This window comes from Orcinus orca, chromosome 17, assembly GCF_937001465.1.
Source record: "Orcinus orca chromosome 17, mOrcOrc1.1, whole genome shotgun sequence".
NCBI lineage: Eukaryota > Metazoa > Chordata > Mammalia > Artiodactyla > Delphinidae > Orcinus > Orcinus orca.
In genome coordinates this window covers 21839460-21983638 of record NC_064575.1, presented here as the reverse complement: position 1 = coordinate 21983638, position 144179 = coordinate 21839460, and the positions used below count along the sequence as shown (strand labels likewise).

The 144179-nt window shown below is 35.9% G+C and overlaps 1 protein-coding gene across 5 annotated transcripts; it reads right to left on the bottom strand.

Annotated features, from left to right (window-relative positions):
• Positions 1-33587: 33587 nt before the first annotated feature.
• PKIA (cAMP-dependent protein kinase inhibitor alpha) lies at positions 33588-129955 on the bottom strand. Of its 5 annotated transcripts, none has more exons than XM_049700203.1 (5): positions 129793-129953; positions 123275-123342; positions 68224-68349; positions 40645-40822; positions 33588-37437 (listed from the first exon to the last, which is right to left on the bottom strand). In XM_049700203.1, exons 4-5 carry the CDS (start codon positions 40793-40795, stop codon positions 37358-37360), a joined length of 231 nt encoding a protein of 76 aa, XP_049556160.1. In that variant the 5' UTR covers positions 40796-40822; positions 68224-68349; positions 123275-123342; positions 129793-129953; the 3' UTR covers positions 33588-37357. The 5 variants fall into 5 exon arrangements, with proteins under 5 accessions (XP_049556160.1, XP_033295751.1, XP_033295750.1 ...); XM_033439860.2 differs by lacking the exon at positions 123275-123342 and adding an exon at positions 115449-115528; XM_033439859.2 differs by lacking the exon at positions 123275-123342.
• Positions 129956-144179: the final 14224 nt, after the last annotated feature.

The window sequence follows — 144179 nt, the reverse complement described above, 5'->3', positions numbered from 1 at the left end:
GAAAATTACAAAAAATTGAGTGACATTACATAATTAATTAAAGGGTCAGTTCATCAAGAACACACAATAATTAGATTATGTCACTAACAGAAGACCTTCAAAATGCATGAAGCAAGTACTGATAAAACTGAAAGGAGAAATAGAGATATTCAAAATTAGATTTGGAGATTTCAGCTTTCTTCTCCTGTTAATTAATAAGACAGGTAGAATAAACAATCATCAAGAATGTTAAAAAGTTGAGCAATCAGTTGAGCCAATCAGCTGTAACTAATTGACATTTGTAGATACTCCGCTCAAGAACAGCAGAAATAAAAATTCTTTTCAAGGCAAATGGGGCATTTTCAATAAATGAAAACATTAAGAAACTTGAAAGAATTGAAATCATCGAAATATATCTCTGCCAGAATGAGATTAAATTAGAAATTATTTTTTTAAAAAAGATATATGGAAACACTTCCCCATAGTTGGAAATTAAACAATACATTTCTGAATACCCATGGGGCAAATGCAAAATCAAACCACCGTGAGATACCACTACACAATATTACACATTTCTTAGAATGGCTAAAACAATAACTAACCGACAGTACTAAGGACTGGAATGCAAAGAAAGTAACTGGAAAGTCTCCTATTTTGTTGATATGAATGCAAAGTGCTACAGCCACTCTGAAAAAGTTAGGCAGTTACTTATAATGTTAAATATAAATTTAACCATTTGATGCTAGCAATCCCACTCCAAAGTATTTATCCTAAATAAATGAAAAACTTTGTTCATACAAAATCCTGCACCTGAATTTTGTAGCAGTTTTATTCATAATTTCCAAAAATTGGAAACAACTCAAAAGTTTTGACAGTTAAAATAGATAAACAAACTGTTGGTATGCCAATAAAATGGAATACTACTCAGCAGTATAAAATAACAACTCTTGATACACTCGACAATGTGACTGTATCTCAAAGGCATTATGCTGAGTGAGAGAAGCCAGTCTTAAAATGTTGCATTCTATTTATTTCACTTTATATAGAAAAGTTAAGTCTACAGAAACAGAAAATGCACTAGTGGTTGCTCGCCAGTAACAGCTGGGGGGGAGAGGGTATAACTATAAAGGGGTGGCAAAAAGGAGTACTTTGTGGTGATGGAAATATTCTGCATCCTGATAGTTATGGTGATTACATGACTCTATACATGTGTTAAACCACATGAACTGTACACCAAACAAATAAAAGTTTGACTGCATGTAAATTTTAAAAAATTATGACAGCAAACCAAAGGGCCAGTTTGTAATTTCTTGGAATTGGAATAGGAAAAACTAGGAAGCAGGCAAACATTAGGTCAAAGATGAACTTGTGGCTTCTTCAAGCAGCATAACAGACCAAGTTAGTTGACCATTTGACAAAATGTTGGAATTAAGAATGCATTTTTATATAGATCAGTGGAACAGGATAGAAAGCCCAGAGATAAACCCACACACCTATGGTCACCGAATCTTTGACGAAGGAGGCAAGAATATACAATGGAAAAAAGACCAGTCTCTTCAATAAGTGGTGTTGGGAAAACTGGACAGCTACATGTAAAAGAATGAAATTAGAACACTCCCTAACACCCTACACAAAAATAAACTCAAAATTGATTAAAGACCTAAATGTAAGGCTGGACACTCTAAAGCTCTTAGAGGAAAACATAGGCAGAACACTCTTTGACATAAATTGCAGCAAGATCTTTTTTGACCCACCTCCTAGAGTAATACAAATAAAAACAAAAATAAACAAATGGGATGTAGTTAAACTTAAAAGCTTTTGTACAGCAAAGGAAACCATAAACAAGATGAAAAGGCAACCCTCAGAATGGGAGAAAATATTTGCCAATGAAGCAACTGAAAAGGGATTAATCTCCAAAATATACAAACAGCTCATGCAGCTCAAAAACAAAAAAAACAAACAACCCAATTAAAAAATGGGCAGAAGACCTAAATAGTCATTTCTCCAAAGAAGACATATAGATGGCCAACAAACACATGAAAAGATGCTCAACATCACTAATTATTAGAGAAATGCAAATCAAAGCTACACTGAGGTATCACCTCACACTGGTCAGAATGGCCATCATCAAAAAATCTACAAACAATAAATGTTGGAGAGGGTGTAGAGAAAAGGGAACCATCTTACACTGTTGGTGGGAATGTAAATTGATACCACCACTATGGAGGACAGTATGGAGATTCCTTAAAAACCTAAAAATAGAACTACCATATGACTCAACAATCTCACTCCTGGGCATATACCTGGACAAAACCATAATTCAAAAAGATGTATGTACCCCAATATTAATTGCAGCACTATTTACAATAGCTAGGACCTGGAAGCAACCTAAATGTCCATCAACAGAGAAATGGATAAAGAAGATGTGATACATATATACAATGGAATATTACTCGGCCATAAAAAGGAATGAAATAGTGCCATTTGCAGAGACATGGATGGACCTAGAGACTGTCATACAGAGTGAAGTAAGTCAGAAAAAGAAAAACAAACATCGTATATTAGCACATATATGTGTAATGTAGAAAAATGGTATAGATGAACTCACTTGCAAATCAGAAATATAGACACAGATGTAGAGGACAAATGTATGGATACCAAGGGGTAAGTGGGGGTGGGTGTAATAGATTGGGAGATTGGGATTGACATATATACGCTACTATGTATGAAATAGGTAACTAATGAGAACAGACTGTATAGCACAGGGAACTCTACTCATTGCTCTGTGGTGACCTAAATGGGAATGGAAATCCAAAGAAGACAGGATATATGTATACGTATGGCTGATTCATTTTGCTGGACAGCTGAAACTAACACAACATTGTAAAGCAACTATACTCCAATTTAAAAAAATGAATTTTTAAAATGGTTGAAGAAACAAACCATGTGAATAATTTCTACTTGATAAAATTTTTCTCTCTAGTGGTTACATTTAGGGGTATCTTGGTATATATTCTTTTCTACTACAACTCAAATATTTTATAAAAATTTTAGTAAAAATTTCTTATAAATGCAAGGTTCCTTCTGTAGTGGTTTGGACTTGACTTTTTAAAAATGTTTGCCAAGAGGTTCAACATTAATGATCTTGTTCCTTTTGAATTCCAGTAAGTCTAGTCCAAGTTTCATTACTAACTAGCCATGTAATCCTTGAACAATATCTGCCTTCAGTTTCTTCATTCATAAAATAAAAATGTTAACTATAGGATCCATGTCATCGGAAAACATCACATTTTGTGATTCTAGCAGTATTCTGTAGCCATTTATGGAAGGAATAGCTCTGGTAGGCTTTGGTCTAGCCAAAAACATCTTGTTGAAGACTTACCAAGATATTGCCTGATTTATTGCTACATTGGGCAGTATAAAGCCATTCTGAAGTATTATTAGTAACACCTTGACTCTGAGCCAAATTGTTAAGGTTGGGCATATTATCTATAAAAGGCTATTTTGATTAATTGCTAAGTCTCTGGAGAAGGACAGATCCATATTAGCATCATAATCTTATCCCCTATCATCAAATGACTTTTGACAACTTCATCTGTTTCTGTTTCTCCACCTGTAAGTAGAGGTGGTAATAGCACTTCAAAAGGTTGTGGTGAAGAGTAAATCAAGCAATACATGAACATACCTAACAGAATGGCTGTCACATAATAATTCATAATTACTACACTCATGTAAACTCCAATTTCTGTTTTTTTCCTGAAATTAAACAGTACTCTGTATTTCCAGGACACAGGACTGAAAAGCATAGCATCAAAGGCTCTTCAGGTAACATATGTACCACCACCTATACACTTGTGGGAGGAGGGGACCAGAACAAATATGTCTGTTAGAAATGTGATGGAATTGAGAGAAAAATCAGGTGAAGAAGTCAACACCTTAAATTGTGAGTTAAATCACAATTTTACCTGTTGTATGTCACCAACAGTGAACATAAAAATATAACCAAAGAAAATCTAGGAGCACTTTGGAAAACTCAACTGTCACTGACACTTCAATTAGGTTATCTCTATCCAACTGCAAAATTTTTCATTACTCATGTTACTGAGTCCAAGCTTATACTGCTCGCCACACAACAGGCCAATAAATCAAGAGACAAGGTGATGGAGCAAGGATTAGCGACTTTATTCCGAAATCCAACAGACAGAGAAGATGGTGGACTAGTGTCACAGAGAACCACCTTACTCGTGTTAGAATTCAGGCTTCTTTTATACTGGTTGGCTAGTTATTGCAAACATTTTTAGTGCCGGCCAGACCCTGGAGGGGATGTGCTAATACATTGTTCTTGCAGGTCTGATCATTATGATGTTCCTGTAAACCTCCAACAAGACAAATGTTATTCTCTGTTCTGCAGCTTTTTACCTCTATATGAATGAAAAGTGTTATACCTTTAAAGATCAAGCCTGAGACGCAGAGCCTTGAGATAGGGCTATATATTTCAGGCTATAGGCAACATTCTTTTACAACAGTGCAGAGCCAGCATGACTAAGCACAGGCAATAGAGCAAGCACAAAGGTTAGAGCTAAAGGATTAGATCCAATATGGAGTCAGGTTTGTTCTTCTCTGTGACACTCAGTACACACATTTCTTACCTAAATCTTTTAGTTTCCCAGCTGTAATCATTTATGTGTTCTTTCTTGGTTAACTGTGAAGATTTGAAAGGAAGTCCTTCTGTATCCATTTCCTAGGGCTGCTGTAAAAATATTATTACAAACTAGGTGACTTAAAACAACAGAAATTTAATTTCCTCCCCTCTCCTCTCTCCTCTTCTCCCATATCCTCCCATCAACTACTCTAGCTCATTTTCAAGGATAGAGACCATGTTTTTATATTCTACTTCAATCCCTCATTGAATCCAGCATTGTGCCAAGCCTTAAGTGTGGGTTTCTAACCATTACAATTCTATTCTATGATTTCAAAAAATTTTGTCACATTAAATTGTGTCCAAAGTCCTTGAAATGGTATATTTTGAGGAACCTGTGAGGGAAAATTTGAAAGCTAAGGGAGGAGGAAATGATATATATGATATATACGAGAGGAGGGATGGTATATAACAGTAACTAATCCCTTTGTGAGACAATGGTAGGAGTACTGTGAAGATGATGCATTTTGTCCAACCCACTCATCAAGATACAGAGTTTCTCATGTAATAGTAATTCTACATTTATTGAGCCAGAGCTTGGTGCCAGGCATACTGCTTAATGAATCATACACAGTATCTCAGCTAACCCACTGAGCAATCCCATGAGTGAGGAACACTTTATTCTCCCAACTGTGGCTTAGAGAGGTTAACTAGTTTTCTGAAGGTCACACAATTAGCAAATGACCAAGCTTGCTTTCAAAGCTCAGTAGTTTGACTCTAGAAGCACATTCTATCTGGAAAATAAGAGGATGGCGTTGGCTTGCTTATTTATAATAGCCTGTTTCATGGTTCAAAAACTGGGAGAATTGACAAGTATGTACTTTTTTTTAAGCACTCCTCTTTCTGTCATCACTGATTTAAATAATAAATATTCATTCCATTTTTGTAAATAAAAGATTTCTTTATTGTATAGTTTCTCATTGTTTCAGAAATGTCAATAGATAATTTAATTTATATTTTCCCAAATTTCTTATTAAGCTTCCGACTTTTGAGACTTGAAACTATTAACATTATTTCTTTTTAAAGACATAATTTTTCTACTTGTGATTATTAATTTACTTTTTATTAAAGTTTCTCATGATAAACTTCAGTCAAAATTAGAATAAAACAAAAATTCATCTGTATGCCAACCAATTGATTTTCTCAAAACAGATTGCTTGTTATCATTTATTATCTTTATGTTAGCACATAATTTTTCAAATGCTTGGAAATGAAAGCCTCATTTTTTTCATGTTAAGCCTCATTGTTTTCATGTTACATATTTTATTTTCAAACTTGTAGTTAATTTAAGTAATACATAAACCTAGAGGGAATAAAAAATCCACTTCTGGTGGAGTAAACAATTGGTAGTTCACATCTGACGTTTATTCAGATTTTAAGATGATTGCAAACGTTTAATCAAATGATTTAAGACTAAACAAAATGGGCGATTTGGAAGTACTTAAACCTCTTGTGACTAACTTGTATTGGATTCAATTTTGTTCAAACGTTTCTAGTAACTTGGAAAATCTTCAGAAATACCAATAAATTAATTTACAGTGAAACATTTATACAACGTTAATATTATGTAAATAATGTTATTAACCAGAGCAAGAGAAGAAAAGGAAACGATGCTTGGTCACCCCCTAGTGTTTTCTTTTTTTTTTTTTTTAATAAATTTATTTCTTTTTGGCTGCGTTGGGTCTTCATTGCTGCGCGCAAGCTTTCTTTAGCTGCAGTGAGTGGGGACTACTCTTTGTTGCGGTGCGCGGGCTTCTCATTGCGGTGGCTTCTCTCGCTGCGGAGCACGGGCTCTAGGCGCGTGGGATTCAGTAGTTGTGGCTCTCGGGCTCTAGAGCGCAGGCTCTGTGGTTGTGGTGCACGGGCTTAGTTGCTCTGCGGCATGTGGGATCTTCCCCGACCAGGGCTCGAACCTGTGTCCCCTGTTTTGGCAGGCAGATTCTTAACCACCGCGCCACCAGGGAAGCCCCTGCTAGTGGTTTTTCATTAGGGTTTAGCTAGGAGAAACTGCACTAGTATGGGAACTACACAAAAATAAATTATATGTGTATTCACATGTATATATAAATAAGTATGTAAATTAATATATATGTAAAATAGTTACAGCTGTTGGGGCCATTTTATTATATTGTCTGCATCATATTCTGAGATGTAAGTAAATGACTATAGAAATAGATAATTTAAACAGTTTCTCAAAAAATTATTATTATTTTTTTCTTTTGGAAAATAAAACGTATTTAAATAGCTATTCGTGGCAATGACATAATATTAGTCTAAAGTTACAGTTATTGGGCTTCCCTGGTGGCGCAGTGGTTGAGAGTCTGCCTGCCGATGCAGGGGACGCGGGTTCGTGCCCGGGTCCGGCAAGATCCCACATGCCACGGAGCAGCTAGGCCCGTGAGCCATGGCCGCTGAGCCTGCACGTCCGGAGCCTGTGCTCCACAACGGGAGAGGCCGCAACAGTGAGAGGCCCGCGTACTGCAAATAATAATAATAAAGTTACAATTATTAGAGGGTGTTTATTTTACTTTCTTTATTAACAAATTAATATATTCAGGAATTATCTGTTATATTTTAATAATGTAAGGAGTTGATAGCGCCATTATTTACTGGATCTGCTGATTTTTCATGCTTTTTTAAATGAATAAATAAATTTTCAGTATCATTTTATACATGTGTAAAATTTGAATTTCACATATATTATTTCTGATCAAGATATAAAACATGGCTAAAGTAAATTTTTAGGCTTTGAAAATGTAGTAAAAACTGTAGGTTGGACCATGTGTCTACTTATTTTAATTATTATTACTATTGTATCATCTAGGATGCAGTGCCTACATTTATCTGTCACTTTATAGTTTCTGGTAGGCATTTATGATTGGCAGTTAAGAGAAAGGTTTGATTTTTGAATCCTGTTTTTGCTACTTAGCAATATGATTTACACAAATAACAGTACTATAACTCTCTATGTCTGTGTTCACATTTGTGAAACAGAAATACATTTCTCTCTTGAGGAATAGGTATAGATGTCAGGGAAAAACCCAAATGAACCTTTTGGCCAACCCAATATAATAAAGATCAAGTATTTTGTAGTTACCAAGTGCTCAAAAGGTAATATTAAGATTTTTTTTCCTGAATGTATTTCTATCCATATTAGCATGGGCTTAGTTATTTTTTGTTGTTTTTTTTTTTTTAAGCAAAGAGTTTTGTTTCATTCCTTAGAATTCTTTAATTTTTTGATTTTCATTTTTAATTAGCATTATTTGACTGTGCCCAGAAAGAACAATGAAAGATACTTATAAAGTGAATAACTTGTGTTCTGCTCTGATTTAGAGTTTCTAAGGTCTGTAAAAGTACTCTGTTGTTTCAGAATCTGAGAACTTTCTGTGAAATGGAGATTTGATTAAAATAAAAAAAAGAGTACTTGAAGGAAGAGTGAAGGATTATAGATATTAGGAAAGTGTGGTAGAAATAGTATGCAACCTTTGGCAATATTTGTAATAAAAGAAGGAATGTGAGAAAGTTATTTAGATGCTATAGTTACAGCATTATTCTATTCATTATTTTTTACTTTAGAACAAAAATAATTGGAGCCTGGTATTAACAAGACTATAGATAGATCTTAGAAATATATTTCATACTTTACTTTTAGTATAGAAATCCAATGGTGGTACAGAGGGTATTTAAGAAGTGTTCTTTAAAACTTTACATATGCCTAGTTCTCAGGGTTATGTGAAGAGTAATCATAAGGTCAACATAGTTGTTGAGTTAACAGAGCTCTAGGCATTCCCATTTCTGATGGTCTGTAGGACGTTTACTCTGGAGTATCCTATCATGATCTTAAACAAAATATACTTAAAACTAAATGCATCAAAATCTCCCCAAAGTTTTCTCTTTTCAGAGCTTCCCCAATTTCTGTCAGATATTAGTACCATTCTTCAAGGCTAGAGGCCACAATCAACTTCAATCTGTTCTGTTATTCCTTGTGGTAAAACTATCTTGAAAATAAAATTTCAAATCTGTGAAAGGTTTTGATTATGTATTTTTAAAGTCACACTTGACATAAACTTGCATTTATAACAAGAAGACCATTTGATTCAGAAAATATGTGTAACTGATCCTATATGTGAGATGGTTATTAATGATAATTCAAATTTCTAAGTAAATCAATTTGAATTACTACTAGGAAACACAGTAACTAGCAGTAAAATTCATGCTGGGAAAGGAAAGTTGCTTTTTCTACCTGGAAAGTCAAAGTTACTGAGTTAAAATTTTAAAAGTAAAAATCCTAATTATGTTTCCACAATCCCTTTATCTCAACACGTGGAGGAAAACCAGGAGGCAGTATCTTTTAGAATAATATGACAAATTTAAAGATTTTCCTCCCTACTAAAGTTTTCTTCTCTCTCTCTTAATGATACATGCTATAAGTGTGGCTCTGAGGACAGTTTTAAAAACATACCAGAAAGATTGAGTGGTTCTGGGAGGGTTCAATACTGAAAAGCCTAAGCAAGAGAAAGAAACAAAATGCAATAGCTACGTTGCTAAAAGCTGACATAGGTAAAAGGACACACATTATACCTTATAGGAGACTATGATAAGAATAATAATGTCAAATTATATTTCATTGATTATTATTTAAATGTTTTGCTTTATCCATAATATATTTGGATAAAAATAGTTATAATATTTTTGTCATTATGTACAAGATGTGAAGGTAATCTGGTCCCTGTTTCTCCATCTTGGTCAAAAGTGAGGTCTGTACTAACAATTTGATTTAGAGAATATGTAATAAGATTTATGGACCAATGTGATAAATAGAGATTTATTGATCTAGATTTAAAATAATAGGTAGTGAAGAGGCCCTTTTTATTTGTTTAATGTATAGTCAATGCACATGAATATTCCTTGCAGTGTCCAGAACTCATCTATTCCCATTCATGTTACAGAACCGTCTCATCATGTATCTTATTATCAAGTGTGTCATTCTTGGTTCAAGTCGTAACCCCCATCACAGTAAAAAGGTAGTTTTAGAGTGCTATGGCTTTTGTAAGCTGTTTGTATTGGGAAAAATATCTTTTTGCCACTATGCTTTGAAATATGATTTTAAAAGTTTGTTGTATCATCACTTAATATTGCTGCACCATCCATCATGCTGCTTGTGATTGAATATTGACTTCCAGTATCTCTCCCAAAGGATGTTAATGTGCTTCATTTGATCATGCTACAATATAACTTACAAAATCGGAGTATACAGGAAAATATGAACCAATTCATTTTCTGTTCATGTTAAATTTACTGTTTTAAATTTCATAATATATACGAAGCACCATGTCTTCCAACCAGGTCTTCCCTTGAACTTTTTAGACCAAAATCATTGCATTTCTACAATACGATCTCTTTTAATATTGACCATACCACTGCCTTCTGCACACCACCACCAGTGGTGAATATGTTCAGATTGAGAAGAGCATTCTCATTGGCACACACACAAAATGTCCCATCCTTCCTCTGTCAGGATTTAAGAGCAAGCATGATGTCACACGTTGGTCAGAAACAAGAGAAGGAATCAAAATTAGTAGAAAGTTTTTTACTTCAGTCTATATGTTGTAGTCAAAAAAGTATGTATAGAGATGAGTGAAAATTTTTGAAGCAATAGAAATTGAAATAACTAAACTCTATTAGATCAGTAAATGTTAAAAATATCATATATGTGTGTGTGTGTATATATATATATATATATATATATATATATATACACACACACACCAAGCAGTATGCTAAGACATTTTTCTTTCCAGCAGAAAGAATACAAAATTAGATTTTACAGCTGCTGCCCTCAAAGCAACTTACAATTTGGAAGATGGATGTATACACAAATGCACAAAGTAATAAACAAACACATGCTAACAGTAGGAAGTTGAGGGAAGAGAGGAGGGGGTTTTGGTTGGGGTATTTTTTTCCTAATATGCTTTAGACCATCAAAGTGAGATATATCTACTACAAAAATATGAATTCTTCACAAATCAGGAATAGATCATCAACTGGATATCATGTTGGTTTCCAATTGCCAAAATTATTGCACTATTATGGTACATTTCAACGTCCTCCCTGGATTCCTTGTAATAGGGCCTGAGTTTGTTGTGGAGACACTGGGGACATTGAGTTGAAGAAATGATAGCAACAGATGCTGCTAAATATAAACCTGATGCTTATGCAACAATTATACCAAGGGTAGAAGTATCTGTTTAATTCCTTTCTGTGGCACATGTACAAGAATATTTCTAACAAAATGAACTGAATTTGAATGTGCAGTAGGCCATTTATAGTTGATAGCTTTGGAAGGAAGAACTAATCTCTATACATCTTAGTCTCCTCCTAGATTCAATACTCAAGGCTGCTATGAGGACCAGGTATAGAGACCTTTAGCATATACTGGCCTCTCCTGCTTCCTTACTTTTAAAATTATCCATTTGTAGCACACTTATTTTCTTAAAGTTGTCCTTGATATTTCATTTTAGCCTAATTTTTATCTGCATAATTTTAGGGGCTAAGAAGGAGAACATACCCCATAATTTGTCTAGCAATACTCACTGTATGGCTCTTTTTTTCCTTTTTCTTTTTTTTTTTTTTCTTGCAGTACGCAGGCCTCTCAGCGTTGTGGCCTCTCCCGTTGCGGAACACAGGCTCTGGACGCACAGGCTCAGCGGCCATGGCTCACGGGCTCAGCCACTCCGCGGCATGTGGGATCTTCCCGGACCGGGGCACGAACCCACGTCCCCTGCATCGGCAGGCGGACTCTCAACCACTGCGCCACCAGGGAAGCCCTGTATGGCTCTTTTTATAGTCTGCTAGTCTACCAAAATAATCTGTGACAATTTCAGAGTAATGTGACAGGGTACGTTCAACCACAGTTGAAATCAAAATAATTGCCTCAAGCCTGTAATATTATTTTATCCCGTATCATCAGGATAGTAAATCTTTGGAGACAACTGTAGATAAGAGTTTATTTCCAAGGGACATATTCTCCGTGGATTTGTAACTGAAACTTTATCACTAAACCCTATATTATTCTCAATCATATGCTTTTTTTGTTATTTTTTTATGAAATAAATGTGGTCATTCTCAACCAAAATTTGGAAAGAATAATAATGTTATTCTTTAAAGTAAGCAGTTTTCTATCCCTAAAGCAAATAGCCTATCCTAATAGGCAAACTGGGACTTAAGGGGCCATTTGGTATATTGCCTCACAGACAAAGATAACTGCAGGACAGCCAGGAGACAAATTTAAATTCTGTTAAGAATAGCAGGAAGTATTTTGGTTCTCAGCAGGATAGCACCACTTGTGGTTTTGTTAAGTACAAAAGACAAGTCAGCTCAACTCTGTGGATTTTGTGTGTGAATGGAAACAACTCCCTTCTGTCCTAGTTCTTCACTGGAGTGCTGACATGTGCAGTGCTTGAAAATTCAGATCATTTTATTGGAATCAGCCAGAGTTTACCCTGGCACTTGGAAAGAAGAAACTATTTCAATAGTACAGTAGCATCCATTTTCAGGTTAGCAGAAGGCATATAATAATATTCAGATGTGAGATTTGTTGGCTATGTTGCTTTTATGGTAACAGTGTAGAGTGTGGTAGGAGAAGAGAAAGAAAGCACGGTTAGCCGTTACATTTCTTAAACCTGTCAGAAGTGGTAGATAAGAACAATTAAGAGATATTATCCCTGTATTAAAATTCTAGAATGTAGAGAATTTATGAATCTCAGATTAAAATTCTTAATGCATTTCACTAGTACTCCATAAATTTGAACTTTTCAAAGTCCGTGACTGTGGATGTGTGTCTTTCAACTAGTTTTGGTTCTATTTATTTTGGCTGCCATGGGCACAAATGCTGTGCAGTGAAAAATCAAGTGGAAAATGGAGGTTTAATTGGCAGTTAAGACACGAATAAACCTTTATTGAGTGCTGCTGACTGACAAATGCACAACCTAAAAGATGAGAATAAATGTTTTATTCAGTGGACTCACTGAGGACTTAAGCCTGGGATACAGCCTCTCAGATAGCTCTGAGAGACTGTTCTGAAGACTTAAGGGAGGAGCCAGGATATACAGGAGTTTTTGCAAACAAACAAACAAACAAACAAAAAACCCAGGTAGTTGGAACATCAAAAGATTACTGCTAGCTAAAGAAAACTAGACATCTCAAGCTAATGAATTTAGTACTTCTCTATGTACGGGAAGATGCAAGGGTCTGAGCTTATTGAAATTAATCTTTTGATATGCACCTTAATTATCTAGAGCCAGTATCCTGTTTTACTCCATCCCGAATTCCCTCAGGGTGCACTTTTGTGGGTGACTGCAGAGGCTGATGTCTTGGTGGCACGAAACCTGTTTTTTCCCTCAGGGTGTACCACAAGGGGCAGCTGAAGTGGTTGATGCCTTGATGGCCTCAACATCCTTTGTTTACTGAAATGGCAGGTGACATTCTTTGTCCAAAGCACCCAAGAAGGGTCAAACAATTTATATTCAATCAGGTTAGGGTTAAGGTCAATGATACTAAGTAGAATTGTGTACTCTAGAATCCTATTAGGGAAAGAAGTTGTTTGAATGTTGGGGTCAGACGTGTTTGTGGTGAGAGTGGTCCCTTCAGTTTCACCATTTCTATTTGGTTTTACATGAATCGCTGGTTCGTTGTTGTTGCTCTTGTTTTGTTTTATTCAAATCTTATATGTTTCACTTATGTCTCAAGCTAGATTTCCCACAGACCAGATACTATATTTAATGTCTTGAGAAAATACACTTTCTGACCTCATATTAACTTAAGGAGGAATTTGTTCTGAGGGCCTATGTATAAGGAACATTGCTCAGTGTTTTCAACTGTGATTTTGGACAAAAATAGAGAAATATTTTTATTGTGGGTGATTTCTTATACTGTCCTCTCAGTGCTGAGAGTTTAAAGACAAATACTAACTCGGAGAGGGTATTGTTTGTTAAATGGGAAATTGAGTAATGTGGTTCAAGTGTATTGCATATTGAATATTTAATTTCACACACAGCCAAAGCCTTTAGGTCATAAGGAGTGACTATTTCAGTGAAGCTATGAAGCTGCCTCTCCTCTATGCCTTATTTTCAAGGAGGGTTTTATCAAACCTTACATCATAATTTCTTATTATTTATATCTTGTGAAATTGAAACGCCAGTATTTTGTAGAGTTTGAAATGGGATTTTTAGTTTTTCAAAACGAGGACCCCTAGAAGTGATGTCTGGACATTGGACTCTTCCTCAGAATTGAGGGTGGGTGGAGCTTCTTTACTTCATCGTGATATGCTTCAGGTCTGACTCAAGAAGGCCCAACATGTCTCTCAGATAATTGCTTAGGCTAACTCATGGATAACTGGATTTTCTAAAATTCAATAAAATCTTTGCCAGACTTAGCAGAAAATTAAGATTTCACGACAAACCATTCTCACTTAAAAACATTGACCCATGGCTTCCCTGGTGGCGCAGTGGTTGAGAGTCCGCCTGCCGATGCAGGGGACACGAGTTCGTGCCCCGGTCCGGGAAGATCCCACGTGCCGCAGAGCGGCTGGGCTCGTGAGCCATGGCCGCTGAGCCTGCGTGTCCGGAGCCTGTACTCCACAACGGGAGAGGCCACAACAGTGAGAGGCCCGTGTACCGCAAAAAAATAAATAAATAAATAGATCCAAAATTTCTTTTTAAAAGTATTAGCAAGGGCTTCACTGGTGGCACAGTGGTTGAGAGTCTGCCTGCCGATGCAGGGGACACGGGTTCGTGCCCTGGTCCGAGAGGATCCCACATGTTGCGGAGCGACTAGGCCCGTGAGCCACGGCCGCTGAGCCTGCGCGTCCGGAGCCTGTGCTCCGCAATGGGAGAGGCCAGAACAGTGAGAGGACCGCGTACCGCAAAAAAAAAAAAAAAAAAAAAAAAAAAAGTATTAGCAAACAGAATCTATTCACATTAAAAAATAATAAACCATGACCAAGTGGGATTTGTTACAGGGAAGTAAGGGGGAGGCAATATTAGAAAACCATAAATTGAAACCTATCAATTTAAAAGCCCAAAGGAGAAAAATAATATCAATACTATCATCTTCTTAGACTGAGAAAGACATGAAATGCCAATTTGTGTTAAAAAAAAAAAACTGAAATAAATAAGAATTGATGGCTACCTCCTTAACATGATAAGATAAAGGTGTGTGTATATATATATATTTATTTATTTATTTATATATATATACACACACACATATGTACATACATATATGTATATATTCCAAAAATATAAATATATACACATGTATATATTCAAAAACCTGTATCTTAATGGGAAAGTGACAGTGCAAGAAAGAAAAGAGTGGTATGAGATATTTAAAGTGTTGGAAGAACAAATACTAACCTAGAATTCTATATCAAGTGAAATTATCCTTCAAAAATCAATGACAAATAAAGACTTTCTCAGAAAAACAGTAGCTGAAGGAGTTCAGAGAAAAGGAAAATGATAAAAGTCAAAAACTTGGATCTACATAAAGAAAGGAAGAACATGAGGAAGAGAGGAATAAATGATGGTAAAAGAAAATCTTTTGCTTTTCTTATTCTCAATGAGTTATTTTCCTTTACTTATTTTTATTTATTGAATAAATACATGTATTTATATTATCTTTTACTTATATTCTTATTGTTAAGAATCATTTTACTTTTCTTATTTTTAATAGGTAACTGCTTCAAGTAATAGCAACAATTTTTGGGTGATTATAGAATATGGATAAATGAAATGAATGACAACAATGTTATAAGAGAGGGGAGAGAAGAATTATAAATACTCAATTATGCATAATTTGGACTTTACTAAAAATAAAGATTTCTGTTCTGTGAACGGCACAGTTAAGAGAAGGGAAAGAAGCCACATATTGGGGAAAATATTTGCAAAACACCTGTCTAATAAAGGACTTCTGTCCCAAATATAGAAAGAACTCTTAAAACAAAAATTAGAAAACAACAAATCCAACTGGAAAACGGGCAGTAAATCTGAATAGACACCTCACCAAGGAAGATATACAGATGGTAAATTAGCATATAAAAAGATGCTCAACATTATTTGTTATTAGGGAATTGCAACTTATGAGGAAGTTGAGATAGTACTACACACCTATTAGAATGACAACATTTCATAAAACTTATAATACCAAATGCTGATGAGGACACAGAACACCAGGAACTCTCATTCATTGCTGGTGGGAAGGCAAAATGTTACAAACACTTTGGAACAGTTTGGCAACTTCTTACAAACCTAAACATAGTCTTGTATGTTTACCCATATAATCTAGTGATTATGCTTTTAGGTGTCTACCAACTTGAGGTGAAAATTTTTGTCCACACAAAAACCTGCACAGAAATATTTACAAGAGTTTCATTCATGATTGCCTAAGCTGGAAGTCACCAAGATGACTTTCAATAAGTGAATGGATAAACAAACTCTAGATACAATGGCATATTACTCAGCTATAAAAAGAAATGAGCTATCAAGTCATGAAAAGACATGGATAACTGCATAGTGCTTAAATGCATATTGCTAAATGAAAGAAGACATTATGAAAATGCTATGTATCAATACCATGCTATACAAGTCCAGTTATGTGTCATTCTGGAAAAGGCAGAACTATAGATACAGTAAAAACTTCAGTGGTTGCTTGGGATTCAGGGCTGGGACTTGATGAATAGGTGAAGCACAGGCGATTTTTAGAGTGGCAAAACTATTTTATATGATATTGCAATAATGCGTATATAACACTATGCATTTGTAAAAACCCATAGAACTTTACAGCACAAAGTTTGAGCTTTAATGTATGCAAATTTAAAAAATATTATTGCAAATTTAGGATACTATAGTAGCAATGTGCACATTTAGCAACCAGATCTTAGTTTCTAATCCCCTTCTCCAAAAAAAGAGCCAGGGGTTGGAGAAATGGCCGATTCTGAGACTGGGCAGGGAATGTACAAAATATCCCAGGATCATCTTATAGTCCCAGAAAGTAAGTAAGCGCTCAGAAAAAAAATCCACATTGGTGGGAATAGGGCAAAGGGGCACAGGAGCCAACAGAGAGAATCCCTGGTGACCAAAGCTGGAACTATTTGAGTAATAACAAAATAGTATTGTTTTGCATTATGTATTATATATTGTATTATTTAGAATATAACCCAAAATATAAAATAAATATATATGGTCCATGAATGCTGAATAAATAAATAAATGGGGGAAAAGAGACAAAACTCCATGCAGAATTCCAAATAAATTATACAGACGCTCTAGCCCTAAAGGAGAGGATACATCACTCTCCACTCTTTAGCGTGGGCTGTGCATGATGATCACACATCTTCTTTCTAAAGATCATACATCTTCTTTCTAAAGGGTACAGTATGGAAAGGGAAAAGAATAAAAATAACTTTTCAAAGGAGAAACCTGCCAAAAAGAACTTCTGCCAGGAAATCAAAGTCAACATCAACATGACATCAAATATATAGCATGTTGCTAATATGTATCTTTGATATGATGTAATGAAAATGCCTCTTTACCTTTGTGATCTGCTTCCTCAAAACCCAGAACCTGAGTCTAATCCTGAGAAAAACGTCAGACAAATTTCAGTTGAGGGATATTTTACAAAATACCTGACCAGTAATCATCAAAATTAAGTCATTAAAAACAAGGATAAGTCTGAAAAACTGCCACAAGCTAGAAGAACCTAAGGAGACCTGACTATATATATATATATATATATAATATATATATAATATGGTATCCTGAATAAAATCCTGGAACAGAGAAAGGACTTTAGGTAAAATCTATGATATATGAATAATATATGGACTTTAGTTATTAATAATATATCAATATTTGTTTCTCAATTCTAACAAATGTACCATAATAGTGTAAGATGTTAATAATAAGGGAAACTGTTCCAGTTTTGTACAGGGACTCTGTACTATCTGCTCAATCTGCAAATTTAAAACTGTTCTAAATAATAAAGGCTATTAATTAAAAAAGGAACTTCAAGAGACTTCTCAATAATTACAATATATAGACCTATTATGAATTCAGATTCAAACTAACAATAGAGTCATTTTGTGAGATAATTGTAAACTGGAACAGTGACTAAATATTTGATAAGAAGACGTTATTCTTTTTCTTAGTTGTGATAATGCTACTGTAATAATATATAGGACAGTCTTTATTTTTTAGAAATGCAAACTGAAGTATTTAAAATTAAAACTATATGATGTCTGGACCTTCCTCAAAATAATCCAGTTGGGTTGTAGAGTGTGGGAGTGTAGATGAGACCAGATTCCCCAAGAATTGATAATGTTGAACCTGGGTAATGACTAGATAGTTCATCATACTACTTTTTACTTAATATATATTTAAATATTTCTATTAACATTTTTTAAAATTAATATTAAAGAGCTGTCATGAGTAAATGAATATTTGTCCTTATATGTCAAATATATTATTTCTTCTCATGAATTCATTGTTCTTCAATTGTATAAGAGGGCATTCTTCTATGATAATGCAATCCTTTTATATTTCAAAACAATAGCTAAAAAAAAGACAAAAAATTCCGATAGTGTTTAACAAAATATTTTACATACAATTCAGTTCAGTGACTTGGGTTCAGTTATTATGTTTATTACTTATGTTTAAATGATAGCCATTCTATTCTTTCCCTTTTGCAGACCAGCACTAATCAAAGGAACATTGTGAGATATGTAGAATAAATCATAAATATTTTCTTTCCCAACTAAACCCTCATATTGGAAAAAAAAAAGTGATTTAGGTGCTTAGTCTTGTGTTAATTTATCTAACAATTTCAGAATTACAGATATTTACAAATTAATCTTAGCAGCTAAGATTAGCCTTTTTTTTTTTTTTTTTTTGGGTACATGGGCCTCTCACTGTTGTGGCCTCTCCCGTTGCGGAGTCCAGGCTCTGGACGCGCAGGCTCAGTGGCCATGGCTCACGGGCCCAGCCTCTCCGCGACATGTGGGATCTTCCCGGACTGGGGCACGAACCTGTGTCCCCTGCATCGGCAGGCGGATTCTCAACCACTGCACCACCAGAGAAACCCTAAGATTGTCTTTTGAAACATGCTCCTTCTATTCAAAAATTATTCTGTATCATGAGCTTATAAGTATTTAAGTTAAATATTTATTAATGACATGACATACAACATATTTTACTATTATTTCTACTGAGGCAACATTTCAAAAATTGACTCAGATTTTGTTAAATCATAGTTTTAAAAATAACCTCAGTATATTTTTATTTTGACAAAATCTCCTGCATTTCTAACGTATAGTTTTAGTAAGCAATGCTATGTTCCTGTCGAGGCAGGTTTGATACTTCCCAAAGGGTTTTATTCTATTGCCAAGTAAAGGAACTTAACCAAACAAAGAAGCATATATGTCTCTGACCATCTCTGATTGACACAAGAGACCTTACCTCAGGAGAATGTATATAAAGAATATTCCACTTGGCTAAAGGTAATAAAGGCAAATCATACTGTAACCCTAGGACTGTGAGGCTTAGGGGAAGATACTTGTGACAAATGTATTAGAATTACCAGGCAAACATTTTAGTTTGATCAAAACTAGTTTCCTGAGGACTTAAATTTATGTGCATATATTTATGGCTTACAATCCAGTTGAGTGAAAAGGGGGAATTGTGCTCCACAATGTCCTTGAAAGGCACTGATGTCCTTGGCTACCACTGCTGACTTTTTCCCTTCTTGGTACCAAGCTGATCCACCATTGCTTTCCAGAGTGAGTAGCTTTTTAAGCAACATTCTAAAACAAAATCTCTTTGCTGTGTTTTAAGAGACACAGGCTATTTTTTCTTTTAGAACCGCATATGGCCACCAGGAGGCAGAAATCTATTGCTCATTATTTATCAATATTTACAGAAATATGATTAGAAAATAGAAATATAGAAAAATATAAAGATATATTTTTATTTTACCCTTGAGATAGATGAATGATGATTTAATTATCATTAAATAACTTGATTTTCCTATCTGTGAAACGTGTCTTATTTAACACAAATATTTATTCAAGGACAATTATAGAAAACATTTGATTAATCAGAATGTCTATCATATAGAACTTGCTTAGAATTAAGAGGAGAATTCTTTTTATTTAAAAATTATTTAGAACAATAAAAATTTAAAAGTCAACTCTGCTGGTTTAGTAAATAGCTTCATATCCCCTATATATGCTGGCTGAGATTTTGAGGGCTTCAGGTCTTTTATTTATTTATTTTTTTTGCGGGCCTCTCACTGTTGTGGCCTCTCCCGTTGCGGAGCACAGGCTCCGGACGCGCAGGCTCAGTGGCCATGGCTCACGGGCCCAGCCGCTCCGCGGCATGTGGGATCCTCCCGGACCAGGGCACGAACCTGTATCCCCTGCATCGGCAGGCGGACCCTCAACCACTGCGCCACCAGGGAAGCCCCCATTTTGTTTTTAAATCAACAAAAAATACTTCTTTAGTATGTATGAATAATGTGTGAGTGTTATATCAATCACACAATTAATACTGTATGCTGGAAATTGGTATTTATTAAAGAGAGCTTTCATGATATAACTAACTAGAGGAAGAGGAGTCTCTTAGTCTAGAAACTGGGATAGGAGGAAAAGTCTGTAGATGAAAAGGGAGAATTTTGGGGGTAGTGTCTCATCTCTCTTTAGAGGACCTCATGAGTAATGGGAGGGCCTGGAGATCTTGGACTGAAGTTGACTACACTGAAAATAAGAAACCTTCCTTTAATAAGCCAATTAATTTATACTCTCTCTGTTTTTCCTCTTTTTGATTTCCTTGTTATTTATCAGACTCTTTGCCTGGTCTCAGTTTTACCAAGGGGAACCAAGAGAAAGGAATTTTGTTTGCACTTAAATCAGAAGGCTAAAAAGAAAACAGCTCTCAGAGGTGCCAGTAAGAAATCAACGTCATCAAATGATTGATCCTGTCAAATGATTCCCCCTGTCCTCCTAGTGTCAATCCCTGATGGCTTCGTGTTTTATTTCATTATGAGTACTTATGTTCCCTTCTACTAGCTATTGACATTGTGAAACTGCAAAGGTAACAGTTGTAAGAAAAAGGTAGAGCTGAACTTGAACTGACCCTAAGACAGTCCTGAAGTAGTTTTCCTCTCTCTTTCTCTTTCCTCCCCATTCAAATTTTGCCCCTCAAAGTTTGACTTTCCTATAGTAGACTAGGGTAAATGTTCTAAGTATTTCAGTTGCCAGCATCCAACTGAACTGGGTTTTATTAGTCTGTAAGCTTCACATGGTTGGAGATCATCCCTATGGTTAAACCATTGTATAGAAAACACCCTGAAATTACCTCTCATGTAGAAGGGACTTATTCATCTTTGTTCAATAAGTGAATAAGCAAAACCTCTGTGCTATTGGATAGCACTACCCATAAAGAAGCAAAAGCCATTTAACTATTCTCTCTGAGTTATCTAAGACTATAAATACGTATTTCATAAAACAACACAACAACAATATTAGTAACTAATATTTATACTGAATTCCAGGCAGTTTTATAAGGTGCCTTATAAGTATTAACTAATTTCAACCTTTTAACATTCTTCTTGTCTACTATTATTCAACATCCCTAAGAGATGCTATTATCAATTCCTTTTGCAGACAAGAAACTGATACCCAGAGTGGTTAAGGAAATTGGGCAAAATCATACATTTACTTAGTAAGAAGTCTAGGTTCTGGGTCCATGCTATTAAAATCAGTCTCTCCTTCGTATATTTGCCAAGTGTTTCCTAAAATTGTCAGTCACTGGGAGTTCCACTGAATGGACAAATGAAAACTCAAGGTGTCTCTCTGATAGTTGGGGAACTGGTGAAATTTCTGACTTCTGGTGGTGGTGGCAGTTGGTATCCTCTACCACCTCTCCCATAGTTGGTAAATGACTCATTGGAAATTTGTAGAGATAGAGGTGAAAATTACACTTGCCACCAGTGTCAGTTATGCATTCCTCCCCATCACTTTTCCTTATGCCCCTCTCCCTCCCCAGGACCTAGGGCTTATCTCCATACTTCCAGCTAACTTTACATTGATCCTAGAAGCTTAGGTATGGAGCTCCTTTCCTGTTTTCTTTCTCCCACATGAAGTTAGGTAGTGGCTGAGGAGTGCAGAAAGGGCTAGGCAGAGGGATTGAGGGAAAAAGCTAGGGTTGGGAGGATGGAAAATGGCAAGCAATTCATTAGGTACTCCTGAGGATTATAAGAATGGTGAAGCAATAAAACAGAGGAAAGTAGTGATAAATGAGTAGGAGGAGAGGAATGTGGAGAGACATAATGTAAGTGAAGAAGCTTAAGTGAGAAACTGGTGGAATGAGGCAGGTGGGCCGAGTAGGATGGAGTCAAAGAGGAAGACAGCTGTGTCAGGATATTGTCAGATTGAACCATGAAGGGAGGAACAGATGGTCATGTTTTCCTATTTTCAGCTGCAAATGCTGTCTTTGCAAAGTCAGACTCATTCAAAATATTCTTGTATGGGCTGGAAGCACAACAAGGCACTGTTCTGAGAGCAGGGAAAAAAACCAACACTGTGAAGCAATTGTGATTCCAACAAGTGGCAGGCTGAATACTGCTGGGTGTTGAACACATCAAGATGTTGTTTACTCAGGATTCACTGTAGCATGGGACTCAAGAATGCAGTCCATTTTCATGTTTGCTCAAGTTGGCTGGAGTTAGGAAATGTGTTCACTGAGTTTTTTTTTTTTTTTTTCTTGATTAAACCAATGAGGGAACACCTGTGGAACACACAAAATTTGAATTTTCTTAGAAATGTATTTTAAATCTCTTGAATCTGCAGAAGATAAATGACTAGGAAAACAAATGCTGTTTCCAAAGAACTGAATTTATAGGACCAGAGGGTGTGTGTAGTAATGAGAAGGGCTGGAGCAAAAGTTTGGGGAATTAAGTACCAAGGAAAAGGTTGTAAGCCTGCTGGGACTTAAACCTGTTCAGTAGGAAATTGAAATCACTGTTACAGGCTTCACAAAGTTGCTGTCCATTTGATCTGTTGATGATCAGGGAGGTGAAACTCAGGTGAGAAAATAGGTGGATAATCCAGGAAAGGAGGGGAGAAGAGCAAATACCCAGTATCATGCAACTTAGAAGGGCTGAGCAGACACGGAGCCAGTGGTTCAGGACTGAATGGAAACTGGACCTGCATGGACCAGGAGATACAGTGGTTTGAAGGACCTGTGTTTTCTCAGGTAGAGATCCTCTAGAACAGGGGTCCCCAACCACCGGGCCGAGGACCGGTACTGGTCTGTGGCCAGGGCCGCACAGCAGGAGGTGAGCAGTGGGCAAGAAAGCGAAGCTTCATTTGCCACTCCCCATAGCTCCCCATTGCTCGCATTACCACCTGAACTATCCCCTCCCCTTATCCCCACCCACCACCCCTCATCGCCGCTCTCCATGGAAAAATTGTCTTCCACCAAAATGGTCCCTGGTGCCAGAAGTGTTGGGGACTGCTGCTCTAGAAGACAGATGGGTTAGCACGTGGTTTACTATTTCTGGGCTACAAGTTGACCTGACAAACCCTAGGCTAGAACCCTGCAGAAGAGCAAGCTGTATTAGGTGACGGTTCTATAAAAGCAGATGTGGATTCACCATTTTATCAGTCTCATGAGATGTAGCACTTTGCAGGGCAAGGTGACTAGAAGGGAACCTGACTGGGGTTTCTCAGGTGTTGGAATGTTCTGATCCTTGATCTGGATGCTGGTTACCTGATCATTTAATAAAAATCCATAAAACTGCACACTTATGTGCACTTTTATTTTTACTACTTAATTTTACTTCAACAAAGTTAAAAGAATATTGATGCCTGGGCATTACCTTGCAATAAAATCAAAATCGAAGGAGATAGGGCCACATTCTTAATATGTTTTAAAAGTTTTCCAGGTGATTCTGACAAGAAGCCAGATTTGAGAATCACTGAGAAGGAACTATACACGTATAGGCACACCCTATATCCCTATATCCCCAAAGTGAATCCTTTCTCTGCTTAATCCTTGGAAAGCAGAATAGGGTATATAATTTGTGATGTGTAATATGGTAGTCAGACCACTTGAAATGTACTAGACTGACTTGAGATACGTGTATAAAACAGACACTGGATTTTGAAGAATTGGCACCAAAACAAAATGAAAAAAGAATGTATCATTGATTTTTATATTGATTACATATTAATGGACATATTTTTAGATATACTGGGTTATTTTACTGCTTTCTTTTTATTTTAATGTGGCTACTAGAAAATGTTAAATTGCATGTCTGGCTTGTATTATTGTTCTATTAGACAGCTCTGGTATAGTTTGAAAAACATGGGAAATGTCAGAGAAGATAGACATAGGTTTCAGTCTTGGCTTTACAACACAAAAGCTGCATGGGCTTGGACAAGACACTTGACCTCTCTGAGCCTTATGTTGCTCATTTATAAGGAGATAGTATACTCATATTTCAGCGTAATTGTGAGAAATGGGGTTAATATAATCAAGCATCCAATACATGTTTGGAACATGATAGCTATTACTACCCTGAGAGAAGATTGAGTCTTCTCCCCCCTTCCTATGGTACTAAAAGACATTTTTTCCCCACACTTGCACCATGTGTTGTCAGCTGAGAGATATAGTGTCTATAGAAACTGAGGGGTGCATCAGGGCATGAGTAGAAATCATGGATAAAGGACAGCAGCAACTGCTTTGCCAGGCAGGATTCTGTCTGTACCGGGATGCACGCATCTTTCCTGCTTCCCACTTTTCCTCTGACGTCTGTTTTTTTCAGCTGCTGGATTCTTAACCTTGGTATAAGTCCTTGTGTCTGCTTTCATCTTGAAGGCCTTAGCTCGCCTTTAAAAACTTAACTCTCACTTTCAAAATTCTTCTGTTTCTATGTTAGGCCCTTTGGCATGGACCCCAACTGTGTCTCAGGGTCTTTGTGCCTGAGACATACCCCAATGCCCACACTCTTCCCTATGAGTGATCCGTTGGAGCTTGGTCTGCCAGCTGCTGAGGAGCTGTCAGACACACTCATGAGTTCTCACTGACTTTCATAATCTTCTGGGTCTTCCAGGTTCCCTTCCTTAGGGTCTCAGATTTCTACTCCTCCACCTGGCTTGGTGTCTCTCCTCAGAATGTGCTCTAGCTAATTTGGATAATTTTTAAAATATATGACCCCGTGTTTTCCTACCTCTGTACGTCAGTTTATGTCATTTTGTTTTCTATGTAGAATGTCTAATATCTCTTTCTTCAAAGAATAAATATATCAATAGGTGGATTCTAGAAAACATTTAGAGAGGAGCTAACACCGATCCTTCTCAAACTCTTCCAAAAAATTGCAGAGGGAGAAACACTCCCAAATTCATTCTATGAAGCCAGCATCACCCTGATACCAAAACCAGAAAAAGATATCACAAAAAAAGAAAATTATAGACCAATATCACTGATGAACATAGATGCAAAAGTCCTGAACAAAATAATAGCAAACAGAATCCAATAACACAGTAAAAGAATCATACACCATGATCAAGTGGGATTTATCCCAGGGATGTAAGGATTCTTCAATACAAGCAAATCAATCAATGTGATACAACACATTAACAAATTAAGGAATAAACACCATATGACCATCTCAATAGATGCAAAAAAAGGTTTTGACAAAATTTAATACCCATTTATGATAAAAACTCCAGAAAATAGGCATAGAAGGAACCAACCTCAACAAAATAAAGGCCATATATGACAAACCCACAGCAAGCATCATGCTCAATGGTGAAAAACTGAAAGCATTTCCACTAAGACCAGGAATAAGACAAGGATGTCCACTCTTGTCACTCTTGTTCAACATAGTTTTGGAAGTCCTAGCCATGGCAGTCAGAGAAAAAAAGGAAATTAAATGAATCCAAATTGGAAAAGAAGAAGTAAAATTGTCACTGTTTGCAGATTACATGATAATATACATAGAAAATCCTGAAGATGCCACCAGAAAACTACTAAACTAAACAATGAATTTGGTAAGGTGGCAGGATACAAAATTAATGCACAGAAATCTCTGGCATTCCTATACACCAACAATGAAAAATCAGAAAGAGAAATTAAGGAAACAATCCAATTTACCATCTCAACAAAAAGAATAAAATACCTAGGAATAAACCCACCTAAGGAGTTGAAAGACTTGTACTCAGAAACTTACAAAACACTGATGAAAGAAATAAAAGATGACATAAACAGATGGAGAGATATACCATGTCCTTGGATTGGAAGAATTAATATTGTGAAAATGACTATACTACCCAAAGCAATCGACAGATTCAATGCAACACCTATCAAACTGCCAATGGCATTCTTCACAGAATTAAAACAAAAAATTTTACACTTTGTATGGAAACACAAAAGACCCCAAATAGCCAAAGCAATCTTGAGAACGAAAAATGGAGCTGGAGGAATCAGGCTCCCTGACTTCAGACTATACTACAAAGGTACAGTAATCAAGACAGTATGGTACTGGCACAAAAACAGAAATATAGATCAATGGAACAGGATAGAAAGCCCAGAGATAAACCCACGCACATATGGTCACCTAATCTTTGACAAAGGAGGCAAGGACATACAATGGAGAAAAGACAGCCTCTTCAATTAGTGGTGCTGGGAAAACTGGACAGCTACATGTAAAAGAATGAAATTAGAACACTACCTAACATCATACACAAAAATAAACTCAAAATGGATTAAAGACCTAAATGTAAGACCATACACTAAAACTCTTAGAGGAAAACATGGAAAAAACTCTCTTTGACATAAACCACAGCAAGATCTTTTTTGACCCACCTCCTAGAGTAATGGAAATGAAAACAAAAATAAACAAATGGGACTTAATTAAACCTAAAAGCTTTTGCACAGCAGAGGAAACCATGAACAAGACAAAAAGACAACCCTCAGAATGGGAGAAAATATTTGCAAATGAAACAACAGACAAAGGGTTAATCTCCAAAATATATAAACAGCTAATGGAGCTCAGTATCAAAAAAACAAACATTCCAATTAAAAAATGGGCAGAAGACCTAAATAGACATTTCACCAAGGAAGACATACAGATGGCCAAGAGGCACATGAAAAGATGCTCAACATCACTAATTATTAGAGAAATGCTAATCAAAACTACAATGAGGTATCACCTCACGCTGGTCAGAATGGCCATTATCAAAAAATCTACAAACAATAAATGCTGGAAAGGGTGTGGTGAAAATGGAGACCGCCTGCACTGTTGGTGGGAATTTAAATTGATACAACCACTATGGAGAACAGTATGGAGGTTCCTTATAAAACTAAAAATAGAACTACCATATGACCCAGCAATCCCACTACGGGGCACATCCCTTGAGAAAACCGTAATTCTAAAAGAGACATGTACCACAATGTTCATTGCAGCACTATTTACAATAGCCGGGACATGGAACCAACCTAAAAGTCCAACGAGAGATGAATGGATGAAGAAGATATGGCACATATATACAATGGAATATTGCTCAACCATAAAAAGAAACAAAAATGAGTTTTTTCTAGTGAGGTGGGTGGACCTAGAGTCTGTCATACAGAGTGAAGTAAGTCAGAAAGAGAAAAACAAATACTGTATGCTAACACATATACGGAATCTAAAAAAAAAAAAAAAAAAAAAAAAAAGGTACTGATGAACCTAGTTGCAGGGCAGGAATAAAGATGTAGACATAGAGAATGGACTTGAGGACATGGGGTTGGAGGGAGAAGTTGGAGCGAAGTGAGAGTATCATCGACATTATATACACTACTGAATGTAAGATAGTTAGCTAGTAAGAAGCAGCAGCATAGCACAGGGAAATCAACTCGGTGCTTTGTGATGACCTAGAGGGGTGGGATAGGGAGGGTGGGAGGGAGACGCAAGAGGGAGGGGATATGGGGATATATGTATATGTATAGCTGATTCACTTTGGTGTACAACAGAAACTAACACAGCATTGTGAAGCAATTATACTCCAATAAAGATCTATTAAAAAAAAAATCATTCCAGCGTTCACCATGATCTTTCCTACTGAGTGACATTTCTCCCCAAGAGTCTATAATGGGATATTCCATGTTCATCCATTATTGCTCATTAAACTTAGATATTTATTATAGATATGTATGTACTTGTCTTACCATTACTATTATAAATGAGTACACTTTAATAAACCTTAGGGTCCCACGTGGCCCTGTCTTTGTATGGAGCCACATTCAAAAGAAGTCTCATCCAAAATCCAGAAATAATTGGAAAGTATTCCCAATATTTACATGTATCTCTTTGAGAATATTAAAGAATATCTAATTAACAACCTATAAAAATGCTCTTTTCTGTCCTTCTGTCCACACTACATTGATACAGTTCTCTGTTTCTTCACTGAAGCCTCTTACTTGTCAAACCCCAAAAACTTGCTTTTGGAAACTCAGTTTCATAGCTTTTTCTAATCCTCTTTCTAATTCTTAGCTCTTTATTATACAAACTGACTTAAAAATGCTAGCTTGATAATTTTTTTGTCTGCTTCAATCGTTAACTGTTTTACCCCTCAACAAAGAACAATTGTGGTCCTGTTTCTTCATGAAAAAATTCTCCTTTTTCCTCTTATCACTCTAACCTGTATCTAGATCTATTCTCCCACTTTTGTGTTACAAAGGCCTGGGAGTCAGCTGAGCAAAAAATAAATTCTCATTACATAGTGGAATAGAAGAAAAGTTCCTTATAACAAGGAATGGAGTGGTGATGAGGAAGGCTGGGAATACTGATAGAAAAACTATGGGCACCATCATATATTTCAGTTTCTATTGGTCAAAGATTTTGTGGTCTTTTTAAAAAATTTTACTCCTTACTGCACCTAACACAGAGACTTAAACTTACTAAAAGCTCATTAAATATTTCCTAAATAAATGTGATGACTTACCGAATTTTATTTAAGACCATCTGGGAAAGCAGGTTCTGTTTAAGTTGTCACTCCCTAGCTATAGCTATTTTTACATAACTTTTTGCTCTTAAAATTCACAGTTATGTATTGTTTTATGGATTTAAAAAAGCATGTGGGGTAAAAGAAAACTTAGAAATTTAACGGGACAGTCATAATAGTCACACCATCCTACTCAAGTGAAATGTGTAAAATGAATCATGGCAGCCAAAGTGCAAACATGTGTTCTGTTAAAAATTACCTACACCATTACCTTGGCCATTCTTATTTCTTGGTTTCAGAGTCAAAAAAGTACATAATACTTCTTTAGTCCTGTTAGGTTTCCAGTGTTAATTTGATTACTACTATTTTTCTGTTTTTTTCAATTGATACAATATTCAGGAAAAAGAATTTAAGGTCATATATATATATATATATATATATATGTGTATATATATGTATATATATGTATATATATGTATATATATATGTATATATATGTATATATATGTATATATGTATATGTATATATATATATATCAGCAAGAAACATGTTTTTATATACTCAAAGAAAGCATATATCAATGTGCTTTCTTTGAGTATATAAAAGCATGTTTCTTTTATCATTTCCCCATTTTTTTCTATGAAGTCCTTCTGTTGAAGTTCATCATATTCTTATCAGAACTCCCATTTCTTTAGGCTATTACTGTATATTAGAGTTCATTTCTGTAAAGCATATTCTTAGAAACTCCAGTGTACCCTTGTTCAAGGCCCACAAACATCTCCCCAGAGATCTTCCTCTCTGGCTAATGTGTTGCTTAGGCCAGGAGATTAGGATACAACCTCCTTTTCTGGCTAATAAAAATTCCAGCAAACTGAAGGGAATTCATACTACAGAATGCCAACAAATACCTTTACCAAGGTCACTTCTTAACTAAATGACATACTCTGACTTGCTCATTTATTTGTATATTGTACTATTAAACAGCTCATCTCCGTTAAGTCGTATCAAATCTTCGTGTGTATGTGTGTAAATGTGCAGCGTACAGTTTGAGAATCAAATTTAAAAATAGTTTATTGCACACACTAGGAAAAAAAGTGTTTATAGATAGAAATCAAGTGTTTATCTTCTGTAATGCAATATTATGTAGGTTTTACTATTTTCAAACATTAACTTTATCTTTGAATTGCATTTTCCCCTAATAGATCTGTGTGTAAACCTCTCAACTATATTGTGAGCTTCGGGGGGCAGACATTTATTTATTAATATTTGTTGAGTATCTAATAGACAACAAAGTTACAAAGATAAATAAAGGAGGGCTGCTGCCCTCAAGGAACTCATATTCTAGTTGGAGAAATACACATGAAAACAAATTGCTATGGTCTAGTGAGATATGTTTGCAGACCAAGTGTTAGGGGAGCAAAGTACATAGAACAGTTAATTTCCTAGGATGGGGTTTGGGAATAGGGATGCAAGTCCAAAAGGCTCTATAAAAAAGGGTGAAGTGAGGCATAGTCTGAAAGGATCAATGAGAATTTTCCAACAAGCATGAAGAAGGACATCTTAGGAACAGGAAAACAGCTACACAGAGCAAGGAGTTATATAAAAATAAAATATGGCACTTATACCAAGAAGTGTTGTCTGGCTAAATTTAAGGATTTTTTAAATTAGAGGAGTGAAGCCATCAGACTTATGTGTTAGAAAGATACTTCTGATTGCAAGATGGATAGAAAGGGTGTCAGACAAGGTAGGCCATTGCTCAGACATTATATTAGAGATAATTTTTTTTTTTTTTTTTTTTTTTTTTTGCGGTACGCGGGCCTCTCACTGCTGTGGCCTCTCCCGTTACGGAGCACAGGCTCCGGACGCGCAAGCTCAGCGGCCATGGCTCACGGGCCCAGCCACTCGGCGGCATGTGGGATCCTCCCGGACCGGGGCACGAACCCGTGTCCCCTGCATCGTCAGGCGGACTCTCAACCAGTGTGCCACCAGGGAAGCCCCTATAAGAGATGATTTAAAGGGCTGAGTGTAGACAAAAAGAAGTGGGAAGTTTCAAGAAGTAGTTAAAATTAGAATTGATGGACTGAAAAAATTGGAGGAAGAAGAGTTAAGAGAAATCTGAGAATTTTGATTTAAGGTTGCTGAGGAACCAGTACTACCATTATATGAGATCTGTAGCATATGAAGGAAAGCAGGTGTGGGAATGGTCTCATATACTGGATTTAGCATCTGAATGTTGAATTTTAAGATGCTTTTGGGAAATCCATGTTGAGCTATCCAATAGGTCAGGTGATTAGGAAAACCCCGGGCCTACCCAGGCCCAGGATATGGGATTCATCATGGTAAATATGGTGATTGATGGTGTTGGAGTGGAAGATTAGTGAAGAGTGGGATTGGAGAAGAGGAAAAAGGATGGAATTCCAGGGAAGTAGTAGGGACGTAGAGAAGGAAGAACTAGTCAAGCAGAGTGAGGCGTTGCCAGAGAGAAAAGGACAAAAGATAACTAACTAAATTTAAAACACCTGGGAAAAAACATGAAGGCAAACGAAACATCTCAAAAAAAAAAAAATCCACGGTAAGATTAAATGCCATACATAGGGTAGGCTAATAAAAGATATATAAACTATCCATTATATTTCATCACTTGGATCGATATATTTATCTAGGTCTAATTCAGAGAATTAGAGTGGGACTGGGTACAAAGGCGTTAAGTATTTTTGCTTGTATGTGGCTGCTGTTTCGAGGAACTGGTAATATCACTGACAGTCATCCCAGGGTATAATGAAACAGAGAACTCTAAAACATCACAAGATAATCTTGCCCATCTCTGGATGTATGGGCCCTAGGTTAGTGCCTATACATGTAACCACCACTCCTATGAAGAAGCGAGCACTGTAGGATCTGGGAATGTAGCAAAGGAACATTATGGGGAGAATGTGGTCAGAGAGAAAGGACACATACATACGTAATGGAAGATTTGAACCTGGAGGAGAAAACAGTCTTTTTCTTGGGATATGTAGATTCCATCTTTACGAAGGCTTTTATTATGCAACTATACTGTGCCACACTAATATCAATCAAAATTATAAAATCATTAACTTTGATTTTAGGTGAAGCTTGAGATCTCTGTAACATCATCACTTTTTAATTTCCACATTGGCCAGGGCTTCAGTGACAATTACTGAGAACCCAGGAGCTACTAAAGATGTCATTGGTAATGAAAAAAATTTAGCTGGAAGTCAGATTGCAAAAAGACAAGAAATAAGGAGAAGCAGGGCTTCCCTGGTGGTGCAGTGGTGGAGAGTCCGCCTGCCAATGCAGGGGACACGGGTTCGTGCCCCGGTCCGGGAAGATGCCACATGCCGCGGAGCGGCTAGGCTCGTGAGCCATGGCCGCTGAGCCTGCGCTCCGCAACAGGAGAGGCAACAACAGTGAGAGGCCCGCGTACCGCAAAAAAAAAAAAAAAAAGAAAAGAAAAGAAAAAAGAAAGAAGGAGAAGCATGAAAACAGGGAGCATAGATTGTTACCTTGGGAAACAAGTAGTGAAGGAAAGAGGGGAACTTGAGAACTTGAACACATTTGTGGAAAAGGGTAAAGTCAGTGAAAAGGAAAGGATAATTAACAGACCTCCTGTTAAGGTCAGAAAGAAAATGGGTTAAAAACCTCAGATGAAGGAATAATCTTAGACAGGAAGAGGAAAACTTCCTCTGTCCCCAGGGACATGAAAAAAAGTAACTGTGCAGCACTTATGTCTAAACTGAGGTTGTAAACAATGAATAAACATTGTTATACACTTTTTACAGTCATCCAGAGGACAAGCAAAGAGAGATGGTTTGGTTGATTTTGATCGGACAGGAGTGTGAGAAAGACAAGAAAGCAAGGAAATTGAAAGCACTGAAGAGAAGGATTAACAGGGATTCCAGACTGAGAAGAGAGCTGCTGAGAAAATAGCCATCTTGATATGGTCAGAAAGTAAATGTGGTGCAAATTAGAAAGATAATGGGTGATAGTCAGGTGGGTTTTTACTTTTGACTTTACAATGAGAGATGGCCAGGACCCCAAATCCCTATATCCTGGACTAGACACATGCAAAACATTTACAAGAGACACGAGAGGCTAATGCAAACTGGTCGCACTGTTTCTAGTATTTTGTCCCAAATCCCTATGTAGTGTTTTATCCTCATGGCCTGAGTAAGAAGAACTTAAAGATCTACATCCTTTTTTGCCTCTTTGGCTTAAGTCCTTCCCTGGATCCAGGCTGAGTGCTATTTGATGCTTGTTTTCTCCTGAGCCCTGCCTTGGTCTCTGCTTGGTCTTTACTGCCTGTATGTGGTAACAGTAACATTTTGAAAAGAGAGCAACACACTAAGATAAAAAAAAGTTAAACTGTTTGCTCCTCTATTCTAAGATGTTATCCTTAATATAGTAAAACCCTGTGTGTCTGTGAGCACTCCTTTTTGTTGATTCATTTTAGTTTTTCAGTGAACAGGTTGGGTGCATCAGGAAGCCTTGTACTTCTTCTAGATAAGTGGTTCTCAAGTTGTGGAGGTGAGGGTAGGAGAAAAAAAAAAAAGATATGAAAATATCCCAGGGAATGTTTCCAAGGGGAAGAGAGTGCTCATATCTGTGTGTGCAGGGGGAGGGGGGAGCATTGTAAAAACTTTCAGGGGGTACTGATAAACACCTATCTTTCTTCTGACTGAAAATCACTGTCCTACAGGTGAGCAGGTAAGAAGACAGGAGTGATATTGGAGTTTAATATTTGAGAGGTGGGATGGCTCTAGTAGGTGATAAAGTCCAGGAAGTGGGCTACCAGGGTGGAACGGAGGTGAAAAGTTTTGGAGTAGAGGCCAGGAAAAATGAGGCTGGAATGCTGGGTATGTCCACCACAGGGTGGCTGAGCTTTGGCTTTCTCCTTTATTACCTGCAACACTTTCCCAAGCATCAAGTACATAGTGTATGTTCAATAAATACTCTTAATAGACTGTGTACATTTCAGAAAAATGTATTACTTTTAATATCAATTATGTGAGCATGCAACATTGCTAAATACAAAAGTCATACAAGCTCACAAATGACTTCAGAGACTGCCACTTGCAATTAAAGAACAATTTAGGCCCTATAAAGACATCATAAACATAGATCCGTTCCTGTTTTCACTTGATGACTATACATTTTCACCCTATTACTACTGGTTTCACTCAGAAACTCTATTGCCCACAGTTACATTTCTTTACCCCTTAATGCTTCTCTGAAGAGAAACAGACATTATCAGTCATCTTCTAAAATGGTGTATTTCCACTGTGCCTGAGTAAGACTCAAGTGTTGGGCATTTACAGTACACAGCTCTGGGGATATTTCCTAAAAATTGGAGGCTGCCTGTCTATTATCTGTTGGAAAAACATTTCTATGAATTTATGATATCAATATGTCAGCATAGGACACTTACAATTGATAAAAGGTAAATTTGAAAAGTTTACACTTGTTGCAAATAAGTTGAAAAACGGAAAATTTCAATTTCTAGTTAATTAAACAAAATGAGTAGCATGGAACATAAAAAGTCTGAACCATGCTAAGTTTACAGACTCCATGTCAGAAAAAAATGTCTTCTGGGAAGTATAACACGAAAAAATAAGTTGACATTAAATTTATTACTATTATTTTTTAGATAAAAGTGCTACTCACATATGTGTCATTGCTCATCTAGGTAACCTTGAGAAAAACAATTGCCCTTTCTGGGACTCAGTTTCCTCCTCTAAAATATGGAGGCTGATTCAGTCCATCTCTAAAAGTTCCCTTCCAGATAAACATGCTCTGTAACTGGCTTCAACTTTAGGGCGCGTGCCGTAGAAAGCTCCCTGGAGACAGATAAACAGTTTCAAATTTTATTCATCATTTATTAGCTTTTCAAGCTTGTAAAAGTTATACTTTATTGAGCCTTAATTGCCTTATTTATGAAATGGAATAACGCTACCTCTTTAATTGAATTGTTTGAGGATTAAATGGGATAATATGTGCTGTGAAGTGAATAGCATAAAGTCAGTTGGCTAACAGGAATTCAATGTGTATTATCAAATCAGTGTCTTAGTTTTCTACTCTTTCCTTCTCTCCTTAAAAATTCAATTCCTTGTATGTTACTGACTTGCAAGTAAAAGATATTATGATAAAATTTGGAAGATACTATGAACTTTTGCTGAGCAACATTTGTAGGATGTGAATGTTTTGGAAAGCTAATTTTTATTTTCTGGCTTGGGAAAACCTCTGGATTTGAATATAGCAGACAAAGTAGCAGTAAGAGGTCAAAAATAATTCAAAAGCTCCATATGACTTCACAATTTAGCAACTATTATATATTCAAAGACAGGCATGATACCACATGCATTAATAATAGTATATCACACAGGAATATAAATACTCCACATATACTCAGCACTAGTCCTAAACTTTACAAAATCACATGAAATCAGTTTGGAATTCCACAATTTTAAGGATGAAGAGAACTTTACCTAGAATCACAAGAAAGCTATGAGGATAATAAATAAGGATATTAAAAAGTGATTGTATGGGTTGGATGTGCTAAATAGACTAGCAGAAATTGTCTAAAATAGCCCCAGGAACCTCTTTTCCCACTTGTGAGTCTATTAATAGGTGGATTTGTTTGAACGTTAACTGGACATTTTGGATCCTACTGGGTTAAGCAGAAGGAAGTACTCTAAAATTTAATCTTTCCTATTGTCTCAATGACTCACACTGTTAACATTTTTTCTAGTAATATGTGATTGAGGACCATGTGATACCCATGCCCTTATTCCACTCATTCAAAAAGTACTGTAAAGGGAGATGAGGGCAGACTTACCTTTCATCCTTTATGTAACTACAAAGGAGGGCTGAGTTCCTGGTATGTCCATATAGATTATCTGTTGAAATGCTGCTTAACCTACTTCACATGGGATTGTATCTAAGACCTCAAGGACCGTTAAGTGGGGTCTTTATTGCAAAGGGTCTTCCTGTTGCCTGCCATTTGTCCAGTAATTCATGAGCCATTGGCATATTACTGGTGCCTTATATATTACCACTGAGAAATGATTTCATAATACTGACCAGTGAGATTACACAGCTCATAGAAACTTTCCATATAAGAACCACGATGTCAAAACACAGCAGAGGTCACTAACAGTATTAATGAGGATTTTGTCAGCTTCTAATGATGATTATTATTGTATCAGAATGGAATTCACACTAATTATTAGTAAAAGTTTACAAACATTAGAAAGTGCATAATAACATTTGGATCTGATAGGGCTGAAAAAAGACATGAAAAACACAACACAAGGGCTTTACTTTTGTGTTTGGTGTCCACATGATTGCAAGATCATTTTCTACATCTTTTGCTGCTCCGTGGAGATAAGCTGTTCTCCAAATTTTAATAGTATCATACAGCACTGTGATAAATTTGATTCCATAGAAGAAAATATTTCCCATGCTTAGTATTATCTTGTATTCTCTTTCCCACCTCCCCAATTCTCAGAAATCCTCATAATTGGAAATAAAAATATTCGTTGGAAAAAGTTCTCCACTTGGGAATAAGACAAAATTTGCAGTTTGAATTCTGGTCTGTGTAGACACCAAACAGACTGAATTCAGGTAATATTCACATTAATGGATATTTTCAAATGCCTGTATAATAAGCAAAGGAGTCTTGATGAATCTGTTAGACTTAATTCATCAGCTGTGCATTAAAGGGATAGATTAAGTTTTAAAAAACGTGTGCTCTCAGGGCTTCCCTGGTGGCGCAGTGGTTGGGAGTCGGCCTGCGGGTGCAGGGAACACGGGTTCGTGTCCCGGTCCTCCGCGAAGATCCCACATGACGCGGAGCGGCTGGGCCCGTGAGCCATGGCCGCTGGGCATGCGCGTCCAGAGCCCGTGCTGCGCAACGGGAGAGGCCGCAGCGGTGGGAGGCCCGCGTACCGCAAAAGAAAAAAAAAAAAAATGTGGGTTCTATCCTGTGCACACCACCACACGATGGAGCAGAATTTTTAGGCAGCCCTTTTAAAAATGAGTAGTATAAAAATTCACAGTAACGTACATCATTTTTGTTTTTCATAAGCAATCAAAGAAGGGGGCAGTGCTGAGCATCTATATTGTATAATACAAAACTGTAAATAACACAGCAGGAACACACAGATACATAATGCTAAAAACAGTGCTTTCTGGATGGTTCTTTTACTGGGTGAATACTTGGGCCAGAGATATTTAAACTCTGGGGTTCAACCAACCCTTTGCGATTAGACACAATTAAATCCTCTGACATTGTGAGGGGCCAGATGCTACAGGAAGAATCATCACCTAGGTCGGTGCTACTCTCTACAAGCATTTAATCATATGGTCAAGTGAAAGGATCCGTACAAAAATGACATCCAAACACAAGCCACATGATTTCAACCATTGCTGATGCCAGAGGTAGAGAAAAGTCTGTCTGCAGCCACAGCCTCTGCCCCCATTTTTAACATAACAAGCAGGTTCCTGCAATGCAGCACAGCCATTTTCTTTTTCCCCTTTTCACTCTTGGAAATAAATGCATTCCAGCCAGGCCTGGAGATTTGAGACATTGTCAGGTGTTGATGAAGATCAAAGTGGGGTGTTAACTTTCAGATTTTGCTGCTTCTCCCTGGGCTTCCCCACTTTGTTCTGTTGAATTTCGCTGTGCATCTTCTTCACCTTCTGTTAGAGACATAAAAAAGGATAAAGGCAAAATAAAAATGATTGCTTATATTTACTGACTCTCAGTATATCAAATTGGAAATTTCAGACTCAAGTCTGAAATTCTCATAGAGACAAGTATATTTTCTTGGTAATCAATTCCCCATCAAGAAAACAGCTTAAGTGTTTCAAGGGCTAATTCTGGTTCTGGAAGAGCATGGCTCAAAAACAAAAACAAAATAATAACTGTATTTTTAGAATGGTTAGTGATGCTCTATGCTTCTGATAAATAGCTGGGAAATCTCATGGCCAGGTCATGGCATGGCACTTGTACTTTCATAGGTTGCAGAAATCAGAAGTAGGGAACAAGTTTACCTTTTGATGCCTGACTATCTTATATTAAGAAATATTTTAAAATTACATTTTACATTATTCTGAACACTTGATGATAACCTAGCTGACTTCTCATAGGTTTAATTAATTTAAATTAAAAGCAACAGTGGAAGGACATTATGTCAGCTGGTTAGTCCCTTGTCAAATAGTTATGATGGCCTCTGGCCTGCCCTTACAGAACATATGTACAAATCCAATAAAACCACTTTCATAACTGTACCCTTAGCAACAATCTCAGCCATAGCAACACTAAAATTAAACAATGCTTTCTCTCCATATTAGGTCACTTTACCTGGGTGCAAGCTGCAGGCAATTCTTAATTCAAAGATTCAAATATTTGCATGTGTTAGCTTGTTACTAAGCGACCAATATGGCTTAGTGGACAAAATATTTGGGTGTGTTTCAATAATGTGTGTTATATTAATTTTTGCTAAGAGTTTATTACCATAATTCAAATTAATTGAGGTAAGTAGGCTGTCCATTATTTAGATGGAAATATTGAAGGTAATTTCTCCTTTACGCTTAACAAGTAGACACAAGACACCTCACCATGCACCATACTTTAGGGAAATTAAAAGCAGTTTTTCCACATAAAAATCATATTCTGTTCTAAAGGTGTTCCAAGAATATCATGATGCATTATATAGAATTTTCATGTACTATCTTCACTATTAGAGAAATGAACAAGCCCCCAAGTTATGCAGATGGCCTGAATCTGAGATGTGTAGATTAGCATGAGATGAGAACTCGATAAATAGGAGAAGCTCTGTCAACCAAAGGAATGAAGTCATATTAGGGCAGATGCAAGACAGTAGAATATTAAGGATGAAAGTGACTGCATAAATACAAGATGAGGATCTTGACTCCCATGGGGCTTGGGACTTTCTAGGTATCCAGGGATACTCCTCAGGGCTCAGAATAATGCTGCAAACACAGAGCTGTGGCTAAATAGATGCTTGTTAACAAGTCAAGATAAACATGGGACAACAATATTGTTGAGCATAAACTTAAATAGAAGCTGAAATACTCAGGAATTACAAAGGAAGTCCCGTGCTATTCTCAGCTAGTGATATTTAATTTGCCATTGTACAGTTGTCTTTATTTTTTATGTTTTAGACTTTTGATTGTACAGTTATTACTTTTAGTTCTTGGTACTTAGAATAATAAATAAAGTCAGTGCTGTTTATACTTTGCCTTATTCTGGATTTTGTGATTTGAAGAGAAACAGAAAATTCTTTCAGGGTCTACAGAATTGCAATTAACATGTAGAAATATTTGAAAAAGAATATATCTGGAAGCATAAAGATATTTGAATTATTTTAAATTATTTAATTATAACATATTAATATCAAATATAAAATTATTAATATAAAATGTCAACCTATTTAAATTTTAACATAGTCTAATAGACTATGTTAAGAGACTATAGTCTCTTGTATAAGAAAGGTCTTGAGGTTAATGGGTCTTAATTTCAGTGAAAACAAAAAAAGAAGAAATTAAACTACACTATGAATAAAAATGTCCTCATGGTAAGAGTGGCTAAAATTAATGCAGATTATTTAAAATAGAGTATTCATATAAAACACAAATTTTATGAAAAAGATTAGTAAATTCTCAAATATTGCAGAAAAATTATATTTACTTACTTCATGCCACCAAATTGGAATAATTCCCTATAGCCTTTCTCAGAGCTATTTTGAAAATTAACTTCTGGTAGTAACAGAGAAACAACAAAATCTAAAATATACATCAGTCTATATACTCCATGGAAGTGATTATTAAAGTTTTATTTTCAACCTGAGTTTTAAAAGACCAATCTATGACCTGCTGACCTGTAGTCATTGAATAAAGTTCTGTCAGTAGGTATTTTAAGGTAATGTTGCTGAGCTATTTCATTAACATATATATATATATATATATATATATATATATATATACTCTGACTCAGTTTTCCAATAACTGGAAGGCTTTGCCATGAAAATTCTAATAGCAAAGAATTATCAAGCTGTTACCAAGAGTCAGAAACTGACCAGTGTTTTTCACATATATAACACTGTGGTTCCTTAATTGTGAACTCCTTTTTACTTTTAAAGATTATTTTTTGCACAAGTGTTTTTCAGGGAAATACATTCAGCTTTGATATTTGCAAAAGCTATGGATGGAAGAGCCATCAGGGGTTTCAGCACTTTGTACTTTGACATGTCAAACTTATTTTACTTTTTCATTGTTAAAGATAGATTTGGTGGGTAGGAGTTCGAGGCCCAATAGTAAGACAAATTTTTCAAACTCAGTCTATCATGAAAGGAAAACTGAAAGAACTTCTTACCTAAGACTTATTTATGTAATAGACTATTTTACTTCCATTCTCAAGAAAAATGGTCCTGGAGACCCTTTTATTTTGAAATGGCTCTTGGAATCGAGATCTGTCAGACTCATCTGTGAATCTTGTTAAATATCTAATGCTATTAAGTGTTACAGGTGGCCAAACTGTCAAAGGTAGGAGCTCCAACTTTGTTAAATGTTCTACATAAGATATTTCAGAGCTTTTATAGAGATTAGGATTAAATAAAAAAAAAAAAACTCATGTGTTTTATTGATTGCATTAGTAAAATCAGATTAAGGATTCTGCTTTTGAGTGGGAAACCCTGTAAGGTGCAGTCATTGAAAACAGAGTGGGAGTGATTAAGAGATTAGTACCTGCCTTTTATCTTGCCTTAGACTGTTTATAACTTTCTATTACGTTACTTTCAAAGGTGTTTTTTCATGACTTAATCCTACTTAGCGAAGTGCTGCAAATCATTCCATGTTCATAGAGATGGATGTCAAACGACTCACCTGTCTTGTTGATATCAAGACCTGCTAATTTCAAGGCTAATTCATTGCTGTTACCACTTGCAGAGGAAACCAGGATATCATGTATTGCATTTCTTCTACCCGTTCTTCCTGAAGCAATAAAATCTGCATATGTAGTTTCCACATCAGTCATTGCTAACAAATATCCACATAGCAGGAGCTACAAAACAGAGAAAAATTAAAAGGTAAATATAATGTTGCTCAATTGTAAACATTTAACAAAGATACTTGTTAAATTACTGACCTATAATATGGATGTGAAATAAGTGTCTTGCTTACATATCCACAAAGCAAGTAATGCTTTGATTCTTGATCAAGGGTCAGGGAACATTTTTTTGTAAAGGGCCTGATAGTAAATATTTTAGGCTTTGAGGGTATATAGTCTTTATCCAACTACTCAACTCTATGGTTGTAGGACAAAAGTACTCAAAGAGAATACATTAAATAAAAGTAATAAACTAAACTTATAAAAATAGGCATAAAAGTACTCAAAGAGAATACATTAAATAAAAGTAATAAACTAAACTTATAAAAATAGGCATAAGGACAGATTTGGCCTGCATCTAAACTGTGGACACCCAGTTTAGATCATAAAATTCTCCTTCTCTAATACCATTTTAGTCAGTCTTCAACTCCAGAAAGAAGAACTTGAGCTCAGTAGCATACCAAAGTGGTGGGAGGTGGAGTGGAAGTTTTCCACCCTAGACATGAGCAATAAGCAAGGGCATTGTTTGCAGAGAACCTAAGAACAATAATGAAATTGACCAAAATCCAGTTTGCTTTTTATTATCATCATGCACCAGCAATTCTAAACAATGCCAGTGACCAAATACCGCTCCCAGTCCAGGAGCACAGCTCCCTTGTTGCTTACTTGGTAAGTCATTCCTTGGGAGGAATAATAATCTTTCTTGACTGAAACTTTGAAATAAAATCTTCAAAATTACAAAGGACTCAATGAAAGTGAGTTTCCCCAAACAGACCTGGTAACACACATACTTAATTAAAGACTTAATGAAGAAAATATTTTCAAGGTAGAATATGAGATACATGTAATAACAAAAGATCATCAAATGTAAATCTTTCATTTTTTCTTACATCTTTATTGGAATATAATTGCTTTACAATGATGCGTTAGTTTCTGCTTTATAACAAAGTGAATCAGTTATACATATACATATGTTCCCATATCTCTTCCCTCTTGCGACTCCCTCCCTCCCACCCTCCCTATCCCACCCCTCTAGGTGGTCACAAAGCACTGAGTTGATCTCCCTGTGCTATGCGGCTGCTTCCCACTAGCTATCTATTTTATGTTTTGTAGTGTATATATGTCCATGCCTCTCTCTCGCTTTGTCACAGCTTACCCTTCCCCTTCCCCATATCCTCAAGTCCATTCTCTAGTAGGTCTGTGTCTTTATTCCTATCTTACCCCTAGGTTCTTCATGACATTTTTTTTTCTTTGATTCCATATATATGTGTTAGCATACAGTATTTGTCTTTCTCTTTCTGACTTACTTCACTCTGTATGACAGACTCTAGGTCCATCCACGTCACTACAAATAACTCAATTTAGTTTCTTTTTATGGCTGAGTAATATTCCATTGTATATATGTGCCACATCTTCTTTATCCATTCATCCGATGATGGACACTTAGGTTGTTTCCATCTCCGGGCTATTGTAAATAGAGCTGCAATGAACATTTTGGTACATGACTCTTTCTGAATTATGGTTTCCTCAGGGTATATGCCCAGGAGTGGGTTTGCTGGGTCATATGGTAGTTCTATTTGTAGTTTTTTAAGGAACCTCCATACTGTTCTCCATAGTGGCTGTACCAATTCACATTCCCACCAGCAGTGCAAGAGGGCTCCCTTTTCTCCACACCCTCTCCAGCATTTATTGTTTCTAGATTTTTTGATGATGGCCATTCTGACCAGTGTGAGATGATATCTCATTGTAGTTTTGATTTGCTTTTCTCTAATGATTAATGATGTTGAGCATTCTTTCATGTGTTTGTCGGCAGTCTGTATATCTTCTTTGGAGAAATGTCTATTTAGGTCTTCTGCCCATTTTTGGATTGGGTTGTTTGATTTTTTTTATTGGGCTGCATGAGCTGCTTATAAATTTTGGAGATTAATCCTTTGTCAGTTGCTTCATTTGTAAATATTTTCTCCCATTCTATGGGAGAAAAATGTAAATATTTCATTTCTTTTTCTATGTTAAAAACTCATATTCTTTCCTGAAGGTCAAAAGAGGGATGAATACTAAGATATGAATAATGAATTTCTGTTGGATTAATTTTGTTTAAACCGGACTTTAAAGTAGCACAATTTCCCTCCTATTCCTAAACATTCCAATTACATTTTTTTTTTTAACATCTTTATTGGGGTATACTTGCTTTACAATGGTGTGTTAGTTTCTGCTTTATAACAAAGTGAATCAGTTATACATATACATATGTTCCCATATCACTTCCCTCTTGCGTCTCCCTCCCTCCCACCCTCCCTATCCCACCCCTCCAGGCGGTCACAAAGCACCGAGCTGATCTCCCTGTGCTATGCGTCTGCTTCCCACTAGCTATCTACCTTACGTTTGTTAGTGTATATATGTCCATGCCTCTCTCTCGCTTTGTCACAGCTCACCCTTCCCCCTCCCCATATCCTCAAGTCCATTCTCCAGTAGGTCTGTGTCTTTATTCCTGTCTTACCCATTCCAATTACGTTTTACTATAGTTTAAGATTAAAAACTCATGCCAATAATCAACAGAAAGGAGTCTTTTCAAAATATACAAAATGTGGAAGAAGCAAAAATGGTAGAACCCATACACTATCATGGACATGCACACTGTCACTCTGAAATAAATTGATGCCATTTACAGTGAAATCCAGGATGGCAGTCAGTAGCACTTTCCTTAAAGCTTAGTTCTTCTCCCAGTGCATAATGAGGGAGCTATTAATTTAATCTGGGGAAAACTTTTATACTCTCTCTTCTGTAAGAGGAAGCTAAAAGAGGAAACAGGGAGGAATAGCATAATACAAGTTTTGAAATAGGAAATATATGAATACTGCATGCTTTACTGTGGCTATATTATGGTTCCAATCACTTGACTATATGCATCATTCTTTTTCATGGGAATATGATTTAATGGTTGTTACCATGTTACTTAAAATTTCCAAATGCTCCTCAGAAGATCCTGGATTTAGTCCTGCCCCTGACATTGGGTCATGGAGTGACAGAAAATCACTTGACCTCCTGGCCTTCCATTTTCTAATAAGTAAAGCAGGACAGCTGGATGACATAATCATTAATGGCACTTTAAGTGAAAGTGTAAAAACAATGATCACTCAAAACTATATCATTTCTAGAATCTTGAATTTGGAAATTCCCTTCTGTGACCATAACCACCAATTTTTTTCTTTTCCTCTTACTCATAATGAATCTGTTCTTCACACTGGTCATATCTTTATTTCCTTTAACCCTTTTTGTTTTAGTTTCCTCTAGGCCCAGTCTGGATCAATTGCCCACTGTTTCGTGTAGCTTCTCATTAGCATCAAGAAGTCCCTTTGGTCTACCGTCACCTTGGCTTTCCTAAGCCTCACCTGGAAAACAGCACAGTACACTTTCTCTGATCTCATTACTGGGTGGATAAGTGTTACCAAAAAAGTCATAAAATTGTGCCAATTGGCTCAACTAAACATTTTTACTCTATTATTAGTATACACTCTGAGTTGAACGGAAATTCTTTTGTTCACCTCTATTTGACTCTTCTGTATGGCTTCTCTCTGTGGGAAGGATTCCAAACCCTTTGTAGTCCACACAACCAGACACTACCTGCCATAAGAGGTGACTTTGCATCTTCCTTCTTGGGGAAGATATAGGACATCTGCTGCAAGTTCTCTTACATTTCTTCCTTTCTCAAATACATTTCTCTGTAAATCACTATTGTTTCTTTTCTAGATAAACTAGCTGCTTTTTTTTTTAAGGCATGCTATTGATTCTATTTCCTATTACCTCCTGTAGGACCTTTCTCCATCCATTTTTTTCTCAATAATTTGAGTCTTCTTTCTCCTCTGGGTTTCTCTGTCAAGTTTATAAGCATGTTCAAGTCTTTCCTTACTAAAAAAAAAAATGAACCAACCATTCAACCAAATACCCATTCCTCGACCTTCATAAATCTTTGCGCTACCTTCTCTTTCCTTCATTAAACTTCTCAGTAGGGTTCAACTACTTTTATTTTCTCACGTTCCTTGAACCAACCTTTAGAATTTTTCTATTCCATTGGCCTTTATATAGTATGTTTTACAGAGACTACTTTCATATAGATCACCGAAATGATCTGTATTAACATTAAGTAACCGCTTAGTGTTAAATGTTCATGTGAGTGTCTATCCTGTTTGAGCTCACATGACACTGCCAGTTACTTTCTCCTTGAAACTCTCCCCTAGCATATATTAAAAGTTATAGAGGCAAAATAATTATAAGAATCAGACTTATCTGTATTTGAATCTAGACTTTCCATTTACTTGTTATGCTATGTCTAATCCCTCTGTACTCAGTTCTTTATCTATAAATTGTGATAAATATACTTAGTTCTCAAGATTATGAGAATTTACTTGGATTATGTATCTCAAGAGATTAACACAGTGTTTGGCACATGGTGGGTAAGTACTGATTTAAAAAAAAAACAACTGTCACTTCCTTAGCTTTCATGATCCCTTACTATCCTGGTTCCATCCCATTTGACCTTTGTATTTTTTACAGACTTCCCTTTCTAGGGTCACCTTTAGAAATCAGAGCACATTTTGTAGGAATTTAGAATCAGTCATTGACCTTCTTTACTTTCTTACTTGAATAACTCATCTAACCCCAATGCTTCTAATTCCTCACTATGGATAATACAAACGTCTGCACCTGCTATTTAGAATGTTCTCCCAAGGTCCTCACACACAAGAGCAACTGCCTGCTGAATAGGGACTTCCACTTGGTTTTGCACAAACATTTCAAATTCAATAAAACAAAGTAAGACAACAACAAAACACATAAATAGAGAAAACTGGCTTCATTAATACGCCGTGTTGGGGCATATTTTGACTTATTTCTCTCACTTGATATCCATATCTAATCATCTGCCAGGTCATGTTGGTTTCTATTTGATGTCACTCATATTTATTCTCTGTAAAACACAGAAAAAGCTCTTACCAGGATTATTGCTGAGTTTTCCCACAATCTGAAAAGAACCCACTTTTGCTGCTTTAACTTTAACCACTCACTCTCATACTTGGTATGCTACAGAAAAATGCACAGTGTTTTCCCAGAGCTTCTCTGATGGTGCATTTGCTCAAGTCTGTTATTCAACCTGGAATGCCTTCTCCTGACAAACTTGCTTGTTGAAATGGATTTAGCCCTCAAAATTCAGCCAATGCCATCTTCTCTTTGTCTTCTTTCCCCATCTCTTCACCTAGCACCCCCACAGGCCTTGATTTGTGCCCGTACAGGGCGTTAAAATTCTAACTGGCATCATGGTTGCCTCTCCTTCTAGACAGATCACAAGTTCTGACAAGACAGGAAATGCATTTTGTTAATATTTTAACTACATAGAATTCCTAGTAGAGCCTTTTGCACATAATCAGTGCTGAATAGAAGTATGTTGAATAGAACTGAACAATGAGGAAGAAATACATTAATCACCTTTCATCAGTAGCCACAGAGAATTTCCCTATCCGTGGGTTATACTAAATCACCAAATCCTAAAACTCTGGAAGGTTTTATAGTTGAAAAATCTGAGGACCAGATAGTTCAAGTGATCTGCCCATCTTCACATAGTTAATTAATTAAGTGGTTGGAATGAAGGTCTTCAAATCCCAGTCCACTCTTTCTGTTTTACCAGGTTGCCTGTCTGTGAGTAAGCTACACATCTGCATAAAGTTTTTGACCTTGAGTAATTCGGTGCTATTATAATGATATTTTCATTACCTACTCCACTATCATTAACCAATGCAGTACTTAGTTTCTATGTTACTTTAAAGATTTAGAATTGGATATCTTTACCGATTTCTTTCTATGGTCACATTTTGAAATAAGGGCACATTTTGTGGAAATTTAGAATCAGTCATTGACCTTCTTATATCTATCAAATATATCTGATAAAAAGGCAAAGTAGGTTACAGGAATAAGCTCATCTCAAAGTCATTGTTATTGTCTCTCATTCTTAGTCTCTTTATGGCTTTTTAAAACATAGGCTTTAAAAATAGCACAACTTCTATTATTTCTTATCTGATAACAATGTTATGAAGTAGGCAAAAATATCCTCATTTTCATTTGAAGAAAATAAGTCAGAGAGTTAAGGGACTGCTAAATAACACACGGAACTATGACTTGAACCCAAGTCTGTGGGCTTTGCATAAAGAACACTGTATTTTGCAATAAAGTTCCTTGTTTTTTGCCATTATCATTTTTTAAAATGTAGACTGTCATAATAATACTCGTGTATGTGGGAGTTTACATCTAATTCACTTTGCTGATAATAGTTTTAAGAAGATTTGAAAAATCAGAGTGAGACAGAAAAAAGTGGTGACATTTTCCATGAGAAGATATGAATTAAAAGGAGCACTGCATTATGATTTGTATATCTGCAAATGTTAATTTCTGTGACGGTGCTAATTCTATTTATAAGAGGGGAGCCAAAAACTTAATTTGAATTTTCATTTAGGGTACTCCTAAGTAATGAGCACATGGAAGAAGAAACAGGGTTATGAGAGATGTATGTGTATACTGTGTTCATCTTTGAAATGTGTGTATCTAGATTTCAATTGGATTTAGTGAAAGACAATAATGAGAATTGTGAGAATAGATTATTCTGTAAACTCCTTTTCTTCTTAAGCATTTATGAAATATACTTGCTAGATTGATGTGCATCTTATTGTAAACCTCTAAAGTAACATAGAAAGTACTGGGCATTCAATTATGGTAGCCATTATAATTATTATTATAATAGTTATTATTATAAAGTAGTATTTCACTTTTATTAGATTTGTTTTCTCCAGACAATAAACTTACTTTTCAGTAAAAAGAATGATAGCTGACAAATAGCACATATTTAAATACATAATTACATTTTGAAACAAAACATATACATGTTATAAACTCTGTATCTTTTTCTCTCTCTCCATGATTATACTTCCTTAATGAATTCCCATTAGGTGCTCAAAAACAGTAATTTTTACATGCATGGCAGCTATGTTTTTTTCCTTTCAGCTAAACATCTTGACACAACTTTTCAATTTATTGATATGACTACCAGAGATTGGAAATAACTTTTACACCAATATAATCACTGCATAATGACTTGTAGTTAGCTTAGAAATTCTGGGGAAACTGTTGCCAAATGACTATGGCTGACAGATGTTCACCCAAAAATGACAAAAGTCAAAAAAAAAGTCTAATAATTGTTAGCAGCTGGTAGAGATTTAATAGAGTAGCACTTAGCACACATTCTGGCCTTATGCAAAATAAACTAATCAGAATAAAACTTGGAAAAATTTACCAAAAGTGGGCTTTGACTCTTCACTAAAGCTTCCTATTTATGTTGCTATAATTAGAATTTTCTAGACATGACAAAATGGTAGTATTGGATATAACCAAGATAATATGGTGCTATTTTTTGTATCTAGTTATATACAAGAGCTAATTATACTAATATTCAAAGTCGGATTAGAGGGAGGAAAAGACATTTTATTATTTAAGTACGGTACTATTTAAAATTAGATTAAATTTTAAAGCATAAATTTCTAAATATTGATATCTAAAAATCCAATCAAAATTCATGACTAAGAAATAACCTTGCTTTCTTTTCCCCCTTCTTAAAAAAGTCTCACTTTCTCCCTCTTTAACAAAGGAAACAGTATATTGGTATTCTAAAATTGTTTTGTTTGTATAATGGATTTCTAAACTGAGATTCATAATTTGTGTTGGTCTTTCCCTTATTTATGCCCTTTATCTTTTTAAATATCATTTACACAAATTGAGAGGATAAACCAGATTTCACCCTAGCATAATTTATAGATTTAGATAGACTGCAAGAGGCTAGAAAAAGTATGTACTTACATCTCCTGTATTAAACAAATTGAAGTGTCCGCATAGATGTATTCTAAAAGAAGTTGCGTCTATGAAGCTGCTTAAATGATTTTTATAGTGACATTGAGTCATGAGCCAAATGGTGACTGGATAACATGCTAATTTTACTCCTGTAAATGGGGACACATGAAAATGAGACTCACAGACTTGGAAGAAAGAATGGAGAGAATGTCATCAGCAGGCACTGAAGTCTTCTCTCTAATATAAATGGTATGATTTTTTTTAAAAGAGAAGGAAAATTCTTCCTCTACCATTATTACAAATGCAGTTACATGACTTCTCCATTGTTACTTTATGAAATCATGTGAAGTTTGATAGAAGTCATTAAGTAGTTTCCTATGTGCTTAAGACTTGGTCTACATTAGTGTTTCTGAAACGTTTTGGCCTCAGATATCCATTACATTATCAAAAATTACTGAGAACCCGAATGAGATTTTGTTTATATAGTTATATCTGCCAATATTTACCATATGTGAAATTAAGACTGTAAATTTTAAATATTTATTAATTCACTTAAAATATAAATAAAAAGCCCATTACGTTTCAGTAAATAGTATATTTTTAGTGAAATGAAATATATATTCCAAAGCCAAAATAAAATAGTGACAAGAATGGCATTGTTTTACATTTTGAAATTTTCTGGCTTAGTTTTACAAATGTCTGGCTTAATAAAAGATACCTGGTTTCTCATATCTGCTTCTGCATTCAATGTCTCAATATGTTGTTTCAGTTGAAGTATAGGAAGAAAATCTGGCCTCACACAGATTTCTTTGTTGGGAAAGTGAGGAGAATTTTAATAGCTTTTTCAGATAATTATGGATTTTTAAATTTTGCAATGTGGAATCTAAAACCATATCAATATGCTTCCCTTACTGTTTTATTAAAATCTATTGTCTACTTTGCAACTTAAATGGATCTTTTGCCCATGTGTATTTTTAAAATATCAGGTATTGGTCATTTGGAAAAATATTGGTTCACTAGGTTATGTAAAATTTCCAAATAGTAGCTTATTTCATTATATAATATCACATTTGTTAGTAATGCCACCTATCTCAGCAGAAAATTCTTTAAGAATTGAGAAACTGACAAGTTCACAGGGGCCGATAATAAGTTTTCCAAAATTGTAATTTTTATTTGAAAGCTCAGATTTTATCATTGGCAACAGATACAGTTGGATTTTGCTTCTCTTGAAGTGACAAGCTCACTTTGTTCATTTTCAAGAAAATCTCTGCCAAATATCCAAGTTTGAAAAAACCACAGTTTGCTTGTCAGTTGTTCTTTCAAGTAAAAATGGTGATTCATGAGAAAAGTGGCTAATTTAGCTCTCAACCCAAGCAGTCACACAAGTACTTACTTGAGACAACCATGCAGTTTGGTACATCTTCACTGACTTACCATTTCATCACACAGAATATTAAAAAGACCTCTACTCAAGGGCCAAGATTTGACAAAATTAGTATATTTTTACTCCTTAATCAAGTACATTCTTAGGTACATCTTGCATTTTAAAAATATTAACTCTGAGTGTGTGACAGTGAAGAATACCAGGCTTACTAGTAGTTTGCTGCTACTGACTTGATTCATGCTAAGGTGTCAGCAGTTTTCCCCACCATGCTTTTGCACCATTAGTGCAAATGGCAGCCAAGTGAAAAAGGTAAATAGCATCAGTATTATTATGAAAATTATTTTAAACTTGTGAATCCACTGAAAGTATCTCAGGGAATGATTGAAAGGGTCATTGGGGACATGCAGGAGTTGGGGGACCAAATTTTGAGAACTGTTGATCTACACAGTAACAGGAAGCTATCCGACAAACACTACGGATTAGAGAAGGGAACCCTTTTGTAAAGAACTTAACTAAGCAAGTTTTTGATTCCTAAAATATTCTGGAAATAATCAGCTATTTCCATGCTAAGTACAATACTATCTATCTTTTTCTCTTTTCTTTTCCTGCATAAGAATATTACTTATTTATCTAATTCAGGCTTACAAACAATCTAATAGCTTATTTCTAAGAACAACCCACCGATCTCACAAATCAGAGGGCTTCAAATTAAGTCTTATGAGCTCAGGACAGGGAGCCAGAACTTGATGCTACCTTAGTTCCCCTTTTCCTTGAATTGGGCTATATTCTAGTCACATTTTGGAGTAAGTGACAACAAAGAAGAAATCAAGAACCATACCCTGTTAATAGTAACAATTTGAAAATTTCCACAGAAGTCTCCTCTGTTAAGGCATAATTATAAATCCTGTGCCAGATCATGACATTGCATGCTCTAGAATACCATTTGGTATAATGGGACACGTATTGTCCTTTAGAAGAGTTTGGATAGTGTTCTATCAAAAGCACACTTAAAAAAAAGTAATCTCATATACTGAGTTGTATCACAGAATGATGCCAACACATATTAACTCTGCAAAGTCAAACCCTCTTTTGTTCTAAATCCAAGGTATTGACTTTTTAAATCACAAAATACTGCTAGAATAAATTTTGCCTAATATGAGAAAAAATAGGCTGTCTTTGATGGTTTTCACAGTAAGTTTTTGACTAATACTACTAGAAATAATAACCCACCTACATTTGTTGGGGGGAGTTCGTCACTTCTTCCCTGATTTTCAGTGTATAATAAAAATTCTCAAGTTCAAAAATGTCCAACATTTGATACTAATGGTTATTCTTCTCAATCTTCTCTCTATTCATCAATTCATCTCTGATCCCCAGTAATGTGATAATTGTGATCCTTATGCCTTCATTCAAGATTATATATATTTTTTTCCTTGTTTTGACATGGGCACATTTTCATATTGTTTTTGTAAATTCATGACCTAGTCAATTGTATTATTACTTAACTTCTTCTCTGAAACTTCCTTTAGCCCAGATTCAAATCCTTTTTTTTTTTTCCACAGTGCTTAACAAATCAAAACTTTTTGATTTGTTAAGCCTAAAATGTTATAAAGCCTAAAAATGTTATAAAGCCAGAAGCACAGGCTATCTTAAGAAAATATTTTCACTGTCTAATTAGGCAACAAGTAACCTCAAAACTATTCATAAATTCCTTTGCTGATCTCTGGCTGACCCATTCACCATCCTTAAAAACAGCAATTTCTTCATTTTTTTGTGTTTCTTAAGTCTCACTTGTATTTCATCTTCTTTCACTCCATAGAAAATCTTGCCTAATGAATTTATGGAGAATGTCAAGGTCATCCTACATAAATTCCTTCAATTGCTGTTTCTTTATCATCACATCAAAATTGCCATCTTTTTATTTGAGTCCTTTTGCCACATTAATACCTGACTGGTGCTCTTGATTCTGTCTTCTCTCCTATTATTTTTCCTTCAATCCTGCCTTGTGCTTCTGGAGTCTTTCTTTTCCCTGCTTTCTCCAATGCCTATAAAATTATTTACATATTACCTGTTATAAAATATATTTCATCTTTTAGCTCTGTTCTTTTTTTCACTCACTTTTACTTTCATTTACTCTCAAACTTACAGAAAAAGAGGCAGATACTAATTTTCCTGCATCCTTTACAATGCTTTATTTTTAATTCCTTTGCAATTTAACTTACATATCTATCAATTTACCAGAATTGTTTTCTCAGAGAAAAACCATTACACATTAATCACAAAATTCAATAGGCTTTTCACAGTAATCATCTATATCAAATTGGTACAACATTTTACATTGCTATTCCTCTCTTCTTGAAACATCTTTCTCCCTTGGCTCTGATAGTTACTGTACTCTTGATTCCCTCATAATCTTCTTATATTTCTTCTTGCCCTTTCCCTCACTTAACTATTAAATAATATATTTTCTCTCTTTTGTTCTTTATGTTCTGTTTGGTAATCCCATTTACCCCAATTGTCTTAATTTCCAACGGTTTATAGACGGCTATGAAATCTATAATTTGGGGGCCTGATATTTCTCTGAAGCGTAGCTTGGGAATTTTTACTGCCTATTGGATATTCCCCCATGTTTGTCCTTAAAAACTCAAATTCAGTAAGTTCAAATGGAATCTCTTTGCTGCATCTCTACCTCCACCCCCCAAACTATTTATTATCCTTATTATTTTAGTGTATAATACTACTATTTTCTTAGGTATCCATGATATTAATAGAAATCTTAGAATTGTGTTCAATTACTTCCATCTCACTAAATCTTCCCATCTAATCAATTCTCAAACCTCATTGTTTTAATTCTATCCATTCAATGCTTCTTCAGTATTCTTCATTTCCGTTCTTTGTCTGGTCACTCCCTTCATCATTTTTTTCTTGACTATTGCAATTATAGGCTAACTACTTACTTATCTAAACTTATTCTTTTCCAAGTTACCCTTTACACTTTCACCAGAATTAACTTTATTAAACATAAAATACTCAAAAATATTCAGTGGCTCCTGGGAACCCTCAAAACATAGTTGTAACTTTATTTGCATGGCCCTCAAGAATGTGAACCCAACCTAATTTACTAGCTTTTTTCCCTATACTATCTCTCCCATGTATACTAAGTTAGATCATAGCAAACACTTGCTATATCTCTCGTGTTCTCTTATTGGTCTTCTCATGCTGCTTTTCTTAACCCGGAGTGAACTTCTCTCCCAAGAACAACAAAATTCTCATCTTTCAAACCCAGTTTATAAGCTACAGCACCTCCCCATCTCCAGGTAAAATAAATAACTTTATTATAATATTTAATTTGGTACTATGCAAGAATTAATTATTTTCATGTTGCTCTTCTTCCTATATTATATGTTCCTTGAGATCTGGGTCTTTGATTTTTGAGTCCCCTCAGAATGCTTGGCACAGGATTTTGTATGTTGTCCTTACATCTGAAAAAATGTATATTGTAGATTTATTTTTAATCATCATACTCAAGATCCTTATTGGTAAAGTAAATCTGTCAATGTTATTCCATTGTCAATAGTAAAAGTATTGATAGCTCAGAAAGCATGTTTCTTTATTCTTATTAATTTCATTTTCCTGTCTCATAATACTATCATCAATATAAAGAGGTGAACTGTAATTATTTCCTCTAATACACTTTTTCTTCTGTGTATTCTTAATTATGACAGAAGATTTTAAAAAAATAACAGCAACGAAAAGCACTCTAGAATTCCAAGTAATCTATCCTATTTTCAGTTTATGGAAGGTTACCTCTTCTTAAGTTTTTTATAAAATATATATGACTAAAGTAGCGAATTAATGCGTGGAATGATTTGTTCTGTCCTTCTTTTGTTAAGGCTTTTTACATCATTTATTTAATATTTCAAAAGGTTTATAAATCATTTATTAGCTAATCTTTGCAGCATCCCTGCTGACACAGTCAATTAGCTGAAGAAGTACTGCTGGTTGGCAACTGACAAGTAATATTACTTGCACATTACAGATGAAGAAACGAAAGCAGAGAGAGGTTAATCGACTTGACCATGTCTTACACAGTGAGTGGTAGTACTGATGTCAGAATGGGGACCTGGGGTTATTCACATCAAAACCACAAAATCATTAAGAGTCCAGAGCTGGTGCTGTTCTTTATTATATTATACTTTCTAAATCCTTTGTTTAATCTCCTTTTCTGGCTCTCTATGAGTCCAAGGAGGAAAGATACTTTTAAAATCTATACCTTCTCATTAAACTAAGACTATTTTTTCTACATCCAATAGATATTTAGTTTTTGCAAGGACGTTAGAACATCAACACATTTCTTCTCAAAATAACTCATTATTAACTTTTCCATCTTTAAAAGCACGATGAAAGAGCAAACCAATCTCAGTAATATTTTCTGGTCTGTTCTGGTCTGGTCTAAGTTGTAATAATGACCATAATAACATAACAGTTATTGTTTACTAATTATTTATCAATAATAACAAAAATATCAAGTATTTGCCAGATACAACACTAAGAAGTTTATGTGAATTGTATAGTTTAAATTCATCAACAAATTTATCAAAGAGGAATGTTCATTATCTCCATTTTAAAGATGGAATATTAAAGATTTAGAAATATTGTCATGAAACTGATAGGTGACTTAACCACTTACAAAACCAGTTGCCATTTTCCAACATTCATTTTGGAACATACTATACTTAATTTTTTGTTGATGGTTTGCCATCCCTATTTTTTTTTTTAATATGTAAGCAGTTCACATACTGTGGTGTTGAGACATTACTGTGTAGGGTGATATTTTATTGACATCCCTACAGAAGCTGGCTTTTTAATACTATCATCTGATATACATCATATTAATTGACACTGCAATTTCTTCCTTGATTTGTATATTTTTTTCTACAAACACTTTGCATTCCAACTTCCACGTATCTGATCTACTCAACCATGTGATGGTCTTCATCTTCAGACATCTTGCTGTCTGGGCTGTTCAACCCTGTGACAGTAACAACACACTCACTAGGGACTAGGAGTTTGAGAAGGACTTAGAAAATTGTTTGACACCTGAAAAACATGGCTCCAGAATATGAAAAAAGATCTGCAAAATTGAGATAAAAACTTGTGTAATTAATATTTTCAACTAATATTACTACAACAGCAATGTTACTCAGCTTTCACATAGTTATCTATAAATTATATTGGATATGTGACTTGGGCACATTTTAATGCATTTGATAACATTTAGGGTAAAGCTTCTAAAAGGGCAATTGCCTAGGACTAAGGAAGGTTTAAAAATGGCCTTGCACAGAATGAACTAGAAGTGACTTCAATGGGAGGCTGAGGCAGAGATGCTGGACCCGGAGAGTGACAGAGCAGGCGTACATTGGAGAGAGCTTTCCTATATAGGAGAGCCAAGAATCTGTTACTTATTGAGTGGGGAGCATGAAGGTAGGGGACCCTATAATGAGAATCCTAGGATTGCTTCTAGATTTCTAACTTGGATAAACGACAGGACGGTACTCTTTGGTGAATACTAAAGGAACAGCAACAGCAGCAAAAGTCTAAGAGTGGAATTGTAACATATCACAATGCCACCTTTAAAGTAAATTTGGCAGTCTTCTCCATTTTGAATGAATGAAAATGCATTAATTAAAGACATACACATTCACACACCTGCTAATATCTGCTCTTCTGCAATCATGTGTTTTCTATATAGTGTCTAAATATCTATTCCAGTTGAAGTAGTGCTTAAACACTTCAATATGCCTCTTTTCAGCCAAAAAGAAAAACTGTCTATGACTGTTTCAACATATTTTAAATATATGTATAATCGTTGCCAACTTATCTGCTTTGCAGATACTAGTTTCCTATACAATATTTAATATCTCCCTTTATTGAAAATGTCATTGCTCAGTATTATGATTAATGTTTTTCATTGTTATTATATGTCTGAATGTTAGAATTATTGATTGATCTCTTTATTAATGGAATGATCTTCAGCACAATGTTAAATACTCTTCTTCTCTACCATTATTATATGTTATTTTAAAGATTTTCCATACAGTTACTTTAAATGGGATTTTCAGATTTTTCAGGCTTTTTGAAGTCAGTAGGATAGGCTCCAGTGAGTAGAAGAAATGCTGAAGAACAATATGAATTAAACAAATTTAAGTAGTTCAGAAAGCACTGATCTAGCCATTGAGAAATATATACTAATATTTACATAGTATGTATATATAAATCAATAGTTTCCAAATGAGATAATCTACTGAACAAAATATCTTAAAACGTGATTTAGAAGATGTTGTAAAATCTCTATATGATTAAAGTACAAAAACATTTATAAGCTTGGAATATAAATAATAAGTGCATTTTTGTCTGGGAGACAAGTTGTTATCTGAGAAACCTCAAGACATTTTGTAGGTTATCGAAATCACTTTACTATCAATCTTGAGCATTTCTCCTATCAACTCTACAATTAGTATTGGAAATTAGCATTATGACTATTTCACTATCAGGAACATTGAAGAAACTATTTAAAGTGCTAAACGTTCATTTTAACAAATAAAAAACAATTCATCTGAAGAAGATGTTACAATGAACTGAGGAATTAAAAGATCTCCAAGTAGAGAAATTTCACTGACTGCAGTATAAACAACTTGAGGGTAGAGAGTTTCTGTTTTTCCTGTTTGCCCTCCAAGTTTGGAACAGTGTTATATGCACGGTGCGGGGTAATAAGCAAATATTTAACAAATGAAAAGTACTGAATTCATTACCTTGTGGTACAAATTAAGATTTCTTTTGTACTGTAACTAGAAGATTTTAATTTCAGCATTATGAATTATTAATGTCTTTATCTAATTCCCAGTTCTGTGTCAACCAAACTTATTTGAGTGATAATTAGAGGACTTCATGTTTATCCTATCTTCTAGGATTTCACTTTTGCATATCTGTTAATTCATAATTTTGATATTTGTATAGCACAACCAAAGACTATAAAAACACATAGAGCAAGCACTTGCCAAAGAACTCTAAATAAAACAGGTCTCAGATATGAAATTAGAGCCATGCTTGGTTATACTTCTAAGTGCTTCATCTAAAGAGAGACCTGCAACACTGCTGCATGAATTAATCACCTAGGGTGACTTTTAAACCTACCAACAGCTGGCCCCTCTATCATATCTGATTTTATTCAATAGTCTAAATGATAATAACTAATAACTGTCCAGATTTCTTGGAGTTATAGATACGTTTTTTATTATTCTAAGTATTGACCTGAAAAATTATTGAAAACAATAATTGTTCTAATTTACTTATTGAATTGCCCAGTTCTTACATGGCCTGACATGAAAGGTGATTTAAAAGATTGCATTTAAGTTTGGACATATAGCCTTCATCCTGCGGTTTCATCACAGACCTCTTACAGGATAAACACGTGCAACCATTTTGAGTTTCTGAAAGGGAGTGCTCCTTAGAGTATTTTCCCCTTATAGATTTCTTGCCAACTTACTCCAATTTGAATGCAGGTAGAAATTTATAAATTTCTCCAAGAACTTATTTTTATTTTTATGAATCTTACTGATTTTGTTTTAATACCGAGGACTTTATCAAATTCATAGACATTTGATAGAATAAAAAGCAAAAGCATAATTAGGAAAAATCCAAAAACCTCAAATAGAAAATAAGATGCTATGTTGTTAGTTACAGAAATTAGCACAAATAGACTGAAAAACTGACCACCATTGTAAACTGAGCTTTTAACTATGGGAGTCGCCAGGAAAAGGAGGATTACCTGACTCAGGGGTCTTCTCCTCTTTCTTTGCCTTCTTTTAACAATCTTGAAAATTAAAGAAAGGTTGAAATGACAATAAAAATAATTTATTTCCCAAACCATTTGAGAGTAGTTGCCAACACAATGCAATGTCTCCCCCAAATCCTCTAGTATTTCCTACAAACATATATCCAAATACAATCATGAAAATCAGGAAATTAACACTGACACATTACTACAGTGCTACTAAGCCTCAGACCCCTTTCAAGTTTTGTCAATTACCCCAATCATGTCCTTCATAATAAAAGGATCAGCCCAGCATCACATGTTGCATTTAGTTGTCCTGTCTCTTTAATTTTTTTTTTTTTTTTTCCTGCTGTACGCGGGCCTCTCACTGTTGTGGCCTCTCCCGTTGCGGAGCACAGGCCCCGGACGCACAGGTTCAGCGGCCATGGCTCACGGGCCCAGCCGCTCCGCGGCATGTGGGATCTTCCCGGACCGGGGCACGAACCCGCTTCCGCCTGCATCGGCAGGCGGACTCTCAACCACTGCGCCACCAGGGAAGCCCTCTTTAGTTTTTTAATCCGTTAAATTTTCTCAGGCTTCCCTTGAATTTCATGAACTAGAAAATTTTAAAGAATATGGATCAGTTATTTTGTAGGATTTAGCTGTTTGTATTTGTCTCATGATTATTCAGGATATGTGTAGTTGGCAGGAATAACACAGTGGTGAAGCTCTGTTCTTCTTACTGCTTCCTATCAAACAATTTTGGCAAACTTTTAACTTGTAACCTTACTGGAATATTATTTTACTCATTTGATTAAGGTGTATCGCCCAGTCTTCTCCATTGTAAAGTTATTTTTTTCTCCTACATTATTAGTAATTTCTGTGGTAAGTCACTTTGTAATTATGTAAATATCCTGTTCCTCATCAAACATAATTTATTCAATTTAATTATTTAAATCAGTATGAACTCATAGACTCCTATTTTACTCAATTGACTATAATATGTTTCTACCATTATTTATTTTGAGGCTTAGATTGTTCAAGATTTGTCCAGTGGAAACCCCTTCAGTTTGGCTTCTATATCCTTTGATGTTTCCCAATTATTCTTTGATATCTCCCTTCTTCTTTTTTTTGTTTTAACATCATTATTGGAGTATAATTGCTTTACAATGCTGTGTTAGTTTCTGCTTTATAACAAAGTGAATCAGCTATACATATACATACATTCCCATATCTCCTCCCTCTTGCGTCTCCCTCCCTCCCACCCTCCTTACACCACCCCTCTAGGTGGTCACAGAGCACCAAGCTGATCTCCCTGTGCTATGTGGCTGCTTCCCACTAGCTATCAGTTTTATATTTGGTAGTGTATATATGTCCATGCCACTCTCTCACACCATCCCAGCTTACCCTTCCCCCTCCCCGTGTCCTCAAGTCCATTCTCTACATCTGCGTCTTTATTCCTGTCTTGCCCCTAGGTTCTTCAGAACCATTTTTTTTTCTTTAGGTTCCATATATATGTGTTAGCATATGGTATTTGTTTTTCTCTTTCTGACTTACTTCACTCTGTATGACAGACTCTAGGTCCATCCACCTCACTACAAACAACTCAATTTCATTTCTTTTTATGGCTGATCCCTTACTTCTTGAAACAATAATATGTTCTAGGGTCATCTTATATTTTCCCTGTAGTAGCTCTAGAATCAGTCATTTCTCCAAAGAGCTTTAGTTCCTTCAGTTGGAGAGCTGTATTTAGAAACCAAGATCCGGACACTAGGTGTATTCATTGCTCTTGGGAAGTAGTGGTCCCAGGTACTCTCAATAGGCAGAGCTAGGGGATTTATGTACATATATACATACACACATATGAAAACACATATTCATAACCATTTACACATATTCATAAACATATATTCATAAACATATGCATACATATTGTCTATGTTTATTTCTATAATGTCTCTATATTGAAAATCATGTGTTCACATTAACATCCTCCATTCCCTTTCAACACCCTTTCATTCTAGTTTTTGCCCTTTTCATATTTTAACTCCCTCCACAGATATTAAAATAACACTGATTACCATATCCTTAATAGCCTTACTTATTTGATCAATCTTCCTGTATTCAAGTAAATTCTTGTAGCTGCCACTTTCCCATCCCACACATTTTCTCCACCTGGCACGGGTTATGACTATCTGTACAGAGTGGTTGCCAAGGCCACTTCCTCATGTGGATGCCCTTTCACACGAATCAGACTTCAGCAGTCAACTCCAGGCTCCCTTATGCAGACATCCTCTCCCCTGTCTCAGACTCTGAGACCCAATGCCAAGTCATGTGGTTCCTTGAATGCCCACCTCCCCCATGCTGACAAAGGGTTATTTTACCTCACTTAATGGACCAATTTGTTCAAGAAGGGAAGGGATCACAACACTGTAAAGCAATTATACTCCAATAAAGATATTAAAAAAAAAAAAAAGAAGGGAAGGGACAAGGAAGGGGATGAAGAAAGGGAGGTGGACAGGGATGAACAGGTATCTTTTTTTTCTAAACAATAGTTGAAGAGGTCCTTCATTTAGAAGTTACCAAGACATTATGAAGTATCAGCTGAAGAACTGAAACAACGACATATATTTACACATCTATATCCCTACATCTATGACACACAATGTACACCTAATTTTACAGCAACCAAAATATAATTTAACAAAACTTTTGATGCTTAGCCATACACTTTAATACTTAGCAACTTAAAAAAATATGCAGTGCCATTTGGCTGTTAGCTATCAGTCCATTTATATGAATGGATTTGTAAAACTCCTAGCCAAGAGTGCTTGGGATAGCATCTCTACTGGTCCTTACTGGATCCTCTTCTTCTTTTGTCACTCTTTTCAGTCGTTTGTCGATTCTCGATTGTATCTCATTGGTGACTTGCATGACCATTGGTAATCATATCTGGGCAAATACCCCAGCTTGGTGTCTCTCAAAGGGCTGACTGAAAACCATTTGCAACAGAATCAACTGAGGTACTTGATAAAATTCAGGTCCACAGGTCCTGTTCTGATTTCCTGCTCAGAAGCTCTTTAGAGAGTAATAAGTATTTGGAAAATACCTTAGCTAATTCTCACACATTAACACTGAAACCATGGTGTAGTTTGCATGTCTACAATTCCTCAAAGTTCACGGTTTAAAACACATAGGTCTCACCAACTGCAGTTCTTTCATTTTAGCTTCATCAATTCACATTTGTTATTTAACCAACTTGGAAATTGCTAGATGTGTGAATAGCCGCCAAAGTCAAATGTATCTATCTTTTGCAGAAATGTCTTCTACCAAATGTCTCTACAAAATGAAATGTAAATACCTTCTAAGATCTTGCTTGGAGGAATCTTGCAGATTTTTAAAATCTTCCAGGTTTCAGGGAATAGCAAGTGCAAAAGCCCTGATGTTGGGAAAGCCACTGCAGAAAGAAAATCTGGATGTGTGTGTGAGAGAATAGTAGTAGTAAATGAGTTTGGAGAGTAGGGCAGAAGAAATATTGAATAAAGCATGTAGGACAGGTAAAAAGTTTAATTTTTATTCTAAAGTGATGGGAACGGGTTTTGCGAAATAATGTGATATGATTTATGGTTTTTTTTTTAGATTATTCTGGCTATTGTACTGTTTATAGACTATAAGGATTGGGGCAAGAGGGGAAGAAGCAAGGAGGTTGTGGAAGAGGCTGCCTATTGCATTAGATGAGGCAAGCAATGATGGCTTGGAGTAAGTAAAGATGGCAAGAGTAAGGTGAGAGGTAGGTGGATTCAGAATGTATTTTCAAGTTAGAGCTGGCAAGAGTTTCTGATGGACTGGACATAGGAATTGTGGGAAAGAGAGAGTTTAAGGATGAATCTAACATTTTTGGCCTGAGCAACTGGATGAGTTATGGAGCCAGGAAAAACTGGAGTGCAATGGATGGATCAAAGCAAAATATTTAGTTTTATTTGCTAAGTTTGAAATGTCTATTATGCATAGATTGGAGATATTTAGTGGGAAATTAGAATTAGGAGTCTGGAGGTTAGGTGAGTGGTTAGGGCTAGAAGTATGAATTGGGAAGTCATAAGTCATCTTCCCATTAAAGTAACGGGACTAGATTAAAACTCATGAGTAGTTAAGGTAGATGGAGAGTGAAGGGGGCCAGGAATGAGCCTTAGGGCATTCTAACAGACGTTGAGGGATGGGAGGCATCACCAAGGGAGACTGCCAAGGAATGGTGAGTGAGGAGGGGAGAAATCTAGGAGAGGATGGTGTCCTGGTAGCCAGTGAAACAAAATATTCATTCTGGAAATTATGAAGTTCATTTTCCAAAGTTTCTTGAATTGATGAGAATTTGAAACTTGGTATTTTAAAAAGAGCTTTAGCAAACAGAAAAGAGAATAATTTTCTATCATGAGTGATTGATTGCAGTAGCATGGGGAATGGAAAAGTTGTGAAAAGGGAATCAAGAATTTATGTAAAAGACAATTTTAAACAAAAGTATTCATTTAAAAAACAAGTACAAAATATTTAGACATTATATTTTGCCTTTGTGTCAACAGCAGTACAGCATGCTGTAAGTGAGAGATGAAGGATTACAGTTTAATATCAAATCAGGGAAAAAGGTGAAATACTTGAATTGTTTGTAGATTTTTAATAGATTTCAAACCTTTATTGGTTTTGAATAATGTCATATTTCAAACATAATTTTCTAAATAATCATAACAATTTTAGTATCAGAATAAACCTTACATAACCTTATATAAACCTTATTTAAATGCACATATACTTCATTTTTATGGGTAAAATTAGGACTCTGGTCTTCTCATTACCAGTACTATTTCTTATTGCAACACACTGTTTAAATGTATAGATGATTGAAAAAAAGAGCATACCAGTGATCTCTTAAATGTTTTACAAAATATTAAGTAATTAAAATTAGGGGAAATAAAGCTCATGAGGATTAAATTACAGGAAGAGTTTATAAGAGGGCAAAGAAGTAGGAGATGTATTTTCACACAGATAAATATGAGATTTTAGGAGAAAATGACCAAAATTGCATTTATAAGGTCATGATACTAGCTAAATGAAATAAAGACAACCATCATGTGAATAACATATAATTTTGAAGGTGAATTTTGAATATGGAGACTGATACAGATTAACATCTGATTATAATAAAAATCAGATAGGCAGGGTAACAAGGTCTTCTTCATCAAATCACAGCTTATCAGGAATAAGGGAACCTCTTGATACTTTGGTATGTGCCATTTTAGAACAATGAACTTGCTACAAAGTGAACACTTGACGCAAGAAATAGTTTAGAAACATAAATGTGATTCCAGAAATTCATGGATGGTGAAAGCTATGTTGGATTATTTCAAAAAGTTAGGGATGACTAGGTTAAGTAACTTCTCTTTTTAATAACAGAATAACTGTCACATGAAAGATCTCACTATGCCATTGATAAAGATAAAATCCCGGGATGCCATGGCTTCACAGTCTAATAGTCTAGAGCTACAATGTCCAGTATACTGTCCATTAGTCACAAGTGGCTATTAAATACTTGAAACGTGGGCAAGTTTGACTTAGGAACTGAAATTTTAATTTTATTGAATTTTATTGAATTTATATTTAAAAATTTAAAAACACATGTGACTAATGGCTATAGTTTTTGAGAGCACTAAGAACATTTCCATTATCATGGAAAGTTCTATTGACCAGAGATGACCCATAACATTTTTATTTAATTTTACATTTATTCCTCTTTGCTAAGAAAATCCTCTCTCTTGCTAAAAAATAATATCAGCAAGATGGCTAGATATAAGCTCAAGATGCAAAAATCTATTGGATTTCTATAATCCAGGAACAAAGAGAGAGCTTAAAAATTATTTAAAATGGAAAAAAAAACTACCTAGGAATAAATCTAAATAAAAATGTGCAAGATATTTATGGAGAAAATAAAACCTTATTGAAAGATATTAAAGAAGTCTTAAATAAATGGAGAGATACATCTTGTTTATGGATAGAAAAGACTCATCATAATGATGTAAATTTTCCCCAACTTAATTTATATAGTCAATACAATTACAATAAAAATACTTAATAGAGGTTTTACAGGATTGCCAATTCTGAAATTTATGTGAATGGTCAAGAACAGCTCAGACACACCTAAAAAATCCATTCATTCCAAAATGGTCCTGGAAAACTTAACTATTCATAAGAAAACAAAGAAATTGGATAATACAGACAAGTCGATTGTAAGTGCATTAATGGCTTGAAAATAAAACAAAGATACACTAGAACTTTCAGAAGAAAATATACTATATCTGGGTAGCATTAAACTAGGGAAGGACATTTTAAGTAGAACAAAAAGACACTAAGCGAAAAGGTAAATTTGATTTCATTAAAATTGAGAGCTGCTATTTATCACAAGACAACATTAAAAAAGTGAGAAGGCATGAAATAACTTATTTGTGTCATATATAGCTGACCAAGGATTATTTGCTTGTATTTAAAGAACAATAGAAATAAGTAAGAAAAAGATAAACAGTAGAAAAATGGACAAAAGATATTCTCTGGACTTTCACAGAATAGGAAACATAGGCAACTATTAAACAAATAAATGAAAGGATTCTCAACCTATCGGTAATTAGGGAAATACAAATTAAAATTGTTATGGACTGAATTGTGTTCCCTAAAATTCGTAGGTTGATGCCCCATCTCCCAATGTGGCTGTTTGGAGACAGGGACTTTGAAAACATAATTATGGTTAAATGAGGTCATAATGGTGGGGCCCTAACTGATATGACTGGTGTCCTTGTAAGAAGAGGAAGAGATACGAGGGATGTATACACACAGAGAAAAGGTCATGTGAGGACATAGCAAGAAAGCAGTGGTCATCTGCAAGTCAAGGAAAGAGGCCTCAGGAGGACCCCAAACTGCCAACATCTTGATCCTGGACTTCCAGCCTCCAGAACTGTGAGAAGATAAATCTCTTGTTTTTTAAGCTACTGAATCTGACGTATTTTGCTAGGACAACCTGAGCAGACTAATAACAAGGAACAAAAGACTAGACTGGCCATTCTAACTGGTGAAGCTATAGAGCAAAAGGACTGAAAATTGATTCCATAACTTTGGAAAACATTTTGACATTAATTTTTAAAGTTGACTATTTGAATTCCCTACAACTCAGCAATTCTACTCTCAGTATGTCTACTCTTTTACTTATGTTAAATCTTGCACATGTGTACCAGGAAACATTAAAATAAATGTTCATGAAAGTACTGTCCATAATAGGCCCAAAACAACCCAAATATCATTAATAGAATAATAAACACATTTTCTTGTATTTATACAATAAAATATTGTACAGTAGTACAAATGAATGAACACTAGTTAAAGCAGAGTGGATGAACCTTAGAAACATAATGTTGAGTAAAAAAAACAAGAACAGAAGACTAAAGTATGATATCAATTTTATAAATCTCAATAATAAGCAAAATCAGATAAAAATTATGTGGATGTTGAACATAAAGCCAAGATCAGAGTGATTTCTTTGGTGAAAGCAAGAAGGTGGGAACAGGGTAGAGAACAGAGAGAAGACTCAGCAGTTTTGATTCTAGTTCTTAGTTTTGGTGGTGTGTTTGCAGTTTTTATTATTTCTCATAACTTACATACAATTAAATATATTCTTTTGTATATTATCTAATAATATTTAAAAAATCCATTATATACCAAAGATAACCCCTAGACATTAATTATAGAGAGTCCACTTTGAAACAACACACATAGTTACTCATAAATCTTCTGTAGTTGAAAGCTTTTAGCTATGAAATTCTTCCCCTTTCATATGAGGACTTTATGTTCCATAATGAAGGAAAATCGTTCCTACTTTGGGACAATTTGCCTTCTTTATTTAAGTGATACTAGTCCTTTGGTTGCCTAGAAATTTTAAAAACAACTGATAACTACGATCTACTGCCTGCAAGAGAATAAAGGAAAAGGAGCATAGGAGGCAATCTCATACATTATTGATAAACACATACAAAGACAATATTGGTACAAAGCTATTTCTCCATATAGCAACTCTGAATTTTAATAATAAATACATATATATATATCAAACATTAATAAAAGAATAAAATTATCCAATATGAGTACATTTGCTCCTGTTTTGCAATTAGTTCCAGGATTCTATTTTAGATTATTACTTCATATCTGCGAGAGTTGGGTGTGTGTTTGTGTGTTTGGTTTTGTGGAAGCTGCATTGTGCTAAATTTTACATTTCTTTCTTGAATTAAATGGCTTTTGTTATCCCTTGGGAATACTGAAGACAGCAACAGCAGATTACTACCTACCAGTGGAAAAATATAAATAGCAATTTTAGCTGCTAGTGATTCTGAAATTGCCCTTAACTTTGTCCTTATAAAAATGCTCCAAGAATTACATTTTGCAAATCCACAGATTTACTATTCATATTCAAGTCATTTACATGGACAAATAATGTAGCCTGCCTTTTCAGTAACACAGGATGTTATAGCCATCAAGCCATCAGCCACTGAAGCCACCCCCAAAGCTGCACCCTGAGGGGATTCAGGATGGAGAAAACAGGATACTGGCCCTAGATAATTAAAGTGCATATCAAGGGAATGATTTCCATGAGACCAGACTCTTGCATCTCACCATATATAGAAAAGTGCTAAATTTATTAACTTAAGATGTCTAGTTTCTTTAATTAACAGTAATCTTTTGATGTTCCAACTACCTGTTTTTTTTTTTTTTTTGCAAGAACCCCTAAATACCCTGTGCCCTCCCTTACCTCTTCAGAACAGTCCCTCAGAGCTATCTGAGAGGCTGTCTCCTGACTTAAGTCCTCTGTATGTCCTCCAAATAAAACATAATTCTCAACTTTTAGGTTTTGCATTTTTTTTCAGTCAACATTTGATTGTATGGCTCATGTAGGTACTATGCCTAAATGTAATGGGATGAGCTGTAAATTATTAAAACTAGATAAATTCTGTCAGCTCTACCACTAGCTGAGATCCAGGCTTTCACCTCTGGATACTTCTGTCATAGACCTTGGCAGATATGCGGGCTGTGTTGGTCTTAAAATTATTTTAGAATTCTGGGGACTCATTCATTCTTTCAACAAATTTTATTGCTTATACTCTATGTGTCAGTTACAGTGCTGGGTCTTGAAATACAGAAGTCAACACACGAAAATACAAGGATAAAACACATTTTCTACCATATTAATTTTTTTCATTCATTAATTCATCCCTAAGTCATTCAACATGCATCTTCTTATTGAATACTGATGAGGGGTCAAATGCTATGATAAACACTGAGTATATAACTGCAAATGAGATGGATAGGCCCTGATTTTGATGTCACTACTATCTTTTGTCCTGCCATATAATGGGACAGCTTCATTATTCCCTTTACCCTAAGTTTTTTTTTTTTTTTTTGGTATGCGGGCCTCTCACTGTTGTGGCCTCTCCCATTGCTGAACACAGGCTCCGGACGCGCAGGCTCAGCGGCCATGGCTCACCGGCCCAGCTGCTCCGCGGCAGGTGGGATCTTCCTGGACCGGGGCATGAACACGTTTCCCCTGCATCGGCAAGCGGACTCTCAACCACTGCGCCACCAGGGAAGCCCTACCCTAAGTTTTTATCACAAATTACTAAAGAAAATAAAACTGTTAGTGGAGTTTCAACGTGCATAGGTAAATGAGAACACAGAACTCCCCTTTCGCATGCCCCATTCTCCTCCTTCTAACTCCCTATGTGAACTCACTTTGTGCCAAGACCAAGATGTGCCCCAATAAGAACCAAGCTGATTTCCTCACACTGACTGAGGCTATTGCTCACTTAGAAGACTTGATGCTTAATTTTGATGAGCAACTAGAAGACCATGGAGACAACCTATAAAAATGATTTGTCTTGGGAGAAAATACTAAAAACGGTTAATGTGCTGTTCACATGTCTAACCTCCTGGGATTAAACCACAGGCACCAAGATCACCAAGTGTACTTGGCAACAATGAGCTAAAAATGAAAAAAAAAAAAAGCATTATACTGTTATTGTAATCATTTTCCCCCAAGGCACTCTCTGATAAACACCACAACCTCTAAGGGAATTGAGAACAGCTTCCTTGTGCAGTAGGTTATATATGCATCTTTTTCCAAGCAGTTTAATCATATCCAGCTATCGGCACACCTTACTTAAGGTGACTGTAATGTATGAGATTAAATGTTCCTACCTGATTGGAAACCTTCTTGTCCTCAATTCATTGGCTATACTGGATTTTTTTCTTGGGTCAGACCTTCAGACTTCTACCAGAAATTGTTCCTTTGGGGAAACCAGGCCTTCCCAGAAACTCAGGAAACTGAAATGGAGACAGCAAGAGAGAAGGAAATTATTTGGACATATAGACCTCAATTGTTTGGTTTTAAGTAAACGTCCAAGCAAACATCTTCTAAATGGTATAATAACTTTAGGGAAGTTCACGGTTTATAAGTTTGTGTACTCATAAACTGAACATATTATGATAAGAGTACACGTTGCATTTTGTGTCTTCAACTCAAGCAAAGACTTCAAAAAAGGCCCAGTAATCCTTTGTTCATTAAGACACAAAGAGAGGGCAACAAGGGCAAGTTTCTAAGTCTTTTTCTTTAAAATTTACTTCCTTTCTTCAGTCTTCATCAAGATCTTCAGGAAATTAACTTTACTAAAGTTAATCATTCATAAAATAAACATAGGAACCTGTAGAAGACTATTTCACAGAGACCTGTAATGTACAATATCCATTGCATACATGCACCATGAGCTTGTCTTTTCTAGCACTGGCATACACAAAACTCTGTGTGTGTGTGTGCACATGTGTGTCTTTTTTTGTGATGAGCCATAGGGAGAAAATAAACCTATTGGCTGCAATTCAGTGATGTAGAAAGATTTAAGGGTACAAGAAAAGGCTACATCAAGTGAAGCAATAAAGTCATGAGGTGGTGGTTCCATAATAATAACAATAGCAGTCTTCTGTAACCAAGGGAGCAGGCTCCTCAAATTATAGTCACACCTGTTAGACCATCTGCCCATACATTTCACACTATCATGAATGGAAAACAAATGGCACTGTCTCTCCTTCCCTTTATCCATTGGCCATTCTCACATAAACTCTTTTTCTCTTCAAGGTCATGCTCTTTCCTATCTGTTTAAAAATATTAGGATTTAGGAGGAGTGATATGTAATGTGCCGTGCCTTGGTACTTGTACCAGTGACGGCTCTGTAAGGAGCACTGGATTGTTAGGAGGCTATCAATTGAATTCCCCTAGAAGCAGAACCTGAGGCAATAATTTGAATGCAAACTGTTCATCTGGGAGGTGCTTCCAGAAAACTCAGAAGTGGAGTAGGAATTGAGAATGGAGGCATGGAAGGAAGCCAACAGAGGTGCATTACTAAATAAATTACTCCTGCAGGGAACAGCTGCCAGTACTTCAGGGGAGTTCTGTGAAACTCTATAGAACATGTCTCAGACTTATCCCAAGAATCGGTGAGAAACTTGAAGTACTTATCTTCCAGTCCCCTCCATCCTTGGTTGAAAGCTACACCCAGATACATTAACTCCTGTACACTTCTGGCCTGCCCTAAGGTGGATAATTGCAGGTGGTAGCATGATTCTATCAGCATATACTGGAATGATGAGTGCTGGGGAGATATGAGTGGAGCATTGAAACCATCTAATACAGTCGGGGCAGGAGATATTAATTATTGGCTTGCAAGTCCAAATGGATAACCTTAAATTCCTGGGTTAATGGTTTTACTTTGAGGTATTTAAGTATGATGTATGAGTAAAAATTTCCTCTATTAAATCAAGTTTAAGATCCTAAGTCCCTAATCTTCTGGAAAACTGTGGGTATCTTTTAACAGATTTTTGAAAAGTAACATGATTAAGATTTCAAATTAACCATTCATTCATTCACTCATTCAACAAACATTTATTGAACACCTAAAGTATGCCATGGGTTAAACTAGGCACCAGTGTTACTGTTACTAAAATCATTATCGTGCCACCTAGAATTCAATGTATTGTGACAATCAAATAAGAAAATCCATAGTTACCGTAAAAATTATTACAGAGTGCTATAGGAAGACACGGTAAGACCTTAATTCATGCTGTGGACAGCAGTATATGGGGGATATCAGTAGGGTTTCCTGTAGAAGGCAATTGAAATGGATATGTAACATGATGGAGGGGTGAATTTTTGAGGAAAAGAGAAGATACATTCATGGTTGCCGGAAAATGAATGGTTAAGAATCAGTCCAGAAAGGAGTTCCATTCATAATCAGTATAAGAAATGCTCACTGAGGCTTCCCTGGTGGCGCAGTGGTTGAGAGTCCACCTGCCGATGCAGGGGACACGGGTTCCTGCCCCGGTCCGGGAAGATCCCACATGCCGCGGAGCGGCTGGGCCCGTGAGCCATGTCCGCTGAGCCTGCGCGTCCGGAGCCCGTGCTCCGCAACGGGAGAGGACACAACAGTGAGAGGCTCGCGTACCGCAAAAAAAAAAAAAAAAAAAAAATGCTCACTGGAGTGTAAGAAAAGAAGACAATGGAGAGGGTGGTAGAAGCCATATCATGAATGGTCCATGTATGTATAGTAAGTGCTATGGTCTAGTCTTTGTGTTCCCCTCCAAATTCATACGTTGAAATCTTAATTTCCGTAGCTGATAGTATTAGTAGGTGGGGTCTTTGGGAAGTGATTATGGTATTAGTGCTCTTATAAAAGAGACCCCACAGAGCTCCCTAACCTCTTCTGCCATGTGAGGATACAATGAGAAGTCTGTGACTCAGAAGAGGGCCCTCATCTGACCATACTGGCACCCTATTCTTGAACTTGCAGCCTCTGGAACCGTGAGAAAAAAAAAAAAAATTCCTGTTGTTTATGAGCCACCCAACATGCAGTATAATCTTACAGCAGCCCAAAAGGACAAAGAGAGTTTGGATGTGAGATTTTACTCCAAGAAAGATGGGAATCCATTGAAGGATTTTAACTGGTAACTTAGGAGAGAGAAAAGTTTCATAACACATCAGGTATTTTTATAAGAAAGAATTGTTTCATCTTCAGAAAGATCACTCTGGAAATACTGTGACTAGATTTCTGGAGAAGCGTGATGGCAGGCCTGGATATAGAAAGATGAGTTAGTAGTCCATTAATATAAGTCAAACAAGAAAGTGGATATAAAAAGTGTGAATTTATGGCTGAGAGTTCTTTTCTTTAAGTACTTGAAAAATGTTATGTCAATGCTTCTGACTCCATAGTTTTAGACAAGAAATATGCTGTCATTGGAATTGGTGTTTCTCAATAAGTGATGCATTGTTTCTGCCTGTCCACTTTCGAGATTTTTTTTTTGTCTCTACTTTTCAGAAGTTTAATTATGACATGTCTTGGCAAGGATTATCTTTCTGTTTTTCCTCTTTGGGTTTGTTCAGAATCCTGAATTTGTGTTTATGTCTTCTAAAAAATTGGGAACTTTTTAGTCATTATTTCTTTGAATACTTTGTCAGTCCTACGTGCTCTCTTTTTTCATTCTGGAACTTTGATGATATGAATGTTAGTGCTTTTGCTACTGTTTACAGGTTCTTGAGATCCTGTTCTTTCTCCCATCTCTACCCCTCAGCCTATTTTTCTCTGTACATTTGGTACACTGTAGTGATCTCTTCTAAGTTCATGATTCTATGCTTTGTAATCTCCACTCTACTCTTGAGCAAAGTTTTTTGATTGTTGTATTTTTCAGTTCTACTGTTCTCATTTGTTTTTATTCTTATAACTTCTAGTTCTTTGTTTACATTTTCTATTTTTTCCCATTTCTGTCAAGGAACACATAATTGCTAATTGAAGCATTTATGTGACAGCTTATTTAAAATCCTTGTCTGATAATTTCAATAGATGTTTTATCTCAGTGTTGGTGTATGTTTATTGTCTTTTCTCATTTATTTTGTGATTTCCTGGTTCTTTGTGTCATGAGTATTTTTCAATTGTATTCTAAACATTGTGAGTTATTATATGACTCTGTATCCCATTTAATTGTATTATTACTTTTTAGAAGGAAGTCATCCTATTTGAGGTGTAGTATGAGGACTGGGGGGTTACATACAGATTTCCATTGGGCCCTACTGACAATACCCCAGCAAAAGTGGGCACTTACATTGTCTCACTGCAGACAGATCAAGTAGAAGTTCAGCTATCCTATTGGCCCTTCTGACACCTTCCCCCCAAAAGTGGGAACATTAATATCATTGTGTTGCCTTTTAGTAGGAGTGGAAGTTCATCTCCCCAGTAGATTTCTTGACACCAGGGGAGGGGAGAAGTGAAGTGTTTGCTGTCCTTCCTCCCACTTCATTCCTTCTTGTTGATGCCGGGTGTGGGTAGAGGGTCAGCTACCTGCTGGCCCCACTGACACCAGGGTAAGAGGAAGAGAACTGCCAACTAGCCCTGCTTGTGCCATCTCATTCTGTCTTACTGCCTCAGGATGGTTATGGGGATTCAGCATCCCATTGGGTCTCACTGACACCATGTGTTGGGGGTTAATGGGGTGCCTACTCCCTCCAACCTGTAACATCCTATTCTTATCGATGTCGGGGAGAGACGGAGGCTAAGTCCCACCATTGGACCCCACGACTGTGTGAGGGCAGCCCAGTGTTAACTAGCCTGTCAGGCACCACCTTTGAAAGTCTCTTTGCTAATGCAAAGGGGTGGAGGCTCAGCTCACCACTGGACCACACTGAAACAGCCCTGGTGGGGAATCAGAGTGCTGCCTCTTCTGGAGGGCAGGAGTGGGGTAGTGTGGAAGATCAAATCCTAGCTTGGCCCAACTGAAACCACAGGACATAGGGGATGGGTGCAATATTCCACTGGCACTTGGCTCGAGTAGAGTGTATATTATTGCCCAAATGGTTTTCTGTCTTTAGCATCCCCTTTCCTCATACTTTGGCTAGGGGGAACGGGGGTTTTTTTGAAGCTTTTTTGTCTGTTGTTCTGTTGGTGGTTATTGATTGGGGGTTCCTGTAATACCCTCTCCAGGATGTATGGGAAGCAACAGGAAACACAGGGGACTCATCACCATGTTATTCCTCAAGTCCCAAAGTCCCTAGTTAAGTCTGCCTTCTCATTTCCACCTTTCAGTGTCTTCCTATGTTTGTTTGTTGTTATGTTCAGGGTTTTAGTTTTAAGTGGAAGAACCTGGGAGAAATGGGCTACTTCATCTTCTTGGAAGCAGAGGTCTGGAGGCCTATTGATGTTACAAAGTACTGCTGACTGTAAATTAAAATTTGATGATATACACCTTGCCCTTTAAGAATTATTCTGCTAGATGATGTGGCTTCCCAAAGTTGCTACAATTTGATTTTCACACTTCTAAAAGCCAAGTGTTTTGCTGGAGTTGAAATTTAAAGATAAGCAAGAGATGAGGCTAAGATGCTCTATGTGGTAACAGATTAAAGTTGGAAACATCAACATACATTCATGTTTAGCTTAATATTGCTTCATATTACCTTAATACACATGTTATGTAGAGAGATACTTATAGATATGTGCATATACATGGGTAATGTACACACATATTATCTCTTTGCTCTGTCAGCTGAGAAGATCTAGAAGCAATGACATCCGGGCAGCAATTAGCACACCCCACACCCAGATCCTGCTGTCGAATACTGTTCTCCACTGAAAAGACCTAGTTATCCTTGAAGAAATAGCTGATTCTAGGACTGGGGCAGTAAATATACAAGATTTATATACAAGACCATCTTATAGTGTCAGAAAGTTAGGAAGTTCCAAAAAAATATATAGGATGGGGATACCTCAGAGTGGCACACGAGCCACTGAACTGAAAAGAGTTCACAAGGGTCAGGACTAGAGCAATTTGAGGAACAAAGTAACTAACGTAGAATTAGATTATAACCCAAAGTATAAAATAAAAATCCATGAGTTCTTCTGATATAAATAAATAATTGGATACATAAATAACAGATAAATCTCCAGTGCAAAAGAATTCCAAATAGTTTATGTAGTATTCCATCTTAAGCATAACTCCCTATTCCTTAGCTGTGGGCTGAGCATATTGACTTCCTTCCAAAAAGTACAATATGGAAAAGGGAAAACAGTAATTTTACAATGGAGAAACCTGAAAAACACTACCTCAGCCTGGTGATCAAGGTCAACCTCAGCATTCATAATGCATATTGATACTTTGTACACTTGATGTGATCTGACAAAATAACCCTTCTACTCTGTGGTCTTCCTCCCCAAAACACATAATCCCAATATTATCATGAAAAATGCATCAAACAAATTCTAGTAGTGGGCATCCTACAAAAACCTAACTACTCAAAATTGTCAAGGTCATCCAAGGAAAATCTGAGGAGCTATCAAACCCAAGAGGAGCCTAAGGAAACATGGCAACTAAATGTAATGTGATGTTTTGGATGAAATCCTGGAATAGAAAAAGGACATTAGGTAAAACTAAGGAACTGGACTAAGGTATGGACTATAGTAAATGATAATGTATCAATATTTGTTAATTGAATGTAACAACATATCATACTAATATAAGTTGATCATCATAGAGGGAGATGGGTATAGTGTATATGGAAACACTTTATACTATCTTCTCAATTTTTCTGTAAAATTAAAACAGTTCTAAAAAATAAAGTCTATAAAAACATTGTGTTTTCTTGTTTTATGATCATGTGCCTGTATTTCCTAATAAATATGTAAATTTGCTTTACCTTCCTTGATACTGACATTAAAGAAAATACTAAGTTACTCTGAAAGAATTTGTAACTCCAATTCAACAAGCAATAATTATTGGTATTAACTTTTTGGAAGAACCCACGGAATAAATCAAAGCAAATCATCTTTAAAGGCTGAATTTCTTTTCAGTGTTTAATCTTTTATATGATTAATGCATACCACAAGCATGGTTCTGTTTCAAAGGGCAGAAAACATTGATTGTAGGCCATGTCTAAAATACAGTGAAAGATTAACGCATGATGCTATAACAACTTTAATGTATTTTATGTTTTCAAAATGATGAATTGTTATTTCAGTCAATAAAGTATTCACTTTTATACATTTCCTACCCAGCTTTTCCCAAAACAACCCACAAGGAAATGATACTATCATCTGATATTAGGTTCATCAATTTAAATTGGAGTTTTTGGTAGCTGTGGTTGCCAATGGTACTGGAATGTGTGATACTTTTACAAATCCTCTCCATGGCAAAATCTGATCTTCACAAGGTAAATCACAGTAGGTGCCTAAAGCCAAATGACATATAGCTTTGTAGCTAGATTACCAAGCATTTTACTTAGAGGCACAATAGAATGTAGAAAAGGCCACTTCTCTTTCTGTCTTTTTCTGCTCAAAGGTCACTCACCACCTTACTTTTTATCAGCCATCTCAGAAGTTTTCCATAAATTTAGACTATATAATGTCACTTAATGTGAATGTAACTCAACATTCTGTTTTAGTACAGCTAATCTCACATTATTTTATTGGTGCTAAATATGTAAATCATCAGCAAATTTTTGTACTTAACTTTTTTTTTTTTGATGTGGACCACTTTTTAAAGTCTTTATTGAATTTGTTACAATACTGCTTCTGTTTTATGTTTTGATTTTTTTGGCTGCGAGGCATGTGGGACCATAGCTTCCCGACTAGGGATTGAACTCACACCCCCTGCATTGGAAGCCGAAGTCTTAACCACTGGACCGCCAGGGAAGTCCCTGTACTTAATTTTTTTTTTTTTTTTCGGTACGCGGGCCTCTCACTGTTGTGACCTCTCCCGTTGCGGAGCACAGGTTCTGGACGCGCAGGCTCAGCGGCCATGGCTCACGGGCCCAGCCGCTCCGCGGCATGTGGGATCTTCCCGGACTGGGGCACGAACCCGTGGCCCCTGCATCGGCAGGTGGACTCTCAACCACTGCGCCACCAGGGAAGCCCATTCTGTACTTAACTTTTAAAAATAATTAAAATAAGCTATTCAACACATTTTTCCTTAAAAATAAAAAAGCAATTCTTCTTAGGCTGGCCCTGGGCACATATGTGACTTTGCCATTTTTTCCATGGACTATTTTCTTATCTGTTCTACTGTGTCACATTTGTTCTACCTTCTCAAAAAGAAGCATTTAAAACTTCATCTACGCATTCATGCATTCATACATTTATTAAATAAATCTATTGAACACCTACATACGGCACAGAGAAAAAGGTAGAAAACTAATCTGGGTTGCACAGAAAGTAATGAACTCAGTTAAAATTTTTGGTGAAAACAGGTGTTACTCAATCTACTGGAAATTACATTTCATTATGGAGACTCACAGACTCAAGGAAAACCAAGACCTAAATAATAATAAAGTAATAAAAGCACTAGCCATTTACTGAGTGCCTGCTTGTACCTGACTCTGAAACTCTAAAATCATTACGGATGTTTCGAGGATTGTCTGATATAATTGTAATCTCCATTTTACAGATGAAAATAACAAGGTTCAGAGACATTAGATTACTTGCCGTGAAGTGGCCCAGAAACTACAGAACTGGAAATTGAACCTTAGACTTCATAATGCCAAAGTCTGTGCTTTCAATCACAATGTGTGTGTGTGTGTGTGTGTGTGTGTGTGAGAGAGAGAGAAAGAGAGAGAGAGAGAGAGAGAGAGAGAGAGAGAGAGAGAATGTGTTTAATAGAGAACTTCTGAGAAATGGCAAGAAAACTGCCAGGTATCCATAAAACAATAATTTAGGAGCTTTTTACTATACAAGTAATTGTTAATCATATGGCTGAACTAAGGATCTCTCACTTTTGAACTAAGAAATCAAAAGCTTCCAGAAGTTGAGTCTAAATTTTACACTTACATAAGATACTTCATACAGAATGCTAAAGTATAATAACTAAAGAGCTCTGAAAATACTGGAAGCATTCATATTAGTATGATTTCATAATGTGGAAAATAGAGGATTTAAGAAATTGGAAGATGCAGCTGCAGACTCATTTGTTATCATTTCTGTGAAGGGCAAGATAAATGAATAAAATGAGAAAAATGAAAAAAGAATGGCTAGCAATTTTAGGTAGTTTGCTTAATCTCCATACTAGGAAAGACTAAGCAAAAAAATAAAATTCTCGAAATTTTATTTTGAAAGCACCTACAAGTGTATATGGTCTTTTTATACCAAATAACTTGGAATTATGAATTGTCAAATAAGTCTAATCTTCTCTGATGATAAAATTGCTGACTTTATTTGAAACTATGAAATGAAAAATGAGGTAATAATAAGAAATTCTTAAGAAAAGGAGTAGAAAAAACAAAATTTAAGAGTTATGTTAAAAAATATTTTGAAACAAACGTAAAATCCCCATTACTGGTACAGAGCTTTTAAAACTTTATTTTGGTTTTAAGTTTTAATAAATATTTATATGTTTACATAATTACTGTCATAAGGAAGACACAGTTTTAGGTCAGCTTTCTTCATTCTTTCTTTATTAAGCATTATTCTATTTTGCTCCATCATCTTGTAATTATAATATAGTAACTGTGTAATTTTCTACTAAGTGGATATAATTTCCTAAACTGTTTTCCTATTGTTAACAATTAAAGGTGTTTCCAAATTTTTGTTATTACAAATGACATGACAATGAGCATCTTTATATAATAATTTTCTGGATTATAAATTATTTATTGGCATAAGCTTCCAGAATTAGAATTAATGTGTAAAAAGATATTAACATTTTTATCTTGCTAGACATTGCCGAATTACTTGTCAAAAGATGGAACCAAATTATATTGCAAAAATCTTTGCCAACAGAAGACATTATATATAATTTTTGATTTTGCTAAATTAATAAGTTGGAAACCTATATTCCATTTCTTTGAATTCTTTGATGACAGAGTGCTGCTGGAGGCTGGGAGGGCAGCCATGTCCGTGAAGGCTCCCCAGAGTTGGAGCGGGGAAGTGGAAAAAGGTAAAAAAAATACTAATTGTATTTTCCCTCGATTGTTATCTCTCACTCTTTTCTGCCTCTGTGTAACTTATACCCAGGTAGCTGGAGAAAAATCATGTGGCAGGGCAAATTGGTATTCCAATAAATTAATAATCACCAACTTCAAATGGATTTTCAAGACTGGAAATATTGCTCTGACTTACAGTAAGTTCTTTCTAATTCTCCTTAAGGACTATTTTCTTAGAAGCTTTACCTACCCTCCTCAAATTTTCCTCCATCCTCTCTACTTCCTTCACTCTGAGCTGGTGAGGTGCTTCATAACTCATTAAGAACATAGAAGTCAGTAAACAGTCCACTGCCAAATCCATTAATTCATTAGCATTCGCATTGATCTTTGTATTCCCTGTTACTACAGGAGTTCAAGTTAAAAGGCCATGTGCACTACAGATAGCATTTCATTTTCTCTCATCTTCTCAAGTACTTCACAGCACTGCATTTTCTACAACCCATCTACTCCTTATGAATGATTCTTGCCAAAATTCAACCTCATTCTAGACTAGTAACTCCAACTTAAAGTGTTAAAAACTATACATGTAACATGAAAGCCTCCCTCCTCCCCTAATCCCTGCATATATTCTTTAGCCAATTCATGTCTAAACTTTTCAAAATTGTTATCTTCATATATTTCTATTTCCTCACGTCCCACTTACTCTATAATTTACATCCACCTGACTTCTCTCACCGTAATCTCTCTGCCCACTGTCCTGAAATTTTACTTATGAAGGTCACCAGTGATCTCCATGTCAGTATAGCCAATGAATAGTTTTTGCCCTATTTCTAGGCTCTTTCCTTCATTAAGAAAGAAAAACAAAAACAAAAACAAAAACCGTTTTTTTTTCCTTTATGCTTTCACACTCTCATCATCTTCTGTCCTGGTATATTTTACTGGCTTTCTGTGTTTAATCTGATTTCTAATATTCTATTAGTTTCCTTTATCTTCAGTGGAATATACCACTATATGAAGGATTATTCTCAACAGTTAGTTCTCATAATAACAGTACTAGTAGCAGCAGTCAATACTTCTATAATGCTTATCATGTGCCAGACACTATTCTAAGACACTGTTTAAATACATATATATAGACACACACACACACACACACATACACACACACACACATATATATATATATATATATATATATATATATAAGGTTTTCCTCCTCATAGGCCTATGAAATAAGCCTATTATTATACCCATGTTACAAATGAGAAAACTGAGGCAATGAGAGGCCAAGGTCACATGATCAGTACTTGGTGAAGCCCCGCCTGAGTTAATGTTGGAACTTTAGAGTAGACAAGTTAAATAATGTCTCACAGATTGGCCTTAAAAGTGAGCAACATTTAATTAATGACTTGTGAAGTATCAGAAAAAAATGGAACATTTTAAACTGAATGGGATCTACTAAGTCATGTATCAGTAACTAAGAATGACTTTTATTGAATGAAATTATTTTTCATTATTCTTTTGAAAGAAAAATATTCTAGTGTTACTGTTTCAGTTTTTTTTCATTCACATATTTATTCATTTATTAGACACACATTTCCTACACACCTTCTATGTACCAGTGTCTCCTGCAAGCCTTGGAAGATTCAGTGGTGAGCAAAAAATTACAAAGTCCTTGCTCTTAAGCAAATGTCCAGTGGTGAAGGAAGACAGAGTAAACATGTAAATAAATTTTGTAGTGACAGAAATACGACTGGACAATGGGATGGAGAGGCACTGAGGAGGCAGATCTCTTTGGTCAAGATAGTAGTGGTGGCGTTTGAACCGAGACCTTAACGATCAGAGGGAAATTGGTCTGGTAGAAGGATTAGCCAATCTAAAGCTGGGAGAGCAAGAAGTAGAGCTTGTTGCATCTGAAGGACTGAAAAAGACAACTGTGCCTCGAACCCCATGAAGATCAGGGAAAGATGCAGTAAGTGACCAGCGCACATGGTCCCTGTGAGCCTGGCTAAGTAGTTGAAAATTTAATCTCTTTACAACAGATAGCCTTTAGAGGTTAGACGCAGTGCAATAATAGCATCTGATTTGTGCTTTTTAAAAGACTACTTTGACTGTTGAGTGTCCTACAAAAGCAAAATACTTGTGTCTCTATGAAGTGCAGATAGTAAATTTTAAAAAGCCCAATGAGCTCATAAGCAGTTGGTTTACTAACTGTAATCATTTATCTTAACTAAACTTCATTAATATAAGCTTGGTGACCTTGGGGTCCTGGGACATATTAGATTAGGGAAACCCAACTATTTTCAAATAGTGTGATTTGAAAAATTCTCAAAATTGTTGGGGTTCAGGAAGATTTTTTTATTGCTGGGGCTGGATGGGAAGTTTAGAATAAGAAAAGAAAGTATGATGGCTGGCTTCCATCTATTCTCCCTTTCTGTGGGAGAAATGATGGTGGGGTGACTGCTGTTGACCCAATGCTTAAATTTCAGAGCTGGTTCAATCCAGTAAATATTTGCTGAACAACTATTATATGTTAGGCGCTTAGCTGGAACTGGGAATATAAAGAGAATAATTAATAATAAAAGCAGGTATTACTAATAAGAGACAGGCACTGTGCTAATGCTTAACATGCACCATCTCAAGTTACATTAATTTACACAGTAACCATATGGGGTAGATGCATTTATTATACCATTTTCCGGGTGAGAAATCTGATCCCTTTAAGGGGCTTAAGTTACTTCTCCAAGGTTACACAGCTAGTTAAGGGCATAGGCAGTATTTGGACTCAGGTCTGGTATCAGCACCAATTCTCTTAGCCATTATGCTCTATAAGGACCTTACTTGAGAAGTTCAGGATTATACATATATGGGTACAACCAACCCTAAGACCATCTGGCAAAACCAGCTGCTTGAGAAGTCCTGGATTTATGTAAGATGCTCTTGGAATGGAGAAGATCGTGAAGGAGGGTCCCCAAAACATACTCTCTATACTAAGGGGCAACAGAAGAGAGAAAGAATTAGCCTACAGCAGTATGATATTGAGGACCAAGAAACAGTGTTTCTCTCTTTTGTGAATAGTTATTAAATTATTTCTACTTCAAAATATCAGAAAGAAATCACAGAACTATGGACAGTTTGTGGAGCCACCCTATCTTAGCGTGAATCCTGGCAGGTGTAGAGTTCATAGTATGACCCTGGCACCTAAGTGTAGTTAAGTAAGCTTTCATTTTTCTTTAGCCTTAAAGCAAAGCAGCTTTCTGATAGGTATAATTTAGGAAAGTCTTCAAAGGAAATAGTTAAAGTCCACTATCTCAGAAAAAAGCAATTTTGCAAAAGATCTATCAGCAAAAGCAAGGCCAAACACACCAATTATTTAGTGAGACTTGTATTGTTATGTCATTGCTCATGTTGTTTCTTTATGCATTTACCTGGAAGAAGGCTTTTAATGTTCAACAATTCTCAAAGAGATAAAGACCCACACTGATGTGTCAGAAAGAGCTTTGCCCTGGAATTAGATCAGTTTAGGTTTGGCTACTTACTAGAATTAGGTAACATTCTTAATCTTTCTGAGCCTGTTTCCTATCTGCAAATAGGGATAACACTATCTATTACAGAGGGATGTGGTTAAATTAAATGACACATGTAAGTGAAATATATCCTTCCGGACTGAGAACATACCTAGTAAATGTTAAGTGATCTGCAAATATTCTGCTTTCTTGAAATGGATGAAACCTGTTATCATGTTCTTAACCAATGGTCTAAATATCAAGACAATATTTAGTTAAAAGTTACATTTGTTCTTTCACTGACCATCTGCATTTTAACATATTCTAACATATTCTCCTTGATAAATTGTGTCAATATTAGTAACATTTGTCATTTAAGCTATTACTGTTCATATGTTTAAAATATTTCAATGTGATATAAGTCATTACTCAAAGGGATGCCTAGCTGGCTTTGTCAAAGATTTATTTTAAGTAAAAATAAAAGACACATTTTTCATTTTCACCAAGTTTTATTGAACAGTGTATTCATTAACTGTATGAACTTTCTAGCCAACCCAATACAGTAGCCAAGACATGGAAACAACCTCAGTGTTTTTTTGTGGATGAATGGATGAAGAAAATGGGGTGCATACAACCTACTATTATTCAGCCATGATAAAGAAGGAAATCTGGCTATTTGTGACCACATGGGTGGATTTGGGGGGCATTATGCTAAATGAAATGTCAGACAGAGAAAGAGAAATACTTTATGATCTCATATGTGAAATCTAAAATACTGAACTCATGATAGAAAGAATGGAATGATGGTTGCCAGAGCTGGGGGTTGGAGATGAGGAAAATGAGTGAAGATGATCAAAAGATAAAAACTTCTAGTTAAGTGAGTAATGGTGATGTAATGTACAGCTTGGTCACTACAGTTAACAATACTGTACTTTATGTTTGAAAGTTGCTAAGAGAGTAGATCTTGAAAGTTCTCATCACAAAAATAAAATTTGTAATTATATGAATTAAGGTTAACTAAACTTATTGTGGTAATCATTTCACACTATATATATGTATCAATCATCACATTGTACACCTTGGACAGATACAATATTATATATCAATTAAACCTCAATAAAACTGGAAAAATTTCATTTATATTTTAGCATAAATATATCACATTGGGTTTCTTGACAAGATGAATAATAACTATAGATAAAAGGAAATAAGATATTGTTGCTGTTGTTTGCTTTTCCAGAGTGCAAAACACTAAAAAGGGGGGAGGTGAGCATGGGCTTGCAAATGCTGCTCCATGGGCCCTAATGCTGTGATACAGACATTTAGTCCAGATCTGAAAGAGAACTTGAGTCATTTCAAAAAATCTGCAAAACAGTCATGTTCAAACATGAAGAGATGAATAGATATCAGTAAATTCTTTTCCATACTGCAAGCAATCTGCCTTCAGCTTTCAGCAAAACCTCAGTTTTCGGGTTATGAGGGTAACAGTTCTGAAGCAACCAGTACGATGCTTACACCAGTGCTTTCTCCCCACGATGAATAAGTTTTCAGTCTCCCCACCAGTGCCCATCCCTTCTCCCCTTAATGTCTTGGCCAACATTCAACAATCAGCCCAGAAAACTCTTTTCCAGTTTCATTGCCTGTACATGACCACGTTATTTCAGTCACCTTGAAGTCACTAAGAAGTGATTCAGGTAAACTGCCATTATTACATCATTCTGGTAACCTGATTTGTCCAGAAATGTAACTATGTGATTCTCCTTTACTTCTAGTTGCTCACCATTCATGGGCACAAATTGAGTGTATATCAGATATATTAAATTCCTGGAAAATTATCTGTGGTGTGATTTGGGGTTCTATTTGTGTACTACAGCTTTCCTAAAACTAAACTATTATCATTTCTACCTCTCTTCTGTCTGAAAATCCTCAAAACATAATTTCTAATTAATAGTTATACTAATTGGCATTATAGTCATTCTTTTTTGCTTTTTCTCTGATTATATCTTCTGACTTTTAAGTCAATCAAATGGGTTCTCTACATATGAGGAAGTTCAAAGAGGAAAATAGGATGAGTAGGGTAAGAAGACATTCACACAGAATTAGTGGAAGCCTTAGCAGTAACAAAACTAGTGAAATTAGAGCTAATTAATTAGCAGTCAGGAAAATTTTGTCATGTGCTGTCATTAATTGGTCAACTAGGGTAATTAGGCTTACAAACAATAGAAAGCAAAGAGTGGAAAATCTATTGTTTCTGCCAGCTTCTCCTGCTTGTTATCAGTGCAATTTTCTCCTAGTTTATGAAACAATAACAGTTCGGTATTAGAATTTAAATGCCATCAATATAAGATATGGAGATATGTGAAGCCTACTACACTTTCTTCGTAAACTAGTACTATAGCATCATAAATTTCACAGTAGAATGATTTAGTTGAAAGATAAAATTCATGCAGAGTACACTATTTGTTTAAACTTCAAAAAAAATCAAAAAGGATTGCTATATCTTGGCACACTCTTCTTTGTAGAATACGTTAGAGCCGGCCTTTTTTTGATTAAGAGCTACTGTTCTGTAGAGAACACTTTTTTCATATTCATAATCATCAGGCAAATCAAGGATCTGACTTCCTTAGAATCAGTGTTTTTTCCCTCACTTCTTAACAAAGAACAGAGCAGCTGATAAGAAAACTAAAATACCTCTTTTTTATTGATGTATAGATGATTTACGATATTATATTAGTTTCAGGTGTACAATATAGTGATTCAATATTTTTATAAATTATACTACATTTAATTATTATAAAATGATGGCTATATTTCTCTGTGCTGAACAATAAAATCCCTCTTTTGTTAAAAAAATAGCAAATGATGGAATGTTAGAAAATTAATTTATTTCCCATGAATAATGATCAATAACTATGGGACACTGGCCCATGGAAGTTAAGAGGCTTCTTTTTCCATGTGATTCTGAATACAAAATGTATCCATATTCAGGAATCGTTTTCAAAGTGAATTTTTTTTGGTACCTTAATAATCATAATGGGTACTAAGATCAATTTGTTTTAACACTTATGTAGATAAGTGTTAAATATAAAATGGTAAAACGTAGGGTCTTTTCACTTTTTAATTTTAACTCTGTATATGAGACAAAGAAAACTAACCGCTTTCTATCATACTGTAGTTTTTGCTCAACTACTACTACCAAAATTCTTGAAAGATAGTATTACCTGTTTGTGTCTTTTCAGAACAACCCCCTTGCATACCAGTGCCATAAAAAAATCAATAGCCTTGAGAGACCTTTCAAGGAAATCATTGTTATTGATTCATCCCTCAAATATGACCTAATTTAGCAACAAAATGATGCTGAAGTTTATTGTTCTCAGTGAATTAATAACTCTGGAAGATTTAAATGTCTTTTCCTACATGACAGAGGTGGCTTCTATACACATACACAATGGACACATACACACAAATAACATCCTGATATCCATTTTACATCTGTAATTCCACTCTGAATTCTCCCTGCCATTAACCAACTCAAATCCACATTATTCAACTCCTTTCCCTTGCTGGATGGATTGGGTTCAGGAAACAGGGAGCAATTTTAATGTCCTCTTTAGTAAACCTACACCCTATTTATGAACTAAGAAGAAATAGCTTTGGTTTCTATTTTCTGGTATCTTGAGCCTTTCATATGATTGCATGTCTCCAACTATATAGCTTGCAGAATTAGTATTATGATTAGAGATGCAGAAAAGTTTTGATGCCTAAAAATGTCTTCTCACCTACTAACTCATGGTTGGCACTCAACTCTCATCCCTTTATCTCTGAATCTCATCCCTTTATCTTAAATCTTTTTTTCCCATTAAAATTCAAATACTGGTTGTGCTTTAAGATTGTAGTCATTTTTACCTCAGCCTGAATGATCCAAAAGCAAGTTTTGATGATGTGAAAGAGGGAAGAGAACTTGAGGGCATAAGTGTTCTGCAGAGGGTATTAGGGAATAGAGAAGACAGAGCAATAAATAGACTCACAGGGGAAACTCAGAAAGTGGAGCTTGATGAAACAAGCAAACATCACGGTTTTGCTAAGGTCTATTATAATTAGTTGTTATTCGTGTGTAAAAGTTTGCCTAAAAAGCATAACCTATGAGTGATTTGTGCCCCTGCAGATTACGGATGTATAATATAATTCAAACAGTGCAAGGAACACACAGATTACCGCATGGCCTCAGCCATGCTCCATTTTGTAGTCTGCCCACTTTGAGCATCAGAAAATGGATTGTAGAAATCTGGTTCATCTTATTTTAAACTTCTCATTCCCCAAATTTGAAATAGTATTTATTTAAAAACTAGGCTCTTTAAAAAGATCGCAAAAACCCTATAAAGTATTCATTGAAAAGAACATAACATTTACTACTGTAGTACATTATGTACAATTTATTGACTATTTCTCCTGAATATACATTTATGTATTTCATAATCTACCATTTATATTAAGTATAACTATAATATGATTGTGGTGCCAACCTTGACAAAGCTGGGGAAATCCTTTGCTACAAAAATATGTCTCTGCCTTATATGTTTGTTTCAGTATTAATTTCCACATTTGCCAGCAAGATACTTTTCATCCTACTAAACTAATAGGCCACTTAGTTGAATACTGGATAAAATACAAATTGCAGAGAATTCTCCATTTCTGTTTATAATTTTAAAAATTTCAACTAAAAGTGCAAAGCTTTTATCAATTTCTGTAACTTGCTCTCTTCCTAAACCTACTTGCTTCTTACATCAATATTTAAGTTTCTGGTTTTAAATAACTGTGACTCTCCTTTAATGTGTCCTCTGTTAAAGGCTTTCTCTCCCTTTAGAATTGATAGTAGGAGAAGTGGTATTTTTGTGGGAAGAAAACAGCATCTTCTCTGCTACTCAGCCTTAGGACTATAGAACTACATCCTCAGATGTATAATCAAAAACCTGGCCTGGCATCAACTAGTGGGATTAAAAACCACTTTTTCAATTCCTTGCAATTAAAATATTTACATCAACTTCTCTTTGTTTTAACGATAGCATATAGAACCCAGTGTGGGTGTAGCTCATGATTCTGCTTCTCTGACTCATGATCTTAGACTTCTTGCTTCCAACTTCCTCATGAATGTGCCCTTTAGCAATTGCTGGGGGCCAGGTTTGTTTACTGCTACTGGTTTCCAACAGTTCAATGCCCTGAGGCATCTCTTGAAAGTATTTGTTTGCTACAAAGTATTTCTCTCCCCTGCCCTCACCCCACTCTCGGGTTCTGTTGCTTATTTAAGGTTTGCATCTGTAAATAGTCCTTTGGGTTTGTTTCCTTGGTGGACTGGCTGTCTTCCAAGATTTTGTTGTTAATCTTGTCAGACATTTTAAAGATGACCTTTTGGTGTTGTTATAAAACTTCTCAAGAAAAGGAAAACAGAAGTGCTCATCTAACCCTCTTCTAAAGACTATGCAAAAATGCCAGTTGTTTTAAAACATTATGGCTGGTGATATAAATGGCTACAGCATATTATATCTGCACCTGCATGTTTTTAACTTCCAGAAACTAAAAATCAGCTCTGCAACATGCAATCAGACATGAAGAAACAAACAAACAAACAAAAAGCCAGTATTGAAAATTTTCTGCATGATATGTGAATGTATTGGCCAACAAGCCTGCTAATTCTAATATTTACATAAAGACAGTAGTCAAATAACCAATGCAGTAAAACAAACAATTCTTCTATGAGAAAAAAGAGTGATGCTACTTAGAGTTGATGGACATGAACTTTAGGAATTTTAGAGCTGAAAATAATCTTGGAGGCCTCCTTTTATAGATGAGGAATATGAGGTCTATGGTGGTTAAGTGAATTGTCCAAGCCAGAGATGGGACTAGGGTCAAAGTTGAGGTCTTCTGCCAGGGTGTTGAGCTTACTCTTTGAACTTGCTGGGTGTTTACATATTGCATCAAGAGAGCCCATGTGTACTGGATTTTCTTCCATTTACTAATAGAAGTAAGTTAGTGCCTTTACAGGTATTGTAGTATAAAATCAGCCCATTCAGTCAAACTAGTCAAAAATTAGTCAATCTAGGAGTCCCAAAGCAACAATGCTTTGTAGGCTTTTTCTTTTCTTCTTTTATTTCCACTGGAAATGGGAATTAGATAGATAATGCATGTTTGTGTGTGTGTATATATCTATATCTATATCTATATATATATTTATATCTTGTTCAAATTTAAAAGAATACAATTTTTTATAGTCTAATTATGTATGACATAAAAATAGAACATGTTGTTAATCAAATATATTTGTAGTATTTATTTTTGTAAGTAACTTCCTTTCTTTATCTATCTATACAGTTTTAAAGATAATGGGACGACACAGAAATATTATTCATTTTCAAGCTAACACTGATAAACAATGTTTTGTAAGTGCCCTAAATTATGTAAAGACTAAAAGTTCCATTGTTCTATCTATCTATGGAAAGTGGTTGATGTTTAGCTATGAAATAATGTATCAATCTCAGGAAACAATTCTTAGGTTAAAAAACTCATTTTCCCCATGATGTCTTTTCACAAAGATTTAATTCAAAGAATTTGCCTTTGTAAGATCTCGATCACTTTTCACCATTGTTCCCATGCATGTTCCTGTTAAGGGTGCCTGATTCTGTTGCTAAGCAACCTTGCAGTCTTGTTGGGTCATGATGATGAACTAATAATTATTTTAAATATGTCTGTTTGGATAGGGTCTTTTTAAGAATATTGTGATACTTTTGTCTAAGAGGCTGTGTAAGAGGTTCTTCATTTCAACTTACAGTTCTACAGGAATATAAGTGATAGAATGATGTTTTCCAGAAGAGTTGGAAGAATGCCAAGAGTACACTAGAAAAGCACTAGGTCTTATTTCCTCCCGGTATGCTTTTTTTCTAGAAAAGGGTAAAAATCAGTCAGCTGACAAGCCAAGAAATTTACCAAAGGATTTCAAAGAAATATGAGGCACATCAATATTCCTTTTATTGATTAGATTAAATTATTATTTTTTTTCCTTCTCATCCCAAATTCTTAAGAAAAATTGTCAAGCCGTATTATGTTGAAAAATAAGTCCCATGTAAGCGAGACATGGGTATTTGAATTTTATCAGGCTTCCAGATAAAACTAAATTGTTGATTAAATCCTCACCATCCTGCTTGCTCTTGTCCCAGACATCCCTCTCCAGTTCAGGAATATCCTCCTTTAAATAGCTTATTTAACCATATGGGACTGATGCCAGTGGTCTTAATATTTTCTGTACGGTATACTGGGATATATATAAGGGGACTACCATCATATCTCTAGCATGTAGTGAGATTTAGTAAATAGCATTCCCAGTGTGTATCTGGAAAAACAAAAAGGTTGTTCCTTTAAACAATCTTCTTTGGTGATAAAGCAAAGAATCAAAGGTATTTCATTACTAAAGAATCAGAGAATGTCCTAACTCTAAGACAAGAGCACTTCTAATGTCATCTCAATATCCATCCAATCCAGAAGCAGAGCTGATGGTGCTACCAAGAGACAGAGTCTCCTTGTGGTGACACCACCTTCAAAAGTTTTGGAAGGTACCCCCAAACATCAGCAGTTTTCTTTACAACCTTGCTTGTCTCTAGTATTTAAAGATACATCTGATACTTATTGATTCTATTTATATTTTGAGGGTGATCCCTTCTTAGGGATATCATCTCATATGCAAAGTTAAAAGTATTGATCATTTTTCTCTCCTAAACTTAAACTATTATAATTTATGTTTAAGGCAGCCAAGTTTAATAGCTTTATGACTTGGGGCCATAAAGGTGAGTGTTTAAATCTTGGTTCACTGTTTTGTAGGTGGTATATGGCCACTCCAGGTATCAGTTTTCTTACTTATAAAATAGGGTTTGCAGTGCTTTCTTCACAGATAAAGGATTAAATTTGATATGCTAACATAGTGTCTACCATATGGTGTACATTAAATGTGAGCCCTCTTTCCTATCTCCACTGGGTGTGGCCAACTTCTAGTTTTCTAGGATTTACTAGAAAATTTCATACCTTCTAGGAATATATGGCTTCTGATCATATTCCCTTACCATCTTCATTTTACTAAACTAAAAGCTCTTAATTTTTTTGTAATTCCCACATTCTTATTTCCTATCTCAGCTACTTTTCTGTTAATTTTTTAGAATTCAGTTTATTTTAGCAGGCATTAATTGAGGTAAGGAATTACGGTAGGTCCTGTGGTTACAAATGTAAACAGGATCTCTGTTCTCAGGTACCTTATAGTCTAGTGTCAAGAGTAGTAAATAGACAAAAAAATTGCAATTTGACCTGATAAATTCTGTGATATTGGTAAGCCTGTGACAACACAAGTGAAATATCTAAATCAGATTAGGGAGGATGGGAGATTAAAGGTAAAGGAGCTTGCTGTCCTTGTAGGCTTTTCTCTAGAGTTGGCAAACATCTGTACCTGTGTTCAAGGTTTAGATTGACCAAGACAGCCTTAACATTCCTTTCAGCTTAATAAAACTTTAGACAGGTTTCTTCCTGACTTATAGGCCCTTGACCTCCCCTTATTTAGAACATTTACTCTAAAAAACATGCAAATTCTTTTTTCACCCCTTTGACACGTAAATCTTCTTCTAGTAATCTTGCCAGATTTACAACCCAGGAATGTCTTTCTCAAGGACATGGGAGCCATTTTTCGAAATGCAATCATCAAGAAAGATAGCATCACATTCTCTGTGGGAGGGCAAGAGTCTAACTTCAATAAGTGCTGATTAGCAAACACAGATGGCCTAATCACATTAACCAGTCTCCTAATGTCCTCCAGTACCAGTCCACTAGCTCACTCCAGAATTGATAAACTCTCCCACCTTTTGTTTCAGCAGAGTTTAGTCCAATCTCTTTACAATTGCAATAGTTTTGAATAAACTTTCCCTTGCCTGTTTAAGTCTGTCCTTGGACAGGATGCATCCAGGTGTTGTACAGGGAAAAAAACTGATTTTTGCCCAATAATCTACTCACTGATGCCTGACACTTGGTCAACTTTTGTAACTGCTGATTAAAATAAGTCCATCATGTCAATGTCTAGGGGGAAATGTTTTCAATGGCTCTAAACACTTTGAGCAGTGATAAATGAAATCTCTGAGCTCACCATCTTCTAACTGGAACTAGAATTATTTTTCCAAAAATATATTTCTTTACACTTATGCACAAAATGAGCCTCTGCCTCAAAGAGACTGTGAGTAGGCTCAAGTATCCATTCGTCCTAAAAGCTTTATACTCATTCTTTTGGTATTTCAATTATCTCAAGTGTTCAGAATCATGAATAAAGTTGGGTATAATTCATGAGGATGTTAATCAACTATAAATTACTCAACAAGGGCTCCCCTTATTATACTCTCCATGAAGCTCTCTAGAGGATCAGCTCAGGTACTGGCCTCATGCGCAGTCTAGATTGAGAAAGGATTTCAAATAATTGATGGTTTTAGCCAAAATTTTGAAATCTAAAAATGGATGGAAATTTGGAAATTCTAAATCAATGATAGCAAATTACAAATTATCATCAAGAAAGACTGCATAATAAAAATTTCTAAAGGTTACTGTAGAAATTAAGCTTAAATTCAAGTTACTTCTAAGGTAAATAAAAATATGTATTCCATTTTCATTTTTTTTCATTATAAAATTTATAAAACCAGATTTTTCCTTCTAATGTGCGCATTTGGTGTACTTGCTTTTTCTTTCCAAAAAAAGTTTCACTAACTTAAGGACATATACAACATATGGCACCTTAGAATTAAGGAAATATGGGAGAATGATTTTGATTACCTCCTCATGCTGCATGAAAATTCATTACTTCAAACTTTCTTGGACAGTTTTTAAAAAGATGCCAGTTATCTAACTCATACAAACACCCATATACATATGTACATCTCTCTTGTTGGGGAACAGACTTATATTAGTGTAAATAAGTGGTAATTAAAGTTAATGTGTTCATTTTATATAGTTATAATTTAAGACATAGTAGAAATTGGTTTGAACATGATATATACCTTTTTAAAATATATTAGAGACTTATATAACCACCTCACAGTGCCTATATTTGTCCATTATGAGGTTTAGAATATACTTTACTACTTAAATGAGTTGAGTATGATATTTTATAATTATACCTTTGCTTTTATCATATATTGTGGATGTAGAGTCTTTGGTCAGAAACATACCCTCTATATTATAAAAACATCATTATAGAAAAATGCAGTATTCTTTTAATATATAATTTAACATGAAACTAGGACAGATTTTCAGCAAAAGAAGGGAGCTGCATATATTTGGCTTTTACTGGCAGGCCTGTTTCTGCCCAGTAATTACCCAGTCTTTACATACATGTTACAGTTCAAGGCTTTTAAGGAAATCCAGCTTTCTTTGCTCTCTGATATTTCTTCTCACAAAATACTTAGCAAACACATAGCTATTAGCTCCATATGAAGTGGTTGTATACATCAGGTATTTTTCACAAGCCCACTTAACCAAGGTACCAAGTAATTTGACTAGAATCCAAACCAAATCAGTTGAAGAGCTAAGTGTGCAAAAAATCCTGTAACACACTAGATTCCAATGAGCCACAGTTTTATTAACACTGCATTACTTAGCAAACTCAGATGGGGTCTTTGGGTCTTTATGTTGAGTTTCTTTAATTGGCAAATACTTAAGAGCACACTTTATTTATTTATTTATTAAAGAATCATCATTTTTTAAAAATTTATTTATTTTTGGCTGCATTGGGTCTTCGTTGCTGCACGCGCACTTTCTCTAGTTGTGGGGAGCGGGGGCTACCCTTCGTTGCGGCGCGCGGGCTTCTCATTGCGGTGCCTTCTCTTGTTGCAGAGCACCAGCTCTAGGCGCGCAAGCTTCAGTAGTTGTGGCACATGGGCTCAGTAGTTGTGGCTCGCGGGCTCTAGAGCGCAGGCTCAGTAGTTGTGGCACACGGGCGTAGTTGCTCTGCGGCATGTGGGATCCTCCTGGACCGGGGCTCGAACCCGTGCCCCCTGCATTGGCAGGCGGATTCTTAACCACTGCGCTACCAGGGAAGTCCATAAAAGCACACTTTAAATGCAGTTACACAATGAGATCATGATAAGAAATGCTATAGGAATATAGGCATAGAAAAAAAATAATAAATCATCACTCACATATGCCCTGAGCATTTTCTGCTGAAGAGAGAACCTGAACTCCATAATGAGGGAACAAATATATTACATGCTTCTGATAGTAAGTTCTTATCACTTGAGAAATATCATTAAACATTATATCTGTGCAGCTTAATCCTTCTTAACTTGAAATATACCTTTAGAAATAATACTTTAACAGTTTGAGAAAATTCAGCTATTACATAGCTATTTATCTAAATATTTATGTGAGATAATTATGAAAGCATTCTATTAATAATTTTATGAAGACATTGTAATAACAATTTAGTCTTAGAATTTTAGAAAAAAAAAATAGACCAATAAAGGTACTTCTTCTGGTTCAAATTGTACAAATGAAAATTCTGAAGCTAAGTAAATTGGGCAAAGTATGTTGCTGTTTCATAAGTTAATGAAAGTAAATTTATTTATTAAATTTTTATTTATTTATATTCTCATGGGTTTATAACACATAAGTTTCATGTGTATATTATATTTTGACATTTATATACACTACGGTGTGCTCACCACCAAAAGGTTAGTTGTCATCTGTCATCATATTGTTGACCCCCTTTACTCATCTTGCCCTCCCTCCACCCCCTTCTCCTCTGGTAACCACTACTCTGTTCTCTGTATCTATTTGTTTCAGTTTGGTTTGTTCATTCGTTTTGTTTTGCTTGTTTTTATATGCCACATATGAGTTAAATCATATGGTATTGGTCTTTCTCCATCTGATCTATTTCACTTAACATAATACCCACAAGGTCCATCCATGTTGTCCCAAATGCCAAGATTTCATCTTTTTATGGCTATTATTCCATTGTAAGTGTGTGTGTATCTTCTTTATCCATTCAGCCATCAGTGGACACTTAGGTTGTCTCCATATCTTGTCTATTCTAAATAATGCTGTGATGAACACAGGGGTGCATATATCTTTTCAGATTAGTGTTTTTGAATTCCTTGGATAAATACCCACAAGGGGAATAGCTAGATCATATGATAGTTCTATTCTTAATTTTTTGAGGTATCTCCATGTCATTTACCATAGTGGCTGCACTAATTTACATTCCCACCAAAAGTGCACAAGGGTTCCCTTTCCTTCACTTCCTCTCCAACACTTGTTATTTCTTGTCTTTTTGATAACAGCCATTCTAATGGGTGTGAAGTGATATCTCCCTGTGGTTTTGATTTACATTTCCCTGATAATTAGTGATGTTGAACATTTTTCACGTGCTTTTTGGCCATCTATATACCTTCTTTGGAGAAATATCTATTCAGTTTCTCTGCTCATTTTTTTATTGGATTGTTAGCTTTTTTGTTGTTGAGTTGCATGAATTCTTTATATATTTTGGATATTAAATACATGACTTGCAAATATCTTCTCCCATTTGGTAGGTTTTCATTTTGTTGATGTTTCCTTTGTTGTACAGAAGCTTTTTAGTATGATAATAGTCCCATTTGTTTAGTTACGCTTTTGTCTCCTTGCCTGAGGAGATATATGCAGAAAGATATTGCTAAAACCAAAGTCAAAGAGAATACTGCCTATGTTTTCTTCTAGGAGTTTTATTGTTTCAGGTCCTACATTGGAGTCTCTAATCCATTTTGAGTTGATATCCATGTATGGTATAAGATAGTGGTCTAGTCTCATTCTTTTGCATGTGGCTATCCAGAGAAACTAAATTTAGATGCTCTCCATCCTTTCATCACATTTTAAACCCATTCAGATTAATCTGCAAAACTTCATCAAGAAGTTTGAAGGTAGAGAACTTTTTACTGTCTAGCTGATTTTTAAGAGTGATTAGGGCAGAGTTATAAATCAAATTACTGCAAAAAACGTCCTGGCTAGTCCATGTCAGTCACTTTCCTAAATTTCAAGGTTATTGATTGCTCAACTTATCTTATGACTTTAAATTTGAAAGCCTCAAATTAGCAACAAGTTTTCATATGATTCAAAGCAGTAGGGGTTTTACAGAATGATTCTGTTAAATTAATCTTTTCCTCATTTGAAACATAGATGATTAAGATACATATTAATTTATTCAGAAAAGTCATACATTTTATCGACGGAAAAAGTCTTCCCTTCTGTGCTCCCTAGGGCTATTTGTGTGAAAAATTTAACAAATATTGGTTCAACTCTTTTTTTTTTTTCTGATTCAAAACTTCAGCATGAGGGATGATTAGTTGGATGGCTAACGAGACAGTAATCTCCTCAAACATTTTTTAACCCACTTGTACATTCTACATGAAGCAGCAGCTCAGTAAATGTTGAATGAATGAGTGGACAGATCCCACTTACACAGAAGACTGAATTCTTCTTTAAGAATCTGAGGTTTAATTTTGTGGTCAAATGTTCAGAAATGTAAATAGAACTCAAAGTTCCCTTTGACTTATAACGTGACTTCTGTCCTCAGCAGATGGTTAAAACGGTTAGTTCTACCAGTGGCTTCAGAAAACATACAAAAGGTGTTAGCAGAACCATGATATTTATGGTATATATTTGATTGTTTCAAGAACTGAGTGAACAGGTATTACTTGTAAGGGCAATCAGGTGCCAGGTTCAATGATAAGGCCTGAACTGCAGGGGTTTCACACTCAGCCCTGCTACTTGCTAATTCTGGCTTAACTCATTATGCTTCCTGATGCTGCCACACAGCTCCTTATTTTGAGGTAATAGGTGATTTGACTATGCTTTTTTGTTTGTTTGTTTTTCTAATGTTACACAGAAAGCTAGAGTCAAAAATTTGTGTGTAGTCTGAGAATGATACTTTGGATATATTGCTCTTTATGATAAGTCCAGATTTACATGTTTACCTCGAATTGGAAAAAAATCGCTAACTAGGATTTCCCCCGTAAAAGTAATTACTGACAATGTCTTCCTCCTTAACCACATGGACCTATATCAAGGCTGCTTATTTGTGCAAGATACCAAAGTTGTTACCACAGGACTATGCTATCAGAAGCAGATTTTCTGCCAGTGGGCTGGGCCAGCTTTTGCAAACTACAGGAAACCTGTGTTCATAAAATAACCTAAGGGACACTCCTGATCTAAACTCAAACAGAATGGGGTTAATACATAAATCCTTGCAGGAAGTTTGGACACTGAAAAGATCTGTCACTTAGGATGGCGATTCAGCTTAACAAATGAGGCAATGAGACTTATGGAATATGCCCTTTCCAAGGAAAAAGTTACAATGATTTCCATTGATACTATCAGGATTTCCACAGTCCTCTGTTTCCAGGAGGTTATATATAGTATCACAGAACAACCCTGAGAACAGATAATCAAGCCTTTATAAAGAATCAGAGAAATATATTAAATGTCTCTTAACAAGGAGAATTGAACTTTTTTACTTATAATAACCATTATTATCATTATAGAATTATTATATTGTTCTTAATATTTTATTATTAAATAAATAATTATTATCTGCAGGGAAGGCAGATTGGCATCACATAAGTGTTATGTCACTGAAAACTAATCAATACACACACACAAAAAAAATGTGCTAAGGCTACACTAGGGAGTCTCACTTCTGATCTCAAGGTTATGCCAGTTTATCCCAATTTCTCAACAAAACTCTTTATCAAACTTATTGTATCTTATCCCTCACTATATTGGAACTGTTTCAAAAGGGATCTTGTTAGCCATTTTCCTTAAAAAAAAAGAGAAATCCAAGTCATGCCTTTTCTATGAAATCTTTGGAGGTTGCTATGACAAGGTTATTTGTAGCTCAGCCCACAATTCATATTCTTCAGCTTCTACCCAAAGTAACCTGGTTCTGCTTGCTAGGTATCATCTTCTAAGACTCCAAGAGATATTGCCAAAGTTTTCTCCAGAGACTGGGATTGGAAAAATGATGGCATTATTAAATGCTGAACTTTAAAAAAATCATTTCTATTCTGAGCACCCTAACATAGTTATCTTCATTTTGCAGAATCCTTTTTTTTTTAAACAAGGATGTACATTTTCACATGGTTGCAATTACAGCAAACACAGGGTTTTGTGTTATTCCTTCACTATTTCCAATAACGAAAGCATTTTTCATATATTACAATTGGGGGATTATTTTCATGTTAAAGAATACATGATATTTAATGGATACAATCTATATTTAATTTAATCAGATCCCTATTACTAGCTATTTGTCTTCATTTTTTTCCTTATTACAGACAGATTCACAAATAACATTATTATGAATATTTTTTTCCTCTACAGAATTGTTTCTTTAGAATGAGACAGGGGTTATGGTTTGTTTGGCTTGTGTCGACAGTATTTATAAAAGTGTAAATCTGAATGTGTTTAGGTGAGGCAAGTACAGTAACCTGTATTCCCCATTGCCTTCCTCCAGGCCAACATTGCACGTTTAGATTACTTGCTTGACCCTGAAAGCATTTGAATTTTTGACTCCTGGATTACTGGGTCAAAGGCGTAAGTATCTTTATGACTTTCAATAACAATTATCATTTAACTCTTCTAAACCAGTTATACATGTATTTCAATGTCACCAACTTTCATTTATTTGAGTACTTTCCAAACGTTAGGTGCTGTATAGGTACTGGGGACACAATGATGAAGTAAGACAATGAACAGGGAGTTACAATGCAGTGTGAATTAATAGAGCTTAGAATAGGGTACTAAGGGAACCCATAAGAGGAGCACAAACAAGTCTTTTCCAAATCGGGTCATTACATGGGGAAGTGGTGGCAAGTAGAAGAACGGAGGAAGGAGAGAACTCCAGGCAAAGAGAGTACCACATGCAATGGCCTGGAAAACATAAAGCAAGCATATTTTAAGTATTATGAGAATGTAGAGGGTGAGGTTAGTGTTGAAAGACATGAATATATATGAAAAAGCATATATATATATATATATATATGATTTTATAATGTAGTCATCATTAAGTATCATTTAATAATTTTTTGTCAAATTTATTAACTATATAAGCATGCTATACATGTAAAGTAGATTTAATATGCATCGCATCTAAGAAAATCCAATTCCTGACATAATCGGCAGAATGAAAAGTGACACAGAGATTAGAAAACTCCCCAGCACTTGAGAGAAGAGAGGTTTGTGCAGTTTGATGGCAGCACAGGCCCATGTGTAGGAGAAGGGGAGGTGATGGAGCCGCAGTGACAGGTTAGAACAGTTGGAGTGCCTGGAGGGCCAGGCCAAGGAGTTCACTTTGTATTAATTCAATGGTCAGTGAAATTACATAGCAATTTTAGAGGAAACAAAATTATAATTAAAACTGTAGAGGAAACACTAATTCCTTTCACTAAAGCAAAATTCAGAACATCCTGGTGTCAGCACTGGAAAACAATCTCCTGGTAATTGAAGCAGGAAAACCACATCCATTTAGGGGTTCTCTCATTTTCATTATGACTGCTACCACCATAGCAGCCTCTAGGCTTCCATTCTAACACTTTTGTCCAGGTATGGAGCAATCAGAAACATCTTGCTTTGCTTCACTTTAGTACAAATGATATAGAAAAGACATCAAAAGAATTTATTAAGCGATAAGAGAGAATAACTGGGAAACAGAGTGTGTATGAAATATATAAACAGTCTAGTTTACAAAGAACTACTTTATTCTTTATAGAACATTGTTAGCCCATAGTCCATGTTATTCTACATTGGACACCAAGTATCTGTTAACCCTGTGAAATAATATGTAAGACATTATGTGCATTTATATAGTCTTTGTATAAAGGATGTGATGGAAGAGGACCTCTACCAATAGATAGAAAAGAAATTCTTGTAATTGTCTGTTATGCAAGCCAAAAGCGGATGGGGTAATTTGCCAGAAATAATACTCTAAGGGATATAAGTAATTTGGTCCAAGTACACAGCTCTCTGGGTTGCATTATTCAAGAGTAAATTTTAGAATGTCTGGAAGCAGAGGTCTTACCCAGTGTTCAAGACATATGAGGTGTCTGAGAATTTCTCTGAAATCACACTGCACATCTTGTGTACATGCATGTGTGTGTGTATATTTCCTGGGGCGTCTTTAAAAGGCTCATAAGCTCTTTTATGGCACTTCTTCATTTCACTTCCATGCTGGGCCTCCCCATTTATGAAAGCAGAAGTTTCAGCCTCTGAGACTTTGGGCACAAGTCAGCAGGTGGTGACAGTTTTCTCTTCCAACACTGCATCTTAAGCATTCTTAAGAAAGCAAGCAGCCATCAGTAATGAACACCATTCAGGTGACGTTCTGTATGTATGAACTGTATTTGAGATTAAAAGATGGGGAAGAGATGGGAAGTGAGTAGATATGAGACTATTATAGGGCTGAGGAGAAAAGTGGCAGAATCTAATTATGATGGGATGAGTGGGAATACAGAAATGAGGATGGGCAGAGGATGCACATCTTGGTATTTGGTATATACCACAGGTTTTTTTTCACCAAGTTGTCATTCTGTGTTTGGAAAACAAAATGGGGGGAAAAATGAAATCAAAGAGTAAGTCAGTGCTTGGCATATAATAGGAATGTAATCAATTTTGGAAAGACTCACACTACCATGGTAAAACTTTTAGTATTAAACATATATTTAGTATTAAACATATATTCATTTGCAGAACAGACAGTAGTTGGACTTTTATATTACTAATGCTTACACTACTTCAACTTCTGGTCATCTTACACAAGTTCATTAGACCACTGATCATTGTTGCAATAGAGTTGTGAAAGTTTAATTTTGAGATATGAATGAGAAATGAGGTCATGGCGTAGATGAAGACAGGCAATGAAACTATAAAACTGGTAAGCTTGGTCTATGAGAACCTATATGAGCAAAGAATCTGAAAAAGAATAGATATATGTATATGTATAACTGAATCACTTTGCTGTACACCTAAAACTAACACACTGTAAATCAACTATATTTCAATAAAATTAATTTTTTAATTAATTAATTAAAATTAAAAAATGGTAAGTTTGGTGAACTGTAGTTGACCTCATTCAGGAAAGTATAAGTGGGCACTGGTTCTGGAGGATACAGGCGTGGTTTGAATAGAGAGAGGGCCAACTTTACTTCCTAACAGTAAGTTAAAATTAGGGGAATACAGAGATTATAGAATAATAATCAGAAAGTGGCCTAAATGTAAGAAGCAGGCTGGCTCTTCTTATATTAGAGAAAGAGAAAGCTAAATTTGTGGTGGAGATGGTAAGGGAATCATTTGAAACAATCCAGATTTCAATTGAAGTGAAGAGGTCAGAAAATATTAAGGATAAATAAAGCTTAGTTTATTCATTAGGAACATGGAAGTTAGAGTTAGTTAAAATCAGTCTCAAAATGATAATTCTCTAATTTGATAATTCTGAACTAATCAGAAAAAAAATATGAACTATAGTGCACATTAAGTCAATGTTGAGGAAAATGATGTATTTATTTGAGTACAATTCAGTTGTTATTTTACAATGTTTTAACAAAAGTACACATTAAATACATAGAATTTTATATATACTATACTATATCTATAAGTATACTTTTTAGCATAGAATATTACAAAATTATCTAATCACTTAAAAGAAAATAGCATTATCCTTCTCACAAAGTTCTGAAATTAAAGAAAAAAGTTATGAAAATATAAACTATTCACTGAAGTTTCTGAAATAATCAGAAAGCTTGAATCAAAGAGAGATTACATTTAAGAAGGATGTGTTATTGTTTAATTCAATGGTTAAAGAAATAGACTTTTCTGTTAAACTTTCCCCTCTGGCAGCTGGTATAAATAAGGGAGCTGGTATGGACCCTCCATTTCCCTTGAACAGGTGTTAACTTCTTCCCAGAGGGTTTAACTTCACGGTAAAGAGCATGGCCTCTGGGCTCAAATCTTTTGTGCCTGAATCCTAGACATGTCACTTGTTAAGTGTGCAACTTTTGGCAAGTTTCTTACTTTCTCTAAGTCTCAATATTTACCTGTGTAATGTGGATAATATGTGTGAGGGTTAAATGCCACTGACAAACGGTAATTGGTATACATTTAAGCGCTCAATAAATTTGGCTATCAGGAGGAGTTTGGACATAGAGGGAGACGGTAGATAGATCCAGAAGGGAAATGTGAGAATTTGTTTAGAATGAACAGTTTCGAGGAAGATAACAACTAAAAGGGGGGTCCTCCTTCCCATTCAGCTGCTAGAAAAAGAGGTGTGTTTAACAGGACAGAGAAAACAGGTGGAAAACTGGTGGCCCTGTGGCCATTGGAGTAGGGGAAGCATGTTAGAAGTGTTTCACACACAGACCGAAGAAGCTAAATACTACACATCCAACAGAGCTGTGGACATCTATTTAAGTATGTCTGTGGGTCTATCTGTACAATGTTTCTCTTGAAAAGTCAGCAAGCGCTGTGAAGCTAGAGCTCCAATCCTCTCTGACACTTGTTTAGGGGAGGGGCAGCAGCAGAGAAATCTCAGAGTGTAAGATAATCTACAAATACCTGCAGGGACATACATTACTACTTTCCACTTTCCTCCTGGTATCAGAGCTCTCAAAGTAGTTTATACCCTTTCATTGCCTTATTCATTCCCTTCATGCATCTTCCACAATCAGGCTTCTGTTTCACATTTTTTACTTCATTTTCTTCTGTAATGTTGTAATTGCAAAAATGAAGTGAACTTGCCTCAATCCTCTTCCTTCTTGTCCTCAATGAACTATGAACTGGTAAATATATATCTTCTCTTTCTCTTATCTAGAAATCCACCCTTCAGAGTGTGAAATCCTACAACGTGTAACACAAAATTGTTCTCTTATAATTAACTGTGTATATATAAACTTTCGCATTCATTATATACATTTATTATATTCAGTTGTTATTCATAATATATTTATTATATTCAGATATATAATGAATGTGAATATCAACTTTATCCCCTTAAATTTAAGCCCTCCAGGTAAAAATAGTTTTGTCTTTATGAGCTACATAGGTCTCTAACATATATTCTTTATTTTTTTCCTTTTTTCTTTTTCTTTTCTTACAACCTTTTCAAAATGCAGTAACCATTCTTAGCCCAAGAATAGATTTGACCTGTAGGCCATAGTTTGCTTACTGATGCTTTAAAATAAATAACTCTGAATTTGAGAAAAATACAACAAAACTCAATAATTAGTTATTGATGTTGGATATGGTACACTCTAATGCAAGTGAGCGACAACAAGTACTATGGTGAGAATATGCTTATCAGTTCCCTACAAATCTGAGGAGTGAAGGTAAGTTGTGTGAAAGGAAAATAGAAATGGAGTCATTATTGGTAGGGAGAGCTCTCTCAAATGGAGCCTCTGAGGAAGCCACTGCGGAAGTGACTTAGGCACATCTCAGCCGAGATGGAATCTGAACTTTGACTACCTATTGCTTTGACACAGGCATCCAGAGCATCTGCCCACATTCCAGAAACTCAAGATACTTATCGGACCCGTACCCTAAAATAACTTGTGACAGAGAATCCCTTAAGGACAAATATTTCCTTTCCTGTGTCAGAGTCAATCATAATGCCTGCCAGACAGTTTTAACAACCTTGTACCTTTCATCTTTATAAGTCCCTGACTCTTTCTCTTCCACAAAACATCTTTGGCTTTTACCTGAATCTGTGTCTCCAGGACTGCAATTATTAAGACCCCAAATACAACTTTGTTCTCTGAAGCCTCGATACTGATTATTGTTCGACAGTTGGGCCCCATAGCTTACGAATAAGTGAGACAAGTTCTTATCTCTTGGTTCATGCCTCTGATCTCCTTTTTCTTGTTCAATTTAAATGTTATTTCCTAAGAATGACTGTCTTCTTATACTGAGATAAAGTTCTAATTTTCACCTTAGATCTAGTCATGTGACCAAGGAATTATTTTATTCCTTGGTCACATGACAAAGAATGAGAAAATATACTCATTTTCTCAATCTCTTATGGACTGCCTTCACTTTGATACAGCAAAAATGTTACTGTTGAGAAAATTGTTTCTTTTGCCTGTTAATTTGATCCCCTCAACCTTTTCTTGTACATTTTCTATGCTACATTTAATCACTTTAAATTACTCACAGTTGATTTCCAGGCCTACCAATATACACTTCTGCCTTTCAATACTCACTCACCTTGTTTCTTTGCACTTCTCTTTTCTGTCATTTTTGCTCCAAATTGCTCATATTTAAAAAGTTCTCTTGCAATATCATGCATAATTCACATATGTGAGGAGGAACAGCTGTAAAATCTTTCTGCCAAGGCATACACTCATTCACAATGCCCAGTGGTTTCTCAGTTGTGTGTAGGATTTTTCTGCTGGGATGGGTCTTTTATCATCTTCAAACACGCATGACTCAGCCACACATACTAGCTTCACAGAGTCTTCCCGGCTATAAAGTTTAGAACAAGCTTCGACTCCCAAGTATCTGCTATGGTCTGAATGTTTTATATGTTGAATTCCTATGTTGAAATTCCTATGTTGAAACCCTAATGCCCAATGTGATAGTATTAGTAGGTGGACCTTTGGGAAGTGCTTGAGTCATAACAGTGGAACCATCATGAATGAAATTAATGCCTTATAAAAGAGGTTCCAGAGAGATCCCCTGCCCTTTCTACCATGTGAGGACACAGGGAGTTGGTGTCAGCTTATGAACCAGGAAGAAGGTCCTCACCAGAAGGCAAACATGCTAGCACCTCAGTCTTGGACTTCCCAGCCTCCAGAACTGTGAGCACTAATTGCTGTTGTTATAACCTACCCAGTTGGTGGTATTTTGTTATAGCAACACGATTGGAGTAACATAGCATCTTTCTACCCTAGAGGAATAATTCCTAGACTAATTACCTAGTACAATTTGTGCATTACCTCAACATACACCAAGTGATGCTAGATGAGGTAAAATCCAGAAACAAGGTTGCTGAAGAGTTTTATCATGATCTACTATCACATACTATCACATACCTCAGAGATACTACATATTTACTCGTGTTAGGAGCTTCACATGGCAGTGGTTTTCTTCATGGCAGTGTGAAAGCAGCATCACTGCTACTTGCTACTCCTAAAGAAGCTTGAATGCCTCACTCCTCTTCCTTGTTTGAGAGCTATTCCAGTTTTCACTTGGCTGATCTTCAAGCTACTTATCATAAGTGCCCATTCTCTTGATTTTCAGGAACACTCATTACTATTATATCCCTCAGGGCAATTTTAGAAGTTTAAAGCAATGAAGGGTAGCTTCTTATGATAAGAAAAAAGAATAAGGTGGATTGTTGTTCATTTATTGATCATTTATGAGTAGCTGTCATATGCCAGGCATTGGGGCATTGTGCTTTTGATGTCAGAAGCAGTCCCTGCTTTCAAGTGGTCTCTGGTAAAGCTGGGAGGGGTTTCAAATGGACAGAATAGTATAACATAATGAGTAGATAAGTGCCAGGATAGGGTGCCAGGGTGGGAAGGAGGACAGAGAAAGAACGAGTTTATCATGAAGTATTTTTGAAGAACAGGACACCTGATTTGTGTTTTGAAGGAAATGTAGAAGTGTGAAAGACAACAAAAAAGTTTCAGAAATGAACATTCTAGGCAGAGGCTACAGCAAGATTTAAAAAGCAAGAGGGCGCAAACCACAGAGCTGATCTCCCTGTGCTATGTGGCTGCTTCCCGCTAGCTAGCTATTTCACATTTGGTAGTGAGTGTATATATGTCCTGTGACCACCTAGAGGGGTGGGATAGGGAGGGTGGGAGGGAGACGCAAGAGGGAAGAGATATGGGGATATATGCATATGTATAGCTGATTCACTTTGTTATAAAGCAGAAACTAACACAGCATTGTAAAGCAATTATACTCCAATAAAGATGTTAATAAAAATAAAATTAAATTTTAAAAAAGACAAGAGGGCATAAAGAGCAATGGTGGTTCTAAAGAACTGCCAATAGGTAAGTATGACTGGAGTATAAGATCATTTAACAAGTAATGCAAAAGATACCAAAATTTGCAGTGGATAATCTAAGGTAAGGATATATCACCTTTCTTTTTTTCACTCTAGAAATATTTACTGAGCGACTCTTATGTGCCAATGATTGTTGTAGGTTCTGCAGTGAAAAAACCATGACTCTACCTGCACGGAATTTGCATTCTACCTAGGGAAGAGACAGAAAATAAACCAATACCAAAATACTGATGTATTGTTTGGCAGATGGGAACAAACATATGGAGAAAAATATATCAGAGATGGAACAGAGCATGTGTAGGTTAATGTGTGCACCTGCATGGGGATGCACAACAGTTGTTTTTTATAGGATGATCAAGGTCTCACTGATGTGGTGACATTTGACCAGAAACTGGAAGGTAGTCATATCCTATCTATTTTCATAACCTCTAGTATCATATTCTATTTATATGTGTATGGACTACTTTTCTAGAACATTTCCAGAGATGAAATCGTAAATGCAAGGGCCTTTGGATGGGAGAACGTTGAGTGTTGAAAGTACAAGCTAAGAGGCTGGTGTTCCTGGTGTGGAAAGAGTGAGAAGAGCAGTGGATAAACTGGAGAGCTGGTGGTGGTGAAGGGGTGCAGAATAGATAGGGCTTTTTAGAGTCTCTTTAAGTACTTGTTCCCTTGTGGCTCCCCACCTCTTAGACAGAATCAAGGAAATGTCTAGCCCCAGGCAGTGAAGAATAGGCATTTGGTAGTTTTTGCTAACGAGTTAAGCTTAAAAGCCTAAAATCTTTATGGACAGAGAGAAATTTTGCTAAATTTCTTCTTTACTACATCAGAGTAATAGATGAATAAATCCAAAGAATTTTCCACAAAGGGAAAGCACCATCAGGATTTGTGTATGTTTTGTTTTGTCTTGTTTTTTAACAAAAGGGAAGGGAAATTACCGTTACTATTTTGAATCTGAGAAAGACTGGAGTAAAGAGAGGTTAAATGGCTCATTCACTGCAAACCTGGGCTTAAGAGTAGGACAGTCAAGAGCGTTCTACATGATGCCCTCGGCCAATCAGTCAGAGGAGGGCCAATTACTTTTTTTAAAAATTAAATTAGTTAATTAATTAATTTATACAGCAAGTTCTTATTAGTTATCTATTTTATACATATTAGTGTATACATGTCAATCCCAATCTCCCAATTCATCCTACCACCACCACCCTTGCCCCGCTTTCCCCCCCGTGGTGTCCATACGTTTCTTCTCTACATCTATGTCTCTATTTCTGCCTTGCAAACCGGTTCATCTGTACCATTTTTCTAGATTCTACATATATGTGTTAATATACGATATTTGTTTTTCTCTTTCTGACTTACTTCACTCTGTATGACAGTCTCTAGGTCCACCCACGTCTCTACAAGTGACCCAAGTTCATTCCATTTTATGTATGTACTATGTCTTTTTTATCCATTCGTCTGTCAGTGGGCATTTAGGTTGCTTCCAGGACCTGGCTATTGTAAATAGTGCTGCAATGAACATTGGGGTGCATGTGTCTTTTTGAATTATGGTTTTCTCTGGGTATGTGCCAGTAGTGGGATTGCTGGGTCATATGGTAATTCTATTTTTAGTTTTTTAAGGAACCTCCATACTGTTCTCCATAGTGGCTGTATCAATTTACATTCTCACCAACAGTGCAAGAGGGTTCCCTTTTCTCCACACCCTCTCCAGCATTTGTTGCTTGTAGATTTTCTGATGATGCCCATTCTAATTGGTGTGACTTTCAATACGCTTCCCTGGGGCACTAGTGATGATCTTCCCAATAGCTTGGGCAGCTTGGTGAAGATCAGAGGCTGACTTCATTCAGCTTTTCATAGCTCTCCATCTTTCTACTTCCTAAATTCCCATTCTTTTTACTTGAGCAGTGGTTCATCAAATAAGTAACAGCAGCAGAAGTTTCTCCTAGAAACTTGTTGGAAATGCAAATTCCCAGCTGAGGCTCCGGAAATCATTGTTTTTTTTTTTTTTTTTTTTTGCTGTACGCGGGCCTCTCACTGTTGTGGCCTCTCCCGTTGCGGAGCACAGGCTCTGGACGCGCAGGCTCAGCGGCCATGGCTCACGGGCCTAGCCGCTCTGCGGCATGTGGGATCTTCCCAGACCGGGGTACGAACCCGTGTACCCTGCGGCAGGCGGATTCTCAACCACTGCGCCACCAGGGAAGCCCCGGAAATCATTGTTTTGACAAGCCTTCTGATTCTCGCTAAAGCTTCAGACCCATTGCTCTCCTTCTGATCTGAGACAGAGGGAGAGGGGGAAAGATAGAGAAAGCCCAGGAAAGAATGCTGGAAAGTAAATTCAGATAGCTTTTTACATGGGGTTTTTACTGTGGTAACTTACAAATGGTTGAAAAAAACCCACAAATTGAAACATGTAGCTACTTTAAGGACTCTAGCAGAAATCAATCTTATTCCCCATCTATTACTTAATAGGTCATTTCCTCATAGGGATGACTAACAGCAATTCAACAGAAAATGCTTTTTATATTTAAATAACATTTTCTGTTCCAAGATGTCAAAATGTTTGACAAGTGGTCAAAATGCAGCTCACTAATATTCTCAACCCCATGGTAGCAAATAACCCACCTCTACCATCACTGCTGTTTACTGGTGATTTCTTGTCTGGGAAAGTTGAAGCGCCTTCGCTATCTCTGTAGAAAGTCAGTGCCTAAAGGAGAAAACGTCCTTCATCTTGGTTCCCATAGGATACCAAACTGATAAATTACTCAGTGACTTCTATTATTGCATCTCAAGGATAGTTAACAATGCTCATCAAGGAAAAATCCCAAAGAACATTCTTGCCCTATCTCTGATTAAACCTGATTTTGGAAAATCATCTGGCTCTATCTACATTTAATTACAATATGAATGCTACTTAATTCCCTATTACTTCTGATTACACAGGATCAATGCCACGTGAAGAGTAAGAAGCAAAGATTCACTAACTTGGGGTCTCCTTGACAGCCAAGCCTGTGCCTTAGTCATTTTGACTCCCTAGTGACCAGCTTGGTATCTGGAATAGTATATGCGATCAGTAATTATTTCTTGAATGTATGATGTATGAATGAGTCAAGATATTTTTAGAGTTGGAGTCATGGATCAAGAGGAGAAAACGTGGTTTTAAAAAAAACTACTACATTCTCAGAAGCTGGTGCTGCAATGAATGCTAATAACAACTTGACAATGTCCTCTGTCATTGCAAATAATGTGATACCAACATCTACTAATCAATCAAAAAAAGACTTTCAGAATTCAAATTTGGATAGGATTTTGAACTGGGGATTCCTCTCACCCACCTTTTCCTATGATAAAACTTGGAACTGTAGTGTCAACTGATAATATGCCAGTTTTTCACTTAAAATTGGAAAATTTAATCTAATTTTGGAGGCATGAAATAAAACTGATGGGCAAATATCAGAATTTCCACCAATGTAAAAGCTTAATTTCTAAAATGCTGAAGGTTAGTTTATCAAAATACTGAAATTGCCTTATATCATAAGTCAAAGCACCCTCTCTTCACTAAATAAGGAGCTATAAAGTTATATATAAAGTTAAAGCTATATATATAAATTACTGTCAATAATTTTTTTACTTGGTTTGAAAAAAAGTTGCTTCTTTTAAATAAAACAAAGTTCAACTGAAGTGACTATATATCATCAGTCTTGTAAAACTCCTTGTGTTAGATTTCTTCTATCCCCAAAATGCCAACCATGCATATTAAACTGACTCTTGTTTTTTGCATATGATTTCTGTACATCTTTCCTATTTGAATTTTAATGTTAAGTACCCTTTCTTAGAGTGTGGATTGTAACCATTCTGTTTAACACTCTATCACCAGTACCTAGAACAGTGCCTGCCACATAGGAAACACTTAATAAAGTTTCTAAATTATCTTGATTAAAATCCGTACTCATCCTAGCTTTAAGCACATGAAGACAGAAATAGGTTCCAACTGCATAAGAACACGTGAATAATCGAGAGTAAATGTTAACTAAAAGTACAAATTATCTGTTGATTAAAATACAGAACATGTCTGAGATTTGGAATTACTTCCTAATAACCCTGAGTCAGAGCTGTGGTAAAGGCTTACTGGGGGCATGTTACCATTTTCTGAGTACATACTCAGAAAAGGAAGAAGTTGATGAGAGAGCATGCAAGATTTTCCAGGCTCAAAATGGAACTTGACTCATCTGCATGGAAACATCCAGTGAAACACAGAAGAGCTCACTCTTCTGCTGGATTAAGCTCACCCTGGTGAATGGAATGGAGCAGAAACAAGAGACTGAGGTCTAGGTTTTGAGGATCTTCACTCCACTTACCTGCTTTCACAGGACCAGGCAACGGACAAGAAGAAATGTGGAACTGTTGCTGTGTACCTCTAAACAAACACAGTCACCCTATGTAATAGAATGTGTCATGAATCTGACCAGTCAGAATAATTCCTCCTTTCTTGGTGGAGTAGCTCTGATAGAAATGGACAGAGCTGGGCTCGGGGTGGGAAGAGGGTGGTTTCCTTCTGTTACAGGCTCTAAATTTTCTTCAATTTTCCTATGATTTAAGCCTAACTAAAATCTATGGACTTTTGAAAAAGAATAGGTACTAAAATTAAATAAGCTGAGAGTGTTGAGGGTGAAAAAATGATAACAAATTTAAGAAAATGTAGAATTATTACTATGAGAATTACCAGAACTGTGTTTGTTCCAAATATGAGCCTGCTATAGCATTTTAATTATGAACAGAATTAAACAGAAATTCACTTGCTATCTCCATCTGATAATATTACCAGAGACTTCCCTTAAGGAAATTTAAAATTATTTATTCTATGTAAATCTCTACAAGTCCTTAATTTCAACCTTATTATAAGACATAACACACAGTAGCAACAAGCTGGCAGAATTTTGACAATTCTCCTGCCTCCCTCCATTCCGCCTTCTTTTCCTCTTTCCCTCCCTCCGTTTCCCTCCTCTTCCCTCACTCCCTTTCTTTCCACAAAGCAAGTCAATGGGTATATAGCAAATAGTAGGGGTCACAGGCTTTCATTACAGGGGTTGGGAATGTGGACTCTCACAAAAACAGACTGGATTTTAAATACCGTATCTGCGCCTTACTAGCTGTGTGACCATGAATAATTTAATCATTCTGTGCCTCAGTTTGTCCGGCTGTAAAATAGGTGAAAAGAGTACCTACATCTTAGGATTGTTGTGAGGGGGGATTCCAATTGGTTTTAAAACAGTATTTAGCACAGAGGAAGCATAATAATTATTATTTTTCACTTCTCTGAATATATAAAACATTTAGCATTGGGATTCATAGTCTCAAAATCTAACACTCACTGATGTGAATATCTGATTAGCTAAATGAAGAAAAAAATTGTTATAGTAATTATTTCTTTAGTTTCTCATTTTGTTTTTTTAACTGAAAACCAGAATCACAATTTCTTGGTATTATCTGTTATCAATGAACAGTATAAGACTATAATATTATTTTTGACAAGGCACTGAATATTTGAAATGAAGAAAACTGAGAAATAGTAGTAAATAAACCTTTTCTTTTACTAATCCCAAGTGAAAGTACTTTGATGATATATATGTGGAAACTCTGGAGAAGTCATACAGAAAGAGCCTCAAGTATTTGAGGCACACTTGAAATTCAAATGACACTAAATGACTAATTCTTAAATCAAGAAACCTTCACTAAAATTAAAAACACAAATGCTTTATTTTTCTTGATTTCTTGTAGGAAGTGAAAGAGTACTCAGTAGGTGTCAGACTATTTTAAAAAGCAGGTTATAGAGATGATATTTCAGAAGCGTAAAAATACTAAGGCGGATCTCATAAATGATTGGTATATTATTTAATTCAGGTTAGCATCAGAATTGTCAATGTTTGTTTATTAAGGAATGCAATCCTTTAGGTAAGAAGCATGGTTCTTTGGAGAAGTTGATAGACACAAGATACACAAACTGGAATATGGTGAAAAAACAGACAGTATAGATTTTTTTTTTAATTAAACCTAGGAATTATTTAACATGGCCATTTCTTTGGGTTGAAGAAAGAAATTCATATAGATTTTCCTGGTTCAGGCTCCAGTGAGGTCTATAGGCAAATTTGTAACTAGAGCAAGATTCAGACCTATTTCCATTTTTGTGCTTACCTCTTAAATATGTCCAGTTCCTACAGGATAGAGGAAAGCACTAGATTGGCCATGGCATGAAACAGGTTAGAATTCTGGCCCTGCCCACTTAATAACTGTGCACGGCTTAAATGGGCAATTTGTTAAACTTCATGAATTTCAATTCCCACCCTCCAACCCCCACCCTGGGTAAAATGAGTATAATCCTTTTTCTACCAACTCTAGAGAGTTAGGATGGTCTGAGGAGAAAATGTATACAAGATAGCTTGGAAAATTATTTAATGCTTTAAAAATATTATTTATCATTATTATTTCAAGATGAGGGGAAACTCCCCCTCCTCTAATATATTCAGTTTTTTATGGCCAGCTAGATCTTCCAGAAAGCTACATAAAAACTAAACATTTTAACAACACTCGGCAATGTTTAGATGTTAAAAAATAATTATTCGAACTGGCACATTTCTTCTTAAACAGTTCTAAAAGTAATACATACATATTGCAATGAATTTGGAAATACAGAATTAGAACAGGAGGAAGTAAAGGTCACCCTGACTCTCTTATTTCTTGAGTTAACCATTGATAAATATTTTTTAAATTTTCTTTGGTTCTTTTTTCTCTATATGTGTGATATTCAAAACCAAGTTGTGAATATGCTGTATTTATTATTTAACATTCTTCTCTTCTCACTTGACATTTTACAAAAAACAATTTTAATTTGTTAGTTTCTGTATTGTTTCCGATTCTAAGCATCATAAAATACTTAATAGTGAAGGTTACCTATGAGCTATTATGTAAAAAAAAGTTCAGCATATATATCCTAAATAAATATATTAGAAATTCATATGCTTTAAAGCAGTGATCTCCAACTGTTTTGGAACTAGGGACCGGTTTCGTGGAAGACAATTTTTCCACCAACAGAGTGGGTGGGGGAGGATAGTTGGTTCAGGCTGTAATGCAGCGATGGCGAGCCATGGGGAGCAGCAGATGAAACTTCGCTGGCTCACCGGCCGCCCACCTCCTGCTGTGCGACCCGGTTCCTAACACAGCCAGGAGGTTGTGGACCCCTGCTTTAAACGATATCCCTATGTTTTTATGTGATTGACCATTTCAAAAGTTTCATAGACAATTCCAATATTTATATTTAATTAAAGACCATGAAACTTTTTTTTAGTATTTTTAAATAAAAGATAGTTAAAGATTACTTCATTTAAAAGCTGATAACAAACCTCTAGAACACTTCCTTCTACTTAAGTGAGGTGTTAGATAAAAAAAGCACTATAGAAATATAGATTATACTTGACTTTAAATAAAAATCTGAATAAATACTATAGAATTGTTATCTCCCCTTTATTCTGTTAATAATTGGTAATAGGAATATTATAGAGAATGATTGAAGCTTAATAGTCATATGTCAATTACCAAGATCAAATTTGTGTGGTACAATGAATTTGCAAAGGTAGACTATCAAATATACTTTATTGTCAAAGGTGGTCTGCCAACCGGCAAGTCATTTCATAAGTTATGCTCTAAAATATATCATTTACTGATACCCAATAGACATCTCAGTATGTCATTAATAGTGCAGAAACTCTAAGCCAGGGACATTTTTGTCTTTATAATTAATTTGAGACGGCAGCTAATAAAAACCAGAATAATAACACTAATAACCTTCAAATTAATTTTGACCCTAAGCTATAGCAATTTCAACAGAAGTTAGTATATTTACATACCAAATTAAAATTCCTAAACTAGTATTACAATTGATGCAGTGTTTTTATGAAATACTACCTGTATAATATTTCATTAAAATAATAAAATGAGAACAATATAGAAATGTCATAAATATTTGTGTCCTAGAAAGGATTTAGAGGGAATTTCTGGTAGTATAAATTAATACATGATTAATCATATTACCTTTATTTATAAAGCATCCAAACATACACATCTGTAATCTTATATGTCTTTACCCTCAAGAGAAATATATTCCAGAATTAATTTTAAAAACACTGCTTTTACTGTGCTTATGTTTTCTAGTTGAGAAGTCTGGGCTTTAAGCATTTTTAAATTATAGAACTACTCAGAACACAGGAGAAAACCAACAATACAACTGATGCCATTTGTTAATATAAACCTTTGTGTAAAAATGTTATGAAACTGGGCTTCCCTGGTGGCGCAGTGGTTGAGAGTCCGCCGATGCAGGGGATACGGGTTCATGCCCCGGTCCAGGACGATCCCACATGGCATGGAGCGGCTGGGCCCGTGAGCCATGGCCGCTGAGCCTGCTCGTCCGGAGCCTGTGCTCCGCAACGTGAGAGGCCACAGCAGTGAGAGGCCCGCGTACCGCAAAAAAAAAAAAAAAAAAAAAAATGAAACTAAGAATGGAAAAATAATAGAATTATTAATAAACAAATGGTTATTTGAAAAAATCTAGTTAATAGTATACTACCTGGGTTATTCTCTTACTTGAAAAAATTACAGTATATTAGGTTGTCCTAATTTGGAACTATGTAACTGCCACTCTCATGTTTCTAGTTTTACTAGAAGAGTGCATTTTTTTGGTATAAATGTAAGGAAAAAAACAAAACAAAACAAAACGAAACTGGAAAGTTCCATAGTGCAGTTTCCTTCCTCCCTTTCTCCAACAGAAAAAATAAGAAATACTGTACCTAACCAACAGATCTGATGATTCCAAAAGGGACAAGTCTCTATTCTGAAATACTGTTCAAGTCAGAACATTCCAAATTAGGATTTTGTGAGACACTGGAAAATTATGGCATGAAAAATAGAAGACTATTTCTAATGCATTATAAAATGTATTCCTCAAAGCAAAAGAGCTAATGGAAGGCCAGAGCACCTAATGGATAAAATATAATCAAATGAAACAGAAGCATGTTCCAAGCTGAAAAGCAACAATATCACTATTCTCACATAATTGGATAGTAGTTATAACCCAATAAGATCAGGTTTAAAAACATTTAAATATATATAAATACACATATGTATAAATAACATATATAGCACCTGAAGTAAATACATATTCGTATTCATATATTAAAGAATCACTTTGAAATTAAAAAAAAAATTAACTATCGAAAAATAAACAGCTAGTGAAAAAATAAGTTTTCTTTGCGAAACTTGACTCTGGAAACAAAGATTCTTCAAATGCTTCTCCAAGAACTTGTCTGTTTATTTTAAATATAATCAAATAAAAAATAAATAAATATAATCAAATATTTGAAATAGAAGGCAAATGTTCATGAAAACAGACATATATACATGCATATATATGCATGTATATATTTACACACATAATTGACTAAATATAATTAATCTATATAATACACATAAAATACAGATCTTCCTTAACTTACTATGGCATTGCATCCTGATAAACCCATCATCAATTGAAAATATCATAAAGTGTAAATGCTTATACTACACCCAATCTACCAACCATCATAGTTTAGCCTAGTCTACATTAAAGGTGCTCAGAACACTCACATTAGCCTAAAGTTGGGCAAAATCATCTAACACAAAGCCTATTTTATAATAATCTGTTGACTATCTCATTTGTTTTATTGAATACTGTACAGAAAGTGAAAACCAGAACTGTTGTTAAACGTGTCAGTTGTGATCCAGTCGCTGAGTGGGAGGCGTGGCTTGCTGCTGCTGCCCAGCATCACAAGAAAGCATCATGCTGCATATCAGTAGTCTGGGAAAAGTATAGTTTCTACTCTAAATTCGAAGTATACTTTGAAAAAATTCAAACTATAGTTTCTACTAAACGAGTATCACATTTGCACCATGGTAAAGTTGAAAAATCGGTAAGTCGAACCATTGTAATTCGAGGAATGTCTGTATATAAATGTTTGTACAATATATGTGTATACGTGTATGCACATGTATATTTAAAACAGGAATTTAGACTGTTTGCTACGTCTCATCTTAGAAGCGGATTATGCCCAAAATCTATGCCTCAAGCCTTTGGTGAATAGCTAATGAATTCAGTATTCAAACAGGGATTAAAAATATTGATTTGGAAATTCAGGACAAACTTACCACTAAAAATGTTTTACACTTTTTACTGAAAAGTGCATAGTTAGGTACACATGATTAGACTCTACCAACTGAAATAAATCATTGCCGATTTGGCTAGAGTTGTTGATCACCACAAAATTCTCTCTTGTGGACAACTATGGCTTACATATTAAATGGAAGGCTTTAGGCAGTTTTTGTACTTGTTTCCTTAGACCTAAATTGTCCACATAATGATAAAAAGTCAAATAAGAAAAAAATGTAAAATTATGTGCTTTTTAAGCCCAACAAAATTGTTATCATACTAAAGCTCGTCTGTGTACTAACAGTGCAGTTTTTATAGGCAGGTGTTTCTGGTACTAAAGTTTTCACGTTAATTGAGGCTCTATTTTTGATTTCAGTTTAAAGGTGTTGCTAGTGATTGTATCTACTCAGTAGTGCACATTTATGAATAAGACTCTGAATATTAAAATTCTTACATGTACTCTCTAAATTCATTGAGATTCAGTAAAATAGAAAGATATATACCAAGAAGATTCCTTTGTATATGATGTACAATGGAGTAACAGATTAATTTTCCTTTTTGGACAACTTAATGATATTGATTAACATTAAAAAACTTCAACAGTTACATATTAAAAAAAAAAGATTGGGGTACAAGGCAGATAATTAGTAGTATTACCTTTAAAGGCTTTTGTTAGAGGAAGTGAATGTTAACAACTCTTTATAAATTAAAGTTGCCCTCTCCCAGGAACTTCAACACTGTATCAGAAAAAAGTAAAATAAAATTGTCAACTACTGCTTTTAAGAAAGGGAACAATTCCCATTTTCTATAACATTACTTCTGAAATCAACACCCTTATTCAACAACCTTGATATCATTTCTGATAATGAGTCAGTGAAAAGAGTGATTAGACAAATGGTACAATTCAGAAAGAAAATAAGATGCCAACTGAGTTTTCCCAGGTCATCCAATCAACTCCTTGCAGAGTTAAAAATAGAAGCTAAGACTAATTCCCACAGCTACTGCCAGATCGGAGCCTGACAACTTTGCATTGTGGTAGCTTCAACCTCTCCTGCTACTGGGATTATCTGCATTGAGATGTCTTCCTATGAGGTTCAGTCATTTCAAGGTTTGGTTTAAAATGGAGAGGGGTAGGAAAAGGTTCATAATTTTAGGGAAAATCTGTGGTATTGAGATCTCATTGTAAACTGCTCACGAGAATTAGAAAGATAAAAATTGGAAATATTTACTAACCCTTACTATGTCTCAAACACTGCAGTAAGTTCCCTTTTATGTTATCTTCTTTCATCTTCGCAACAACCCTGTGATTTTCCTGTTTTAAATATCCAGAAACAATTCACAGTGGTTAAGTAACTTACCCTAAGTCATAGAGATAGAAAACAATAGAGGTAGGATTCAAACTAGGTGAGGTTCAAAGTTCAAATTCACTTCCTGAAAAACATGATTAGAACATAAATGGTAGCCAAAACTCCCCAAAATAAATTTAAAAATTAAAAGAAAGAGAGAAAGGAGGGGAGGAGGGCCTAGTGATCTGCATACCTTAAAAATAATGTTTAGAACTTTTTGATTGATCTTAAAAATGACCAAAAGCTAGCTGCCTGAGAGCTTTAAGAATAAAATTATTAACAAACTAAACAAAAAACATTGATTTTTATATTCACTCATTTTGAGATCAACCCAATTGCTTTCCTTTCATGACACTGTACTGCCATTTTATTTAATTTTCTATTATACTTATTAAGGGATAATTTAAAGACAAGTATTTTGCCTAACAGGTTAATGATTATTTTTTCTTCTAAACGATGACCAAGATGCCAATCCTCCTCCCCTTATTCAATGGACTAATTAGTGTCAGATCATTTTAGTGTCATATTTAATTTTTGTGGTGAAATAATGATTTCACAAACCGTGTGAAGATGTTACACATCCACTATAACATGCATGCAGGTGGAAAAAATTTTCAACTGATGTAGAGTTTGCTTTCTCTATGATTGTATTCTTCACAATCAATGAGAGAAAAAGACATAGAGATAAAAGAACTGTTGACTAATATTTTCTTATTAAAATCTGTATCTTGGGCTTCCCTGGTGGTGCAGTGGTTAAGAATCCGCCTGCCAATGCAGGAGACACGAGTTTGAACCCTGGTTTGGGAAGATCCCACATGCCGCAAAACAACTAAGCCTATGCGCCACAACTACTGAGCCTGCGCTCTACAGCCCGTGAGCTACAACTACTGAGCCCCTGTGCCACAACAACTGAAACCGGCATGCCCTAGAGCCCGTGCTCTGCAAAAAGAGAAGCCACTGCAATGAGAAGCCCGCGCGCCACAACGAAGAGTAGCCCCCACTCCCTGCAACTAGACAAAGCCCATGCACAGCAACAAAGAACCAACGCCGCCAGAAATAAATAAATTACTTTAAAAAATAAATAAAATCTGTATCTTGCATTTTCAATTTTCTAAAAGTTCAAATCCATTGTGGTTGAAAAAAGAAGAGTAATGTCATATGTTTCTTGTCCTGGGTAAATGGACTGTGCTTGGTGAGTGTCTTTTTTTTTTTTTTTTAATTGCCAAATCTTTTTTTATTTTATTTATTTATTTATTTATTTATTATTTATTTAAAACGGTGTGTTAGTTTCTGCTTTATAACAAAGTGAATCAGTTATACATATACATATGTTCTCATATCTCTTCCCTCTTGCGTCTCCCTCCTTCCCACCCTCCCTATCCCACCCCTCTAGTTGGTCACAAAGCACCGAGCTGATCTCCCTGTGCTATGCGGCTTCTTCCCACTAGCTATTTTACGTTTGGTAGTGTATATATGTCCATGCCACTCTCTCACTTTGTCACGGCTTACCCTACCCCCTCCCCATATCCTCAAGTCCATTCTCTAATAGGTCTTTATTCCCGTCTTACCCCTAGGTTCTTCATGACATTTTTTTTTTCTTAGATTCCATATATATGTGTTAGCATACGGTATTTGTCTTTCTCTTTCTGACTTACTGGTTGAGTGTCTTGAACTGCTCAAACTTTAAGGTCCGTCACCTCTAATTTCCACCTTACCAAAACCTCAGACAAGAAAGGGTAGTGCCATCCATAATTCATTCCCATCACACCTACAAAAATAATCACAAGGAACTTGTGTAGAATACCAATTCTTTTGTATTAGGAAGGCAGTTTTCAAAATTAAATGGTATTGGTTCATTTGGTTGTTTAATTAATATCTTGCAAATGCCTATAATAAAGCCAAATACCAAACTGACCATTTAAGTTGCAGAAATTTTTATGTTCTTGATATTTTACTATTTTAAAGTAACAGTTTACATTTGCGTGCTTACCATAATATATGATACCAATAAGCTCCCTAGAAATCTAAACATTTATAAAATACACCAAATGCTACTGTCTCATGTCTTGCTTTGCAATCCTGGATTGCTTTCTAATATGGAGATGATGTAAGAAATATAATCTAGATATCTCTTCTACAGGATCACCAGCCATTTCTCAACTAACTTTTATCAGTGGAGACTCTCAGTACATACATATTTATTTATTATAAAACTCTTCGGTACTGATCATTAGGTAATTCTGGTAAATGTGGGCGCGTAATAATAGTTAAGAATGTCAGCCCCATTTCATTTCAGCTTGATCCACTGCAGGAAAGCACAAATTAGATGAAAGCAATTTCCCCAAGAACAACTCACTTCCTTGAGATGAGAGATAAACTTGGATGAACAATGATTTGTCACAATTTATTTTTGAGGGTAGTGGTTTAAAAAAAGTGCTAATGTAATCTTTTCAGAATGAATCCTTTTAAAAATGCATTAATTCTCCAGTGAATATAGCTTATAATTAAAAACCTATACATATAATTTTACTTTTCAAAATTTTTACATATGACCATATATAACAAATATTGAAATCTTAAAATCTTCGTAATCTTTAAAATTTGATGGCCTTTAAATCTGAATTTGGATTTGGTGAGTCTGACGGATTATTCTTAGTGACTCTATTGGGTACCACCAATTCAGATTCAACATTATTTCTACAAGTCTCAGAAGCATTAAGTTTTGTCAGTGGATAGAGGGTATTAGCATCCTGGTTGTTTTTCACTACATTGAGATTACCAGAGAACCTGAGTGTGAAAGATCATGGAGAGGAGTGTAAGAAATGGCACTAAAGGTATCATTGACTTCTCTCTATTTACTCAGATTCTGCAGTATACAACAGAAGGAACAAAGCAGGTTGTGTTGCTGCTACTGTTGCAATGACCAAGGATCCTCAGTCTCATAGCCATCGCAGTCCATTGTTTAAGATGTGAGCTTGTTGTTGCTTATTCAGGCAAAAGTCAGAATGCTTATTTGTTTTATGTCTGTTTTTTAATGAGGGTTTGATTAGACAGCAATAAAGATAAAAGTAAATAGGAGAAATGTTTATTAATAGGTCCCTCCATCCCTATCAACCAAAGAAAAGGCATACCTTAAAATATTGTTGTGAAAGGTCTAGGGTGTGTCTGTCTGTGTTATTGCAACCCTTCACCTTTAAGTAGCTTTTCAAAACTATGTTATAAACATGTTGCTTCATCCTTGCCCTTTTAGCCTGTTAATGTCTAACTTAAGTAAAGCAGGTTGCAATCCCCAGCAAGTTATCTGTTTCTCCTTTCTTGGACCATGCAAATCAAAACAGTCTTCTTCTAAGGAGGGTAGTGAAAAGTTTTGCCAATTGTGTTCATACTTCAGCTATTCCAACATTCTTTAGTTTAGCTTAAATGAGACATTCTCATCTTTGGGCTTTAATTATCCTGTTTCAAAATAAATTTTAAAAGATACTCTAAAGAGAAACTAAGATTAAAAAAAACAACAAAATAAAATATTTACCACAATGCAGGTACATAAATATGAACTAAAAATAGTTTTAGATTAAAAATTAATCTTTTTATTTTAAAAATTAATCTAATTAAAATTTTAGATTAGGCTGGATAGAAATGATCCATTGCTGAAGCTTAAAAAAAACTAGCTATAAATGTTACTAGTTTTCTACACTGTTGTTACAAGACTTGACTGACATCCGTGATGTATTCTGTAATATTTTTGAAATGATGAAATGTGTGATCCAGAGACTTGAAATATTTCAAGACTTGTGTATAGGAATTTTCTTCCATGAACTAGAAATGAAAAAAGTGAGAATGTTTCCTTGCTCAAATCACATTAAATAGATTCCCTTATATTACTTGCATTCATTTTTAAGATAGTTATAAATGGTTACATAAAATATAGGAATACTATCTGTTGAAGAAGTTTATGGTTTTTATAGTCAATGTATGTATTCAAATTATAAATGTTTCTGCATAATCTCTGACCCAACAATACCATTCCATGCCACTCCAAGAATTCTTGCATCAAAAGTAAAAGCTCCAGCACATAAAGACATGAACCTCTATGTCCATTACCACATTTCTTGAAATCATAAAACTGTTTGGAACTTAATAAATGTTTATCAGTGGGTTTTGGCTGAATTGAAATTATGGCTCACTCATAGTACACATTACTGGGCATCTACTAAAGGTAATATGGTAGTGATATATGCTAGATATCATTAATATAATAGAAACACAATGTACTAAAAGTGTTTTGCAACTAAAACTCACTATACATTGTATGCCTTTAAAAAGGAATGAAATGCTGATACATGCTATAACATGGATGGACTTTGAAAACATTACGTTAAGTGAAAGAAACCAGACACAAAAGGACAAATATTGTATGATTCCACTTATATGAGGTAGTTAGAATAGGTAAATTATAAACCCAGAAAATAGAATAGAGTTAACCAGAGGCTAAGGGGAGGGGAGAAATAAGGGGTTATTGTTTAGTGAGTACAGTTTCTGTTTGGGATAATAAGAAAGGTCTTAAAATGGATAATGGTAATGGTTGCTCAACATTGTGAAGGTACTTAATACCAATAAATGATACACTTAAAAATGGTTAAAATGGTAAATTTTACATTATGGGACATTTTACCAAAATTAAAAATATACTATAAAATAAATTAAAAATTTACCTCATACTAGGCGTATTATGAAGTTTGCATAAAATTGCACTTATTTTAGGAGCTTATATGGTTATTATCATATTTGGGGACATGTAAAGAAAGCAACAGCTTAAGTAGTCATCTTGAGTTCTTTCTCTCCATCTTTCCAACCCGGTTTTTTCTAGATTAATGGTTTTGCCATGCCTCTCTTTGAATACTAGCATCAGTAGGAATGCTAGCTAGTACTGGTTTCCTTAAGTATCAGCTAAAAATTTTAATGTATTTTTATGCTGGTAATTGTTTTAGAACCTGGGAGGGATGTCATTGTTTTCTTAACTTGGCAAAAGCAAATATATTACTGTAGACAGCATTACTAGAAAGAAATAGTAACTTTGAAGTAGACATATGTCCATCCTAAGAAAACTGAATATATTTCAAAGTAGACCACACCACTCAACTGCTGGCAATGTTCTTCTACATACTTGGCAGTATAGTACTCTAAGTCTGAGAACTGTTTCTTTTTTGTAAAAATGGTTTTGATTGGAAAACCCTGAATAAATCATTTGGAATGTGTAACGTTTAGAGCTCCTTCTGGGATTCCTTTTCCATGAATCAAAGTTCTTTGATTCACTCTTCTCCTTGGCACTTGCTTCCTAGTCATCTCAGCAGCCTTTGTGCCAGTGCTAATGAAGAGCTCCCATTTTAGGTCCAAAAGCAGGGAGAACAATAAAAGGAGAACCTCATTTCAAGTACCAGAAATGTCTGGGCTATAAAGGACACACATATTGTCAAAGTAAGCCCAGAGTGGGGTGACATCACCAAGGTCATTCCTGGCTCCGCGCCCCCCCCCGAGGAGGAACAACTAACAATTATTTGGAAACAGGACACTATTTGAGAGGATCCTAGAACATGGAGGTGAGGCTGAAGCACCCCCGTGCACCACAGAGACCAAGACAGACTGCATTAGAAGGGTGAGAGAAGGAGCTACACATTGATCACATTGCCCCTACCCCAGGCCAGGGGAGAACCATGGGTGAGGTCTCCCATGAATCTCTGGTTCCTCCAGTAGGAGAAGAGAACTGGGGGACAGCAAGCACCACCACTAGCATTGGGGTTGCTTTGTGGGAGCCACTGCTCTAATCTGCTCCACTGGGATTGCAGGGGAATCTGCAGAGTTTGACCACTAAAAGTTGGACTGTGATGAAGGGGGAAGGGGCATGCAACAGCCAGCACATGGATTGTGACAGATGGAATTCATACTTGCAGTGCCCAAGTAGTGATCACAACTGGCATCTTTGCTTATCTACAGAGCCAGGTTGGTGGGGCACTACAACCAGGGAACTCAGCAGGGTACAGATCCACCTGATACGCATCTGGCCCTTGAGCCTGGTTTACCCATACCCAGGGAAAGAGCAGAGTCACAGCCCACCCACTGTGGAGAGTGTCTTCTGGCCATCTGACCAAAAGGACTGGCAATAAATCCTGGAAGCTATTTGGCCCAGTCGTGCTCCAGCCGCTCCAGCCAAGAGGCAGGCAGCCAGAGCTCATCACTGGCTCTGGTACAAAAAAGAGCCAGTACCAGGTGTGGAGGGATCCTGTATCATGCACAGGCAGGGAGATTAATTCATATCCAAGGCTGAGAGTAGCTCCCAGCTCCTCCCAACTGGGGAGGCTGTTTGAGAAATTAAGAGTAGCCTGCAGTGGCCCGTCCTTATCCCACCCAGGCAAAGGAACTGGGACTAGCCCCATCCCATCTGCTGTGGATGTGCTGTGGCCCATCTGACTAGAAGGATTGGTGACAACTCCTAGAAACTGTGTGGCCCAGCAGTGCTCAAGCCTAGAGAAGGGTAGGCAGAGCTGATAGTCTGCAAAGCAAAGCCAGTGGCCTTGTTCAGACACAGAACGTGGGGTGTGGATCAGCTTGAGTTAAGACAACAAAGAGCTTTACTGGCTTTAGAGCTGCTTCTCCTGCTGCACTCAGGCAGGAAATCTAATTCATAGCCCTACTCATCACTGAATACAGCCTTCAGCATGTCCAACTGGGGAACCTAACCAGAGAGCATGGGAAGCTGTACAGCCATTAAACAGCCCTAGATACAGTGGCACTTGAACAGACAGCACAGCCTGTGGCCTCCCCCATCCGCAGGGCAAAACCAGTGTCCTCACCTGACCAGGGAATTAAGTGCACACTCTGGCCTGATTTGGGTTCCCAAACAATGAACTATACAGGCTCTGGGTCCTGTCCAGAGCCAGGTCCTATACAGGCTCTGATTCTCTGCCACGAAACTAATTCCTAGCCCTATCTACTACTACTACTGAATATAATACCCAGTAAAGTCTGGAGGAAGAGCCCAATTACTCAAATATGCGGATACCAATGTAAGGAATCAAGGATCACAAAAATTAGGCAAATATGACACCACCAAAGGAAAGTCATAAAACTCCAATAACTGACCTTAAAAAAATGAAGATCTGTGAACTGTCAAAGAATTCAGAATAATCCTCCTAAGGAAGTTTAGTGAACTACAAGAAAGCACAGACAACTAAGTGAAATTAGGAAAACAATGCATGAACAAGACAAGAAGTTTGACAAGGAAATAGCAACATCAAAAAAACAGGAACACTAGATTTTAAAAATACAATAACTGAACTGAAGAATTCAATAGAAAGTTTCAAAGGTGGATTCGACCATGCAGAAGAAAGAATCAGCAAACTGGAGGACAGGACATTAGAAATTACCCAGTGAAAGGAACAAAAAGGAAAAGAATTAAAAGAGTGAAGAAAGCCTATGGAAATTATGGGACACAATAAACTAAACAATGTTCATGTTATGGGAATTCCAGAAGAAGAAAAGAGAGAGAGAAAGGGGAAAAAAGTATATTTAAAGCAATAATGGATGAAACCTTCCCAAACCTAGGATGAGAAATGGACATCCAGATCCGTGAAGCCCAATCAAGCCCAAATAGGTTGAACTCAAATAGGGCTACACTGAGACACATTGCAATTAAATCATCAAAAGTCAAAAACAAAGAAAGAATTTTAAGACCAGCAAGAGAAAAGAGAGAAGTTACATACAAGGGAACCCTGGGATAATTGGATATTCACATGTAAAAGAATGAAATTGGACCAATATCTTATACCACTCACAAAACTAACTTGAATTGGATTAAAGACTCAAATGTAAGACCTGAAACTATGCAACTGCCAGAAGAAAACATAGGAATAAAGCTCATTACATGGGTTTGGTAATGACTTTTTGGATATGACACTGAAAACACAAACGACAAAATAAAAAATAAACAAATGGAACTACATCAAACTAAAAAGCTTCTGCACAGCAAAGAAAAACAAAAACCAAAAAAAAATCAACAAAGTGATTGAAAAGACAAACTATAGAATGGGAAAAAAATATTTGTAAACCATATATCTGATAAGGGTTAATGTCCAAAATAAATTAAAAATTCATACAAATAAATAGCAAAAAAAAAATTACCCAATTAAAAAATGAGCAAAGGACCTGAATAGACATTTCTCCAAAGAAGACACACAAAAAGCCAACAGGTACATGAAAAGATGCTCAATACCACTAGTCATCAGGGAAATGCACATTAAAACCACACTGAGATATTACCTCACACCTGTTAGAATAGTCATCCTGTTCTCCAACAGTCAGTGGAGAAAAAGGAACCCTTGTGCTGTTGGTGGGATTGTAAATTGGTAAAGCCAGTATGGAAAACAGTATGGAGGATCCTCAAAGATTAAGACTAGAACTACATATATCTAGCAACTCCAATTCTGGGAATATACCCAAAGAAAATGAAAACACTAACTCAAAAAGATATCTGCACCCCCATGTTCATAGCAGCATTATTTATAATAGCCAAGACATGGAAACAACCTAAGTGCCCATTGATGGACAAATGGGTAAAGAGGTTGTTTTATATATTTATAGATATATACATATCATATGTATGTACACACACACACTGAAATATTATTCATCTATAAGAAAACAAAGAAATGCTACCATTTGAGACAACAGAAATGGACCTTGAAGGCTTTATGCTAAGTTAAATAAGTCAGAGAAAGAAAGACAAAACTATATGATCTCACTTATATGTGGAACCTAAAAAAAAGAGAAAACAATCATAGAAAAAGAGATCAGACCTGTGGTTACAGGAGACAGAGGGTCAGCGGAGGGGAAGTTGGAGGAAGATGGTCAAAGGTACAAGCTTCCAATTGTAAGATAAATACATACTATGGACATAATGTACAACACGATGACTATAACTAACACTGACGTGTGATATATAGAAAAATCATTAAGAATAAATTCTAAGCATTCTCTTCACAAAAAAGTATTATTTGATCTCATTTATATAAATTTCTATGTTTGTGTGAGAGAGAAGGACAGAATACAAAAATGCAAAAAGAAAAGTTGTAAAGTACGAAGCTGCTTAGGTTTATATCTCAATCTATAACATAACAATTTGTTTAATTTTAATAGGTACAAAAATAAATATTAAGCATAGAACAAGGAAAAAGAAAAACTGTGCCCAGTGTAGATGTCCTTAAAGCATTTGCAAAGGAGGGCTTTATTAGGTCCGTAATCACCTGCAATTACAGGCAAAATTCTATGTGTGTGTGTTGTGTATGTACTTGGGGAGTGGATGCATAGCCTTTATTGAATTATTAAAGGGGATGTTATGACCCAAAAGTTTAAAAAGCACTGGAAAGCCTTTTCACAAAACAATTTTAAACTACTCTGATTATGTTTTTATAGTTTTCCTTCACTCGTTAACACTTCAAAGAACAGGATGTTAATGTGGAAAGAATCTCTGCCATTTAGGTAAGATATCTGAGTCTCAGTGTAAAATTAGCATATAGTAGAAGGATGAAATTATATACCATAGATGAAAGTACCTCGCAGAGTGCTTTAAAACTAGTACTTATTTATGCAAGACATCTTCCCCTGCTTACTTATTTTCAGTAGAACGAAAGCATACTGAAAGCTGGTACAATGTCTTCTTTAAAGTTTTGTTTTGTAATGCTTACTATGCTGTTTGATGCGGATGAGCCAATATCCACTTAAGGGCATGTAAGCTCACAATAACTTCTGTTGAATATAACTGTTTGAATGTACTTTCACTATATTATTATATAGGGATTTTAAACTAAAATGTACTTGCACACATTATTTAGAGCCTAACTTGGATATTAGAGTAGGTGGGTATATACCCCTGGAAAATAATAGCTAATTTCTTCACTAAAATCAAATTGCTGAACATCTACTTTGCATATACATAGCTAAGCACTGTATTATGAGTTGCAGGTAATAAAAAGTTGTTAGTCAAAGACTCTGCTCTCTAGGGTTATTTTAGAACAGCAAATCATGTTCAAACTAAAGGACAGACCAAAATAGAAAGTGCCATAGGAATTTAGACAAGGGAGAAACACATCTGAAATGAGAAAGAAGGTGGGTATGGGGAAGGGTTCATGGAAGAGGCAGTGTATGATGTGAGCAAGGTTTCAACGTGTAGCAGGGTGAGTGAAAGGAACAAATGAAGACATATAGTCGTGATATCATGAGGCACAAACTACAAATAAATATCACTTGTTCTAGGCTGGTCATGAGGCAATTTAAGGGGATTAGTGAGAAACTAGATAAAGAGATATCTCTTTATATATTATTTATTAATAGTACTTTTGAACACAAGTATTTAATTTAAAAAAAAGAAAAATATGGGGATAGGAGATTAGGAGGTACAAACTATTATTATAAAATGAGCTATAAGGATATATTGCATAGCACAGAAAATATAGCCAATATTTTATAATAACTATAAATGGAGTATATGACTATAACCTTTAAAAATTGTGTCACTATATTTTACACCTGTAACTTATATAATATTACACATCAACTATACTTCAATTAAAAATGCTATTTTAGTGAATAAAACACTAAGCAGTAAAATTTTAAAAAAAGAACTTAGAAGAGAACTTAAAAATAAAGACCGAAAGAACAGGTTGAAACAGCGCAGAAATCTGGCAATTAAGAGGCCATTGATAACTTTCAAAACAGCACTTTTTCTACCCATTCTCAGTGGAGGCAAAACCTTATTAATCCTACTATTTCTTTTTCTGTTTTTCAAAATCTCAGGATAAGTCTGTTTCAATTGTAGCTAATGACAGTAATGCAGCACCAGAAAATGCCTTTTGTAAGGAGAGGGCAACTTTGAATCCTAAATCGGTACTCAAGTCTTAAATGACTGATAACACTGTCCACCCACCAGACTAAATGGTTTTTTTTTACGTGATTGGAAAGCAACAGATAGATTTCAATTCTATTTTGTCAAATCTACAAAATAGTTCCTACAGTTCATTTAGCATCTAATAGCGTACATCCTTCTATTTGGTATTACTCCTCCTTAACACGGGGCAATTAATTTTTCCTTTCTCTGGGAAACGTTTTTAAAAAAGGAAATACAGTCAAAAATCAGTTTCAGTTAGGAAATCATACAACTATTTCTACCTAGGGCTTTGAATTTAGAAACTTTCCTCAGAAATTGTTTAAATAAAACGAAGTCCAAATTCAGAAATACCTTAAATTTAATTATCTTAGTTGCACTAAAATAACAAATTATATTTTCTATCTTGTTTTCTTTCTTCCCCAGAAGATTTCTCCAACCCTAATCCATAACTTAATGCATTCATCTCACCTATAAAATCACTGGCAGGTATGATGCCAGCTTTGGCGGCTCCAGTCCCCTAATCCTGACCCATTTCTTGCCAAAGAATTCCGTTTCTTCAGAAACCAAGTAACAGACATTTCAATTTCTAACCATCATTAGCATATTTTCATGTACTAATACTCAACATAAAAACACCTTTTAAAATTACAGAAATTTTTACTTAAGATCAATTGCACTAACCTGTATTTCATAAACCTTGGGCTACTTTCTTAAAAATGAATTATTATTTTAATATGTTTTTCACTTCTTATTCAGAATAATTATTCATATAATTAAATATTTTACAATTAGGTAAGAAAGGTGGAAAATAGTTTTGCTATTCTTGTTCTTTGTTCTCTCTTCTAGTTGGTGTGCCTGAGTCAAAATTTTACAACACTGAAAATTTAATATTTCAAACCCAAACCACATTTAAAGATAATAATAACAGCAAGCCAAAAAAATCTTGGTCCAGAGGTTTGCATGGTCTGGGGAACAGTTCTTTGAGTGGGCCATTTGGAGTGGGATTTGCCCACCCCCCTCCACTCCTTCTGCCTCATATACTGAAGATAGAGACAAAGAAACCAACTCAAATCTTTCCAAAGTGTATTTATAAATAGAGAATTTGTAATCAGAAAAACAATAATGATATATAATAGAAGTAACATGATTTTTCAGAACCAGTATCTTGTTCTAAAAGCAATATTTAAAAAAGAAGGTGAGAAGGTTAGCTATAAACCCTGGCCCTCTTTTTCATTGATCTCCTATTTAACTTGTTAAAATAAAACCCATGGCCTTTTGAGTCAAACTGTCTCTTTAATTTCAGATTTAAAGATAACAAATCTCTTTTTAAATGGAATATTGGCACACAGACACCACACAGTCTGGCTTATTGCAACTGTTCTCTGTTGGTGAAGTGGCACATTTGCAATCCCCACCATAGCAATCTTCACCATTTCACAGAATAACATTCAATGGTACATACCTAGGTGGGCAACAAGAATGGGCACTTGAGCTCAGCAGCAAGGCGTTTGTGGGGAAATCCTAGGTCAGAACCCCTAAAAGGGGAGACTAACTTGAGGATGCCCAAATAACCTGAGGTTTACCTTGGCCACCTCCCCTGGCTTTCTGACTGTCTGTGGGAAAAGCCTCTCTGGAAACTCTTTTGAGGTTATTGGGGGAATCCTAGGACAAACACACTGCTTGCTTTTGCAGGAGGACTTGCCCCATACCCTACCCAGCTAGGTGTCTCACAACCTAGCTGGACTAAAAAAGCTTCCAGAAAAACGGGATAGACTAACATTCGCATTTCTACTTCCACCTATTCTTATGCACATGGAGCAAAATATGTAGGTATATCCCTCTTTCTCACACCCCAACTGATTCTGCTGTCCTCGAAACCCATCTGGTAGCTGCAGTGACTACAATGAAGGGAGTTATCGGAAACCATGTTGGTACTGGGCTTAAAGGATTTTTCATGCCATGCATTTTGGGGAAGGACATAGATAATAGTCCAAACGTGGTATAAGGCAATGCCCTTTCTGGGTCCTTGAAAAATCAGTCACGGAACAGAGGTGGTGGACAGGAGCTGACAAGAGCTGGCTTGTTAATGGGCACAGCATCCCCGGGGTGGGGGGAGAAATCAATGAAATGATTGACAAGAGAAGATGGTAAATGAAGGGAGAAGTGGGGACAAGTGCTGCTGAACTCCAGGAGGTAAGTTTCTCCTCTAATTTGAGATTCTTTCTAAAGGTTCAGTATTGAAGTGGGTGTTTGACGTTGAAACGTGCAGACCCATTCTAACTGGAAAGGGAGAAGACTGAGGAAGGCAAAAGGAGAGGGAAGATTTCCGATTACTTCTCCAGGCTGCTGACAAGAACCTGCTGCTCGCAAACCAGAAATTAACCAAGCGAAGGTTGAAGGTAGCAACGTAAAAGTGCAACTCAAATTATTTTACATTCTGAATCCTCTTCAATATCTAAGCGAGTGTGGCATAGCAATGGTTGATTATTTTAAGATTACAGAGGCTGACCGCCTTCTTTGTTTGCCCAGTAACACCGCTCCTCCAATAATCTCGAGCACTTGGCTGATTAACATTTCAATTCCAGTTGTTGCTCCTTTTCCCATTGCAGAAGGCGGCAGGGATATTCCCCGTCTTCCCTCTGTATTACAAAACCCATTACTAACCAAGCAGAAAGCACCGCGCAGTGTAGCCGAGGCTAATAATAGCCGGGCTGCTTACCTTCTCCGGAGGGATCGAATCAGCGCATGTCCCCGGCGCCGGCTGCCCCGGGGCCGCAGTGCCGCCGCGCCGGGTCTGTGCGTGGTCAGCTCGGCCGGCCCCCACCCCACCTGCCAGCTGCAGCAGCTGCTCCCGCCGCCGAGCTCCGGCCGCATGAAGTCATCCCCCGCGCCGGGCCGGATCGCCACATTCCGCGCCAGCCGCGGGGGGAGAGGGACCTCTCCCGGCTGCGGGGACCGGCTCCTGGAAACTGCGCTCAATGATCGCTACCCTTCCCGGTTGTAGGGTTATTTTCTAGGAATGCTTTTACAGAAGAAGCGTCGCCGGCTGGTGGACCGAGACAGAAGAGCCAGAGTGACTTTCTCTGCATAGCTCCTTTCCTCTGAGCGCTCCCCTGTCACTCCCGCGGCATGGACAGCTCCATTCCGCTGTGTGGGTTTTCCACCCTCTTCATCTTCCTTATCTGTATTGTTCATTTCGCTGAATTTGAGAGTGGGATTAGCTTTTAAAATATCATTCAAACACTCCGAAAATATTTTAAATTGGCGACTAGTTTTTCTAAGCCCCTTGTAGCAAGCTCCACTTTCCCCCAACACACGCGCACACACACACACACACACAGTTACTCGCACGTACACACCCAGCCAAACCACTCACAATTATGAAAGCTGGGACCTCTCGCCCTCTTGCCTACGTAATGGAACAGGAAACTCCCAAAGGAGTGGGGAAGTAGGACCGGCTAGCGAAAGCACTCGAGGAAAGAGAGAGGGGTCGCCCCAAGATTTTGTTGCTGTTTAGTGGTGTCCTTAGTGGACAGATGTTCCCCCTCTAACCCCCTGGCCCCACCCCAAGTGGAATGGCTGGTCTGGTGACAGCTGTAACATTTGGAAACAAAGAAGCTGAAGCCACATTAACAGATGGCTGCATCTCTTTCTTTCCCGAAGGATTTATCAGAATTGGCTTTAGGAATAATATTAGCATATACGTATATAATAAGCCCTTTCCTTCTCTCTTTAAATTGGCACCGGCTATTAACAGGTTTCTCTCTCTCATCTTCCTCCCTCCCTCCCTCTCCTAAGCTGACCAGATCATCAGTTTCCGGACTTAAGGGGGAAAAAAGGCCAAGGATGTGCTCTCTTTACAGCTGAACCAGGGTTGAGCCATTCCCAAGTAGAGAGGCTCTTTGACACTAGGGTTCTCTGTGAGTGAACTTCTCACATTCAGCTTGCTTTTGGAATTGCCCATCACTAGGTCCAGGCCAGTTTTATCCTTGGATTTGTCCAGCAACCTAAACAGTATAATTGCACAAGGCCAAGGCAGTACTTTTAATCTAGGAAGAGTTCCCAACTCTCTGTTTAGCAGTTCCAAAATTAGGAGGTAGTGTAGCAAATAGTTTCAACAAGGCTCAGTAAGAATTCTTGACCCTAGAATGCGGGCTTTTTAAAAGCTGGAACAACCTAACTCATCTCTCTGAGTTTCACTTTCATAAAATTAGACCTCACCAAAGAGCAGGGGATTCTTAATATGTATCAAAGTGTATGTGGAATCTGGATGGGAATATTATATCTTTAATTTCACTAACCTCTAACTGGAATTTAGTATTTAGCATTTCCTTTAAATCTAAATGCAGAAAACAAACCACAATAATATTAGGCGTACCTGTGACTATATCACCAGCAGATGTCACAGACAATTTCCTAAGGCAGTTTTTATAGATACCTCAAAGTATCACTACTCTGATGTTACAATCAAATCATCATTACTTTTTTTGTTTTATCTAATAGACTATATATATTTTAGAATGGTTTTAGATATACAGAAAAATTAAGGGGATAATACAGAGTTCTTATATATCTCATTCCCAATTTCCTCTATTATTGACACCGTACACTAGTGTGGTACCTTTTTTACAATTAATGAGCCAATATCAATACAATAATATTAACCAAAGTCTGTACTTTATTCAGATTTCCTTGGCTTTTGCCTAGTGTCCTTAATTCCATTTCAGGCTTCCATCCAGGACACCACATTACATTTAGTTATCAAGCCCCCTTAGTCTCCTCTGGGCTGTGGTAGTTTCTCAGGCTTTTCTTGTTTTTGATAACCTTGACAGTTTTTTTTTAATTTATTTATTTTATTTATTTATTTTTGGCTGTGTTGGGTGTTCATTGCTGCGCGCGGGCTTACTCTAGTTGTGGAGAGCGGGGGTTACTCTTCGTTGCAGTGCGCGGGCCTCTCATTGCAGTGGCCTTTCTCATTGTGGAGCACAGGCTGTAGGTGTGTGGGTCTCCGTAGTTGCGGCACATGGGCTCAGTAGTTGTGGCTCACGGGCTGTAGAGCGCAAGCTCAGTAGTTGTGGCACATGGGCTTAGTTGCTCCCTGGAATGTGGGATCTTCCCAGGCCAGGGCTCGAACCCGTGTCCCCTGCATCAGCAGGTGGACTCTCAACCACTGTGCCACCAGGGAAGCCCTGACCTTGACAGTTTTGAGGAGCAGTGATCAAGTGTTTTGTAGCATACCTCACTAATGTAATCTGTCCAATGCTTTTCTCATGGTAAGACTGGGATTATGGTTTATTGGGAGGACAACCAGATAAAGTGCCTTTTTTATAACATCAGATCAAGGGTACATGCTGTCAACGTGATTTGACTGTTGATGTTGACCTTGATAACCTGGCTGAGGTAGTGTCTCAGATTTCTCCACTGTAAAGTTACTCCTCCATCCCTTCCACACTACACCTGTTGGAAGGAAGTCACTATGTGAAGCACAAACCCAAAGAGTGGAGAGTTATGCTCCACCTCCTTGAGGACAGAGTATGTACATAAAGTATTTGGAATTCTTCTGCACAGAATTGTCTGTTTTCCCCTAAATATTAATTTATTCAATTATTGATATTTATTTATATCAGTATAGACTCATGGATATCTATTTTATCCTTTGCGTTATAATCCAATACTACTTTATTTTGTTGTTTGAATTGTTCCAGCTTTGGCCATTGGGAGCTTTTGCTTTTGGTGCCTGTGCTCCTTTGACATACTCCCTTTGGGGTGTGTGAGTTTGTGTGTGTGTGTGTGTATCTGTGTGTATATGTGTTTAGCATGCATGTTTGTGTGTGTGTTTAACACTTCCTGACTTTCTGGTACCACAAGATGCTCCAGGCTCAATTTGTGTATTTCCTGCCCCAGTCCTAGAATCAGTCATTTCTCTGAGGAGCCCTGATTCCTTTTATTGGAGAGTAGTAATAGAAACTCTCCTTTTATTGGAGAGTAGTAATAGAAAGATCTGGGCTCTAGATGTGCTGTTGCTAATGGGGTATTATTTGATTAGGCTCTCTTAACTAAGAGAACAAAGAAATATATATGTATACTAACCCATGTATATACACATATCAGTAAATATTTCTATATATAAGTATCTATATCTATATTGAACTGAGTGTATACTGATGTCTGCAACTATAATCTGTTAATGCTGAGATTATTTTAGCTTTCTCCTCTTGTTTATCTGTAAATTCATACTTCAATATTGAGAAATGTGGCTACCACCATCCACCATCTATTTATTTAATTGTTCAATTTCAGTACACATGTATCAGAATTGTTAACCCATCACCCCAACATCACTATTTTTAAGTATAGTTGTTAATAGAGTCTCTGTTATATCTTATTATTTAATGAGTTTAAATACCCATTCGTTTCTATATCACAAATTTGGTTTTTAAAATATTCTAATGACTGCATTTAAAACATAGTAACTAGTTTCTTTTGAGATTCTATGTATTATATTTTATGAATTTAAAAGTGTTATTTTAAGACTATTTAAATGGGCTACTCCATATTGTCAAAGGGATCCACAGTAAAAAGGTTAGGATCTCAACCTCACAAAGATTACTGTCAGTTTATAATGAGATGATGTGAAATTGTCTGGTGCAAATGTTGGGAGCTCATGCTTGATAAGTGTTAGCTTTGCCCACTTGGGCAGGCTTCTTTCTCCTTTAAAGTTCTAAATACCTTGGAAGAGAGAACATGCTAAACCTTATGGTTAATAATTTATAATTTAGTGGAAGGATTTGCTAGGTATCAGTGTTGGAGGTAAAAGTCCATATAAGGTTGACGGAGGATGAGAAAAAGACATGATGACCCTGAAGGTCAGGGGTTTTGTAGTTGAACAGACTGGGGATTGGATCCTTCCATTCACAGCCTGACTCTGTCTCATTTTTGAAATAAGGAGAACAATGGCTATTACATAGGCTTGTCCTTAAGAGTGAAAGTAGATGTTCAATCTTTTCTTTCAATTTGTTTGAGACAGTGGGGATTAAGTGTGGCGATTTGGGACAGTTACATAACATATTGGATTGTCCTTCCTTGTATAGTTTTCACTCTGTGAAGCCAGACTCACTGGAGGTATAGATAGTTTCTCATGATAATTCAGGCTCCTTCATCCATGAAAGTACTCTTGCCAGGTGCTTTTTACTCATGGAAGACAATCAGTGTTGATGGTGCTTGGGAAAAAACAAAGATTAAAGATATTAAATGGCAGGAATTAACTGCTTCAGATACTATACCATGGCGAGAGACATAGGGGAAATAGAAAGACAAAAAGTGAAATGAGAAATGTCTTACATCAACATGTACGGTTTGAATCTATCTGCTTGGAACTTGACATACACGAGTATGTCAGATGATTTAATTTAATGAACAGTGGCTAGGGTGAGGTGAAATAGATCAGTTTTTTAATCTATGACTTTTCGTTGAACAACCCTTTTTTAAAAAACAATCTTCGGATCAGGACTTTGAGGTCCGCAGTAATTCCTTTCTGATTTTCTGGAATTAGAGATCAAATGGCCTCATGATATCATGTGTCTCCGCAAAGGACAATATGAAAACCTGAGCCAGAGGCCCTGGGTGCCTGAACCTGTCAGCATTAGAACCACTCCTTTGGGTTAAGGAGTCCTTCCAGAAAGGACTCATTTAAATGCAAATATACTATCAGGAGGGGTAACCATGTATCCAGTATCTGATTAGCAGCCATTAACAATTTAGCAGAGATTAGCTTCTCAGATTTATTATGGAGAGGAGTTGTCAGGGTGATTTGGCCCAGGCATCTGTCATCTACTGACTGCCAGGTCTCCTGCCCTCTTTACTACATAGGGGTCTGCCTAAAGCTGGGAACTTAGTTTACTAGGAAAGAATTGGGCACTCACTGCATGACAATCAATATTGTTTTACATAATTTTGATTTATGAGAAGGGTAGGAGGAGAATTTCTATAATAATAGTACCTTTGTGTGTGTGTGTGTGTGTGTGTGTGTGTGTGTGTGTGTGTGTGTGGTCTGCTCAGCTTAGGTTGATGAATCATACTCTACAGAAATCTTAAAATTTTATGATAAACATCTACCCTTTCAATGAGGCCAGAAAGTATATCATGTAAAATATGCACAAATGTAGTCCAGGGATGGCAAAGCTATAGTAATAGAAATAGAATTGCGTTCAAGTAATTATAGCTGGACTAAAAATTTCCTGCATTAATATGAAAGCACGGATACAAGAGTACAAGAAAATGATCATTCATATGAAGATTGATATTGAATATCTGTAACAGAAATAGGAAAATGGAAGAAGGGAAATGACTACAAACAGAACAGTAACTGTTTCTTTAAACATAGCTAAGAATTCACCTTGTTTCTACTGGTAAGGAGTTGACATATAATACCAGATCTATATAATACAGGTAGTATTCTGTAACTGGAAGTCTAGATTTAATTGTGAAATGTATGTTTACTTAAGTGAGATGCTTGGTAAATGGCATATATTACATTCAATAGTGTGGTGTAAGTAATTCTCAAATAAACCCTTTTTAAAAAAAATCATCATGTGAGAGTCATGAAATAAAACAATGTACTTAGGCATTGCTCTTTAAATTTTTTAACCTTAAATTTTTAAAGAATCTAAGAAAACCAAAATATCCCTTCTGGAGAAAGGTATACTTTGAATAAAGCTTTTGTATTGTAATGAATAGATTATTAAATAGTAGTTATAAAGAATTATGTCTCTATAATTATTCATTTTTTTATAAAAATGAATATTCAACTTTTCAAATCAAATTTAAGCTAATAAGAAGAGGAAATTTAAATCTGATTAAAAAGTAATTTTCAGTGAACTGTGTTTGGTCATCAGGCAAGTTGATGTTCATCCATTCAGCAGATATTGATGGAGTGTCTAATATGTGCTGCTGTTCTAGGCACTAGAGCACTAGGCTCTAGGAGTGAACAAGTAAATCTCTTCTTTATGGATCTTATGTTCCAGTGGAAGGAGACCACCATAAATACATAAATATAGCATGTTAGTTAGTGGAGGGACCATGAAGGAGCAGTGTAATGATGCAAGGTTTAGGGCAAGTATATAGGGTGGTCAGGGAACATCTGAGCAGAGATTTGAAAGTATGGTAGCAAACCGTATGAATACACTGAAAAAGAGGCTTTGTGTATGCAGGTGGGTGGGCTTATACTTTATGTGTTCCAGAGACTAGGAGGTTTGTTTGTAGTGAAATGATCAAAGGGGAAACTGTTAGAAGATAAGGTTAGAAAGCTAGGTTAGCGAAAAATCCTTTAGGGTCTTTTAGGCGATGGTCAAGAGAGAACTTTAGAGGATTAAGAATTTGTTTTTGGACATACTAAATTTGTGATGGCATATGTGGACATATGAAGTAGACAACTGGATATACTAGGCTGAAATTCGACAGCAAGTGATTATCATGGCTGTAGATGAAAATCGGTAAATAATCATGGTATTTAAAGTCTTTAGATTTAAAGATGAAATCACTTTATAAGTAGGTGTAGGCAGAGAATACATGACGTTGAAGGACTGAGCCAGGAGACACTCCATTATCTAGAGGATTCGGCAAATGATATAAGAAGTGAGCAGGGACATGAGAGGAATTGTCTCATGAGCCAAGTGGTAGGTGTTAGAAGGAAGAGGGAGTTATTATTAATCCTACTGGTAGATTAAGATGAGAACTGATAGTTTAGTATAGGACTTGGCAACATATAATAGATATCACTAATAACCTTAAGAAGAATAGTTTCTATGTAGTGGAGAGGACAAAAATAGGTAAGTGGGAGATAAGGAAATGAAACATTAAGTAGAGCTATATTTTTTGAGTAGTTTTGCTATAAAGAGGAGCAGAGCAATGGGGCAATGATTAGAATTGGATATGGGAAGAAAGAAAGAATTTTTCCCTTTAAGATGGGATGTATTAGATCTTTGCATGCTAATGAAAGCATCTGGTAGAGAGCAAATAATGGAAGATACAGGGAAGAGGTGACACAGTAGAAGGGAAATCCCTGATTAGGCAAGAAGGGAGGTATCCAGTGCAGAGTAGAGGGTTCGGCCTTAGAACAGAGGACAAACATTTCTTCTGCCAAAGGAAGATGGCAGGCAGAACATGTGGTTTCAGATAGATCCAGGTAGGATGGTAAACTTGGTGTTTGGAGTTCACGGATATTCTGTTTTGATCCCTCCTGTATTCTCAGTGAAATAGGAAGCAGCTGAGAATTTAGAGGAAGACATGTTATAGATGTAAAGAAAGGGCAGTTATGAAATTGTTCTCTAGGACAGAAGAAAAGAGAATTGATTAAGCGATCAGTTTTCTAGTAAGTACTAAGAGTTTACATGGGGTAAAATGATTATGAATTTAAATGAGGCAAATTAGAAAGGTTGCTCATTTTTTTTCTCCAGCCATGTTTAGTTGTTTGGCCCAGATGCTGAATTGGCATAAGTTCTATTTCACTAGGGCTGGCATTTTGCACTGCCAATATGACTGAGAGTGAGGGCCAAGGGACTTCACAGTGTCTATGCAAAAGAGTGATTCTAATGACAGACCATGGGCTCTAATCAGGGTAAGCAGAGAACTGAGGAATTATGCCTTGAGCACTACACTTGATTTTAACTGTATGTTGGAACACAAAACTGAAAATCTTGACTGATAATGGTATGGTAAGAGCAAACACAGCTAGAACCTCCACATTTCACTCTGTTACACAGGAATTCTCCATGTTTCTTTCAGCTGAATTCCTGTCTGTAATTTCTTGATCCTTAATTCAGTGACATTATCTGAGGTGAGGTATGCATTTTTGATAAAGTCTTTCAGAAATGCATTTTACAAGACTACTTTTAATTTTAAAGTTGTTAGACTAGAAATAAGTTTAAGAGAGCTTGCAATGTTTTCAAGTGTTTTTCTTTTCTCTAAAGAGACATTAGTTTGACTATTACACCTAGCTCCATCCTTCAGGTGTTCTTCCTCTGGCACTGAAAATAGGAGTAAAATGTAAAAATTAAACAAACATATTATCTTCAAACAGATATGTATCACTGTTTTCTTTCTAATATGGGCCAAATCTTGCTATTGACACCATGTCCATTTTTTTCCCAGCGTAACTAGTTTATTACTATTTTCCCTTCATTGTGTGTATGAGACATGTTTGCCCCCTCATGGATGAATCTGGAACTGTCACCATGAACTTTTTCTTGTGTTTATTAGGGAAAAATAGACTGAAAGTATAGATATTGTGGTCAACGGGAATTATTTTTGAAGGAAATGTTGAGGCTGACCAAAAGAGGTTGAAATCACTAGATGTTTAACCTTCTTCCATTAGTTTCAGAACTTGGGATTATGTTAAGAACCACAATTTAACTGAATCTGGAAGAAGATGAGAGTCAAAAAAGTTTAAATTTTGACATCCTTTTAAAATATGAGAACACAGGGCTTCCCTGGTGGCGCAGTGGTTGGGGGTACGCCTGCCGATGCAGGGGACACGGGTTCGTGCCTTGGTTTGGGAGGGTCCCACGTGCTGCGGAGCAGCTGGGCCCGTGAGCCATGGCCTCTGAGCCTGCGCGTCCGGAGCCTGTGCTCCGCAACGGGAGAGGCCACAACAGTGAGAGGCCCGCATACCGCAAAAATAAAATAAAATAAAATAAAATGAGAACACAGAATTGTGAAGAAAGCTAGTCTCACTCTTATTTAAATATTAAAATGCTTAATGTTTGTAACTTAACTCAGAAGGATGAGATGGCTTTTCTTAAATTAGTTTAAGATTATATAAATATAAATAAAGGAAAACCTGCCATTGATTCATCTTCACCTGCTACATACAGAATTATACAAGTTATGAGAAAGTCCATTCTTAGGACGGTGTGAACAACAATGAATCTGACTTTCCCTTAAGTGTCCTCCCTAATTTTCTAGAAAAAATAACTTCAATGTGCTGAATTAGACATTTATGACTTATTTGCTTGTCACTGTTTTAGTTTCTAGGAATAAGACCCAGTTTCTTTCCTCAAAAGAGTTGCAAGTTGATATAGAGACAAAAATTGCAATAAAGCGTAATAAATTCCACTGCAGAAGTTTGTACTTGATATAAATTAATATAAGTGCAAGCAATGAATTTTAAGTTCATTCTAGATGAGTGGTTCAGAATAGCTTCATAGAGGAGAAGACCTGGGCTATCTTGGGAGATGTTTAAACGGATAAGGAGTGCAGCCAGAGGTGGGAAGGCAAAGGCAGTGGAGCCTTAGAACGCAAATGTTCACAGACATGATCTTGTGGTTTATTCACGATTCTTACCGACCTGATAAGGACACATGCTGGTAGCTTCATCATCATCATCATCACCATCATCATCATCACCATCATGTTAATAAAGAATGGATATTTTTGCCAGGTAGTCAAACAAGCTCTTTACATGTAGCACCTAGATGTTTTCTACCATCCACCTTATGAGTTCAATCATTGTAATTATTCTCATTTTTCACATACAAAAATGAAGACTTAGAGAGATTAAGTAATTTGTTCAAATCTTGGTGTGTGCCCTTTCAACTCCATGCTCTGTACCTCTGTGCTTAACAGGCTAGGATGATTTGCCCATATTAAGGGCTCAAATATTGGTTGATAAGTATAATAATCTCATAAAAGTTAAAGTGAAGTAATCTGCTTTGATGTTTATGATGCAGTCTGGTGAATGCACTTAAGTGCCAATAGATGAATAAAAAAGTTAGAAACACAGAAAAAATAGAGAATAAAAATTCATATATGTATGTCTGTTGGGAACAAAAAATCCTTTTGAATGTCTAACTTCTTAGTAAATATCAGGATATCACATACACATCATTAGGCAGCATCAATGGAGTATCCTCTGTACCCTGCAAGAGGGCAATGTTATAGATACACAGAAAGAAAATTCATATTTCCTGCACATTACAAATAAGTACATGCTATGATCACTCTTTAAGAATGAAGTAATTTGAATTTTTAAATTTTCCTTATCAAATGGTGTATATGAATCATGTTAGGTGAAGAATTATTGGTTGATTGGACATTTTATGTTTTAATTCTTTACAGAAAACAGTAAACAAATCCTTTTAGGCTTAAAATATCACATTCAGCAAATGAGTTATTATACTGAAGAAAGTGATGAATTCAGTAAAGTGTCTGGAATCTAAAATATTGTTATATAAGAAGTAACTGAAGGAACTGGGAATAGATGAGATGACGCAAGACCAGGAAAGAAGTAGGTGGTCGCTCTAAACTATTTTAGGAGTTGTCCTATGAAAAAGGGATTAGACTGTCCCACACTGAAGATTTTAGACCAAGTAGACAGGTTTAGGTTGATAAAAGGATGAATATTTTGACAAGTGGAACCTTTCAACTATAAAATGGACCGACTGCATTTTAAACTCAAGAACTCCTTGTTACTGAAGTGCTTTAACAGAGGTTGAAGTTAAGCAGTTGGAAAAGTAAGAGCCTTTACAGTGAGAAAATTCTATGGTTTTTCAACTCATAAATTTGTGTAGTTCATCCATTTTACTCATTGTATACACTTAAGTATATTGTTCTTTGAAATGGCCAAAGTTGTTTCCTGTACCACACACTATGAATGTTAGGATTGGTTCTGTGTAAATCTTACCCCCATTGAATTAGTATTAACACTAAACAAGCAGCTTTCTTCTATAAGGAAACAAAAAAGAGGTTCAGAAATGTCCAAACTAAGTTTTTATAAAACTGTGTTATCAAATCTTATTTATCAAAAAATTTCAAACATAGCAGTATGAGTTCCCATATACCCTTTACTCAGCTTCCCCAAATGTTAACATTTTATATTACTAGAGTGTAATTATTGAAAGCAGAAAGTTTACATTGTCACAATGCTACTAACGATTTATAGACTCGTATTCAAATATTGCCTATTGTCTTGTGGTCCAGATTCAAATCTAGGATCCTTTATTGCATTTGCTTGTCATATCTCCCCATTCTTCTCTAACCTAGGATAGTTCCTCAGTCTTTTTTTTGTATGTTATGACCTTGAACTAATGGAAAATCCTAGCCAGTCATTTTGTAGAATTTTTCTCAGATAGGGTTTGTTTGATATTTTCTCATGGTTAGACTGAGGATATGTATTTCTTTTTTCTTTTTTTTTTTTTAACATCTTTATTGGGGTATAATTGCTTTACAATGGTGTGTTAGTTTCGGCTTTATAACAAAGTGAATCAGTTATACATATACATATGTTCCCATATCTCTTCCCTCTTGCATCTCCCTCCCTCCCACCCTCCCTATCCCACCCCTCCAGGCAGTCACAAAGCACCCAGCCGATATCCCTGTGCCATGTGGCTGCTTCCCACTAGCTATCTACCTTACATTTGCTAGTGTATATATGTCCATGCCTCTCTCTCGCCCTGTTACAGCTCACCCTTCCCCCTCCCCATATCCTCAAGTTCGTTCTACAGTAGGTCTGTATTTCTTGACAAGAACACTTCAGGAGAGATATTATGCCATTTTTAGTACATATTAGAGGTACAAAAAAATCTGTATGTCTCACTACTGGTGATGCTAACTTTGATGACTTAGTTATAATGATAGCTGCAAAATCACTACTTTTCCCTTTGTAATTATTTGAGATTGTTCAAATATTCTGCTTCTTGCTTAATTTTCCCATATTAATTTTAGCATCCATCAATAATTTTTGGCTTCACCAATTACTGTGGTGTTTGAAGATTGTTCATTTTCTATTCCCATCATTCCCTCTACATTTATTAACTATAATTTGAGTATAAGAAAGAGCTGTTCTTCTCCTTCATTTATGTATTTATCTGGTTATTTGTTTATATATATACATATATCAGTGTAAACTTGTGGATATTTATTTTATTCTATGGGTTAAAATTTATTACTATCATTAATTGTTTTGTTTCTCAAAGTGTTCCATATTTGGTCACTGGTACTCCTTCAAGCTGTCTCCTATATTTTTCCTACTTGGCCATACAATTTTTGGAGTGATATCTTACTTTCTGACACCACAAAATGCTCCAGACCCATCTTTTACTTTCCTCTGTCTCAGCCTTGAATCAGTCATTTCTCCATGGAGTTCTTGTTCTTTGCATTACTAATGGTATTCAGAAACCAGAATCTTGGTATGAGGTGGACTCATTGCTATCCAAGCTACCTCACTGTGTTTTCAGCAGAGAGAGCTAAAAATATATATACGAATACATAAAAATATACAAATATCTCTATTTTCATATTATCTATTTGGGTGTGTGTGTATACACACACATGTGCACACACACATTATCTATCATCTATCTATCTACATATACATATAACTTCAAATTGATATATGAATTCAAATTGATACCTTGATTCCAATCCAACACCACAGGGTTTATTCTAGCCTCCCTTACCCTTTCCTTATTTGTCACTCTTTTCTTTAACAATTAGAAACCTAATTCTCATTATTTGCAGTCTATTTATTCATTTGCTCAATTCTGGAATACATATAAAATATTTAAAAATCAGTAACCTGTACATGTGTGAAAAATAAATTTACTAACAAGTTCAATATTTGTGTACATTTCGTTTTGTCTTTAGCTTTTCAGTATATATTGTGCATGGTTAATTACAGTATATTAAAATAGTGTTTTCCAAAGTTACTTAGGTTAGCTCTTTCCCACCTCCTTCAGTGTGGTTTTTTTCTTCTGCAGTGTGAGAAAATCCAGTACTTTGTGTTCAACTCAGACTACCGAACCAGAATTTCTAGCAGAAAAGGTCATAATCCATATGTGCAATAAGATCCCCAGGTGATTCTTTTCATTGGAGAAATTTGAGGAACACTACTTGATGCCTCTACAATTAATATGTCTAAAATGAAACTTCAATTATTCCTTCTTCCAAACTGTCCCATCCTGCAAATCTTTTCTTCCTCAGTGAATGGTGCCATGATTCACACAAAAACTAACTCAATGCAAAAACCTGGGAATGATCCTCAATTCCTTACTTTTCTTCACTTTCTGCATAGACTGCATCATTAGGTCCTCTGGAATCTCAACTCTCTCTCTCTCTCTCATCAGATATATAATGTTTCTCTTCATCTTCATTGCCACCATCTTAGCCACTACCATTTCTCCTTTGCTCTACTTGAACAGCCTAGTATCTACACAGCTATCTTTTAAATGAAACTATCTTTTCATTTAATTGCTTTCTCTTGCATCTTAGATAAAGTCAAAATCCTTAGCCTTAGAGATTCTGGCCTTGCCTTTTCTTGTAAGTTGTATTTTCATACTTATAAGTACATGCACAGTCACACACACACACATATAGTTGGTATTGTTAGTTTAGGTTTTGTTTGCCCTCCCATCCTAGCATGAGAAAATTAAGAAACAAAGTCAAAAAAAAAAAAAAACTTTAAAAATAAATTTGAATAATATCCTTTCCCTCCAGAACATTTCTCTAAAGTAGTATCATCATTAATGGCAGTACAGACCAGAATTTTTTCCCTTAGACATAAAGGCATGGTGAAGAAGTCTCATTAAAAACTGGAATCTAAGCTTTCAATGTCAAATTCTGTCTCTAATCTTCTGCAGTAAGCCATAATGATTAAAGTATAGGAATCTGAATCAGAGGTCTGGTTTAGTATAATCTTTTTTTAATATAAGCTTTGTACCTTAGACAAGTCATTTATGTCTCCATTCCTTAATTTCTTCATTTATAAATGGAGATGTTAAGAGTATTGATATTCAAGGCTAATGAAAAAAGAATGCATCTAAGTATTGTATCAAACACTTTAAAAAGTGACCAGTTCAGCTTCTCTGCCCATTTTTAAATTGGAATATTTGGGGGGTTTTGATATTAAATTGTATGATTTCTTTAGATAATTTGGATATTAACTCCTTATCAGATATATCATTTGCAAAAATCTTCCATTCAGTAAGTTACCTTTTCATTTTGTGATGGTTTTCTCCTCTCTGCAAAAGCTTTTCAGTTTGATATAATCACACTTGTTTAATTTTACTTTTGTTGGCCTTGCCTGAGGAGATAGACCCCCCCAAAATATTGCTA

Coding starts and splice junctions, on each gene's coding strand:
- PKIA (XM_033439857.2), bottom strand. CDS start 40,795: ATGACTGATGTGGAAACTACATATGCAGATTTTATTGCTTCAGGAAGA. Junction 37,438..40,644: donor TCTTGATATCAACAAGACAG/GTGAGTCGTTTG, acceptor TGTCTCTAACAG/AAGGTGAAGAAGATGCACAG.